Consider the following 126,075-nt stretch of genomic DNA (forward strand, 5'->3'; position numbering starts at 1 on the left):
GGTCTACAGAACATGTCCTAGGACAGCCGGGGCTACACAGAGTAAAACCCTGTCTTGAAAATCCAAGAAGAAAATCCAAATGATACCTAGGGTTAGCTCCTGGCCTACACACTCATACACATACCTGTACTTGCATATACACACAACACATGCAGAAATACATAGATATACTAGTCAGTCAGACAGACACATACACACCTGCATATACAACAGACACATAGAAACACAGTCACACACAGGCGTACCTCCACATAAGCAACACATACAAACACAGAGAGACAGACAGAAAGACACGTGTACATGGGCTAAAGCTCTTCTGTCCCAAGGTGTCTCTATAGCAGTGGTTCTCAACCTCCTTAACACTGCAACCCTTTATTACAGTTCTTCCATGCTGTGGTGACCCCCAACCATAGAATTATTTTCATTACTACTTCAGAGCTGTAATTTTGTTACTAATATGAATTCTAATGTAAATATCTGATATGTAGGATATTTGCTGTGTGACACCCAAAAGGGGTCACGACCCACTGAGAGACCTATGATTTCACCTTTGCACAGTTAAGACTGCTAGAATTTTCCTGGACTCTCAGGGAAGGTAACTAGCTAATTAATTCTCATAAGCTATCTCTTAGTCCTATGATCTTGCCACACAGTTAACCTTGTATCTTCGAAGATCTCAGAGTTCTCCCTAAGAAACTAGAAGCCCTGGCACAAGCTAAGTAGAGAAAATGGAGGCTCTGAGGCAAGGAAGGGGGAGCTTCAGGAGGAAACTGGTCTCCACCGCTGCAGATGGTTGGCATGACGCTGTCGCGGGGATGAATGCTGCCATCCAGTTTTTTTCTGTAATTAATATCTCACGCTTCCAAACAAAGTGTGCGAAACTGCAAGGGACTCTGCCAAAATTCCCCTCAGCTTACATAAGCCCTTCTGGAGCAGGGCTGGGGATTTATTAGTGTTGTGAGCATTTGATGAAATCTATAGTTGCTGTGCTGTATACACAGACCTGATACGAATGTTGCCATTAGTCGGAGGACGAGGCCTCCTCAGTAGAGCTCATGCTGGCTATTGGAGATTCACACATTACTCACCAAATAATCACCAAAGAATTTGCATACTTAGAACCTCTTTCCTGCAATCCCTCTCTCCCAGCTTGCTGGGTTTAAGAGTACAGGCCATAGAGAACTCTAGAACTCTCTGTGACAGACTTGAAAGGAAAAGTAACGGGAATATCACTGCCATGATGAGGACATTTCCGATTCAGGATTTATTTATTTGGCAAACACCGAGCTCACGAGTCCAGCTCAAACGTCATGCCTCCCTCCCCATCCAGGCAGAGCTGGTCGCCCATCTACCTTTCTATGCCTCTCCTCCACATGGATTTGGTCCAGGATTCCCAGGAAACACCCAAATCCAAGACACGCAAGTCCCTTTTCTAGAACAATGCGGCATTTGCAAATAGCCCACACACATATGTCTTGAATCTCCTCTAAGTCACTATAATACTAAATTCAATGTCAATGCGGTATGAATAGTTACACTGTCTTGTTAAAGAATAATGATGTGGGAAAAAATTTGCATGTGTTCAACACAGACATTGGTTTTTCCCCAAATATTTTCAATCTGTAGTTGCACAGATACGAAACCCTTAGACATGGAGGGATAACTATATCACTTACTCCAAGCAAATCTGTAGATCCTTCGTGATTTGAAAAACCACATTTTGGCCACTTTTATACTGAAGACTCTTGAAGCATGCTGAGAATGATAAGAGCTGCCTATCAAGCTGAAGTAGAAAGGGGGGGGGGCACAATTCCAGAGTGCAGCATCACTCACGGGAAGCAGTCTGGTGAGCACAGGTTCAACAGACAGGTCTTCTGTTGATATAGTCACACAGACAGATGGGTTCTTGAAGCTGCATGGCTCAGCACCTCTAGAGAGGAGGTTGCAGGGGGTCTTTTCAAGCATCTACTGGGCTAGAATAAAACATTAAATTTCATTTCCTTTCATCTTCTCGTGACTTTCAAGGTAGGCAAACACCATTTTATAGGAGAGGAAAACAAAGATGAGAGAGGTCAGAGATCTGGTCGTTGTCTCTGGGTCACAGAGTCGACCCCTCTCACTCACCTGCAGATGTCATGCACTGCTTGGTGAAGTAGCCTTTGAGGACCTCACTGACCTGCCACTTAGTTGCTTCAACTAAGCAACTAAGAAATTACATTGTTAAAGAAAGTTGTGAGCCACCTGATGTGAGTGCTAGCAACTGACCTGAGAGTCCTCTGAAAGCGAGGAAAACAGTTAGCAGGGCTAAGTGAGCCACGGAGGAAGTCTCTTAAGGCTACTCCTCGCATGCTTAGAAAGCTCACCATCCCACCTCCTCCGCTGCCCCTCCCCCCACAGCCCCCAGAAGAACAGATCTGGCTCCTGCTGCTCAGTCTTTTTTGGATAGCTACCACAGTTCTTCATTTGTGCTGGCAGCTCAGCAGAGGTCACACTTTGTTTTACTCTGATGGCCGCATACAATCAAGGTGGTTTCCAGAGCCTACTTTACTTCTCCCTTCAAAGTTTATCTTTTCATCCTCTTTCTAGGTTAATATCCAATAACTTCTAAAGTTAACAATCTACCTATTGTTACGTGTGGGAAGGAAGAAGAAGCAGAGTTGTGAGTGAATAGGGAGGTTTGGTTCCTTAGTTCAACTGACAAATGGAAGCCAGGAGAGAGACCTGCAAGGTGTGTTTCTAGAAATGTGTTTCCCAAGGTCTTTGGGAAAAGATGGTTCCAGATTTATTTGCTTTATAGTGAAATTTTAGCTTCATTTACACAGATCCAAATTCTGTTGCTATTTTGGATTCATTTTCTCATGCGCTTATTGATATTTTCCCCTCGCTTCTTTCTCTCAGGTTTTAAATCCTTTGCTGATCTCTTTTAAGCCCTTTTAATAATACAATGTGATATGTTATTGAGAGGCTTTGAGATTACTTTGTCATTAGTCATCCATCTGCCGCTAAGCAATTCAAGAATTGAAAGCTAGACCTCTAATGGAGAAACGGCATGATCTGCGCCACGCTGCCCTCCATGAAACGGGACAGCGAAATGCTCTGACTATGACTTCAGTGGCGTGGAGTGGAGGTGATCAAGGATCAGTTTAAACCAGCCTTCGTCACTGGTTCTTTTAAGTTAAAAAATAACTCCTCCTTTCTAATGACCACTATACCGTGTGTGTGTGTGTGTGTGTGTGTGTGTGTGTGTGTGTGTGTGTGTGTGTATGCTCATGCATTTGTGTATGTGAGTGCAGGTGTTTATGTGCTATGGTGTTCATGTGGCAGTCAGAAGGAAACCTCGGATGTTATCCTTGCCATCTGCCTTGTTAGAGGCAGGGTCTCCTGTTTGCTGTTGTGTGTTCCAGGCTAGCTGGACTGCCAGCTTCTGGGGCTTCTCTTGGCTCCACCTCCCATCTCACTGGGAAAGCACCAGCTTACTGGTGCATGTATCCCACCTGGATTTACGTGGGTTCTGGAGATGCGACCTCAGTTCTTCATGCTTGTGTGGCAAGCCATGTCTGGCCACTTCTAGCCCAACCACCACTTCTTGGCCAGTCCACACCTACTTCTGCTTACCGGGAATGGCAAATAGTCAAGATGTCACTGATAAATGTACCTTCAAGGATAGGCCCTACGAGGCTCATCTGAGTTGGGAGCTAGGTCCTCAAGTGTGTGGTATAGTGGGAATCAAGCTATTTACATTTTATTCAGCAAAGATATAAATATTCTTAAAAGGGAAACTCTGCATCCCAAGGCTCTGCATATGAATAGCCCTACTGGGAAAGGAAGAGCTGAAAGTTGGAACTCTGAAAAGTGTGCTTGAGGAAGGGCTGCGAGGAGTCTGGATGGACACTCCATGTACTGGTTCCCTCCCCCTGTCTACCAACTCTCTCTGCTGCTCTCCAGTGAGAACCCAGGCCTGTGGTATGCATCCTGCCTATGATGTGACAGTATTGTGCAAGTTTAGCTAATAACCATCACCCTACACGGTCCTTGAAGGGTCTTGGTATCCAACTGCTTAGCAGCCATAGTTTCTTGATAGAGCATACATGAAACTAGCATAAAACTGTACGAGAAATTATGCAGATAGTGTTTCATTTGAAAATGTCTGGAGGCTGGGAGAAATTGCCCAGAAAATTTCCATATGCTAACTGTTTTTCCCTCAGGTCTGGAAATAAAACCAAACTTAATCATCGCAACAGGACTGACTAACAGTATGTCTGTCTCTGCAGCCCTTATGTCTTTTCTTGTCCAGATGTGCATAGTTACAGAAAAAAAAGAAAAAAGAAACTTAAGTTGTCAGCTCTCAATGCAAATCTGCATACCTGCTATATACAAGCCACACTGAAGACATACAGAAAGAGGACCTTTCTGTCTATTGTTAATTCTGGCAGGCTGAAGGTTTGGAAAACACTAATCAGCATCAAAGCTGAGAATCCCTTCCTGGGGGCTGGAGAGATGGCTCGGTGGATTAGGATGCTCACTGCTCTTGAAGAGGATCCAAGTTTGGTACCTAGTACCTACACTGGACTCCAGCTCCAGGAGACCCAGTACCCGCTTCTGGTTGCCATGGGCACCTGTACACATATGCTGCACACAGGCACCGTGTGTGTGTGTGTGTGTGTGTGTGTGTGTGTGTGTGCGCGAGTGTGCATGTGATAAAAAGGACATTGAAAAGTCCCTTTACGACTTCCAAATTGATGCCTAATCTCTACCTGAAGTTGTAAATAAAATCTAAGCACTAAGTGCTCATATTTATTCAGGATAAAGTCTTCATACCTTTGGGTTTGCTGACTTCTGATATCCGAGTAAAGCCATTCACTCCAGCCTGTTTCCAGCACCGTTGCCTCCTGTGTGCTCGTCAGAACACCAGAGCAATTAGCAATGGATGAAAGGAGAAAGATTTTTGCCCTCATGGAGCTCTGATGTGGGTAATGTCAGCACTGCATAGGAATTACAATAGATCTGTTTTTCATATTTCTGTTCAAGTATACCTTCTCTGCCAATTTTTTAGTGGATTTTTAATTGAGCGACCTTCTGAGTTGAAAATAATTCTTCAACAACATGCTCAGCATGTCATTGTTTTAAAAAGTATTCATGCACTAACATGAAAATCAAGTGAACCCTGGGTTAAACGCAGGCATTTTAATTATCCATAAGATTTAAATGTGCAGGGCGTGATGACATGTGCCTATAATCCCAGCACAGAAGGTAGAGACAAGTGGGATAGAGTTTCACAGCTAGCCTTGGCTACATAGCAAGTTTGAAGCTAGCCTGAACTAAATGAGACCCTATCACAAAACAAAACAAAAAGATCTAAATGCATCTAACAGACAGACGACATCATAACCTTTGGGAACACACTGTTGTCCCTGAGCTCTGGAGTCTTCCTCAGCTCCGGCTACTCTTGCCAGCATAATCTTGGCTTTCATTTCCCGACAAATGCAATCTCTTGAATAACTTGGGTTTTTTTTTCCCCCAAGAAACAGCAGTCCCATATGCGTAACTCTTAGAAAGGCCCAGAATATGTTTTACTTCATAATTTTGCTTCTTGTCTGCAAGGTAACTGGAATGGATTAGACATTCCCTAGCAACGTCTTTTGGATGTCAGCCACTCTGGAGTTTAACATTGGAATAATTAAAGAACGTGGCTTGGAAAAAAGCAAGACCTTGGGGAAAATTCTTCAGAGAATGACATTTATGGAAAGAATGACAGAGAAGGTCATGTCACCAATGGGTTCAACCTAATGAGATACTGGTGACCAGCAAGCCAACATCTAGACTCAGTCCAGTTCTCCTGGGTGAGTCACTGTAGATGCAGGCAGGTTCTCTAAATCACACCCCCCTCCTCTGAGCTTTAATCCCACTCTCCAAATTTAGCTCTCCCTCTCAAACGATTTGGTGATACTTAAATTCAGTACACTGGGTCTCTGTGAGTAATCCTGCTTAGTCTTAAATAGAACCCAGGTGCGCTGATGCATTTAAGTGACGCATTTTTGCTTGATACCAACACCAATCAGGAATCGTGTACCAGGTGTTTACTCTTCAGGATCAGAGGGCATTTAAAAATGATTTCTTTCCCTGTAATTTTAACAGAAAAAATTTTAAACCACGTCATCCCTCCCCAGCTCTATCCTGAATGATCAGACCTGGAATGTTGGTTAGATTCAACATTACAATATTTCTAATTTCACAGGACAATAATTTAATCTTCTAGATCAAACAAGGCCAAGAGACGGAGCGAGTGGGGGTGTTTGCAAATTATTTCAAGGCCACATCTCTCTAGTTTTGCGATGCAGTTCTTGAGCCATGGAAATAAGTGAGTACACAGTACTTTCTGGTTTGAAATCGGGAGTTAGGAATAAAAGAAAACTGACCTGAGCTGCTGCTTCTTCACATTTCTTTGTCTTTAGGTTTTTAATTGACACACAAAGACATATAGCTGTACATACTAATAAGAAACCAGGTAATGGTCAATACATTGTGTATCTTGTATAACATTTAAATCAATGTACTTATCCTCTCAAACATTTATCAGTTCTTCCTGGTTTTGTTATGCTTCAAAACCTTCTAGCTGTTTAAATGTTCAGTACAGAGTACCCAAGAGCTTCCTATTCTTATCTGACTGTGGCCAGGAACTTATTCATAAGACACCTCCTCTCCCACCCCACCCCGGCCTCCTCCCTCTCCTTCCCCTCCCCCTTTTCCTCTCCTTCCCCTCCTGCACCCTCCCCTTCTTCTTCCCCTCCCCCTTTTCCTCCCTTCCCCGCCTGCGCCCTCCCCTCCTCCTTCCCCTCCCCCTTTTCCTCTCTTCCCCGCCTGCGCCCTCCCCTCCTCCTTCCCACCAGTAATCACAAGTCCTCAATGTCCATTAGATCTGCTTTTGCAGATTTCCCATGATCGAGAAAGTGCAGCATCTGTCTTTCTGTGCTAGCTTGCTTTATTTAACACAACGGTCTCCAATTCTACCCATGTTCCTACAAACAATTTCATTCTTTTGTGTAGCTGAATAAGTATCTAATGTTGTACCACATTTTCTTTACACATTCACCAGCTGATGGACACTGAGGTCTTTCCATCTCTTGGCTGTCGATGCACACGGATGCACAGATGTCTCCTTGACATAGTGACTTGCTTTCTGTTGGCTATGAGCCCAGTCCCGGGATGGCTAGGTTATTTGGTAGTTCCATTTTTAATTTTTTGAAGAATACATCTCTTCTTTCTTAAAAGGGTTGTATTTATAAGGAATCTTTTTAAGGTCAGTAAATTTTAGATCTATCTGTTCAAAAGATGGATTATATTCCATTATTTAAAAATAATTTTTTTCCCTCAGTAGAAAGCAATAATCCCCCCTCATCACACATAACACTGTGAAACCATTACTACTTAGCAAGCATGTGGATTTTTTTGTGTGTGTTTATAACATTTTTTTAAATTCAAAAGAAGAGGCAAAATCAACAAATACAACAATAATAACAACCACTACAACCACCACCACCACCACCTCAACAACAACAACAACAACAAACACAGCAAGGAGGATACCAGTGCCAGGTTCCTCTTCTGCTTATTTGCTTCAGCTTTGGGGGATGTTTGTCTTGGATTCTGGTTTCCCAATAAAGAGCACAGTTTCCTTAACACGAGGGACTCCCGCAGGTCACAGAACCAGAGCCTCACAGGTACATCTGTTGATGAAAAGAAGTCTATCAACAGGACAAGAAAAGTGCCACCAATCCTAAGAATAAGCATAGCACGTGTTCATTTGATTGGCATCTGCCAGGGTAAGCCTCTTGACCCACAGATTTGTGAGAAATCTCTTGTTAGACTGAATGAATGCTTACCGATTTTAATTGATGTTCTTTGGACCATCTTTTAAAACTTTCTTTAAAGAAAATAAACCCTTTTCCTACACATTCGTAATACTGTATGTGAAAATGCATATAATTTACATACACTGAAGTCCATGCATGTGTGTGTGTGTGTGTGTGTGTGTGTGTAAAGCTTATATTATTTTCTTATTTTGAGCATTTTCTGTTTTCCTCATGACTGGACAGCAATCAAATCTCAAATAAATTGCCTTTTCATTCGCCCACTAAGAAAGCAGGCTTCTGGTCTTGAAGTCTGTTAGAATTCATGGCGAAGAAATATAAGAACATTAACATTAAAACCCACCTTTGAGTTATAAATTCTTATAGCTCGTTTTATTTTTAAAATTTGTTTATATAATATGAAATGTAATAAAATAATAGCATTGGCTTAATTTAGGCTGGATTCCTGGTTAGGCTTGAGGAAAATCCTGAAAGCATGCAGAGAAAATAATTGACTTCAATTTTTCTTAAGCCATAAAAATGACATAGAGATGAAATGGGTTGTATTAAGGGCACGAAATGAATTGGAGTCCTGTCTAGATATGGAAAATTGAATGCAGAGTTTTCTCAGTTACATGTACCAACACACTGTGTGTACTAGTGAGATTTGATTGGTGAGATCAGAGGTCTCAAGCCTAGCTGCATATTAGAATTCTTTCACAAGCTTCTCAAAATAATACCACTGAGCCTCCTCAGACCAAAACAAATCAGATCTCTAGAGTAGTACTGACCCATCAACATTTTCAGTGTCCCATATGAACCTCATACGTAGCCAGGGTTGAGAATCACTTTGCAGAGTCCTACCTCAGACATGGAATTAATCAGAAGCTACAGAGACTGTTCAGTTGTCAATGCTCCTGCAGCCCAAGTGTGAGGACCAGAGTTTGGATCCACAGCACCTGTTTAAAAGAAGCTCCGGGGTCAGCAGTACAAGACCGTAATCCCAGTGCTAGGAAGTCAGAGCTCAGTTGGCCAGCTCGCCTACCCATTCAATGAATTCTATGTTCAGTCAGAGACTGTCTCAGAGATGATAAGACAGAAAGTGATTGAGGAAGATCCATAACACTGACCTCTGGCCTCCATATGCACTCACAATCTTGTAAATTTACACAGAACTGTACACACACACCCGCACGCACACGTGCACTAGATGTGATGGCATGTGGCCTGTTCTGGAGCCTGACATTGCACATCTACAACCAGCAGGTAGCAGCAGGCACCAGGTGAAGGAGTCCAGTCTATACACAGTGAGCACTCAAAAGAATCTTTAAGGATTAGAGAACCTGTTAAAATTATTCTCAATGCCACAGTGTTTGTCTCTCTCCTGAAACTCGTACTTAGGTCTGATATTTGGAATTCTCAGTGACTGTGACTAAGGAAAAGGGTTTGAAACCCAGAAAGGGCAGGGAAGGGGGAAATCCCAGAATAAAAGATCACTCTTTCTCAACAACTTCTTTTACCTCCAAAGAATGCAGAGATCCTAGGAAAACATCAATTCATTTCCCTGCTATCAGTCTGTCTGCCTGTCTGTCATCTGTCTACCTTCCTTCCTTCATTTGCTTTATGTGCACATGATGTTTTGATATAAGCATACACTGTGCAATGAATTGGTCAAGCTAATTAGTGTATCTACCACCAGGTATAGCTATCTTTTCTGTGATAAGAGCGTTTTAAATCTAGGGCTGGTAATTTCCTCGTCTGCTACGTGTCATTATCAACTACGTTCACCTGTCATATAGCAGGTCTTTAAAGTTTGTTGGTCTGGTCTGTCTAAACCTTTGCCTTCCTTTAGCACATTAAGATTTACCTGTATCTAGTCTTAAGTCTTTATGCTTTGGTGATCATGATGTTAAGAGAATTGTTGGGTTGAAAGGTACAAGTAAAAAAACCTTGTGTCTGGAGACATGGCTCAGTAGTTAAGAATATTTGTGGCTTTCCCAGAGTCCCCATGCGTGGTCCCCAGTACCTATATCTGGCAGTTAGATACCAGCTCTAGGAAATCTGACACCCTCTTCTGACCTCCATGGGTATTGCACACATGTGACATTCACTCACACAGACATATGCACATGCATACACACACGCACACACACACACACACGTGATCTTCAGGTTGATCCCCATCATCAGCTTCAGGGGCATTAAGAGGAAAAGATAATGGAAATCCAAATCTCCTTCCAAATGTTCACATGTGAAACATTATTATCTTCAAGTTAGCGTTGGAAGCTACTCCTTTATCTTCTTCAATCAATACAGTTTCTACTATATTTTAAGTGCTTGTCTTTACACCCATGGATAAGAGTAGCCCTCACTCCTTATCAAAGAAGCTTAATCTGTAGCAGAATCGATTACACAGATCTACAGCTGGTCCAATGTAGAGAATGAGGGACCATTCGGTACTCAGCCTCAACTGGGACATCTACAACCCGACGTCTAGAGCTCAGGCTCAGGGGACATCATTGAAGAAGGGAAGGAAAGATTGGAAGAGCCAGAGAACCAGGATTCCTGAAGCTAGAAATGTGTCTGAGACATGACAGGGATGCAGCAGTCATGCAATCTCAATAATATGGTAGCCTAAATAAGACCTGCATAAGGACAGCACCAGTTGACATGCCAGTGTGAATGGGAAAATCTCCACAGGGCTTCAGCTTTAGATGAAGAGCTACAGACAACGGCTACTGTGTAAGGGAAGTTGTTTCCAGGTATAAGTCCCTGATAGGTTATCAATACCGAGTGGTCAGCTTTAAACATATGTATGAATGAGAAACACTAAGTGGGCACAGTAGGTTTGTGTGTGGGGGGTGTCTCTCTGTGTGTGTGTATCAATAATAATCATGAGTTTTAGAGGAAATGGGGGCATGGGAAGAGTTGGAGGGGGAGATGGAAGGATGAAAATAATGTAAATATATATATGAAATTTCTAAAAACAAATTAAGGTTTGCGTTGGGGCATATTTGAATCTCCAGGTCAAACCTTCAACAATTTTTGGAAGATCTACAATGTGTAGAATAGACCCTAGGGCTGTAGTGTCATTGTCAAGGAGAGTTAAGAGCACTCATCCAACTGTAGCCATCAGTCTAAATACCTGTCATACCATGGAGAGTGAGTTTTCTGATTGTTTCAGTTATGAGCTCCTAAGGGGTTAATGGTTTACTTAAAGTTACTTCAATGTGTCTCAAAAGGGTCATTATCTTTCCAGCAGCTGGAAGATTTTCTGTATTTTGGAATTTGGCCTCTGGAGAGCAGCTGAATTTTAAAATGTTTACATATCATGTCCTCTTTCTCCCAAGAGGCTTAATAAGAATTTTGGTTAGAATTAAATTTATAATATGGTGACTAGACATTTTCGGGTTTGTTTTTTTTTTTTAACGAGGATACAGTATAATCCCTTTAGAGCATTGTGCTTCGTCTATGTAAATATCAGCAATTTTCAGATGCCTGTCCCTACTCCAACAAATTGCAAGAGACCGTTGATGATATCTGGCCTCCCAGGAACCCACAGATTTGTTTATCAGCTACGTTCAGTATTAATTTCAAGCTTTGCCATCAAAATCAGCAGTCAGCTGCTGGGCATTTCATCACTACTAAAACTTGACTCGTGTGTGTTAACCCCACAGCTATGCCAGCCTTGTTGAAGGTCAATTCCCCAGTCAGCCCGAGGCAGCTCTCAAAGGTTAGTGGTGCTGAGGAGAGGAAAATGGCTGCTCCGAAAAGTGCTTGCTGGGCAGGCACGAGGACCTGAGTGAGGACCTCCAGATCCATATAAAAAGCAGGCGAAGATGCTGCAACTGTGATCCCAGCACTGGGGAGGCGGAGACAGGAGGATACCCTGGACTGCTGGTCAGCTCTTCCATAGGCAGTCCTTCGAATCAGTGAACTCTGGGTTCAATGAGACCTCTTTGTTGAAAATAAGGAGAAGCAATCGAAGAAGACACCTCTCTCTCTCTCTCTCTCTCTCTCTCTCTCTCTCTCTCTCTCTCACACACACACACACACACACACACACACACACAGATTTTGTAATATGAGAAGTGTTAGGTGGGAAGGCATAGTGGAAGCCATGAGACCTCATGTTCTCAGCCATGGAGTGAGCCTTACAGACCCCAGGACACTGAAAGACTTGCCCAAGGTTACAGCATCGAGAAGAGGAACGTTTTCCTGGACTCTCAGATCTGTTGAATAGATCAGAAGGAAACATTAAGGACCTCACAGGTGATCTGTCTGAATGGCTGCCACTGATGAGAATTGAAAGGCATGGTAGTATTCTTTTCTTCCCGTCCCCAAAAAGGTTCCTGATGAAGAAGGAACACTGGGTGACAAGTCTGAGCAGAAAGCCATGAAAGCACACGCTGCAACATTTGTGGAGACATAAGCATATGCCATGTCCATGTGTGCACATGTATGTGTGTGTGTACATGTGTGCACATGTGTGAGTACACACGCATATGTGTGCATGCATGCGTGTGTGCGTGCATGTGTGTGAGTGCATGTGTATGCATGCGTGTGTGTGCATGCATGTGCATGTGTGTGAGTGCACACACATGTGTGTGAGTGCACACACATGTGTGTGCATGCATGTGTGTACGCATATCCGCATGTGTGTGAGTGCATGTGTGTGTATGTGTGTGCGTGTGTGCACACACATGCATGTGTGTGCATGTGCATGTGTGAACACGTGTGCACATGTGTGTGAGTGCATGAGCATGTGTGTGAGTGTGTGTGTGTGTCTGTGTTTGTGTATGTACACGTGTGTGGCTGTTAAAAAGCAGAATGGAAGAACTGGCTGAAAGTAAATCCCCTTACTATTTTTGTGCTTTCAGGGGCACAGGAAATACAGCCCTTATTGGTTTGAATCTCCAGAATTAATAGCTCAAAGGCTGAGGAGAGTCTCACACAGAGGAACAGCTCTGCAAGCAAACCTGAATGATGTACAGATTTAGGGGCATCTGGCACTTGGGAGTTTCCAGAGTTAGATATCAATCCCAGCCACATGCTTCATTCATCATAAACCATCTCTGAAGTAATAAAGACAGTAAAGCAATTAGGATTGAGACTCATGTCTCCCTCCCAGAGGACTCTGCATGTGTGTGTTGGCCTCATGCCCAGGATGAGGAGAGTCAGTGCAACAGTGAGGCTAACATGGGTGTGCTCTCGGGGGTCAGAGTGGGCAGTTCCTCTGTGGAGTTCTCCTCAAGGCTCTGGGGCCAAATGCTGATTGTGCAAAGATCAAATCTCAGATAAAGAAGGAATTCTTTATCTAAAGCTTACAGGCAAATTGTTTCAGTACAATGGGTTTCACATCTTGAAAAAAGAGTCAGTCCAGACCAGAGGAAGTGAGACTGTGATCAGAGACTCTAGGGATGTATGGTTCTTCTTTGAATGGAAACATCAAACATGAATGACAGTTGAGCAGTCGTGCCCAGAATTGAAGTCTTTAAGCTTCGAGATCAAGCCAGGCTTCCTTCCTAGGAGCAAGTATCAACATAATAATAAGTAATAGACGAGCTTGCTGGGTTCTGAGAGTGGCCAGAAAGAGAAGTAGACAGTTTCAGTGTGCAGCGAAAGAATGAAGGAAGTCATGCCCAAATGATCATGGGGCCCAAAGACCACTTAGGCTCCATTGTCTCCATGGGTTCCTCCGAAAGCATGAACTCAAAGTAGGGCAAGTAAACTCCAGTGCCAACCAATAAGTGTCATGTGTCCTTGGGAAGGGCCATGCAAGCCAGGCTTTCAAATGCTAACATGCCCAGCCCAATGGTCATGCCTTGAGAGCCACTGGAGAAGAGCTAAGGCTGCCATGGCAGAGGTCCTCACTCACAGGGGTTTTGATGTCATACTCCGTGGAGAATGTGGCACATCTGGGGTACTGCTCTGTATGAGGTGCACACCATACAGGGATTTCTCACTTATCATTCACTGTCATCCCAAGAAATGAAGACTATCAATCCACTTATAGAAAGAGCCGAGGCTTGGGGAGGTTAAACGCATTGCCACTGAGGGGCAAGCGCCCCACAAAGGTTGTTGGTGTCCCAAGGTTCTGACTTGGCTATAATGATTTTCTTTTGAGTTTTACAAAGTTATCCTGTGGTTTCTCCTGGGGAGTCCTTGCAACTATTGTAAACAGAGGTCCATCTTTGATTCTTGCCTGGTAGTTCCTCCCCTTTCTGCATTCTCTTCCCCCTCCTTTGTGTTCTCTTCTCCCATCCCCTATTTCTTAAGAGTACAGAAATTCTGAGGTCATTCTCTGCTTTACTTCCAATGCCTCCCAGAAAGAAAGAACAAGCCACACATCTTGGATAGAGATGGAGAATAGGAAGCGGCAATATTTTGACAGCAGAATTCAAAAGAATAAAATTCAAGAAAAAAAAAAAAAACCCGTTTCTGAGTGTCTTATAAAATCCAAGATCCTTCGTCCCACCAGGAGCTATACAGGCTGAAAACACAGGTGTATTCAAGAATGCTGCCTTGGGTGATCTATCTAAATGGACGGGGGAGCAAGACCACTGACCACATCAGAGGGACAGCTCTGACCTCCTGGAAGTGACACAGCCTGGGAGTCACATCCCTTGATGTTAACGCTCAAGGGCACCCTCATACTGGATGATCACAGGCTAGCCTAATTGGGGAAATTTTTTAGGTTCCTGGGTGCGAAACATTCAGCTATTTTAGGAGTTGGTTTACTGTTCTTCGCCTCCACTGTTGGCTTATTCTTCTTGCGTGGCCCTCTGCTAATGTACAGCCTGCACTGTCCTCCAGTGGTCCTCTAATGTGCAGCAGGACTCTTGGTCCTTCCCATCAGCAGCACCTTTAAGTGTGTGAAGATGGAGCCCTATAATAGAAGCTGGCTGCATTTTTAGTTATCCTCAAAGCATGATCATTGTCTCAGGTATTTGCCTTTCAAAATAATATATAATCTACTCAGCTAATTAGCATCATAAGAAGCCAAATCAAAAATCAAAATAACAATAAAGTATGGATGCCTATTTTCTTTTTCTTCTGTCTTTATTCATTGCAAAGTTTGATGGATACATTTGGGCTGCTGCCTGGGCCCTGTGATGCTGACCCATTCTCCTCGGCATACAGCTGGGTTTCCTTGCCTTACACAGCCAGGCCATTGACAGTACCGGTGTGCCTAGTGTCTACACACCACCCCAAAGGCTCCAGGCCTCTCCCTCAGCAAAGTCTCTGCATAAGGTGTTTCTTCCTTTTGACCAGCGTTCTTTCCTCACCTGGATCTCTCTCATCTGACAGCTCTTAAGAAAAAACAAAATGTAAATCAGTAAATGTAGTGAGAATTTTGGTTCCTTTAAAAACACAGAAATGTTATATGTGAATATGTTTTTGTTTTAATCCCAAGTTGTGGGATATGAGGCTGCTCCATATTGTCCACAACAGCTGACTATGATTTGTCTCCTGCTCTGGCAGGGGTGTGATTTTCCCAGGTGCACATGGTTTATCTGTAGAATTCTGGGGACTCTTCAGAGGATGTAAAATTCCAGAGCCCCAAGATGGGCAGATGGGCAGCTGGTTGCTGGTTGCTGGTTGCTGGTTGCTGGTTGCTGGTTGCTGGTTGCTGGTTGCTGGTTGCTGGTTGCTGGTTGCTGGTTGCTGGTTGCTGGTTGCTGGTTGCTGGTTGCTGGTTGCTGGTTGCTGGTTGCTGGTTTTGTTGCTGGTTGCTGGAGAAATCTTGACTAAGAAGATCAAGCTTGCCCCAAGAAACTCAACTCCCTTAATCAGCAGGAAATAGTGTAACAAGATTGAGATTGACATTGACACCCATTTTGTTTTATGGATCCATAGCATTTGCCCTGAAATTCTTGAGCTGTGGCCTTAAGTGGAGCAGGAAACGTGCTTTTGAGTGTGGACAGACATTCACTGGGCTGCAGAGTCCTGAGACACCCTGACAAACGCTTCACCACTTTAATCGTGGGTGTGTCTTTTGTTCTTAAACTTTACTAGTCCTTATCTGGACGCTTAAGCTCCAGGAGGCTGAGGAGCCTACCATCCTTCAGCCTAGCCTGCTATACAGGTCCACAGAGCTTCAGCGCTCGCCTGCTATGCCTTCCGCAGAGCGCTGGCTGCAGACGCTGCCGTCTGTCCCGGTGTTTGTGCGCCCACGGTGTTTCATTCCAGTTGCTTAGAGCCAGGCAACACGCCCACATTTCTTTCCTGGTGATTCGAGCGCTACAAAATGGCTGCATTTTACCTTTTCTAGGGGAAAAAGCTGTGAGGTCTGTGGACTGTTGTGTTATTTTCCCCTCATGAGAATCATCTGTCTTCCTTCCATTTTAAAAACAAAAAGAAAAGTGCCAGAAGACTGAAAATTTCTAATCTTACTCTGCAAACACTGCCTTGTTTGCTGCCTTCCTCTCTTCCTCCTTCTCTCCCTCCTCCTCCTCTTCTCCCTTCTCCTCCTCCTCTTCTTCCTCCTCCTTTTTCTTCTCCTTGTTTTCTTTTCCCCTCTTTCTTATCTCTAGATGAGGTTACCCTTGGTAACCCTGAGATAGATTCTGCAAAGGGTTGTGCGATCTGCTCTGATGCCTTAGGACTAGATAAGGGCAGTGCTTTAAGACTTATTTCGTCATGTGACTGCTCTTTGCTTTCTTCCCTGCCCCTTCATGTCTTTCCTATTTCTCTTCTTCTCTCCCCTCCTATCTCTTCTCTCATTTTGGTTCATTCATGTATGTTTTCTCTTTCCCTGTCATTACCCAACTCTTTTTCAGGGGTTCCTTTGCAATCCATCGGGGGCCTGTTTTTAAGATGAAGCCGCCATGTAGCAAATGCTAGCAGAACTTCAGAAAAGCCAAGGGACCACTGTCTCCAGCCCTAGCCCAGGTTGAGAACATATTATCTTTCTTGTTTTTAAAGATGAGTGTAGTGTGCATGATGTAAAACAGTAGAAAAATTAAATACCACACCACAGCTCAGTTCCTGGCAAGAAAGCGTTATCCCCAGCCCACTCCACCCCCGTGGCAGGAACAGGCACGCAGACTGCAGGCTACAGTCCTCTCAGCTTCAAAGTCCCCAGCACAAGAAAGAAGCTGCCACAAGACTGAGGGAGCCAGAGTGGAAAGCTCCAGAAACTGATTGTCAATATCAGTAAGCAGGATAATTCACATCCTAGGAAGGAAACCGGGCCTGTGAAGCCATGTTTGGGGAGTGCCAGGGCCGGAAGATTATTTTGAGTTGTGAGCACAGTTAAACTATTTACAAGCAAAGACTTTCGTTCTGTTATTGGAGAAGCAAACCAGCTGGTCTATTAGTCTTGACACTGTGATCTGATGTGTAATGGCAATGGGTTAGAAACAGCCTCTCCCCGAGAGCCAGGATTCGATGATGTTTCCCAAGGACTCATTAGAAAGAGAGGAAAGCGCCTATTGACCTTAGGCATTTAGCTGTTGGGATGGAAAAGGTAGAGCAAGCTGTCCACAGTGGAGCTTGAACTGTGGCAGCCTGCATCCTCACTTTCTTCCTGTGGACAGTGCGATCCTGTGGGACAGAATCCTGAGGAGGAAGATGAACTTAAAAAAACTATTCTTGCCAAGCAGTGGTGGCACAGATCTTTAATCCCTGCACTTGGGAGGCAGAAGCAGGCAGATCTCTGTTAGTACGAGGCCATCCTGATTTACAGGGTGAGTTCCAGACTACAAGACTACACAGAGAAACTCTGTCTTGAAATTCCCCCTCCCCTCAAAAAACAAAACAAAACAAAACAAAACTGAGAAACCCTATCTTGAAATTCCCCGTTCCCCTGCCCCACCTCCCAAAACAAAACTAACCAACCAACCATCCAACCAACAACAACAAAAACCTACTTTTATCCCAAAGAACAAGCGGCTCTGGGTGCTGGACCTGTACACTGCCTGCTGAGGAGGGGACTCTTCATTGCCATCTGGAAAAACAGCTGTCCTGAGACTGAGAAGCCATTGTGAATACACTGAGAAAAAAGCACACAAAAGATGTCTCCTCTGAATAAGAACGAGGAGCTCTTACTTAGGGCATCACAACATCTACAGATTTTAACTATCATTTTTCCCCATCAAACCTTTAAATAACTACTTGAAGCTTGGTCACTGATTTGTTGCATTCGCAGGAAAGGACAGATGCTTCAGAAATCACCAAGCAGTTCAGAACATCTGACAAACTCAGCTCATGTAGGGCACTATGAAACTGAAGTTCCGAAGCACAGGCTAGCATTTGGCTATTGACATGATATAGGGGATTGACCATTTATTTGTGCCAATGAATTGATGATGAAACATAAATAATCTATATTTATGCATAATTTTTCTGAGACAGTCTCATTATATCACCTTGACTGGCCCTTAACAGATGGAGATCCTCCTGCCTCTGCCTCCTGAGTGCTGGGATCAAAGGTATGCACCACTGTGCCTGGTTGACATATATGGGTTTGTTCTGCTCTTCTGTGCTCATGGTATGATTGAAATGCTGAAGAACTCTCACTCAGTCTTCTATCCATTTTTTGATGGGATGCTCCATTGTAGAGAACTGCATCATGTTGTGGTTGGTATGACCACACTGAAATTAACTTGAGTGTGAGCAAGAAGATTCCTCTGTCTCTTCTTCTCCTAGACCCCAAACCTAAGCAAGGGGAAGTTCTCCTCTTCATGGTATGAGAACAAGGGGGCTTGCTGCTCTTTCAAACCATCCAAGTTTGTTACCAGAAACCATATTGGCTAACTCACAACTGCCCATAACTTCAGCTCCAGAGAAACCTGAGTTTAAGTCCCAGAACCCCTTGTAAAAAGCCAGGCACCGGTGTTTGTCAGCCTAGCACTGGGGACAGGGACAAAGAGGTCCTTGTGCTCTCTGGTCAGCCAGACTAGATGAGTGCTGAGCCCCAAGATCAGTGAGAAACTCTGTCTCAAAAAATAGGATAGGAAATGATAAAGAAGCCGGGTGGTGGTGGTGCACGCCTTTAATCCCAGCACTTGGGAGGCAGAGGCAGGCAGATTTCTGAGTTCGAGGCCAGCCTGGTCTACAGAGTGAGTTCCAGGACAGCCAAGGCTATACAGAGAAACCCTGTTTTGAAAAACAAAAAAAACAAAAAAACAAAAAAAAAAAAAAAACAAAAAAAAAAAAAAAAAAGAAAGAAAGAAAATGATAAAGAAAGACAGCTGTCCACATGTGAACACGCACATACATGTTCACATATACAGGAACACATTCTTACACACACACACACAATTTTTAAAATATAATGAATTGAAAGAAGAAAGAGAAGACAAAAAATATCTGTGCTCAGGAAATAACCCTGTGCTGAGAATATCCTTGGCAAAGAAAATTTGGAAAATTCCGTGATCCAAATATCAATGACTGAGTGAAGAGCACGATGAAGACACAATTCTTAATTTTAATGTTACGAAACCTCTTACCCTTTCCTACACTGAGAGAAAGGCATGTGTGTTTATCCCAGGCCTACAAAATGAACACATGGGACCTGGGGTGTGGCCTGAAGGCGGGAAAGCCAAGCCTGTGGTGGCCTGGTTTCACAGAAGCAGTACAAAGAGTTTCTGTCAGCTCACTGATAGTGAACTGAGTACTGATGTGGAGAAACCACCCCACTGCCAAAACAGCCACTGAACATTCGATAAGAAGGAGACATTTTTTAATTGGATATTTTATTTATTTACAGTACAGATGTCATCCCCTTTCCCCATTTCCCCTTCCTAGAACCCCCTATCCTATACCCCCTCTTCCTTTATGCTTTTATACCATTTTGATTACATGCATGTAATAAGGTCAGTTCTAGGTTGAGGGTCAAGCAATACAATAGATGCAAATAGTCGAGGAACAAGCAATACAATAAACACAAATAGTCAAAGAAAAAGCAAGGCATTAAATCCAGTTATGTGAACACTCCTGTGGTCACTGTTTCTAAGGGCTTATCAGGATGACCAAAGTATCTGAGCCTACTTCCCTATCCTAGCCCAAGGTCATTTTCATGTCTGAAGCCTACTTCCTTGTTCTAGTATAAAATTTAGAATCCTGTTTGAAATTACTTCTTTGTTCTGGCCTAATATTTAGATTCCTACCTGAAATTACTTCTTTGTTGTAGCCTACAATTTAGACTCCTACCTGAAATTACTTTTTTGTTCTAGTCTAATGTGAGATTCCTGCTTGAAGCCTACTTCCTTGTCCTTAGCCCATGTCAGCTTCTTGCCAAGCAGCCCCAAAGGCTCCCCACCTCTCCCCTTCCCCCTTTTTTATTTTGTTAACAAGACTGAGCCTGTCTTATGTCATTCTGACAGAAATACCTTACTCATTATGGAATATGCATTATCAAAGGCAATGCACTTCTGTCTTAGGTTGGTGAGGCTTTGTGCAGAATTTTACCCATCCTTGGCTTGCCAGCGTGTTAATTTAATAACTTTTTCTGGGGGTCCATTTTCAGGTTTAAGCCATGTACTTTGGCTGCCAACATGTTGATATTGTTAAAGATAAGCTTTAACATAATGGGCAGGAATAAAAGTATTCCCAGGACAAGAAGGGCTAGCCTGATCAAGCTATATATGAGAAGGTGACAATTTAGTGGTAGGTACAAGTCAGAGACCTATTGAAGTAAGAAGGGATTAAAAAAAACTCAAAGGAGAGAAAATATGGTATACAGTCAATCAGTGTCCCTAACATAAAAAAAAAACAAAAACAAAAAAAAAACAATCTCCAGTGTCCCTGTGTATCTTGCCCACCCCATCAACAACAGCTATTTCTAAATTGATGGTCCCAACAGATTCCTTACTGTCCTCTTTGCTTCTGTGACATCAACTACCCCCACCTCCCATCAACAGCTTGGGAGGTACCTAGAGGGTCTGTGCCGCCTTCTTTCCTCAGCTTTCCAGCCCAGTGCTGTTCACTGTTGACCAAGGACCTTTTGTGTGTTGATGCTCCACACATCTATCTGTAGCCAGAATCTTCACTTTGGGACAGCACCAATATCATAACCAAATACATCCAGACCAAGCCCCCTGGCCTCCCTCTACCGTAGCCCTCCCACCGCACAGAGAAGACTGCAGAGTTTGCCCAGGCTAATGAGCTGGTCTTGAAAGCATCAATCTTCATTATTTTCCCCTCTTGGGAATCAAACATTTACTAAATGACGATCAGCTGTGCTGGGTAGACCCTGGACGAAATAGGAAACAGGGTCAAACTGTCCTTGCCCTCCTGGACACTGACTGACTCTGGCCAATTGTGCGAAGGCTTTGATTTGTGTTTTGGGACAGCCTCCTTGTTACTAACTCTACTGTTGCTTTCTACCTCAGGTCTCCATGGTCTGGTGCTTTGTTACCTCAATAGCTTCTCCATCAACTTGTTCACAAGTCTACTTGAAAGCAGTTTGGCCACACCCTCTCTGGTTAATATACTCCAGTAGCTCCTCACATCCCCATTAAATGGCCCAAAGGAAGGGCTGGTCCAGGACTTATTGAAGCCCTGGGGAGAAAGCTGCTGCCTCTGTGTCCTTCAAACTTGGTCTTCAAATATCCATTCATCATAATGAGTCAATAAACATTCACTCTGTTTCAAGACTGGAATATCCATTTAGATCACACACAGAAAACTATTCTGTGTATTAACTATTTTTATACGTCTTTTTATATAGGTACTCTACACATCATGAAATGATATTTTGCTCTACATGATGGCACGTCATGTAGTCTCTTTTAATTTTCCTATTGTGGATATTCTTTCTGTCTCACTAAGTAGCCTTCTAACACATCATGTGAATAACACAATATTTACCTTGAAGTGTGATATTTTCCAAAGTCACATATACACAGGTTTAAAATCAAATATTATCAAAGGGACATATAATAAAAAACCAGTCTGATCCTGTTTGTCCCCACTTCTCACCTGGTTCCCAGAAGTATCTGTTTAAGAACATTTTAAGTACTGTTTCTTCTACTTTGTCTCTATGTTCCCAAACAGCATGTATACGCTGGTTCTTAAGATTGGTTTATACTTTGTCCATTAACTTCACAGTATGATACACTCAATCATTCAATAAATAAATACTGTTCCCCCACCACATGCCAGACACCATTCCAGGAATTACAGATTTAGCAATGAGCAAGATAGACAAGGTCATTCAATTCATGAAACCTGAACTCTAGAAGACACAGCAACTGGAAAGTAAGACAATGAATAATATGGGGGAAAACAGTGATTAAAAAAACTGACTTTCGAAAGAGTAGCAGTGAAATGTTCTTCTGAGGTGATGTGAGCTGAGCCCTACATGCTGACAAGAGCCTGCATTGTGAACCCCTTGTGTGGATCGGAGAGCTGTGCATCCGGGTAAGGTCTGGATCTGGGTAACAGACCTTACAAGAATGAATTAGCAAATGAACTTTGGGTTTTGCTTCTTACAGTAGCCTCAGGACAGCCTATCTAGTCCCAAGCTCCTTGTACTATCTTACGCCTAAGCTTCACGTCTGGAAAAGCCCGGACACCTTAGCATGAAGTTCCAAACAGTAAGAATGGCAGAGGAGCAGGACACACTTTTTCTGTATGGATGCCAACTCAGAAATGTCTCGACTCTTCTGTTCATGTCTTTTTGGCCAGACCTTAGTCACACTGACGCACTGAGCTGTAAGAGAAAATTGAAATGCAGTTTCTATTCTGGGCACTGAGCTAAAATTCTCTTCCTGTGAAGAGAGGATGGGTGTCAGGGGCCAATTCATTTTCTATCAAAACAACATTTATGTAGAAGAAAGATTAACGATAAAATCCTTGAGGTTAAAAAAAACTGTTTAAATAAAAATAATTTGGGCTTGTTGATAGTTGCAGCACTTAGGAGGAGACTGGAACTCAAGGTCAACCTCAACAAGTGAGTTCAAGGTCAGCTGGGTTCCTTGAGACCTTACACACACAGGGGTGCCGGAGAGACATGATGGAGAAGGCACGCGGGTATCAGAGAGAGCACGGGTATCACCAAAGGGAAGGTAAAGGAGCCCGTGGGGATATGAGCAGGGCATATTTTTGTATGTGTATTCGCGCGCACGTTTCTGTACCTGTGCGGAGGAACATAGGTGCCACAGCACACAAACAGGCACCAGAGAGAAGCCCCAGGTGTCAGTTCTCTCCTTCCATTTTTAAGACAGGCAGGGGTTCATCCCTAATGCAGACATCGAGCTAAGCCGGCCCCTGAACTTGTGGGGATTCTCCTGCCTCCATCGCCCTATAGGATTGCTGGGATTATGGATGTGTGTTATAGCTTCTGGTTTCACATGAGCTCCGGAGCGCTGAACACCTGCCTTCACGTTTACATGGCAAGTGCTTTACCCACTGAGCCATCTCCCCAGCCCAGGGGATCTTCTGTCTATTTCAGTTGCAACTAGAAGCCATGAAAGAGCTTTCAACAGGGAACTAATGGGACCTCTTTTCCCTATCTACCTCTTTCTCTGTTCTTCATTAGCGTTAGTCACCGATTCTTATTTTACATAATCAAAGTCATCGCTGTTTACAGCATCCGAGTCTGCAGATACTATCCATTGCAGGACCAAATGCTGTGCGACCGACGATTGCCTCACATGAATGTCTGTTGGTTTTCACGTATGTAATTATACATACAAACACACGACTACTGTTCATTCCAGGTTTCCTATCACGCCATTCTATCAAATCAGATACTCCAACTAGTTCGCTTTTTTTTTTAATATTTCAAAATTCGGCTGGAGTTCTTACGCACTGATTATGATTATTAATTATCTGATCTTTGCAAACCCGTTCATCTTTTTTATAACTTTACTATCACGTCAGTGAATCTTAGGATAGCATGAAGAAACATTAATACAATCTCTCCAACACTGCAACAAATTCCATTAGCACCTTTGCTGAAGAATCTTTGAAAGTGACTTTGACCTTGTAACATATATTGAAAATGCACCTCCTGTTTGACATTTTTGAATAAAGAGCAGAAAAGATGAAAATTACTTTCAATATATCTTTGTCAAGTTTCATTTCTCAAAAAAGTGACTCCACAGCAGAAGGAGACCATGAGGTGGCTTTGATTTAATAAGACTCTGCTCTCTACCGCCCACTCTTAGCTCTGACAGCACCTCTCCCTTTCAGCATTCTTTTCTCCTGAGGTGCAGTAGGGTTTTCTGTTTATCTCTTTGTTTATCCTATTGGCCCTTTATCCATCTTCCCATATCTTCTCATATTGCTTGAATTCCTTTAGCGGACATTAATTATTTCCAAGCTGTATGGGTGCTGACTACCTTTTCCTTGAAAGGATTTATTCCCATCCGCCTCTGGTTTTCTTTTTCAGAGATTAATTGTCGCTCTTCACTTTCTTCTCCCTTGTGAGTGTCATAACTGTACTTACATTTACAGTCCATTTCAAAAGCTGCCTTGTTCCTGAGGCTCGCCCGAAGGAATCTGACCTCTGTCAGCAGTGTCTTTACATAACCAGCACACAGCAAATACTTCCTAAATGAACACACCAAGCCACTCAGTGAATTCTTATGCTAGATATTAAATGTTTTCAACTTCTGCTATTACAAACGGACAAACGGAACAGTTGGAAAGACTGTGAGCACTCTTCAGGGCATTCCCAGCCTAGGAGCACATCTGTAGTTGGAGGGTATTTAATGTCTCCCAGTTGTTTACGAGGGGCAGCAAAGACAATGTATCCAAATACATTTGTTCTGGGGGGAGGGAGGGGATTTCAAACACTGACCACAGAACTGTGCTGAACTGCTGATGACTCCTGACTTTTCTTACCTGCTCTTTGTCAAAAGTTTGTCAGAAATTTTAATACCTATGAATAAATTTCATGATCTGGACTGAGTATAGAGTTTCTATGTAAACAGTTTCAGAGTTGTCTCTTAGAACAAGAAGTGGTATCTTGGCTGATCATTCTCAGGATTTGAGAATCGCTGGGTTGTTTAAAACACTGGACTTTTATTATCTATGTTTGAAAAATGCGATCATAGCCAGGGATGTTATGATTTAGGGCTAAAGGGGAACTAACTATGCTATCTGTTTAATTATAAATTATATGAATTATATGGTTTCCAGATACTATCTTTGATAGCATGCTGCAGTTTGAAGGCATAAAAACTGGACATTTCCTTTTTATATATTTACATCACCATCATATGCCATTTCTTTAAAGGTTAGTCTTACCACTGTGATTTTTCAAATCTTCTAAGCTCAAGTCCCCCATTCCAAGTAGTAATTGTGAGGTTCATTCTGTATCCTGAGGCAGCAACCATCTTACCTGGACTTCCTTCAGCCACTTCATGCCCCTAGAACACCACTTTGTGTCACATTGTCCTATCAGGACTGAAAAGATGGCTTATCAGTTAAGAGCACTTGCTGCTGCTTCAGAGGACCCAGGTTCATACTCAGCACCCATGTGGCAGCTGACAGTTGTCCATAGCTAGAGTTCCAGAGGATATTCTGACCTCTGCAGATAGCAAGCTACTGTAGTATATACACATACATGACAGCAAACACTCATATACACAAAATAAATATCATTAAGATAAATAAAATGTATCCTATTATTAATTTAAGTTATTCATATTGGACCAAAATTATAGGTTTTTCATCATTAGACATATTTTTCTCTAACACATCAACACTAAAGTCTAAAACTAACTACTCTGCTTAGAGTTTAAGTATCATACAGTGCATCCATTTAACTGGACTTTCTATATGCTGATTTCCTTCAAGATAGAGTTACAGAAAAGAATGCTCAATTTTAATCATCAGAGGAGTCCAGACAATAACTACACTTAGATGCTACTTCATGCTCACCATTATGGCTGTGATCACACACAGTAAATACAGCTGAGATGTGGACAAAATGGGGACCCTCATGTGCTGTTGGTGGGAATGCAACGTGTTACTGCACTTTGGAAAAGCTCTCAGCTGTTTCTCAATGTTTAAACGCAGCTACCATATTCCCCGTGACTTCACTGACACATACCCATGCAAGAGAAATGAGCATACATGTTCACACAAAAACCTACACACAGACATTCGTAACACCACATCTCATGAGAGCCGAGGAATGGAAACGACTCGGGGATGATGGGATGAACAACACGTGCTATTTTCAAATAATGAAATTTGATTTGCCCAAATAAAGAATGAAGGTCAATATGGTCTAAAAAAAATCTTGAAAGTGTTCTGCTAAAGAAAGCAGAAAACAAAAGATGACATATTAGATGTTTATGATAAATGTCCGAGATGTATATGCCCATGGCGAAGGGAGGGCAGGAGAGACAACCAGGACTGTCTGCTAAATGCCCTTTTTACCTGACGAAAACTCATGGTGGGCGGTTACCAAGTATTAAGAACCACTGATGTGTACACGTCAGATAGGTGACTAGTATGGTACGTGAAATAGATTTGGATAAAGCTGTTAAAACAAAACAGAAAAATAGTGCATGCCGCTCCTCCCACGGATGAAAGATACCATCTTCATCACCATCATCATCTTCGTCATCATCACCATAACCATCTGGTTGACCTTGCACAACAGGGACCTTTGACCTTTGATCCCCTTGCAGATGTACACTGTTGCTTTTAGTTCATTTACACTTGTATCTGCTTGTCCCAGATGACATATGATCAGAGCTCAGATCCTCCACGGGAAGTCTGCGACAGCTCTTTCATAAGAACTTTGAAACAGTCTAATATTATGTAATGGTGATTCTGAACCCTGCTTTGATGCCACCCTGTGACCTCAAGCTTTTGCTTTACGCTTTGAAGTCTTAGAAGGGCTCAGACTGATAAAACGACTTGACTTTACTAAAAGTTTTTTTTTTTTTCCTGAAAAATGTCAATCACATTTGGGACAAAGCACATAGTGTTCTCAGATGCCTTAAATCCTTGTGTAAACTACTATGTGTCTATTAGAACCTAAACCACAAATCCATTCCAAGACATGAGTAGTGCTTACATGAAACCAAGTTTGATTTAGATTGAGCAAGCTGCTTAAAGGCTGGCCTGGCCACCCTCACCCACGGACTATCTGCATAATATTATGTTTCCGAATTAGTTTGATATATATTTTCTCCTACCAACTGGACTATCATCAGCCTTGGCCACCCTGGTCTCACCTTCCTTAAGACAGGAAGTCACACTTTATCCTCCCCTCTCACATGTGCTAGCCAATGAGCAGTGAATATCCTCAAACTTGAGTTTTGGCTTTTGAGACTGGCTGAATTTGAAATCCTCCTGCCTCTGCCTCTTGAGTAGATGAGATCTCAAGTCTACACACCCGGACTGAGCTTGGTATATCTCTTTTAAAGTGTTTGTTTTCTAAATTGTTCCTATACTGCATTCAATGTGAAGAACACATACTTGCCTGTACTTGACTGTGCTGAAACAATTCACTGTGTATTTGGTGTTAAAATATTTTTATTTCCAGTGGTTATTCTGGAACAAACCTATTTTCACACAAAGGATACATGAAAGAAATAAAAAAGAATTCTAAAAATCAACTCTTAGGATATAGATGGATTTTTTTTTTTTTGGTCACTGTTTATTCAAGGGCCATTCAAGCATTTAAAATTTATGAGAACTGTCTCTGGGCCAGACACCGAAGGGGACTGTATGATAAGATGAATAAAATATAAACTCTGGCTGAAAGGTATTTGCAGTGCAGCGTGGGATGGATCTTAAAGGAGCCCAGGCTTTGGTGCTTCAGGAAAATTTGCTCCTAATTAGCAGGAATAACACTCATCATTCTGCAAGTTCTGTAAAAGTCTGTCCCTTAACTTCAGACAGCAGCACCAATGTCCTCGTATACACTAAGAACAGAGCCACCGGGAAGAATCTCTCACAAATCCATCTTTAGTCCTCAAGAAACAAAGCAGCATAATTAGATCAGGAACTGTGCTGAGGCAAGAGGGTCTTCTTAGTAGTCCAAGAAGGACAGCCATGCTCACAGGCCAGCCATGCAGTCGGCCTGAAGAACTGGTGGCCTTTGAACCCTGGGCCCAGGGCATTTCTCTGCCTCACTGGCCCAGCTGTGGAGGTTTAAGAGGAAAAGAATCAGTGCTCTACTATCCTGGCTTGCTAGCTTCGAGCAACTCCACGACAAATATTTTATAAATTATTTTTGGTTCATAAAAAATGTAGCTGTGAAACCCTGAGGGGAGTATACAGAGAGAATGTGTCTTTGGGAGTAAAGGACACGGACACTAAAGGAAGTGAAGAGAAGAAGCATGATTACCATGCCCCAATGACTGCCAGGTAAAGTTCAGTCATTCAGACCGGAAATCACTTTGAGCCCCAAACCTCCCCTTGCTCAGTAATCAACTGATGCTTTTGCTGCCATTCAAACCATTTTTATTAGCATCTTTCTAAAAATTATTATCGAATGAAGTGAAAGGTCAGAAGTATATCAGTCAGGTAAGCTGCAAACAGCAAGTCAATTCTTTGACCACAGATCATTTTGGGGATCAGTACTTGAAGAGATTCTCAGTGAAAGAAGATATGCCTGACCCTGGAGAGACCTGAGTCCCCAGGGAATGGGGAGGTCTGGTAGGGGTGGGACATCCTACTGAAGACAGGGGAGGAGGAATGAGATGAGGAACTGTGGGAGGGCAGACTGGGAGCAGGGATAACGACTGGACTGTAAAAAAAAGAGTAATAAAAATAAAAAATAAAGGGCTGTACATGAAAGGCCCTGGGTTAAATCTGTAGCTCTGAAAACAAACAAACAAACAAACAAAACAAAACAAAACAAACCAGGGGGAGAAAGGAGGAAATACAACTCTTAACCACGTCCCCCATGTTAAGAATATCTATAGATGTGAAGTTCTTCTCATTATAACCCTTAATAACTTCAAGAAGTTTAAAATGTCAAAAACAATTAAGACAAGCAATTAAATAAAACAATTATTTTAAACTCAAAGTCAACTGAGAATATAATTAAATCACCCCATTGCAAACTGTTTCTACCCTTTCCCTCCTGGACTTTTTACCTTCACAACAAAGCACAGGCCAAGCTTAGACAAAGGAGGTTCAGGACAAGTTCCTTCCTCATGATGAAATCCGTTGCTGACATTTTTCTGTGTATGTTTTTATGTAAGTGTTTTTTTTTTTAAAGAAATTCCTCAATCAAGTTTACTGATAGAGTTCATGCAAGAATATGCATGTATACAATAAATGATACTAATATTTTCTTAGACATCACAAAAAACATTTTTAATATGCACAGGCACAAAATTTTCACTTTGGATCAACTACTCAATTAGTGTAATAGAGGTAAAACTCTTTGTTTTGTTTTGTTTTGTTTTGTTTTTCGAGACAGGGTTTCTCTGTATAGCCCTGGCTATCCTGGAACTCACTCTGTAGACCAGGCTGGCCTCGAACTCAGAAATCTGCCTGCCTCTGCCTCCCAAGTGCTGGGATTAAAGGTGTGCACCACCACTGCCCAGCAGGGTAAAACTCATAAATAAATTACATAACCTTACTTTACAAAACAATCACACTGCAACATAAGCTTACAGTTTTCTGATCTCTTGATAATTCAGCTGAAGCCCACTCTTGCAGACTTTCTCACATCCTTCATGGGTGATTAGGTAGCTTTTTGGGTCATCTTCCCAAAGTCAAATGTGGAATTTCTTTGTAACTGTATGTGCATCGCGGTGGTAAATCCTGAGAGCCAATAGAAACTGGGTACTTTAGATCCACTAGACCAGTCCCTGGAGTGACACAACCTGTCGAAACGCACAGACAGGAGACAGACAATGTAATGGAGTTGTGTCTATTAATGAAGAATTTCATAAAACAAAATAAGCATCAGACACCTGTGGTCAGTGTTGGGCAGGAAATGGCTGCCATTCTCTCCAGTCCCTTCCAGAGGACAGGTAGAAGGAGTTTCCTAACTCGGTTAAGGAGGCTGGCATTAACCTATTACAAGACCACACAATGATTATTATAGGAAAATGATACACTAATATTTCTAATGAATAGAGATGTGGTAAAAATGGTAAACTGAATTTAACAATGTGTAAGGAATCAGACTGAAGCAAACAGCATTTAACCTAGTTGTATGAAGCAGACCTCAAAGTTAACCTATTAAGCTGAAGTTCTTTTTTAAAAAAATCACAGCAGCCTGTCAAAGATTCAGATAGAATGATAACCCAATCGCAATAAAAAACAAACTTTAGTAAATTATGAAGGTGAATTTCTCACTCTGATTAAAAAACAAAAATATCCCTCTAAACCTCTCAGCTAACACCACATTTAACGGTGAGAAAGTGTAAAGTTTCCCATAGATTTCAGGAGAAAGATGAGGATGTCTGTACTTCCTATTCTGGTGCACCAGGTTCTGAGATTCCAGCTCTTTTTTTTTTTTTTTTTTTTTTTTTTTTTTTTGAGACAGGGTTTCTCTGTGTAGCCCTGGCTGTCCTGGAACTCACTCTGTAGACCAGGCTGGCCTCGAACTCAGAAATCCACCTACCTCTGCCTCCCAAGTGCTGAGATTAAAGGCGTGCACCACCACCGCCCGGCTGAGATCCCAGCTCTTAAAGGAAGTAAAATGCACACAGGCAACGGATGGAGAAGAAAAACTACCTTTGTTCACAGAAGTTGCAGTCTATAATGCCCATCATTAGGTGTGGTATATCCTGCAACCCCAGAGAAGGCTAGAAGAGAGGCAGATCCTAGATCTCTAGAAGATTGTCCAGCTGTCCTGGGCTATACTGCAAAGTTTCTAGACAGTAAGACTCTGTCTCAAACAAAAGATGGAAGGTACCTGAGGGAACAGCACTGGAAGTTGACCTCTGACCTCCACATGTGCACATCTGCATCCATACACTCACACACACACATAAAAAAGTCCATTGCTATTTCACACACCAGGGATAAATAAGGAATTTGAAATTTAAAACAGAACCACTGGCCTTACCTTGGTGTAAATATAATAAAATCTATACAAGTTTTATGTGAACACAACCACAGAACTCCGATGAAAGAAAAATAGACGTAAACATGAACACTCTGTTCAGAGGCAGGGAGATACAGTGTTGTCAAGGAGTGGGTGCTTTATAACTTGATGTGCATGCCCAACAAATCGTAACCCAAACCCTAACAGGCGATACTGATGAAATGATTAAAAGCTTATATGAAAAGACACAAGTCCGAGAAAAGTTACCAGCACTGAGGGAGAACCGGGCTGGAGGATTGATTCTACCCAGCTTCAAGACTGATTATAAACCTATTGTCATCAAGACACTAAATTGAAAGAAAAAAAAAATCAACATGACAGAATAGAAAACCATCTTTAACTGTAAAGCAAAACCAAGAGGACGGAGAGATTAGCTTTCAAAAATGGCTCTGAGACACCTGCACATTCATGAAAAAAATCAATTTCAACACAGATCTTATAAATACTAACTCAAAATGGACCACAGCTGTAATATGAGATGCAAAATTATAAAACTCCTGAATATGACCTCGGGCACATGGATGACCTTTTAAGTATAACACCAAAAGCATGTTCCATGAAAGGAATAAATGACAAGCTGTCCTTCCATTAAAACTGTGCTAGATACAAATGATGTCCATGAAAAAGAACTTTATGCAAAATGCACAAAATATACAAATTAACACTAAGGAGATGAACGACTTAATTTAAAAATCAAGCAAAAGACCTAAGCATACCTCAACAAGGAATATGAGTGGCAAGCAACCAAACGAGAACATGTTCCTAGCTGCATGTACTTGGGGAAATGCAAGCCATGAGCTGGCACTTCATGGCCATTACAATGACCAAATCCAGAACACAACATCAGTGCAGGTGTCACAGGAACCCTTTCTGACACTGGCATGGAAGATGTTATAGGATAGTTTGCCATTTCTTTCTCTTTAATTTTAAAAAATACTTTTTATTACTTCTTTGTGTATACAGAAATTTTTTTTATCCTGCAACATGGCTGTTCTAGCAAGGGGTCACATCCAAAAATATGATCCAACTTGAACACAGACACCCCTTGGATTACAGTAGGATCTGGCAGGAATACAGGCATGCCCTTAGTACACACCTTTAATCCTTAACAATGACAGTAAGTCTAGTTTGTAGAAGGAAGCAGCCGTGTTGAAATTTACATCTAACTGAGGGGCAGACAAAGCAACAAATCAGAGAAATGTTGGGGTTAGGAATCACCACTCAAACTATACAAACACTGATCTCAGTTAAGCAAGAAAAGTTCACTGAATGTACACCTTCATACTGGATGTTCAGGACCGAAAAAAGAACTTGAAAGCCTAATTATTATATTAGTCTGGGGTCAGGGTAGGTTTTTAATAGGAAAAAAAAAACAGATTCAAAAAATTTAAAGGGCAGGGAGAGGAGCAGTTGGCTTACTAGACAAAGTATTATCAGCTGACATTTAAGCTGATTGGTCCTGAGGAAGGTATGGGGTGGGGTGGATGGGTAGTGAACAGGGGTATTTCAGAACATTGAAATAACAGAGCATGAGTATTGGAATCATAACTTCTTGGCTTATTAGTTGGATTAATCAATGTCAATCACAGAAACCACAGTGAGTTCATACACGTAGGAAGGTACAGGAAGGGCTGCCCAGTGGTCAGCTCTGACTCAAGATATTTTAGACATAACAGTTCACATTGACCTTTGATTTGATGATCATACATCAAGCTTTGTGGAATTTCTTAAGATTGGCAAACCTTATACAGAACATTCAGGACATAGAGAACAAAACACGGTATGTGGTCAGCAAGTCTTTGAGCCAAATCACTTCTCTGTGTCAGTGACTGGCAGGCATGTTACAGCAAAAGAATGAAATAACAGGCAGGCATGGAATAAAATAGCTACAGCTATTCTGGGGGTGAGGGGCATTAGACCATGATAAGAAAGGTTTGACCAAATGAGTCAGATATAAGATACACCCAACTCATATAGGAGAACAGAGAGGAAGAGAGACTACTTTAGAGCAGGGGGAGAGAAAGTTAGTACTGGGTGGGGTGTACTGGATGGTGTGTGTATATAGCAGTTTTACCAAGACAGTTCTACAGAGACAGATGACAGAGAAAACAAGCTAGACACAGGAGAAGACAGAATGAGCCAGAATGAGAAGGAGACAGAAGAGTGGAACAGATTACCAAAGTTAGTATGAGGCCAGGCAGAGCAATTCAGTCAGAAGCTGAGAAAATCCAGATTGAGTCAGTCAGCTTGGAAGATTACATTGTACAGAGGCTAGAAACTTCTAGGCCTAGGCCTAGGTATAATTAATTTTGTTTTGTTTTGTTTTGTTTTTCTAGGGATAGTTAGGACAGAGAAGGAAACACTCTGAGCTCAGCCCAAGCCTTGCATTTGTACAGCTTGGTTATGGCTCTCATCTCACTACTTCATCTGAAGAAATAAAAATAACATTTACATTTGTGAATTTCACATCATGTACCCCAATCCAACTCATTTCTCCCTCCCTTCATACCTGCCATCCACCCTTGCAACTCTACACACCAAAAGAGGAATAAAAAGTCTCCTTGTGGAGCTGTAGTGTGTCACGGTGTGCCTTTTGTCCACACTTATTGTGAGCTGTAGTGTGTCACAGTGTGCCTTTTGTCCACACTTATTTGCTTGCAAACGTTCATTGCAAAGTCTCCTGGCTTCTGACTCTGGCTTCTGCTACTCTATCTGAGGTTCCAACACTGGAACCTCACTGGGACTCCTCTTGGATATCCTGTTGCTGCCCTGTGTCATGGAGATTCTGAAGTTTGGTATCTATAGGATCGCCCCCTTCATGCACTCTAGCAGTTCATCGATGGAATAGATGTTGGGGTGGGCCAAATCAAAGCCCTGGTCCTGAGCCTGAGAAGTATCTGAACTGGTCAGCCTTCTGGCTCTTCTCTTACTACCTCAGGGCCAGGTCACCCACACTCCCAGCTCTACTGTGCTGTCCAGGTGAGGAGAAGGGCCAGCTTTCCTGCTCTCATGACCTTATTGGGGCCAACTCTCCAGACTGCTGCGGGTGGTAAAGGCAAAGGGAGGAGAGGCTATCTTTGCTTGTTAAGGCCATGACAAAGCAGTCAAGAGGCAGGGCCAGTTCTCCCACACACCCTCAGGGATGACTCATTTGCAAGCCTCTATATCCAAAGTCAGCTCTACTGTACTGCCTAGCTGAGGTGCAGGACCTATCCTCCCACGTGCTGCAGCAGGTCGGGGACAGGGCTAGCTCTCCCAGTCTGATGATTTTGGGTCAGCTCTTCTGCTTGCCGTAGGTGGTGAGGGGCGAGGGGCGAGAGGTACATCTCTCCCTTGTCTTGCCTGTCACAGCTTGGAAGATGAGAGGTGGGGTCAGAGCTCCCAAGCTCACACCCTTGGGGCTGGCTCACCCACATTCCTGTCACCAAGGTCAGCTCTACTCTGCTGCTCAGACGAAGTGCAAGGTCTACTATCCCAAGTGCTGTAGCTGGTGAGGGGCAGGATCAGCTCTCCTGTTCTAATGACCTCAGGGTCAGGTCTCCTGCCTGCTACAGGTGGTGCCGGCCGGAGGGGAGAGGAGTATCTCTCCCTTATCCACGCTCTGGAGATGAGCGGTAGATTTGCTCTCCCACACTCATATCCCCAGGGCAGTCTCACCCACAACTCCCACACTGTGTGAGGCCTGCTGTCTGTTCTCCGGAGTACTGCAACTGACTAGGGGTGGGTTAGGTTTCTTGCTATCATACCTCTCCAGGGCCATCTCTCCCATGATGCCTAGGTGAGGGGTGGGGCCAGTTCATACAGCCCTCAGACATCAACATTTGGGGCCCTAGACTACAGCCCAGACCAGGGATGTTTGCCTGGCCCTTGGCAAACTTCCTGCTACTCCAGGGCCATGGACCCAGACATGGCCCCAGTGGGAGCACAGGCCAGGAGCCCACCATGATCCAAGTGGTGTCAGTGGCTACTCACCACAGACTGTTCCTCACTTCCCTCAAATAGTTCTGCCTCTCTTCATTGTGCCCACATCCTTCTGTTTCTCGTTCTCCTCCATTTACTTGCTCCTCTTAGTGGTGCCTCAGCTCTAGTGGTCTCTGGGTGTCTGGGATCATCTCACGAGTGCTATGCCCCACTCGTGCATTATGGTGCTGGGTGGGGGTTATCTCGGGCACGGTCTGTCCCTCCAGGTCTGCACAGCTCCGGACTGGAGGTCAGCTCAGGCTAGCTCCCTGTCTGGGCCCCATGGCACAGGTCTGGTGGTCATCTTGGCCTCACTTCTCTCCCAGCCACCCATGTGGCCCCATGCGAGAGGGTCATCTGTTTTGGGCTCAGTCCCACCCAGGCCCATGGTCCCAGGAGCGTTCTTCTAGTTCTTGTCTTGCTACCTACCCTGGGGGCCTGTCTGGGTCTCCACTGCGCTGGACTGTTGGTCATCTCTGGCTCACTGTGTTCAGGAAATGTCAGGCTACTGGTCATTCAGATGTTCATGGGTCAGCCTCTCTCCTCTCTGCCACCTACTGATGCACAGGTGATGCACAGGTGATACAGCAGCCATGCCTGCAGCGCCTCTAGGGGCAGGGTGTCTTTAATTTTTATTTTTAATTAGCATACAAAGAATTAAGTTTCATCTTGTCCATTTTCAACAGTTTGACAGTTTCTTATGAAATTAAACAAACTAGGAAAGAAAGGTTGGTAATGCCTTTCTTCCCAGCACTTGGGAGCAGATGCATGCAGATCTCTGTGAGTTCCAGGTCAGTCAGGGATACATAGTCAGACCTTATCTTGATATTTACCCAAAGGAGCTTAGCACATTTTCATACAAAAGCCTACAAATGGATGCTTCTAACAGCTTTACAATGGTCATTTCTGAAACACAGTGGCCATTTTGTTGCTACTGAGATGCCCTTTAGCATTTGAGTGGAGAGAATGCCATGTCCAAACACTGGAGCAGAATTTAGCAGTCCACAGAATGAACTATCAAGCCGACCAGGAAGGGTATGGAGTAACCCTCTGTGCATCCAGGAAGGGTATGGAGTAACCCTCTGTGCACCCAGGAAGGGTATGGAGTAACCCTCTGTGCACCCAGGAAGGGTATGGAGTAACCCTCTGTGCACCCAGGAAGGGTATGGAGTAACCCTCTGTGCATCCAGGAAGGGTATGGAGTAACCCTCTGTGCACCCAGGAAGGGTGTGGAGTAACCCTCTGTGCACCCAGGAAGGGTGTGGAGTAACCCTCTGTGCACCCAGGAAGGGCGTGGAGTAACCCTCTGTGCACCCAGGAAGAGTGTAGAGTAACCCTCTGTGCATGTGACTGTGTGAAAGAAGCTGATTGCAAACGATCCCTACTTGGTGATCCCAACTACGTGACATTTGAGAAAAGACACAAATCAAGATCAGTGACTGCCAGGTGCTAGAGGTCAGTCATGAGGAGTAAAGCATGAACACAGGGCACATAAGGCACATAAAGGATATTATAGGAAGTGAAACTTTTGTACAACATCCTGAGGATTGATGTGTCATATGTGCATCACAGCCAATAGAATACACACCACCACCACTGAATCCTAGTGCAAACTATGGCTTTATGGTGTCAGCACACACACACTGATGCTAATGCCTGTACCACTGGTAAAGGATGCTATAATGGGGCTTGAGGCATATGGAACACTGTAATTTTTATTCAGTTTTTCAGTGAAAATAAAGTTGTTCTACTAAAAAGAAAATAAGACGATAATGAAACCCATCCAAAGATGCTACGGTAAGTTCTACAGTTAACTTTTATTTAACAATACATATCATATAAAAGTTTTATTTCATAATTACATAGATAATGCTCTGTGTCTGATGTCCATGTTTCCTGCAGATGACTGCTGCCTCCGTGGGGAAGACATTAAGAATGAAGGGGACTGGGAAGAACCACTCTCAGCTGTCACTGGGGGCTCTGAGAGGCACTCAGAACCTTGGGTATATCATTGTGCAAATCGAATGAGGAACACAGTCCTGAGACTCTTCTCATGGACCATACCTCAGGTCAGCTTAGATTTCTTCATCGCTGCCTGCCCGTATGGAACCCACCTGATGTTTGTGACAGTGTCAGTATCCCGCTTCCAATCTCCACTCTTTAAAGTATCTCTCCATCGCGTTCCTAGACTGGAAGCTGCCGACGTTGACAGTGGGTATGATTTTCTGTGGCTTCAGCCACTGGACAAAACGTTTCATTTCTAAGTAGCTGCTGTGTTCACTATAGGGAATTCCTGTAGTGAATCAGGAATCAGAGGGAAGAGATTATTTTCTAAAAACCAAACTAATAAAAGTGAGAAAAAAAGAAAATCAATCTAGAATATTACTCTTAAAAAAAAAAAAACCCTGTGGTGCTTCAGTTATGATAATAAAACTTGATGTCTTGCTGGATGGTAGTGGTGCACTTCTTTAACCATGTGCTTGGGAGGCAGAGGCAGGCGGACCTCTGAGTTTGAGACTGGACTGGTCTACAGAGCAAGTTTCAGGACAGCCAGGGCTATACAGACATAGTCTTTAAGAAAAAAGACAGAACAAACAACAATACCCTCCCAATAAAAACCTAATGTCTTTATGACTAATAAAGATGAAAACATTAACATAATATAAAACTCAGGGCACACAGAAAACAAAACCAAAACCACTACTACGTTACAATGCATATACCTAGGCATATGCATTTTTAGAGAACTATATTTAGTTTGAATTTACGTCTTCCACAAAATCAGTGGTTCTCAACCTGTGGGTCTCGACCCCTTTGGGAGTCAAATTAAGTCAGAGAGGTGGCCTAAGATGATCTGTAAACACAGGTATTTACATTAGGACTCAAACAGCAGCAGCACTGCAGTTCTGAAGCAGCAGAGGAGCTGACTTTAGGTGGGGTCAGCACAGCGTGGGCATTAAAGGCTGCAGTGCTGGGAAGCTTGAGAACCAGTGCTCTACACACTTCCCTCAGCTGTGGACTTCAGGGAAATCTGCAGGAAATATGAGGAAAATGGGAAGAAAGACAAGTGGGGGCCTCTGGTTTCTAGAGTAAGCAAACCCCAATGCCAAACTTTCCATACATAAAAAGCAAGAAGGGAAAAAAAAGAATTCTAAAAACCCCTTTATTGTCTTTTCTCACAGTTAAAGAACAATGGAGGGGGCCTGAGCGTGAACCAGTCCTCAGTGAAGGTAAGTCAGCAGTCTGGTAACACACAGCAAGTCTCTACCCAACATTCAGAGGGTGAGGGTAAATCTCCCAAAGGAAGCCTGCACCAGCTGCCACCCTGCCATCACCACATCTAACCCACCTCTTCCGGCCACAACCTTACTGCTTCCTGTCACTGTGGTATAAAACCACAGCATTGACTGTTTCAAGTAATTCTATCATTTCCTCTAAAATCACTGAGTGTCGCATGCAGTGGCCCGTGCTAGGCAGGGAGTACAATGCACTGAGTAGGAATCTCTCTCTCTCTCTCTCTCTCTCTCTCTATATATATATATATATATATATATATATATATATATATATATATGACATACATATGTCATATATATGACATATATATATATGTATATATACATATATATATGACATATATATGTATGTCAGTGGTCAGGATACTCACTACAACACCTGATGACCAAGTGTCAGCCCTGGGACCCACACAGCAGGAGGAGAGAACTGACTCCTTCAGGTTGTCCTCTGACCTCCACATCTACACATGGTATAGGCACACAAATAGATGTAACAAAAAGGAGAAATTACTGAAAAGATGAGCAACTTGAATAACTTTACCATATATTGATATATTCCCTTTTGTCTGGGGAGTAATATCTGCTATGCTAGTTATGTTGTTAGAGTGTGTCCATCCTGTGGGCCGGAACGCCAAAATCTGATCGTATTTCCCACCACACTTCTTCAAATGGTTCTGCAAACCCTGTGAAGAAAAAACAATGCATTGGTTTGCTGGTCAGAGTCAACGGAGTTGGATCCTGTGAAATTAAGGGGTAAGAGACCTGACATGGACAGTCACGGATAGCTTCAGCTGTTAAGACCGGCGCTCGGAAGGGACAGTCATGGGAAACACAACCAAGCTCCTGTTTTACTTTCCGGGACTGGTCAAGGTGTAGAGTGAAAAATTATAAAGGCCATTTTATGAAATATGTGTAGATTTTTTGCCTTAGACCTGAGCAGGAAAAGTGAAGATTCCAGAATGAGGAACTGAAAATAAGATTTCAGGCCTTCACTTTCCCGGGGCACATTCTGGGTGGAGGACATTATTCCCTGAATCAAGCCTCAGGTAGTAGGCCCTCCTATGGGTGGAAAAGGCTCAAGGCAGGAAGGTATTCCTGACCACAGATAAAAGATGCAAGCCACCTAGGTGGGGCTATAGCTGGAAAAAGTGAAGATAGTTAATCTGAAATAGTTGGTAAATGACAGGGTGGGACACAGTGACATGGCTATTAACCTTTCAGGGTGGGTTTCTCTGGAGTGTTTCGCTATTCTTATATTATGTATCCTTGGCAACCCCTTACCCCCTCCCCTGGTTTGTGGTTTTTCCCTTTAAAACCCTCCACGGACTGGCTATGGAGGTCAGACTCTACTCCTGCGTGAGTATGCAGTCAGACCGCTGGCTGCCAGCTCTCTTCCCTAATAAACCTCTGCTGATTGCATCGAGGTATGGTTTCTTGTGATTTTTGGGTGGTCGTGATTTCTTGAGACTTGAAGAAGGGTCTCCCAAGTATGGAGGTCTTCAAAGGCAGCACTTGGAAAGATGCCTTACAAGTTATTTGGGAACTAAGTAACGAAGTTAAGCGAGATATGAGTTAGCTCAAAAGCTACATACAGAGACGCCAATACTGAATACACTAAACAGAATGCAGCACAAGTCTGTGGGCACAAGCTGATGGAGGCTGAGGAGGGGACACAGGAATCCACTGAGGTGGCACTGTGCTCAGTACAGACTGTGTTTTAAAGATGTACCATGGCATTCTCCTTGGGCATTTGCTGTTACCTCAAACGTGAGCTGGACTCATCTCAGTCTTCAGGACACTGTCATCGGAAGTGATATGTGCTCTTACTCATTGCTTTTGTGTGTTTTGCTTTTGTTTGATTTTTAGGTTTTTGAGACAAAGTTCTCTGTGTAGCACTGACCATCCTTCCTGGAGCTCACTCTGTAGACCAGGCTGGCCTCAAACTCCCACCTGCCTCTGCTTCCCAAGTGCTGGGATTAAAGGTGTGTGCTACTGTTGCAGAGTTTAGTCACTGTTCTATTGCTATGAGGAGACACCATGACCAAGGCAACTCTTATAAGGGAAAGTACTGAATTGGGGGCCATTGTCATCATGGCAGGGAGCATGATGCAGGCAGCCTGGTGCTGGAGAAGGAGCTGAGAGTTCTACATCCTGAACCAAAAGCAGAAGAGACTGGCTCTATTACAGGCTTTTGAAATCTCAAAAAGCCCACCCCTAGTGACACTTCCTCCAACAAAACCACACCTTCTAATCCTTTCAAATAGTGCCACTTCCAAGTGACTAAGCATTCAAATATTTGAGCTTAAGAGGGCCATTCTTATTTAAATGACCACATTTCACTCCCTGCCCCCCATATCATATTACAAATGTATTTAGTCCAACTTTAAAAGTCCCCACAGTCTCAACATTATATACAATTCCGAAGTCTTTTAAGACTCAAGGCAATCTCTTAAGTGCAATCCCCAGTAAAATTGGAATCAAAAAGCAGATGACAGATTTCCCACATACAGTGGTACAGAATGCACGCTGCTATTCCAAAAGGGAGGAAAGGTGTATAGTGAGAAAATACTGGGCCAAAGCAAGACGGAGAACGCAGCCGGTCAAGCTCCAGCTGCTACAGCTCCATGTCTGACATCAGAGTGTGCTTCAGATCTCTAACTCCTTGGACTGGTTCCACATCTGGTCTGCAGCTCTTCCTGAAAGGCATCTCTAACATCTGGGGTGTCCACAGCAAGCCAGGCTTCACCTTCACAGCTGCACACAGTGGCCTCTCTGGACCTGCATGCAGGGATATCCCCGACACACTCTCGGCCTCACTGACCTTCCTTAGCCATGGAGGGAGACTCCACAATTCCGTTCTAGTACTCTTGACTCAGCCCAGAGCCATGAGGTCGAAGCTGCCAAGCTCTGCTGCTTGCTGGGGCTGGAACAGGGTCCCTTGTTCACTTACAGCTGGGGCTGGAACAGGGTCCCTTGCTCACTGACAGCTGCATCAGCTTTCTGCGGTCTGCTCTTGATGCTTTCCTCCACTGCTCACGCTTGTCTTTAATTCCTCTCACAGGCTGGAAGCTTGGCTTGGGATCACTAATAATCATACATCATGGTCAATACTAGGCTGTCTTAAAATTTCCTCTGTCAATGCTATTAGTCCAAAACTAGGCAGATTTTTAGGATAAGGGCAAAACCAGCCATGTTCTTTGCCAAAATATCACACAAATGTTAATCTTCTTACTCTCTGAAACTTCTCAGTTGGGAACCCTACAATTCAAATCACCACCAACACTGTCTCCCATGCTCCCCTACAAAGATGCCCCATCCAGCCCAACTTAAAGTGTCCAACTACTTTTCCAGTTCAAGCATCTGTAGTCTTCCATGTTCCAGCATGGGGGGAGGGGGGAGACTATCACAGCCATACCCAAGCTCCTGGTACCAACTTCTGCCTCAGTCACTGACTGCTGGGAAGAGACACCATAACTAAGGCAACTCTTACATAGAAAACATCTAGTTAGGGGCTTGCTTACAGTCTCAGAGGTTTAATCCATCATCAGCGAGGCAGGGAACATGGCAAGTGCTGGAGCAGGAGTTGATCCACAGAGACAGACACACTGAGGTGGTTATGGGCTTTTGAAACCTCAAAGCCCACTCCCAGCAAAACACTCCCTCCAAGAAAGCCACACCTTCCAGTCTTTCTGAAATCGGGCCACTTCCTGGTGACTATGCATCCAAATACTAAGCCTACAGGGGCCACTCTTATTCAAACCACCACGCCCGCTCCTCTAAAGTGCTAAAGTCATAAGCAACCATGACATTTCACAAACTTCTTTTTGAAAGACTGGAGAAACACATCTGAAGGTAAAAGTGGCGTGAGATGGGTAATGCTGACATAAGGGAGTTTTTTGAACATCAACCCTTTAGAGTTTAAGGTTAAAATCTAGGGTTTCAAAAGGGTAGAATGAATTAAAATGTACTTTGTTGATGAAATAATCGTGTGTGTGTATGTGTGTGTGTGTGTGCATAAGCACATGTGCACATGTGTATAGAGGACATGGGGTATCCTGTTCTATCATGCTCTGCCTGTCCCTTGAGTCAGGGTGAGTCACTAACCTGAGCTGGGGCTCAAGCCCTTGCACGGGTGCCAGAGATGTGAGCCCAGGAATCGCCGCACGGGAAGTGCTCATCTGCTGAGCCATCGTCCCAGCCCCGCTTGACTTCCTTTTGTACCAACCAAAAGCTTTTATTAATTTGAAGAAAATATAAAAATATCTATCATGAAAGGACCGCATTTCTAGCCAGCTCATAACTTTGATATTAGGAGCTGGATTTACAGATACGTAAGCTTCTATTATGACACCCGTGGCATTGTATGTCTATTACGACACCCGTGGCATTGTATGTCTATTGTGACATCCGTGGCATTGTATGTCTATTGTGACATCCGTGGCATTGTATGTCTATTGTGACATCCGTGGCATTGTATGTCTATTGTGACATCCGTGGCATTGTATGTCTATTACGACACCCGTGGCATTGTATGTCTATTACGACACCCGTGGCATTGTATGTTTTCGAGGTTTTGTTTTGTTTGTTTGGTTAATTACTATTTTTCTCCACTTCACCCTCAGCCTGAAAGGAAGTGACAGTAAACAGAGACCAGGGTAGTAATACACGTAATTGTACCCACAGTCGTAAGTGGAGCCTAGTCTGCAGCGTCTATTACCAACATAGCTATTTCTATTTGTGTGTGTGTGTGTGTTGTGTGCACGTGTGCCTGCGTGCTACCTGAAAGAATTAAACAAGCATCAACTTTTGGTTCCTATGAGACAAATTAGTTATTCTAAAAATAACATGTGATATAAGCCAGTGCTACAAATAGAAACTTGTGGCTACATGAGCCAAATCTACAGAAAAGACGTTGTGCCAGCAGCCCCTCACTGCACCAGGTACAGTTGTGCCAGCAGCCCCTCACTGCACCAGGTACAGTTGTGCCAGCAGCCCCTCACTGCACCAGGTACAGTTGTGGGGCTGTTCTCATGCGGAAAGTTATTATAAACAATTTAGCCAACACAAGACCCCTGATTTATGACTGTCTCCTCATGTTTATTAGCAACCAGTTTGTGAGAAAAATGCCTTGGCAACATCACAAAGGTTTCCTTCAGAATGTCAGCGACCCCCACAGTACCTCTGTATTGTGTTTCACCACATTCAGTCAATAAGGGTTAAGTCAGAGGTGGCAGTCAGCCATGAGACACCAGTGAGACCTTGGGATGAGCCGGAGAGTATGAACTCAGCATCACTTGCTGTGTTTCATCCTTTATGTTTAGATATGGAAGTGCATGTGACTGTGTGTGCCATGTGTGTGTGTGTGTGTGTGTGTGTGTGTGTGTGTGTTCAGGCACACATGGAATGGGCTTGTGGTGGCCAGAGGGCCATCTGTGTGCTGTTCCCTGGGATCCATCTACCTTTTAGCTAGGTTCTCTCAGTACCTGAAGCTTGTTAAGTATCCTAACCTACTGGTCAGGGAGCCCTAGAGATTCAGCTCTCTGCTTCCTAGTGCTGGGTCTACAAAGCACACATTACTACCAGTTACTTTTTTGTTTGCTGTTTGTTTTGTTTTTAACATGGGCCTGGGGATAGAACGCAAATCCTTGTCCAGCAAGCATTTTACTAACCCCACATTCTACAACTCTTTAAAGATTCCCTGCATACCTTGGGAACTACTGGGCTTGTCTTTGAACAAGAAAGCCATTATGTCTGATGCAGTACGAATATTTGGGGTTGGTATATTTGGCTACAGTCATTAAGATACACAGATATAAGATATACGGCATTACAATAATCATCAGATTCCACTCCTCGGTGCCTATTAGGCTAGGAAGCTTCAAACCTCACCACTACCTGCTCACTCCCAGGGAGGATGGGAGAGTCCTGAGGCAGTACAGTAGATATCGGCTCTAGTTCCACAGCAGGCAGCGAGGTACAGAAGGCACGGCTCCCTCCCAGGAGCTTCACAGCTCCTCCAGCCTTCTGTGTGCCCGGAGGAACCCCACCTGCTCTTTCTTATCTTTCTTAGACATTCATCGTTTGAGAGCCCTAAAAAATAGCCTTTTCATATAGGATTAATTTTTAATATAAACTCCCAGAAGTGGTAAAAGAAGCTCAGAGAGTATTAAAAATTTAGACAATCGTACCAGGTCACTCCCCTCTCGAGAACGCCAGCCTAAATCGTGCTCAGAATAAAGGCTTCAAATCTGCCCTGAAAGCCTGTTTGAGTTTCTGCATAAAAACTGTACTTGAGTTTGCAGTTGCCTCAAGATTTATTTCTGTTTAGGTCTGGGACGATAAAAATACAATCTAAAAGAAGCTCCTGAGGACCAGAAAACAGTCTGTGAAGCTATAGGCTGCGCAGGAGCCATCTGAGTCCTTTTCTGAGCAAGGCTGCTGAGAGGTCTCACTTCACCAGTTACTGCCTTACCTCCCGAGTCACCCCAGTCATCCATTTCTCATCAGTCCCACCACAACAAAACCTTACTCAATTCTCCAAGGAAGCCACACTGTGTGCCCAGCCTCTGCGGTACTCTGGCTGCTCTCAGCCACCAGGCTCGGCCTCTGGTCTCCATTTACCTCTTCTTTGCTTATTCATTGTTTGTTTTGTCTCCTGACTTCTAGGCAGCAACTGCCAGTGTTAAAAATCACTCAATTCAGCTGTTTTCAGTCTATTTACAAAATCAAAGTTGTGCATCATTGCCATTACCAAACTCTAGAACATTCACATCATCCAGAAGAGATGCTCTTTACCCCGGCAGTCGCTCTCCATTGTCTTCCAAACCGGGCAGGCGTCCTGGGCCTATAGATTCACACTCGGACCAAACCACAGGACACATAGATTTGCGTTCGCATTTTCAGTCTTGCGTATTTTCCTCATTGTTCATGCTGTTGCATGGATTATTATCCCACCCCTTTTCGTGGCTGAAGAATGTCCTGCCTTACAGATACATCACATTACATTTGTCCATTCACTATTTGATGGGCATTGGGGTTGTCTCTACATTTTGGCTGCCGTGGATCACGATACTGTGAATGTTTCCAGAGTTATGTGCGTGGTGATGCTTTCGTTTTTTCTTAGGTAGCACTAGGGTATGCCCAGGACTGACCAGGGCAGCAACAAACTGAACGTAAGGGCATCACTTCGGATCCCAATAGCAGAGAACAGGGCTCGGATTCCCCCACACCCTCAACAATGGCAGCTACTGTCTGCTTTACTATAGCTACTCAAGTGCATGTGTAGGGGTAATTTCACTGTGCCTCCTTTAGTATGTCCAGAGGCTGGCCCTCAGTGTGTGGTGGACAGACTTCTCACTCCTCCTTAGCTCTCTGCCGTCTGGCCTCTCCATCATTAAGTCACTGCATAGGCCCTATGATGGTTTGTATATGCTTGGCCCAGGGAGTGGCCCTATTGGAGTAGGTGTGTCACTGTGGGTGTTGACTATAAGACTTCATCCTAGCTGCCTGGAAGTCAGTCTTCCACTAGTAGCCTTCAGATGAAGATGTAGAACTCTCAGCTCCTCCTGCACCATGCCTGCCTAGACGCTGCCATGCTCCCACCTTGATGATGATGGACTGAACCTCTGAACCTGTAAGCCAGCCCAATTAAATGTTGTCCTTTATAAGGCTTGTCTTAGTCATGGTGTCTGTTCCCAGCAGTAAAACCCTAAGACAGGCCTTGTGCTTTTCAAACACAGCGGCTCTGGTGGAAGTCTGCTTTCCTTCCCTCACTAGGCTTTCTCTACAGCAGACGACATCCACCAGTACTCTTGTGATAGGTTCTAACCCTCCACTGTCCATAATACTGACTGGTTATTGTGGACGTTGAATACTGACTCCCTAACCCTGACAACCTGCTCAGATGAAACAGACTGAGTCAGGAATAAAACAGTGCTGCTGTTCTCCAGGTCGGAGGCGCTCACCCTTCTGATGAGCATCTCCTGAGACCTCACCAAGTGGGCAGCTCCCAGCTTAAAATGCTCACAAGATTCATTCAATTATTTACCAAAGTGAAAAACCCTGCCTTGGTTGTATCTGGAAATTTTTTGGATTATAAACTTAGGAAGATAACTTCTGAATCTTGGTGCTTTCACCTCACGCACCAAGGAATGAACATTTGTTTTCTTGGTATCTTGTTATTTGTAAGGCACAGGCTTCCTAGTTTTAAAAGCTTCAGGAAAGTTACTTTATGAACATGGCAAAAGCAAAATTGCATTTTGTGCATCATGTTCTAAATCATGTTTATTACACAACATTACTATTTCCATTGGCAGGTGTCAAAACCTTAAAATAAAAAAAATCCTAGAACTTAAATCTGAGATAGTCCCCTAAAGCACAGTGACATATCAGACCTTTCATATGACATGTTTGAGCTTATACCCCGGGAATCACTCTAGAAATTCCTGTCAGGATACACCAGCAGTTCATGCCAGCATTAACAGGGGCCAGAATCAGAATGGAACAAAACAGGCCTGAGGGAAAACTTGTAACTATTTTACTCCCCCACTCACCTAGAAATGACTAGGAAAAACGGTCTTAAAACAGAAGTCTGGATGACCAGATAGGACATGCTTTTCTATCTGTGTTCCTTCCTTTGGGCTAATCGTCTAGTGTCCAAAGTCCTGGTGGGCATGTGAATTGTCCTACAAAGGTATATACACAAAAAAGCTAAAAACACCAAATGTTTTCCTTGGGGGGAGGGGGGAATTTTCATTCTCACAGAATTTCTTAGGGTTCTATTCAGATAAACACCCTTCCTGGCTTATCTTCAACGATACACATCTCCAATGCTTACCTTAAAGTTAATTTGCATCATTGGGAGGAGGTGAACCAAAGAGCTGCACATGTCTGTGGTTATGAGGGAACTGACTTCTGGAATACTGAGGCACTGCAAAGTTTTATATTTTTCTTGGGACATGCCCACCTTTGAACCTAAAACATCAGCAATGGCTGTAGGCAAAGCAAAAGATAAAAAAACAAAAAAAACAAAAAAAACCAATAAAACCATAGCCTGATAAATAAACAAAGTTACAATTTACTCACATTTTAAAGTAAGAATTTAACAAATAAAAAAAAAATTCACAAAACAAACATTCTCATTTTAACTACAAATAGCCAAATGATTTTGCTCATTAGCTATATGGAATTACAACGAGAAAGCCAAAGAATTTATTTTAAAAAGTCTATTACTTATCATTTAAAAACTACAAAGCAAGCATAGGAAGCAGACGTTGAAATGGCTACATGGCTGAGAGCACAGACTGCCCTTGCAGAGGCCCCAGTCTGGTTCCCAGCATCCTAGCTGGGCAGCTCAAAACCTGTAATTCCAGCTGCAGGGTAATCTGACGTGATCCTCTGGCCTCTATGGGCACCTGTGCTCCCATGCACAGATGCAGATACACACACACACACACACATACACACATGACTAAAAGTATAATTAATTTTAAAAGAAAGCATAGAAGAGGCAGATGGAAAGGAAGAACACTGGCACGTGTTAAATCCCTGGCCTTATCACTTCATCTCTTAGAGGCTGGCACAGTGTTATCACACTGAAGAACTGGGGAGCACTCTGCAGAAACTAAACAACACATCTATCACCTAGACAGACTATAGGAAGACAAAAGCAGTCTCTCAGGAGCAAAAGTTAACTTGTTCTCTGCTGGCTCGCTGGTGGATACAGCAAGGAATGATGCCGTACACTATCCAGTGAGCACCTTTCAAGGCTGAGACCACGGTGCCACACAGACTGTCTATAGACTAAGTGCCAAGATAAATGCACTTGTCAAATGCTCCCGCAGAGTTTAGCCTCCTGGTTTAAAGGTGTTGAGCGCTATCCATTTTCCCTCTAACTTCAAAGGTAATATACTGGATCAGTTCAGAAAGTAAGTATCAAATGCAGGGGCAGGGCTGAAAGGGCCTGTGCACAAGTCTGATCTTTATAATATATTAATGTAAATTAGATACTGCTACCACCCACCTAGGAAGACTTTCTCCTTTCCGATAGAGTATGTGCCGCAGACAACAAGAGCACGTGGGTTTAGAGTTACAGCCTCAAAGGCAGTGTTGATGGCAAACTGGATGACCTCCTGCTGAGATGGGAAGGTGTATTCTGGGCTGCAGTACCTGTGACAAGGAAATGCAGTTGGTTTTCACTGACAGAGGAAGCGAGAGCCGAGGCTCTGCTCGGATATTACTTTACAAGAAAACAAACAAGTGACGTTCATACACCAGGAGTGTAACTACTAAAACCACATAGTCCCACACTGCCTACAATGAAAACACCTGTTTGCAGTTACTGCCAATTTATGGCACAATAATAATTTTTCACCATCCATTTTTTTTTAATTATGTTGTTACCATCCTCGAAGTTTCCTGTTTGAATACTTTTCTTCTTAATAAGAATAAATTTTCCCAGTTGACAGCTTTACTTATGAATGAAAGAACTCAGTATCTATTTTTAAAACCCAAGTTACTATCAAAGAAAATACAACTGAAAGAGATTATAGGAAGGAATTCTGACTTAATAAATAAGCTAAAGATGAATGTAATATAGTGTTTCAAATTAAAAGTGATATACACATGGTTATTTCCTTTCACAAATACATAAATGCATATATCAGAAGAGTATGGCAGACACAGGGGCTGCAGAGGCTCGTGGTTTGCAGTGCAGACTGGTTTTCCAGAGGACTTGAGTTCAGCTCCCAGCACCCACAAGAGTCAGATCCTAACCTGGCCTGTAGCCCCAGCTCCAGAGGCTCTAACGCCTTAGGTCCCCAATGGCTCCTGCACTCAAGTGCATGCACTCAGAGTAAGAAATAATAAAAACAAATCTTTTTAAAAAACCACCTAACAGATCTAGCTGGACTACGTGCTCAAAAACACCCAACTGAAAGGCTGGCTCCCAGCTATTATCTATATATATTTTGAGATGAAAAGTGTGATTTTTCTAAAATATAACACACTATAAACACTGAACAAATGATTTTTCATGACTTACAGAACTGTTTTTGGTTTTTGTCATCAAAAAGGAGAAAAAGTCCCAGGCCTTTCTTCTAATGCAAAGAAATCCAGAACCGTATGAAGAATAAAACTACACTTTTAAAAATGTTGCTTCTTTAATTTATCTACCATTTAAAGAACATATGACACAATGAAACCATCACTGGGAGCAAATGGCCATGGAAAGACTTGTCTTTGGTGTTTCTGGTTTTTTTTTTTTTTTTTTTTTTTTTGGAAAGATTGTCTTTTACTAAAATAGCTTACTCAAAAAATTCTTGAAATGTTTATATACATGAGTCCTAACAAATCAATGAGTTATTTTAATACATGGAAACACATTGTATAGTACAAACACATATAATTTCTGTCAATTATACCTTAATAAGGCTAAGACCACATAATCTAAATATAAACACTTAGGTGATTATATTTGTATCACTGAAGCATTCAAAGGTATCACTTATAAATTACCTTTTTAAGAAAAGAATAAAAGTAATTCCAATACTCATAAGAAAAACCCCATCATGGCCTCTGTTTCCTCTTCACAACTATACCCAATACACTACATGGATACTTCAGAAAGAATAATAATTTAAAAGATGTCTTCCTAAAGTTTGTCCCTTAATTTTTTTTTTTAGTAACAAGACTGTCCTATAAACATTTTCAAAATTAAAATAACAAAAAATTATGACCTGTAATTCAAAATTTGCCTTTAAGCAGGCTTTTTAAATGGCATCTTTTTGATAAACACTTTTAAAACATAAATTAGCTGTAAGCCATCATTTAGATGATCTTAGCAAATTACTCATACAACACAGGACATAGCTATCAGTGGGACGAGGGAGAACACATAAAGTATCTCACGTGGTATCTAGGAACAGTGTATGGACTTTGCGGCCCGCCAGGAGAGAGCGCTCCATGCTGGGGTCTGCTCGGAAGTCTCCAGTGTGCAGTATGACAGCACCGTTGGGAAGCTGGAAAAGGATCATGGTAGCACCTGGACAGCTGGACACAAACATTTTAGAGGAACATGCAGGGAACAGACAAAGCACCTGGAGCAAGGGCAGGTCTGTCAACATCAACAGGAGAATGGACTTATCGGCTGCACCAGTGTGCAGGGAAGGTGGCTCATGTCTACAGGTGTACATTGCCAATAAGGTCCTGTCTTCAGGACAGGCTGGCTTAGCTTCTAAACCCTTAGGACAACTTCTGTCTGATAGGTGTTGGCTGAGACACTAGCGTGATCGAATAGTTTGTGAACTGTGTGATTTGTGGTAAATGTTTCAATAACAACAACTCCAAAAAAACATCAGAACTCAAACTGGCAATCAAAAAAGAAGTATCAGCAAGGTTGGAAACCATTTTTTTGTTTTTTTAAAAGAATCTAACAAGATAATATTGGCCTGGACTTCAGCAAATCCAGATTTTGCCTTACTTCTTTCCCAAGGTGCTTATGGTCTCCATGGAATAGGCTTACATTTCAGAAAGAAGCATAGTGGGTCGCTGTATTTGGGTCACACGAATCTTGATTGCACCTTACAGTGCGGGGCAGAGATGGAGATGGAAAGGGGATGGGGAGAGAGGGAAGGAGAAGGAAACGAAGGAGATGGGTAAAGATGGCAGACAGAGAGAGAGAAAGGAAGGAAAAGAAAGAGAGAAAGAAAGGGAGAGAGAGAGAGAAAGGGAAGAAGAGAGAGAGGGGGAAGGGGAGGGAGAGAGAGAGAGAGAGAGAGAGAGAGAGAGAGAGAGAGAGAGAGAGAGAGAATACTATTCATTTCAATGGGAAAAGAAATCTTCCAAATCTTTAGAGTCTAAAACAGAATGAGGTTTTTTTTGTTTGTTTTTTGGGTGTTTTGTTTTGTTTTGTTTTGTTTAAAAGTAGGGTAGGAGCAGAGACCCAATCCTCTGGTATCCAGAGAGAATATCAGATTTTACTTTATGTAGGTTATGGTAAGGAAAATGGAAAAGTGCATCTTTGAAGACCAGTAACAAAGTATTTTCTTAATATAAAGTGTCACCAGTCAACTGTACAAACTATAAGTTAGACAACAGATGTTCTCTACACTCAATCTGATAGGGAAATTGTTTTTTCAAAAATAGAAATAGGATTTACTCTGATTTAAGAATCCAGCTTATCAGCTCTAAGTTCTCGGACAACCATGTCGCCATTTTCGTTTTCAATGCTATCTATGGCAGGCACCTCTTATGTCACTGGTGTGCACCTACAGTGACAAGTGGGTACTGAGGTAGCCTTTATACTTACTGATTGGCATCCAGCAAAACAACCTTGACACCATCCACTATACACTCTGTGTCCATCGGCAACTGATGGATGTATTGTTCTTGCACACGAAGCTTCTTCTTCAACAAATTGCCAGTTATCTGCAAGGCAGGGTGTGTAAGAAACTGGTGCTGTGTCATATTCAGTTTAGAGCCATGGCATATCAGTACTCTCGGGTTTCCCACTGTTATGCACGTAGACCCTCCACAGCAGGGACGAGTCTGTAAGATACCCATGTCACTCTGCTGCTTGTGCATCTGGGAAAAGCCCATCATTCCCAGAAGGACACACAAAATGCATCCTGACCTGGTCCCTGCCCTCTGCTGTGGGTTTATCTCCTGTGTCTCCTTGTGGTATGTTTTAGATACTCTAAACTTTCTGAAAGCTCATAGTACATATTTCTGAGGTGTGTCACAGACTATGCTGTGAGGGTTACATCACTTTCTAGTTGAAGCCTCCCGGGAACTGTTAAGTGTTCATGATCTAACAACCAATTCAAGGTATTTTGCACCATGAAACTTCCTCTAAACAAGCTGGGGACAGAGTCTGAGGTACCACTGCTGTGGTAATAACGCCGCCCTAGCTTTACCTGGAAGATACAAGCCCCCTAACATTAAGTATTTTGCCTCTATAACTACTTAGGCATTCAAAAGAATGTTTACTCAGTGAACCTTGGCTTAGAGAGTACACTGTAAGAACATTTATTGTTCACATGTAATAAAATGCATGTTTATAAAAATAGGTTGTATCTGTTGACAGTGACATGTTTGATTTTTAAACCTAAATGTCCAATCTGCTTTAGCCATTTTCTCCAGAAAAATAATGGCTCTTCTAGTTTTCAATATGGTATAAGTTTCTCAAAGTCACGATATCCCAAAAACAGAGTTTAGAGGACCGAAACTTACCTCACTACAATAGACCGGCCATGTGAAGTCCTTTGACAACCCAGCATAATGATCAGAATGGAAATGTGTGAGGAAGTAGGCCGTGCAGCCTTCGACCTCACCGTACTGAAAAGCATCCACAGTGAAGCCAGTCCCTGTAACGAGATGGCCCGCAGTGGTGTGAGCAGGAGCCAGGCACTCACACATGGAGTCCTGGCTAACAGCCAGGCCTCTCCACTCTGCACCTCTCATTTACGCTTCAATTTCACTATGAGTTTAAGAAATACATTTATCAAAAGGTAAGAATAATTCCTGTGTCTGCTAAATACTCCAGTGTAGAGGCTTGAGAATGGTCTTACCAAAATAAATAAATAAATAAATAAATAAATAAATAAATAAATAAATTAAAGAATGTTAAGTTCCAAACCAACCATTTCTTTTCCCTGATCAATACTTCTGTGGTACTGATGCTTAGGGGTGGGGCAAGTAGAATCTCTAATTTCTACCAAGCACTGAGAAGAGAATCAGATGGACTTTCAAAGCCATGAATTCCAATGAGGGGGTGACACTGATAGGCTTCTCAGGGGTCAAAAAACTTACTGCAGTTTGCAGTTCTCCAAAGAGACAAAGTAAAAGAAAAGACAGACAATAGTTTCTGTAGTCCTTGGATTTTGTTTTGGGGTAGGGAGTAGAGGAGGAAGGATTTAAGAAGGGATTGCCATAAAAGTCTCCCCCAAGGAAAAAAATAACAAAAATGAAGTTGAGAAACACTGTTCTAAAGTGTGCTTATGAGTGAACAGTCAAGTGTGCTAACAGCTGACACAGGCAAACAGGCTCACCGGGCTACGGAGGCGGCCAACACGCCACACGTGTAAAAAGGGAATCGTAATATCCCTGAAAACAGAACCGGCCCTGGCCCCTCATCAGTGGGGCATTTCTGTGCAGCATCAGAAGCCGAGCATATCCCTGCTGCTTCCTAGTATACTCCCAATAGAAGAGTTCTCTCTCTTTAGCGATGGAATTAATCTCTGGGCTCAGTTTTCCCATGAACTTATCCGTGAAGGCATGGGCAGATATCCAGTTGGAACATATGCAAACAGAAAACCCTAGGTTCTCACATTGCTTGAAAATTGGCGTTTGTGGTAGGAAGAGCCGGTTACATTCTCCTTCTTGCAAGTCACTGAGGCTGTGTATCCTGAGCAGTGCTTAGACGCTGGCTTTTGTTACATTTACTCCAACATCTTACCATCTTTAATGTTATGTGGAATCTCCACGGTTCACAAGCCTTTCTATACTCTATAATAGCTACCTAATTATTATAGTATCGTGTATAAAAAGGTTAACAAAAATTTGCTGATAATGGGGAAATTTTAAAAAACCCAAACATGATCCAGTTAAAAGATTCATAAAATATTATAAAAAGCAAAGAAAATATATACTCCACACAAATTATTTCAAACTTATCTACCCAAAGACAAAAAACGTTAAACGTTGCTGTGTCTTCCTTGAAAAGCTGAAGTTGGTATTCCAACTTACCGGGGATTCTCTTATAGAACGGACATGTTCTTCTCCATTTCCCCGCACCAGAGGACTCTGAAGTGTTCCAGTTCCCTCTCTGCGTCCTGCCGTGAGTCCCTCTTACAAAGGCTTTGCCTTTGCTCAAGCTGACTGTTCCCGACTCTGGATTGTTAATGGGGTGACCTGATGTTCTCTGGTATGTTCCTTCCCGGGGTGAATTTGACTTTTTAGGTCTCTTTCTTCGACGTTGGGTCCTCTCTCCAGACAGTTCCACAGAGAGCTGACTCTCACTTGGATTCTTTGCATCGGATTCTAAGTCACTCAGAGAACTCTGTGCTTTCCTCTTACTCAACCGGGGCCTCTTTTCATTGGGGCTCACAGCTGGACTGACATTTGGCCCTTCTGATGCACTTTCCCTCTGTGATGGCTCTTGTCTTTTGGGTGGTAGTCCAAAAAACACACCTATATCCATTTGCTTCATTACTTTCTTAGAAGGTTGGCTTGGGCTGCACTTGGCACTGGAAGGCGGTGTGCCCAAGGGCTTTTCAAGAGGCATGCTAGAAGGCTTCTGTGCGTTCCTGCAGGCACAGTTAGCACCTGGAGCACCCAAGCCCTTACTCTGTAATCCTCTAGTCTGACTTTGGGTTGGATGCAAAGGCAGCCGCTCACCTCCCTCCTTTTCCCGAGGCTTTGACATGGCACTTGTAAGTAACGGCAGAGAAGTCTGATTGCCAACAGCTGGCGTTTCCATTTTCTGTGGCTGATAACTTGATGCAAGTGGGTGGGATTTTTCTGGCTCAGCAGGCTTGCCCTTAGTGGTCTGATAATTCGAAGCAGCACCCCCCACTGCCAACGCAGGTGAAAGCAAGAGGAAGGCTGCATCTGCGTGAGATGGGTCCTCTCGGGAAAGCCTGCTCGAGGTTTGGGAGATGAGAAAAGAGTCACTTAGTGTACTGCCTTCACTCAACGAACTACACCTCGCCCGAGCAGCCAGGCTCTTCGCTGTGGGCCACATCCCTTCTGCTTCCTTTGAGGAGGGACCATGAAGGTTTTCAAATATGGCAGAGTCTTCCTCTTCTAGGCTGCTGTCTTTAGAGCTTTGGGTAAAAAATAGTTCCTGCTGTGAATCGTCCAGCTCTTGGTCTACATCATAAGTCTCTTCATCACTGTGCAGCGGAGAATAAGAGATCTCACAGCCACCGTCATTTTCTGGCAATGGCAAACCCGTACTCCCTGAGTTGCTTTGGCTATTGAATGCAGCCTCAGCAAGAGGCGGTCCACCTCCCACCAGCTGGTCTCTCTTAACAAACTCAGCAGGCTGTGGAACTAGAGACATTTGAGAACACAGAGAAGAGATGTTCTTCCTGTTGGTTTCAGCTGGAGGCAGAGATGTTTTTAGACATTGTATCATCAACAAAGAATCATCTAACACTTTTCTTGAGTTCTCAGTTTTCAGAAGCAAAGACTGTCTTTCCTCAAGGTTACAAGGAGAATCTGGCGCCACTGCAGCAAACTGCCCAGCCAATGCATGCGAGGGGCTGCTAAGAGGCTCCTTGCTATCTCGGCTTTGAGCAAGCAGGACGTGAGTGTATTTCTTATAATGAGAAGGAATTGTGGAAGTACACAGCAAACCCTCTGGACACTCTGAAAATAGTTAAAAAGGAAAAAAAAAGAGACAATTTTACACAATAAACCTTGAGAGCACTAACACCATAAAGTAACCGCTAGGCACAAAAATCACAGTTCACTGTTTTGTTTTGAGACAGGGTCTCTCTACATAGCCCTGGTTATCCTGGAACTCTCTATGTAAACCAGGCTGTCCTTGAACACACAGATATCTGCCCACCTCCTCATTGTCAAGCGCTGGGATAAAAGGTGTGGGCCACCACACCTAGCTCTCCATGGGCCCCCTCTAAGAACTATGGCAATTATCTATGGCTTGCTGTTGCCAAGATCAACATTAAAACACCAAAAAATTAATCTGACATAATTGTACAAGAATCTAGTTATTACATTTAAACCAAATACTTCTAGATTGCTTCTCAGATTCCCTTTTCACAAGGCAATTGGAGGTAACTTATAACTCATTCCCCACATAGTCCAAGGAGAATTTTCTATGTGTTAAACATGACATTTATCTTAAAATATAATAAAGACATGGCATCACTTCTGTTACTGGCACATTTCTGTAAGACTGAATCATCTCAGACTACCTTCTAGTTCCTTTTCCGGTATATTAACACGCATGATGAATACAACATATCCATATTTAGGACCCGAATATATTTATACTTTTCTATCTAATTCTAAAGTAGGATAACAAATAGGCCTGGCTATTCAGCCCGTAGGAACGGTTACCTATAAAATGTTAATACCATCTAACTTATATGGTCCTTATAAGAGTTAAGTAGGAAAAAACAGAGTGAAAGGTTCAGTGACATTTATGGAAACTGAGAAAAAATTGAGATGACAGCTCGGTCCATAATACCTGCTATGTACACAAGGACCTAGGTTCTGATTACCAACCTGCACAAAAACAAGTCAGGCATAGTTCCAAGTGCCTATAATCCCAGCACTGAGGAGGCAGTGACAGGAGCCTCACTGGGCCTTTTCTTACCTGTGTCAGAGATCGGTGGAGAATCCAAACACTCAAAAACATGCCACCGGGGCGTCTGACCTAACAGTGAGGAGAAGGGCATCTGGCAGCTTGGACAATATCCCTCATAAACTGGGCGCACCTTTGGGGTCACCTGCTTGCCTCTGTGAGTTCTACACTGCTTTTTGGGTGTTGTTTCTTTGCTTTGAGACTGCTGAATCTCATCTCCACAGCTCGAATTCTGACTAGAACCTGCAGATATCTGACTGTTTGTTTCTGGAAGGCATACTTGGTGGTCCTTCGTCTCGCCTGGCTTTTCTGAAGGTTTTTTTTGGTTTCTTTTTCTTTTTGATGGGTATTTTCCATCTGTTACTTTTTCAACAGATTCTGAAATATTTTCAGAACAATTATTTGGATGTACTGGTTTGGGTTTTCTTTTAGATTTATATTCCCAGATATCTTCTTCCCAAAACGCGTCTTCTAACATGGCAAAATTATCTTTATGAGTGCAACACTAGTCTTTGGTAAATTCAGAGTTCATTTCTTGTAACAAAATTTTAATAGGAAAAAAGTAACTAAAAGCCAACTAACTTGGTTGGAACTGAAAGCTTTGGTGATATTGGCACACAACCCACTTAGTACCTGTGAACACCTGCTGTTCTATTTATACCACAATGAAATTAAGAGAACCCACCACAGGGTAACATCTATATAGTTTTCTTTACATTGTGACACTATTTCATTCAGTTTTTTTTAACTTTCCAGAATTCAATTTATAAAAATAAGAATCAAGAATGCCTTGAATGTTAAGCACTGAGGGTAAGTACCAGGCTCAATGACTTTAACGGAAAACAGTCTCCAAATAATGGTTAGAAAGCTATTCTGGCTCTCGTTCATGTGGACAAGTGTCCATTCACAAGTCCAGTCACAGCCCCAGTCTACTGAGTGTGAAACTAGTCACACCATAATCAAAGAGGTGTTGGTTACGGCGGCCCAGCTGCCTTTATTCGTGACTCATGGATCCAACCAGCTTCAGTTTCCTGGGTCAGTCCATTTCTTCCTCCATCATAGGATCAAACCCTGCACAGTGAACAAAGTTCGAACATGTGAGATTGTACTCCACACCACAGGGGCTGTCTTGCCGGACAGCAATCAGCCACCTCTGTAGACCTCCAGAGAGGTCAGGTACCAGAAAATTCCTACAGGATCCCCCTCCTTTGCCTTTGGATCTGGGGTGGGGGAAGGTCAATGAAGGGGCCCTACATTATTCTCAGGTTAAGTAATGCCAGCCTCTCGAAGAGCCCTTCTGCAGCTCGCCCCCCTCCTCCCCCCGCAGTCCCTCGTGGGCACACCTGGCTTGGCAGCCCGGGGACCAGCTGCAGCTGCCTCCTCTCCGCACCACCTCCCCGGCTCGCGGGACATTACATTCGCGCCTGCACTTTCAGCACCCCGAGAGTCACAGGACACTTTTTTTTTTTAAAAAAAATTATTGTTGATAACACAAAACCACTGGCCTCACTGCCTACATGATGAAGCTTCTCCTCTGATGATTGCTTTACCCTCTTTACCTTTCGGGTCTTTCTTGGCGGGAATGTTGTCCCGCTGTCACTGCCGTGCCGAATCGGCTGATCTCAGTTTAAGAGAGGGACAACTGGGGAGGCGTTTCTTAAGTCGGCTCTTTTTAACGTGTACATAGTTATTTGCATTTTATTTGTCTTGGAAACCCTGTCGGGCTCCAAAGGCAATGGGTTCCCAGCTCTTCTAGAGCGCGACCGCAGCAGCCTTTCCCGTGTCGAATCTGGCGCTCTGAACGTCTAGGCTTCGCGGCGGCCCGGAACCTGGAAGGGGCGGGGTGGGCAGCTCTGGAGTTTAATTACGTGCCGGGGAAGCACGGCCCTTTGGACTTTGGCGTCGGAAGGAAGGCTTAAAGTCGGCGGAAGCGTGTGTGGCGCAGGTCCGGGCTGGCCGGGCCCGGCTCTGAGGCAAGAGGGCGGCGCACTCTGGTCCGACTCGCGCCCTCGGCCCGGGAGCCCTTGGGAGCTCGGGTAACATGGCGGCCCCCGGAGCGCGAGGCGCGAGCCTCTCGGGCTTGTTGCCCGCGCAGACCTCGCTCGAGTACGCCCTGCTGGACGCCGTCACCCAGCAGGAGAAGGATGAGCTGGTCTACCAGTATCTGCAGAAGGTGGACGGCTGGGAGCAGGACCTAGCGGTGCCCGAGTTTCCGGAAGGTGAGGGGCTGGCGTCGGGGTGGGGGCCGCTCCGGGTCCTCCCCTTCCTCAGGCTGGCTCCCTCCCGCCAGCAGTCTGGAGAGCTGGTGCCCTGCTGTCCGCCCACAGCCCCGAGGTGTTCCAGAGGAGCGACACACCGAGGGGTTTCTGCGGGGCGGGGACCAGTGTTTACATCTCTGTCTTGAATCCTGCGTGGCCTGACGTCAGTGACCACGAGACCCCGTGGATGTTTATTGTGTTTATTGGCACACTTTTTGTGTGCCACAGACTGTTTTAAGCACTTGAGAGATCTTACTTACTTGGTACAACCCACCGAGACCCTCTTACCAGTCTTGTTTTACAGTTCAGGAAACTGAGGCACAGGGAAGACTAGGGAACCTGCCCGTCTAATAACTATTGAGCTTTAAATTTGGACTCAATTTTAGCTTAGTACTCAGGTTTGGATCCTAGCTGTGGGAACTGTTGGACCAAGGGGAAATAGATACTCCCAGTAGTACAGTTTAAACAAAACGCTCCTTTACCTTCGTTGGTTGGGAGTGTCATTGTTTAGCCTACTCGTGTTGGCATGTGTCCTGGCATGACACTGAAACCACATGCATAGTTAATTTGTTACCTGTGGCAGGGTTCAAGTATCTCCCGGAAGGATATATCAGTTCCTCCTTCATCACACAACAGTCTTGGATATCTTTCTTACCCTTTTGCACTCGCCTTGAGAGGGCCCTGCCCTCTCCCTCGTTATTATTATACTGGATTTGAAATTCTGTGGAATTACAAAAGAATTGTCTGCACAGAGGTCAGTCCCATCAGAGAAACTTCAAAATGACAAACACCTATCTGCAGGTGTACACATACTTTCTGAAAACTTGGTAATAAAGCACATAGTAAATACACTATTATAAACCAGCAGGCCATCAGCTAGAACTTTGAGAACTGTTTCAGTTTCTTAGTTTTGTTTGTATTCATAGTAAGTTTACTATGCTACTATGATATTTGACCACTGTGACTGAAGTCATACTCATAAGAAATTAATCAGGCTTTGTCTTTTTTTACATAGCCTGATGTTCTACTGCACCCAGTTATTAACAGAATGTTAAAAGCGAACAAAGCAGTTTTTGAGATAAAGTTTTGTTTAGTCTTGATTGTAGTTTACTGATCTACTTAGAAAATATTCGTTCTTCAGAAGGTCACCTGCAGTATAATGAGTTATCCAATCTGGTAAATACCTGCCACAATAACTTAATTACTTAACACAAAAACTTAAATAACTGTTTCTATGCCCTCAATAAGTCACCCTTAACAATTTATAGAGTCTTAAATATCTTGCAAGTGGGATGTGAAATACATGTCAACTAGTAGGTTAATTAGTAGTTCTGTGTCATCAATTAGATATATAGCTAATACTTATCAAAAGGAATAAGTAAGTGTTCACTGAACCCTAAAACCTTCAGCATATTTGGTGGAAATACTAATTTGTTTGAGATCATCTTCTCTAGAATGTTGTTGTTATTGAATAACTACAGTTTTTGTTGTTGGTAGTCCTTGCTACATTAGTCTTCCTTTATGTCTGGTTCCAGGAACCTATAGTTGCTCACCTTCTCAAAATATTAAATGGAAAGTTCCAGAAAAAAACTGTTCATACGAGTTAAAGCGTACATTGTTCTGGTAGCATGATGCAGTTGTGTGCCTTCCTCCTGTGTCCTCTCCAGGATGTTACTCATCCTTTTGTTCATGACGCCAGGCAGCCCTTGTCTACATCCCAGTGTTGTGTGTGTTGCCCACTAATCAGTAGTTATCCTGGAACCACGATGCTTACGTCATCCTTACCTCACTTAATAATGGCTCCAAAACTCAAGAGTGATGATATCGTCTGTTGGATATGCCACAGAGCAACCATAAAGTTTCTCTTTTAAGTGAAGAGGTGACATTTCTTGACTATATAAAGAACAACCATATGCTGTGCTTCTAAGGTCTATAGTAAGAGTATGTGGGGATGCAGAAGTCTACATCCGATATCTACATCTGACACCTGTAGCTCACAAGGTTCAGTTAGCTACTCAGAGGATCTGTCCAACTTTAGCTTTTAGTTTCTTTAAACTATTTCTGTCCACTTCAAGGTGCAATGAATAATAGCTGTGTTTATTTACTGATAAGCAATACATGTTTTCTTAAATTGGGATGCTATACTTTTTAATTTAACAAAGCCATAGTATAAAATTAAAAGTTTGAATCGTCAACTATATTAGAAACTATAAGTTTTAAGTTCCTATTTTTCTTTGAAGGGAAGGGAACATGAACTTCATCAATACTAATTTCTTCTAATTTTGCATTTAAAATATTTTGTTTTATATTTAGTTTCATACAACCCTAGAACATGGTAAATTCAATTTTGTATGAACTTAAGCACTTCATGTTTGCCCTTCACACATCCTGATCCTCTTGGTTTCTGACTGCACTGGAGCTTGACCTTTGTTCCAGTATCCCTGTTACTTAATTATGGGTGCAGTTAGATTATTAAAAATAATTCTTACTCCTCTTGTTTGTGCTTAAATGTGTTGATTTTATTCACTTCCCCAAGACTTTTCACTGTTTCTGAAAGGATCTAGTACTGTGTGTGTGTGTTTTCAGTACATTTGCAGGTTGCCTCCCCAGAGCAGATGCCTGTTGTCAGTCTGCTCCCACCTCCTCCTGTCTGTCCCTCTCCATGCCTGTTGTCAGTCTGCTCCACCTCCTGTCCGTCCCTCTCCATGCCTGTTGTCAGTCTGCTCCACCTCCTCCTGTCCGTCCCTCTCCAGGCTTTTAATCTCCCCAGAGTTGCCTAGTTGATCTTTCTATGAAAACATACATGCTTATGTTGTTAGAGTCATGAAGTTGTTCTCTTATTTACTAATAGAAGAGAGACTCGGGTAGACTAATAAACCCAACTGCTAATAAACTCAACTGCTACAGACTTTAAGCAGTGCTATTGTCTCTTAAAGTGTTTGACTATACTAGTCTTTGGAACAAAGATTCACATTTTAATGAACAGTTTAGTTAAATTACCCTTTTTCTTTGTTGTTTCCTTTAATTGTTGTAATTTGTTTTGTATAAATTCCAGGATTAGAATGGCTGAACACAGAAGAGCCGCTTTCTATTTACAAGGACCTATGTGGAAAAGTGGTTATTCTTGATTTCTTCACCTACTGCTGCATTAACTGTATTCATGTGTTGCCTGATCTCCACGCCCTGGAGCGCAGATTCTCTGATAAAGGTACCTCTTTTTGATATGTTTCTCACACACTGCTGTACATAAGCACTGGCAGAGCATCTGGCTCCTTTACTCAAAGGGGAATGACCATTTGGCAAGACTGTGGTGCTTTTAAGTGTGATCTGACTCTGTGAGTAGCACTGACTCCTGTCCCCTCCAGGTAGTCAGGTTGGCCTTCAAGCTCTAGACTCCCTGACTTGCCTCCCAGGGGCCATTAACCTATCATGTACTTTTCCATGAGGGGTTAAACGTAGTGATAATGGTTTGCCAGAGAACCAGACTTTAGGATTCAGGTTTTGTCTGAGGGTAAGAGACTAATTTACTTTTGTCATGATGAGATATTTAGAAAAGTCTTTTTCTATCCCAGGCTTAACTAAATTTGTTCTATGAAAAAGTGAAACATCTGGCCACAATTTTATGCTCTTCTTAGTGTGATGATACACAGGTTTAAATTTCTCAGCAGGAAATGTCATTAGGCTTCTGACGTGAACCACAGTGGAATGCAAAATACAGCAGATACTTTTCCTTTGACCTTGTATCACTACAAGATGATTCATTACAGGTAATGCTTTCTAAAGCACACTAGGAAATCCTCTTATAGCATTAGAGCCTCTGGAGATGGGGAAGGTTATATACTTAGTGTTTGCTGTCCAGGTAGGAGACTAATCAGGTTTTTATTTATTTATTTAATTTTTTACTTCTTTCTAAAAATAACAAGAGAGTAAATAAATTGATAAAATGGTTTTATTTAAGTTTGAACTAATCAATACTCCTGGTGTCTATGTGAAAGTAATATGATTACTGATTTTGTGATTAGATACTGGGATAGACCATGAGGAGACAGAGATGGAGGATACCTAGGGATGTACTTGAACAAGATTGCTCATAAAATCCAAAAGTACAATGAAGATTTATGTGCTTTTTAACTAATATATTCTACTATAATAATATTAACCAAAAGATTTACAAGTGACTAAGTCATCAAAATTGACATGTATAGATTTAAGAACTGTGTTTTATTATGCCCTAGGTAGTATGTGCCTCTGTTTCTTACTCCAGACAGCACGCTTATTGAACATGCATTATGAATATGTTTTTAGGAAATATGCAACAAATCTGAGTAAGATACTTTAAGGTGGCAAAATGCATTATTTCGTAAAATTAATGTATGTAACAATTTAAAAGTCTTATAGGACCCTCTCGCCCAGAGAATACCATCTCACTTTGCCTGCGACACTTTAAAAAGATTTTTGCAGTAAAACAGAATCCATCTAAACCAGAGCTAAGCAAAAGTGCATGTGACATTGAAAATGGGCAGCAGGACATAAGCTGCTGAGAGTGTCAGGTCTGCAAGCAGAGATGCCAGGAGGAGTAGCTCTCTTGTTCCACAAATAGCTTATCGTGGCAGGGCTTCTGATAAACATGAAAAGAGGCATGGAGAGATAGTTCAGCAGTTAAGAGCACTGGCTGCTCTTCTAGAGGTCCTGAGTTCAATTCCCAGCAACCACAATGCAGCTCGCAACCATCTATAATGGGTCCTAATGCCCTCTTCTGACATGTAGGTGTACATGCAGACAGAGGGCTCACATACATAAAATATATAAGTAATCTTTAAAAACATAAAAGTAACAAATAAAATGAGACAGACTGATAGGTTAACGCATGCCATAAAGTGACCTTTGGGGTGTTCCTAAGAATTCAGACTCTCCTCTTCCATTGATGATGTGACAAAGTTGAAGAATGTTTTTTATTTTGTTTTGTTTTTAACAAAAGGGGGGTTGTGAATTTTTTATAGAAGGAGACATAATAAAATTGTATTTTAGAACTATGTTAAAAATCCTAATGTTGACCCCCTAAATGACTATGTAATTAGCTTAGTTGGTTGACACCATACCCAGAGAAAGTCATTGACATCCTCCCAAGACTCTGTGTCTTCTGCCAGTTGATGTGGAATTTTTTTTTTTAACAGCTCATGTATATATAAACAAGTCTCTGAAAAGCGTAACACTTTCTAAGTAGAAAGGGGTCCAGGAAGATGGAGGAGTAGGAAGCAACAGAAATGCTCTTACAGAGATGGTTGTGTAGACAGATGTAGACAGATTCTGTCTAGGGTGGAACTCTTCGTTCATTTGAAGGCAGAGTTGCTGAATATTTTTAGCAAAAGTCACAAGATAATTAAAACTAAACCAAAAGGACAAGGAAAAATAGCCTAGTCAAAGAAAACATGAACCATGGAACCTATCTCTTTAAAATGAGATGTGTATGAGACTCTCTAAAACAAATATTAAAGATGCTTATAGAACAATAGGAAGGGGTAGAAAAGATAAAACAGTACACGGGCAGAAGGAAAGAACAGTAAAGAGATGGGGGAAGCTTTGACAACACAAAGCAAACACTGGGCTGAAGACTACACATCTGAAGTGGGTATTTGGAGGCAGACTGAAGCAGCTGAAGAAAAGACTCTGAGCTTAGAGCTAAGGCAGCAGAAACTGCTAAGAATTTTAGAAAATGTTTGAAAGGATTGGAGTCTAGGGATACACAGGGTACATCAAATAGATCAGATGCTTTGTAGCAGGGACTTTTAAAGAAGTAATGGCCAACACCTGTCCCAATTTAATAAAAGACATGATTATAAATATCCAAGAAGTTGACTGAACTCTTAAGTAGAATGACTCAAAGAGAACCACCCCAAGACTAGAATAGTGCTGAGACACAAGGACACAGAACTCAGCAGTAGGAGAGAAGCAGCTGGTTATGCTCCGAGAGCGTGAGGAGTTGGCAGTCCTCAGATGAGGAGATGTTGTGATGTGATGTTGTGATGAGGCCAGACGCTGAAGACAGTGGGGCAGTATATTCTGATTCCTAAAGGAAGACTGTGTGCAAAGTCTTGCAGTTGTTAGTTATGCTTCTCAAGTGTGAGAGAAAGGAAAACATAAATGCTGGGGAGCTCGTTAGCGCTCTGCAGGTGGACAAGAACACACGCCACCGACTGTTTCAAAGCCTGAGAAGAACAGGTGTAAGGAAACACATGGTAGTTACAAAAACTACATTATTGGAACAATGATGTTGTAGCTTGATTTCTGGAAGACGTAGACAGATGCATAATAAAAATTAGTCTAAAATGTATTGACAGATTTAAGGAAAGAAATTGACAATTCTGTGATAGTAGTTGAAGAATTCAATACTCATTCTCCATAATGAGTGCCACATCCAGACAGAAGATTTGTAAGGAAATAAAGGACTTGAAAGATGAAGTAACGCAGCTAGATCTCCCACCTACACAGAACACCTCAACACTGTTAGGACAAACATTTTTTTCAAGTCCACATGGGTCATTTTCTAGGACAGACAGGTCATAGTTTTTTCAGTAGGTTTTAAAAGAATATTCCAAGTATCTTCTCTTGTTATCAATTAAAGTTAGAAATCAATAGAAAGAAAGCTGTTGTGATAAATGATTTATGAAAATTGAATACATCTTTAAATACCCAATAGACCAAAATGGAGGTTACAAGAAAATTAGAACATACTTAGAAACAAACAAACATTTATGCTATATTATAAAAAAGCTTATAAACACATTTTTAAAAATATACCAACCAAATTTATAGCATAAAGAACTAGAAAAAGAACTAACTTTCATGAAATTAAGAAGGCACCAAACAGTGAAGGTTTGAGTAGAGAAAAACGGAATAGACAATAGGAAAATAATAGAAACTAAAAATTGATGCCTTGGCAGTATCAATATAACTGACAACCTTAGCTAGATTACTAAAATCGGAAGTGCAGGTGAAGCTATTACTACTTACTTGTTCTATTGAAATAAGGATTAGAAGAGCACATAGAATTGTGTGCCAGTGATGAAACTGAGCTGTCTGAAAGCACAAAGCCTACCAAGAGTAAATCATGAAGAGATAGAAACCTCAAGACCTTTATCTACTGGTGTTAGTCACTGTAGCCAAGTCACAGTGACAACCAAACTCTTACTGCAGGGTGTGTGGAAAGGGAAAACAGACATGCACACTGGGGCTACTGGTCACCCTCAGGACGGAAAGGAGTGCTTGGGAGTGCTGACAGCGTTGAAGAGTCTTGAAAATATATTATACTAAGTAAAATAATCTCTCTCCCTCTCTCTCTCTTACACACACACACACACAGTGATTCCACTCAAGTGAATTATCTAGAATAGTCAAAAATCATAGAGCTAGAAAGTAAAATGGTGTGGAAAGAGTCTAATAAGGACTTAACTGTGCAATGAGTTAAGTTTCAGGGTATTCTCTTTGAGGTAAGATCTCATTCTTAGCCCAGGCTAGTCTAAAACCTATTGTTAGCCCAGAATGGCCTTGGCTTTTTGTCTGGGATTTTCGGGTTTGCAAGATGAGGAGGTCAGAGATGGATGCTAGTTGGAGTTGGTTGTCCAACAGTATGATTGTGCTCCATTCGCTACTACATTAAAGGGCTGTTAAGGCTGTGGAATTGATAGAAAATAACCTCTCTGAGCTCAACACTGGTTGCACGTGGTGGTACATGCTGTAATACCCGCACTTGGATGCTGAGGTAGAAGTGTGACAAGTCGGAGTCCTGCCTGAACCGTAGAGAGACCATTTCTAAATGGGAGGGGTGCTTTATCCTGTTTTTACATTTAAAATTAACATTATAAAGACAAATCTGTGCACTTTGGGAGAAATTCAGTTTGTTCATTAGCATTGAATCCTACTGACTAGTGGGATCCATTTGTTAGGTATCTAGACAGTTTTATGAGCCAACTATAAACTTGAAACTGGCCACAGGGGAAGTTTTTATACCATGAACATCAACAAACATTACTAATCAGGAAATTAAAAAAATAGTGATTTTGATCATTCCATCAAATCAGATTGCTAGTTTGCTAGCATACCATGGGGTATCTGATTCTTAGACTGTTAGACTGTAGAGCAGCAGTTCTCAACTGGTGGGCCGTGACCCCCTTGGGGTCATATCAAATGTTTATATTATGATTCATGACACCACAGCATGAGGGACCACATGGAAGAGTCACAGTACTAGGAAGGTTAAAAACTACCGCCATAGGCAAATGATTTGTTTCTTCATTTGTCTATTTTGAATACTGTTTGTGGAATAAATTTTTAAGCCTTGGAGAATACTTTGGGAAGTGGCCTCAGCCATGTAATTTCAAAGAAACATTGCTGCAATAATATGCTGCTATGAAAATCTGGGTAACTCAAAAGGTTCTTTATTGTCAGAAAATAATTCAATTCATGTTGAGAAGACATATCTAGAAGCCATCAAAAGGAAGTTCAGTAGGCTGTCACCAGATTAAACTTGCTTTCTTACAGCTGGATGTCGTCCACTGTCTGAGACATTTGTGAACACAGCAGAGAAATGCTGTTCCTGTCCTGATATTAGCAGCATATTTTAAATCCCAGGTCACAAGAGATGCTCAGCAGAGTGAAGGATTTCTCATTAATTCAGACACCTTGAAAGAGGCTCTGTTTCAAACTCACTCTTGCCCAGCTTAGTGATACAACCCATAATTCCATCGCTCAGTAAGCAGGGGCTGGAAGATTGTAAGTTCTAAGCCAGCCTGGACTCCATAGCAAGACCCTAGCAAAACCCAGAGATAGATAGATAAATAGATAGATAGATAGATAGATAGATAGATAGATAGATAGATAGATAGATAGCAAGCAAGCAGTTTTTAAACTCAGGTCTACAATAATGACCAATGACATTTTTCTAATAGCATATGAAGAACTATTTTAAGCAAAAAATAAATAATGCTCAATTGTAATGAGTCGTTCTAATGCTTAAATATTTTAAAAGAAATAATTATGCCCTGAGGTCATTAATTCATAGTAATTCAACACATGTTTATAGTAAATTGGTTACAGTCCAAGTAATTTCTGCTTGCTATGTGAGAGTTTCTAAGATTTTAACTTCTTTTTGCTATTACCTCAAAAGAATATTGTTTCAGTACTCATTTGGGACAATGGCTATTATCACAGGAAAAGAATTCTTGATTTGCACAAAAGCATTTTCTTAGAAAAAGAAATGTTAGTGTAATTTCTGGGTATATTTAATGCATAACTGCATCAGATTTCTTTTCTTTTTTTCTTTTCTTTCCTTTTCTTTTCTAAGCAGTGTTTCTCTGGGTAACAGTCGTGGCTGTTTTGGGACTTGCTTTGTAGACCAGGCTGGCCTTGAACTTACAGAGATTCACTTGCATCTGCCTCTAGAGTGTTGTGATTAAAGGCATGCACCACCACTGCCTAGCTTGCATCAGATTTCTTTGTTAAAGCCTGAATATTTTGTTATTGTTGGGTGAACACTAGTATAGGTCATGCAGTATGTGAGGCCTTATCTGTTTAGACTTTACTCACATCTGCAGGAGGACACCTCTAACTTTATAATGAAAATAAACCTTGAAGTGAATTAAGTTTCATTCATTTTGAGTCAGTTTCCAAACCATCCTCAGTAACAATATAGAGAACCAACCAAGTGAAGACTCAGCCTCAGATTCAGAAGATAGTTGCCTTTGAGGCTCCAAGTGATGACAGTGAAGAACACAAGCAGGAGCAGATGTGGGGAGACCAGATGCAGGGTGCCAGTCCTCTCTTGGTAGAGACACATAGCACACACCTCCTGCAGCATGGGCAGACACACATTTGGCACACTGCCACCTAGGGAACTTCCTGCCACTTGTCAGGTTCATCTCCTACATTTTTAGCAGAGGTGCCCACAGGGGGCAGCTTCTTTTCTGTGGCATATTCCAGAACAACAGACAACCAAGACAATGCCTGTTCAGCATAAATCACATGGTTTCTACCCAGTGTAGCCATGGTGAACCACTCCACCTGTGCTGTCTGGAGCACTGAGAACCCATCCACATCCAGATGCTGGCCAAGAACCCTTCTTACACATAGGCCCTTCAGGTAGTCGGGTTTGCTATGTTAACTCTTATCTGGATTTTACATTTCTTTTACATTTAACTCTTAAATGGATTTTGCATTTCTTATTTCTTTTCTTTTCCCACAACCCATCTAGTTACGGTCTGTGTTCTTAAGTAGTTGAGCTCCTGTGAAAATATTGGTCATTTTATGGAATGTTTTCAGGGGTTTAGTCTGACCAAGAGCCTAATGACTTTGTTTTCTGTCTTTCTGTTTTGCTTCTGATCTCTGCTTCAACTTAATCTTCAGTGGTTTTGATTTCAGTATTCCCACTACTTTAAGTACCAGTACCTTCCGTCCAGCATCCTCGGCCCATGGGATCCTTTCTCCCTTTGTTTCTGCTTGCCTAGCTTTGCCCCAGATCATCTGTGGTATTGTTGTGTGGTGATGGCAGGGCGTCGTTCGGTGTTTGCGTATGGAGGCCAGAGGTTGACCTCAGATATCTTCCTCAGCCTCTCCCCGCCTCATTTTTTGGGACAGAGTTTTTGGTCTTGGTGAAGCTGGAGCTCACAGATTTGCTGGACTGGCTGGCCAGAGTCCTTGGGGGTCAGCCTGCCTCAGTTTCTCCTCTGCTGTGAGGATGGAGCTGTTGTGCTATGCCTTTTACATGGGTGCTAGATGTAAATTCAGATCTGCTTGTTGAGCCTTTTCTCATCCCCCTTGCTTTTTAATACTATTATCTATAATGTCCCTGTGCCTGAGATGATTTTCTCTCCTTTTTTATGTTATAAAGTTATGTTTACCATTTAGGGTACAGGTTTTACTTTTGTAAATGTATTCAAGAAGCCCTCAAATAATTTGTCTTTGTATTTGACTAGATGATTGTGTAGACTATTGCTAAACACGCTTTCTGTCTTAGTTACTGTTCTATTGCTGTGAAAAGACACCCATGACCAAAGTAACTCCTTATTTTAAAAAAAAAAATCATTTAATGGGGATCTTGTTTCCAGTTTTAGAGGCTTTATCCATGATCGTCATGGCAGTAAGCAGACAGGCGTGGTGTTAAAGCAGTAGCTGAGACATCTACACCCTGATTCATACGAAGCAGCAGGCAGAAACAGAGACACTGAGCCTGGTGTGACACACCTTCTCCAACAAGGCCCTACCCCTTAATCCTTTTAATCCTTCTCAAACAGTTCCATTCTCCTGTGACTAAGCATCCAAATAATTGAGCCTGTGGGGCCATTCTTACTCAAACCAGCACATTTTTCTTTGAGGCTTTTGGAAGTTGCCGTCTTCCTTTCTTCCTGTTTCTGCCATCTCACTCCTCTTTGCTTTCCTCTCCTGTTCCTTCCATGATTTTCATGTTTTGATCCTTATTTTGGAGTTGCAGAGAGAAGAATCTTCTCATCCTAATTGTTAGGACGTGGGTGATAAGAAAAAGCAAACTAATTTAAGAAAAATAGCTGAATATTTTAAGACTCAATGCTAAAAAATGAGAAAGGGTATTTGATAATTGTCTATATATGAATCAATATTTAAACTATGTGATATATAGTCATCTGCATTCTGCTTCTTATATACCAGTGCCCTTGACCTTTAAGGCATGTGCCCAAAGCCTGTGGATACTGCTCACTATCTGTAATAACCCGTGAGGCCCCTTTTTTCATTAGTAAGTGCTTATCAGATTGTAGCCTTAAGTAATATTTATAATTTGAGATATAATAGCAAGACTAGCACAGTTTCTTTTTCTGTCTTAATGGTGATGAATAAATATGCATTCTTATCATAGATTTTATTTTCATTCCTTAAGTCAAAATCTCTCACCTTTTCAGTGAAAAAAATGTATGCCTTCATTATTGACAAATATGAATTGCTATCATTACTGTTCCTGCACTTAGGGCCATAATTAACTACAGTGTTGGTTACTTGAACACAGAACTAATGCAGCAACTGGGAGGCTGTGTGGGTAGTGGATTCAACATGGATACCTTGAAAGGGGGATGATAGACACCAGATGGAGTGGGTCTCAGATCACACTGTACTACTTAGGAGGGTGTATAGTCTAAAACATGAATAATTGACTTCTGTGATTTCCTATTCCATAACTGTAGACTACAGTTGATTTTAGATAACTAGAACCGTGGAAAGATGGGGACAGAAGGATACTGTAATGATATCCTAAGGAACTGAAGGAAGCTCAGGTTGCTACAGTACCTGAGAGGAGAAAGATACGGAGATGCTTCTGGAATGATACTTGATCTTCATGGTAAGGAGAGTGAAGGATTTTTGCAAGATGGTGATACAGTCATATCCTGTGTGTTTTTAAGAGATCAGTCTGACTTTTAGGGAGATAACTCATTATAAATAAGACAGGTGTGGAAATCTGCAAATACCAGGGTCAGCAGAGTAATGATGTGCATATGACAAGATGGAAATCAGTTCAACATGACTTTGCTGGTGTTGGTTCAGATTCTAGAGTCTGACACTGGACAGTTTATTTTAGGCATATTTAAATACAGAACAGTTTTAGAAAAAAATGCTTCCTGGTAACAACTCACTCAATCCCATGTGAACAATAAAGCTTAAGGCATGACGACATCAAAACTGTTTTGTAAAGTACATGTGACCTCTTCCATAAAGATGGGTTCTATAGCTTAAGGGCCTAGGGGAGAACCTGGTGTACGCCAGTCATACAGATAACAGGAAGGTTACCAAGTTATAAAGTCTATGTGCAATAGAATGGGTTCTATTGACCGAGGAACAATATTCAAGATAAAGGTCTAGGGAGGAAGAGTCTGGGGATTCAGATGTGACCTGGCCCTACAGATAGCACAGATCACCAGGCTATTAACTACATCTACTCCCAGCCCTCAGGGTGGAAACCAAGTAGACATTTCCCCCTTGAGGAGACCGTCCTCCATGTCTAACACTCCTGGATTCCCTGGTGCTTCTCTGTGAGCACAAGGCTCTCATGCTCTCTACCGATGGGTAGATGAGGGGTGTGCTGAGACTGCTCTGCTCTGAGACAGGGCACAGGCAGAACAAGTTAGAGGAGATAAGATCAATAGGGCTTGGTCATGAATTAAATATGGATGATGAAGGCAGTCCATGGGTTATCACAGAGACGCTCTAGATTGAATTTTTGCTTATATAGTTGGATATATAATAATGCAGTTCTATAACAAAACACCAGAGAAAGTGCAGATTTGGGGGGGAAGCTCATGAGGTTAGTTTGAAGCATCTTCAATCTTGGTTTCATTTTCCATATAACTTCAGTTGCATGTCTGAATAATAAAGGACTAAATTCTGACCATGGCTTTGAAGGCAGACCATTTCTGGGTATTTGTTCTTACTGTCTCAAACTTCCGTCTTCTTTGTATGTGCGGTTTATCTCCCTGAATCTCCCTCACCATTCTCTTTGCCTCATTTCAACTTCTCTTCATTGAGGTGTCACCCCATTTATCATTTCTTTGGGAAAATAATTGGGATATATTGATTAGTGGGAAAGTAAGTAGGAAATACCACCATATATTTTGATTAGTATTATGGCAGCTATATAATATGCATACACAAAAGGGCTTAACTTATGGGTTCTTACTTGAATTTGGCAACTTTTGAATTATTCCTGTTATTTATTTCGCTGTTTGCATTGTCCCAGATCTAACCAGTGTCTTGCCCACCAGCCGCCTCCTGTGCTCATGCCATTTTTGGAGTACTTCCTTCTCACACCAGAGTATTTCTAGTTCCTCCTGCGCTTTCACAGCTCATCCCCAGTTACCGTTTCTCCAAGGAGCTTGTGGTTCCTAAGCTGTCTTTGGTTGTAGTTTAGTCCCCTCAAAGACTTAAACAGTTACCGAGGCTAGTCTTTCCACCTGCCTCCGCCAGAAGTGACAGTGTTCATTTGAAGGGCAGGGAATTCACTTGTTAGCACCCTTGCCATCTTTGTAGCCTTGGGGTGTGTGTGTGTGTGTGTGTGTCTGTCTGTGTCTGTGTATCTGGGTGGGTGGGGGTGAGTATAACAACATGGTTTTCACGGTGAAATGGAAAGGTTTGTCATTTATGCACCTGTTTCTTTACCTGCTTCTGCCTTGTACTTTATTTCATTTCTTACTACTTTTTCTCTTAAATAGAAAGTGGTGTACTTAAGACATTTTGTGCATAATAGTTCACAGTGCATGTACAGTGTAATTCCGCCATTTTCCTGTATGTTGGCTAAGGTTATGGCTGAGTAGTTACGGGATAGGTTTTCACACAGTGGTGGGCTTACTAAGGGACATTTCCTAGAAATGAGATAGTAAAAGTCATTTTGTTGCATATTTCTAAATTCCTCATTCTAGAGTCGTTTTTTGGAGCACAAGTGGGGGGGGGGGGGGGGTGTAGAGAGAGAGAGAGACTATCTCCCTGCTGCTTCAGCAGTGTTTGAACTTTTACCTATCTAAACATCATTCTATATATATATGGCAGTGTATTATACATGTAGGTATTTTTCTATTAAGTTAATAATTGTTTATTGTTTGGCTCTATGAAGGCTATTTTCATATATTAATTTTATGTTTGAAATTGATAAATCTTTTTAATTGAGTCTCAAGGATTTTTCTGGCATACTAATTATAACACATGCATGCAAATATTTGTAATTCTGTTGTCTTTGAGTGGTTCTCTTGTGTAATTATGTTTGCCATCTCCCTGTCTGTACCTCAACTCTTTGTCAAATAGTAGTAGAGCTAGCAGGTATCTTTGCCTTGTGCCTTATACTGATAGCATTTATACTGTAGCATTTATTTATAATTATAGCATTTCTTCATTAAGAGGCTCATTTTGAGACTTGATTACAGTTATTTAATCAACCAACAAAATATGGAAGATTTCCTTTATGTAAGTTATGAAGAGCTCCAAACTCCAGAAACCCTTCCTCAAGTCTTAGGACATTGCGGCCACCCAAAAATCACAAGAAACCATACCTGGATGCAATCAGCAGAGGTTTATTAGGAGAGGAGCCGGCGGTCAAAAACGACAAGCTCTTTAGCTCCAAGAGCAGGGTTTTTGGCCCCGTGTGGTGGGTTAAAGGGTCTTTTATAGCATGGGATGGGGGGAGGAAGGCATTTTCGTGCGCTTACACATGAATGGTTGCATTTTCGCGTGCTTACACATGATTGGTTGTTTTACAAATTTTGAACATAGCACTGGGAAGACCAAGGGAGGGGTAACCAAGAACAGTGGAACATTTCAGAGAATCTAGCCCAAATGATCTAGAGTCATATGAGATCACTCTGCACACTCATTCTTCTCAAAAATGTGGTTTTCACCATGCTATTGTGTCCTATCCTGCCAATTCAGATTACTATCTTTACTTTTTCCTGCTATAGACCCACCTAGGTGGCAGCATCTTTGTCTGTAGTCAGGAATGCCTTCCTGCCTTGGGCGAGGCTTGGGGAATGTAATCCAGCAAGTGTCCTTCACCTGGAATGTGAAGGCCTGAAATCTTATTTTCAGTTCCGAGTTCTGTAAGGCGAAAAATCTACACATATTTCATAAAATGGCCTTTATAATTTTTCACTCTACAGTTATAAACATTATGTTAAACAAAATTTATCTGCATTGTTTCCAGACTTGAAGGAAAATGGAAGCCACCTGTGAGAGTTACTGTTGTCAAACCGTGATAGACAGGATCTATGATTGTCTACAGACCAGTCTGGGCATGCCTCAGGATTATCCATATTAGCATAACTGAAGTGCGGAAACCCATCTTAACTTTGAGGAGCAATATCCTATGAGGCTGGGTTCCTGGACTGAATTACAACCTTGCAGAATACCAGAATTCGGCGCTTTGCTTCTTGGCTGAATGCCTCCCCCTCCTGTCAGCAGGACTTTCCTGCCATGGCAGGCTGACCCTTAGACTGTGAGCCACAGCAAACCCTTTCTTCAAGTTTCTTCTTCTTGATTATTGTGTAATAGCAATGAGAAAGGTAGCTAATACACCTACTCTAAAATCTTTCTCCTTGACCTCCCAACATAAAAATAACGAGGAAAGCGAATACAACTGTATTTGACCCTACATCTCACAGTACCGCCAGACAGAGTACCATGGCCTTCATCATGTGGCCATCAAGACATAAACTAAACTCTGTTAAAGGTACTCCTGATGCAAACTGAGGACAGGGGTAGAGGGAGCTTACCCAGCACCAGAAGAACAGGCTTGAGTGCTTGGCAAACCCAAAACTTCCTCCTGGTTCCCTTGTTTGTTTGTCGGCTCTTTGTTTCATTTTGTTTGTTTTTTTCTCCTTTTTTCCCTTATTGTTTTTCTGTTTTGGGTGGGTTTTTTTTTTTTTTTTTTTTTTTTTTGTCTATTTTTTGAGAAAGACAGAATGTGAAATTGGGTGGGTAGAGAGGTGAGGAGAATCTGGGAGGAATTAGGGAAAGGGAAAACATAATAAAAATACTTTGTATGAAATTTAAAAAATGCAACTGTTTTGAAAAAAAAAAGGAAAAAAACAGAGTAATTCTGAAGACTTAGAACACAAATAAAATGTCCCTTTGGCCCTAATAAGAAATACCCAATACAAAGTTCCAAGTGTTTAACATAGATTTGGATGTCCTAGTTATAGCTTACCTTAAATGTTCAGGAAAGATGGAGATGGAGAAGTGTTGCTTTGGGACAAGCATCAAATACACAAGCAGGGTGTGGTTTCCCTCAGATGGATCCCCAAAGCAAAAGAAGGAAATAAAGGGAAAATTTAGGCTCCAGTATGAAGGAGGAGAATTACAGCCAGCACCTCCTCCATGAGTGGGGTCAGTAAATGAAACTGCACAGAAAACAGAGCTGTCAGAAGGGGGAGCTCTCAAGCTAAGAACCTGGCTGAGAAGATAAGGTGGTCACATCTATACAAACTCCAGGAAAGAGAATGTGTGGACTAATAGTCACAGACTTGACAACTGCGTTCCTTACTGGAATAATATCTTCAAGCAGCATTTAAGACTAATGAAAACCAACTTGGATCAGAAATATTAAAATTAAAAAGGAAAAGAAGAAATGAGCATTGATTGAATTCAAGAAATAAAAAATTCAAAATTATATTAGAAATGAAATCTGAATTGCAGGATGTCCAAGGGAGGATAGATTTATATAACAGTGGAGTGGGTGAGACTGGGGTGAAGCATGCAGAGGGGAGTGGGGGGGTTCTAGTGGATGACAATGTGCCAGCGTAGGGAGGAAATGAGGGACTCAGAAGACAAGAAAAGGAGGTGCAGCATAGAACTACTTGGGGAACCTCAAAAAATCAAAAGAACCACCCAAACTAATACCTGAATTAGAATATAAAAGAAAACTAAATATAGAAAAAAGATCTTGACTCTTCATCTTGAAAGGGCCTATAAGGTACCAGGGACTGTTAGCCCAGAAAAGTCCAAGGAACCACTTAATAAAACTGCTAAAATTACAGACCAAAACAAAAAAGTCTTAGGAGCTCCAGACAAAAAGATAAGTTAACAAAAGCATGTACATTAAACTTATGAAATTGTCCCAAATAGATTGCAAAGACATGGCACATAAAGCAACATTTCAGTACTCTTAAGGTGTACAAGCCAAGGTATTGTATCCATTTGTCTTCCAAGCATCAAGGCTGTAATAAACAGTGAGGAAGTTCAAGGAGTCAAGGGTAGTGTGCACATGCGCCCTTTTCGTGAATGTCCTACAGGGAGCTTTCGTCTAACTCTGGCTGAGTAGGACAGCTGCCATGGATGGATGAGGATGTCATGCATGTAGACACAGAGCAGAGATCAGAACAACACTATAAAGAGAGGTGTATGTGATGGTCAGGGTTTGTTCTGAAAAATAGACCCGATCGAGGTGACAAAGAGTGAGGGTTTACTGTAGGAGCTGACCTAGCTACGTAACTGCAGAGCTGGCTGACCAGTCTACATCAGGCTGTTGCTTCTGTTCAGTGTCTCAGTGGCAGATGGAGCCGTGGATATGGAAAGGCAAAGGGAAGAAAGACAAGCTTGAACCCTTGTAGGCTCTGCTTTATTTAATGAGTGACTAGCAAGTGCCCTCTATTGTGGAGCTAACACATTCCTGAACCCTAGGGTAGAGAAGCTGGAGTGCAGGCAGCAGTTCTTGTCCCCTGGTGTTCCTTCTCTCTGAGCCACTGAGGCTTTGTGTGTCCTTTGTGTTTAGCCTGATTCACTCCTTTCAGCTGTGTCTCATATGGGATATAATCCAGCCTCCTGTCTGCATATTTACTCAATGTGAGTAGTGTACTGTATTGTGTGTATTAGGGTTCAGCCCTCATGTTTCCCAACATGACATTGTGAAGTGTGATGTTGCTAAGTTCTTTTGAAATTTAGAGGTTTTTTTTTTTTTTTTTTAATAGTGGTTAAATTAGATGAGAGTTCACTGTGTACTGAGTACTATGTTAAACTCCTTACACACCTTATCCCTTAACTCACTTACCCTAGGGAGTCATTCATGATGCTTTCCTCATCTCACAAGTGAGAAAACTGATACAAGAAAACCTTGATTGCTTAGTTGTTGCTTCTCAGCGATTTGGTTATGAGCTGTCAAGACATGTTTTCCTCTCTTGGGTCTTAGATGCTGTGCTGGCCGTGAGTTATGTATACGTCTACCTTAGCCAGAATTAGAAGATTAGGCGTTATTCAAAGTTTGATTTCTTCTCTTTTCCTTTTGGGTTCTTGTAATTCCTTAGATGCTCTAAGCTGATCCCAAGGTGCCTGAAGAAGTGTCTATTTTCCCTCAGTCTCCTGGAGTTTATCCTTTCTCTGAGTTACCTCTGGGCTCCTGGCCTTTTTGTCTGCCACCTGTTCTCCAGTGAGCTCATTCAGTTTCTCTGTTTCAAGTAGGTGTTTTCAGCTCTGACATCTCTATTTAGTGTTTCTTTTACAGTCTTATCTCTTTGCTTATGTTTCCAGTCTTTGCATTTATTTCTTTTCATTGTATTTTTTCTTTTACTTCATGGAACACAGTTTAAGTCTCTGCTGATTAAAATTATTTTGGCATCAATAGCTTGTTTATTTTTTATTTCCTTTGATGATAAATCATATACCCTTCTCTGGTGTTTGTTTAAGGCAAGATCTTACTGAGGCTCTGAATGACTGGGAACTGGTTTACTATTCTTTGTGAAATAGTAGTTTGAGACTATATACAAGACATTGGAATTTTGTGATATGTGGAACTTGGGTTCTAGTGAAGTCCTGATATATAAATTTAGTTTTGTTTTAGTAGACATTCAGCACAGTTACTTCTGATTATAAGTTCCCATTTTTAAAAAAATATACTTATTTTTAATGTATGCGTACACATATTTTGCCTGCATGTCTGTCTGTGTGTGTGTGTGTGTTTGTGTGCACTCGCACGCGCGCACCACATGGATGCAGTGCTTCCAACACCAGAAGAGAGCACTGAATAGTCTGAATCTGGAGTTGCAGATGGTTGTGAGCCACCACACAACCAGGAAGCCAACTTAATGTCCTCTGTGAGAGGAGCAATCTCCTAATCACTGCACCACCCCTCCAGCCCACTTGTCATGCTCTCTGCTCAGTAACTCAGTTCTCAGTGCTCAATATTTGCTATGCTTTGTTGGTCTAGCCTTAGGTATGTGTAGTTTAGAGACATGTGAGTTGTGACATGAGTATGTTCACTATTTTCCCACGCTCACCAGCCTCCCTGGTTCTCCGACCAGAATACAGTAGGGTTTCAGTTAGAGTATTAGCCGCTGACAGCAGGGCTTCTGCCTTGGCAGCACTGGCCCTACCCCTCTGTGGTGTGCCTCCCTTAGCTGACTTCTTCCATCTTCTTTAAAAGCTTTACCTGAAAACATAGAGCTCTAATCTTGCACATGGATTTGATCCTCTGTGTTTATATGATAAAATCAAGATGATCTGAGATTTAGATTGATTAGATTTGTATACATATGTTTAAATACAATGAAATACATTAGTGTAGTTGTTTTTTAATCTGTAGAATTTTTATATTAATGAGCAAGCTCTAATGTGTGGATGATCATTTTCAAATTTTCATAATGTTTAACATATACTTTCTCTTTTCAGATGGCCTTCTGATTGTTGGTGTTCACTCAGCTAAGTTTCCAAATGAAAAGGTCCTGGACAATATCAAGAGTGCTGTCCTTCGATACAACATCTCCCACCCTGTGGTTAATGACACAGATGCCAGCCTTTGGCAGGAGCTTGAAGTCTCTTGCTGGCCAACACTGGTCATACTGGGACCCCGTGGAAACCTGCTGTTTTCTTTGATTGGAGAGGGAAACAAAGATAAACTATTTTCATATACATCTATCACTTTAAAGTATTACAAAGACAAAGGACAGATCAGAGATGGAAAAATTGGAATAAAACTCTTTAAAGAGTCTCTGCCGCCTTCACCATTGCTGTTCCCTGGCAAAGTAGCAACAGACCATGCTACTGGCCGACTGGTAGTAGCAGACACCGGGCACCACAGGATCTTGGTCGTCCAGAAGAATGGGCAGATTCAGTACAGCATTGGAGGTAAGGTTTGACACTGGTCATGCTACTTATTGATCAGTATGTAGAATGTTTTTCAGTTTAAAAATAGCTCAAGTAAACATACAAAGGCAGCCTGAATTGCCTTGTGACTTTATCACCAAGTTATTTTGTTATTTAGTCTGTGTGTCTGAGTTAACCTCTCTGTCCTCTTCAGAACAAACAAAACCCAGAAGCCTCGTGTCAAAAGGAGGAAATCACTAAGTTATATAATTTCTTAGGTATATTTGTGTGTTCCACCCTGTTTTTTAATAAAAGTGTTTCATTTATTTGTTTATGGAAATATATACCAAGATTTTAGGTCAGTGACATTTTAAATGAGAGTGTCATGTTTTCTTCTCTAACAAAATATGTCTAAATGATTTTCAAGACAAGAACTCTGGGCAGTGACCAAGAAACTTGCTATTTACACTATAAAGCAAACAGGCAAGGGTTTGTACATCCTTTTACTTTTCTCTTGTTTCATCCTTAGGAACTAAAGGGTACGTCTCAGACCCCTCCCCTTCCCATGCAAATGCAGGCCATCTCGTTTCATAGCTCCCTGCCTTAGATGAGAACATGCCTCTAGTGTCTATCTGCACGATTAGCAAAATCTCCCAAGTACATTCACACTGATCTGCTTATCGAGGCTGAACTAACACAGCGAATTAGTCAGAGGGAAAGCCACCCCTTAAAACCAATCTCACTTGATGGTAGGACACACTTTACATATGGAAGTAGATTAAACATGTCCTAAGCCATTGCTCATTGTATGTGCTAAGATGTTTTCATCTCTTGTGTCATTGTATATGTTTTTTTATTAGAGCATATGTTGTTTTGTGAAGCTTTTGTTATTGTTTGGGCTACGTGGTATTTTCTGTTTAACGGTTATGACAATTGTTACTTCAAAAATGTATTGAATTTAACTGGTTTTGGTTTTGTGGTTTTGGTGTGTGGTGTATATACATGCTTATGTGAGTCTGTGTGCTAACATGTGCATAGAAGCAGAGGTTGGCATTGGGTGTCTTTCTTGATTGCTCTGCGCCTAATCTTTTGAAACAGAGTCTATCAGTGAACCTGAAGCCTATTGGTTTGGCCAGGCTTGCTGACCACTGAACTCTAGACATTTGCTTTGCCCCTATAGATGCAACACATTGTATTGTTGTTATTCTAATTGTTTTAAGACAAGGTCTAACTGTGAAGTTCTAGGTGGCCTGGAACTCTCTATGTAAACCAGACTGGCTTCAACTCACATAGATCTGCCTTCCGGGAGTAAGGGTGTGTACTGCCATGCTTGGCTTTTTGTGTATGCTGGCAGTCCAAACTCAGATTCTTATGATTGTACAGCCGGCACATTACCAGCTGAACTATCTTCCCACCCAGACTTTAATATATTATTCATTCAGAGTGATGTAGATAAGTGCTCTTCTGTTTAATGGGGTCTTACATACAATTCTGGTTGTTCTATAACAGTCTGTGTAGCTCAGGCTGCTCTGGAACTCATAGAAATCCACCTGCCTCTGCCTCTTGAGCTAGGATTAAAGAAAGGTGCGTGCCACTATAACCAGCCCAACAATGTTCCTTCTTAACAAAAACCATCAGCAAATGGTATTCTCAAGTGTGCCTATAAGAATACTGCCAACTCTTAACATATGGTTAAGATGTGTTTTTTTGACAGAGTTTCTGTCTCTAGCTCAGTCAGGCTGGCCTGGACCTCACTGTATCCCAGACTCATTTTGAATTTACAGCAATCTTTCCACCTTTAAAGTGCTGAGATTACAAGCCTATGCCACCACACCCACCTCATATTATTTGTTACATTTGTTTGTTGTGTGTTGGGAGTAGAAGGGTGCTTGTGTGTCCTGGCATAGAGGTCAGGGGACAGCTCTTAGGAGTCAGCTCTTTCCTTCCACCGTTGTGGGTTAGAGAGTCAGACTCTGCTTGTTGGGCTTGGGAGCAAGTTCTTCTACTTGTAGAGCCAACTTACTAGTCTCCAGCCAAGTTTTCAAAAAGAACTCTTTGGTCACATATTTTCAAGAACTACTGATTTCATGTGACTTAACAGATTTTGCCGGTGATAGTATAGTATTGTCAGGTTTCTTAGGCATGTTACTCTGGTGGTGTCATGGATATTCAGGTGGTTGCACTGCTCAGCATTTTCAGATCTTAAGCCATAGAGCTCTTCTGCCATCCCTTATTTTCTGCAGAACTCTTAACGTCAGCAACAACAATCGTGCTAATAGTAATGATAGCAGACCACATCCCTGGCTTCATTCTAAGCACACTGCCTGTGTTTCCTTATCTTCCTTCCTCTAACACTATGAATTGAAGTATTATTAAGCATTATTAGTTCTATTTTACAGAAGTGAAACTAAGCCATAAAGCACATACCCAGACCACCAACTAGAGAAAGTTAGAGCTGGGAGTTAGTGGGACTTGCATGTATCCCCTAGCCACTCTTCCTACTGTTTAAGAAAGTGGATGTTTGCAAAGCCGTGTGTGAGTGCTGACTCCAAGCTCTGAGTAGCAGCGGTTGTGGATCACTGTGTCAGACTGTGCCCACTTGGAGCTGTGGTGTTCAAAACTTGAGAGGCATCCATTAGGTCAGGGTCATGCTGCCTGTCTTAAAGTATGCACGGCTTGTTGCATGTCTTAGTGACCATGAGACAGCGGGCAGGAAGGAGTGTCACCCTGGGCTTCTTGACTCAATAAGACAAGAAGGCTCTCAAGGTGTAGGGCTTTTTACAGCAGTTCGAGTGTAAGTATTGTTTTAGGGAAAGAGTGTATATAGAGTTTTGTTTTACAGTCAAACGACTCTGTTGTCCAAAATTGTTTTTTAAAAAATTATCCCTTTTGGGACTAGAGAGATGGCCTAGTGATTAAGAGCATTTGTTTTTTTCAGAGGCCCTGGTCTCCATTCCCAGCACCATATGGCAATTGACAAGTATCTGTAATTCCAGTTCCAGGGGCTCTGTGTTATCAGCACACATGGTGCTTATCATATATGCACGCAGGTGACACACACATAAAATAAATCAAATTTGAAAATTTATCATTTTAGCTGCTGAAAGGCTAAAGTTATTTTTACCTTTCTAGATAGGTAACAATTTTAAATTTTTAAAACAATTTTAAAAAGCTTTTAAAATTATTTTCTGCTATATATGCTACTGAAGTGTACAAAGAACTATAACAGTATAAGCCCTGTCATTGGCCAAAATATATCGAAACAGAAATAGAGGAAAATAGCAAATGTTTTCATTTTAAAATTTTTAATGATTTAATTTTTTTATGTGAATGATATGTTGCTTGCTTGCATGTCTGTGCACTCACTGTATGTGTGTGGTGTAGTGTTCTCAAAGGCCAGAAGAGGGCACTGTATCCTTCAGGACTAGTGTTTGTGAGCTACTATGTGGGTGCTGGGGGTTGAATTCAGTCCTCTAGAAAAGGAGTCAACACTCAGAACTGTGAGCCATCTGTCCAACCCCACATTTTCATTTTAAAATAGAAATACTGAAATACTGTGTTACTTATTTTTAAAAATTCCAGCATTAAATGCATATTTTAAAATCATTTATTTGGAAGATTTTACTTTGAAGTTGCTTTTTTAACATGAAAAAAAAAAAAAATCTCACAACTGTCTTGTCTTTTAGGACCGAATCCTGGAAGGAAAGATGGGATGTTTTCAGAGTCGTCTTTTAATTCTCCACAGGGTGTAGCTATAGCAGGTAATGCCATCTATGTGGCCGACACTGAAAACCATCTTATAAGAAAGGTAATCTTCATTTTAAGTTCAAGTTTTAAAAGTTCTAGTCAAGATACCCTGATGTTTATCAGGAGTCCAGGGTCATCCTTGGTTACATACAAGTTGGAGACCAGGTTGGGCTACATGAGACCTGTATTCAGGAAGAAGAAAGGGTAGGAGGGAGGGAGGAAGGAAAAGAAAAAAAAATACATTAAGATTTCAGAGAAATTCTGTCAGTATACTCTTATACAAATTTAGACTTCGAAGACTCTCCAGAAAATTTTTTTTAAACAAATGGAATTTATTAAACAGTGTTTTGCATGCTTCATTTATTCTGTCTTAGTCACAGGAATGATATGACTGTCATATTCCATTATAGATAAACCTAGTTATCTTAAACATTTCCTACCAATACTTATTTTGACAATAGTCTACTGATCATTAAATTATTGTCAATTTGGACAATAACTAATCAAAGTGCATATAATCTTCCTTGTTAGGTAATCACAGTGTGTCCAATACTTCACTTTCATTCAATATTAACATTTATCTTTATTTGACAAAGTTATCACATAATACACATATAATAGCAAGTATGTATCTAGAGTATGTAATGAAATCTTAGTAAAGGCATTGTGTTTTCTTTGCTTTTGTGTAAGATTTAGCCTGTTAAATGTCCAATAGATGTTTATTAAGTAAGTATATTACAAGTTTTATATATATATATATATATATATATATATATATATATATATTCAATGAAACTTTTTTGTGTGAATTAATTTTTATAAATATATATTGTGACTTGAACAATTAAAGAGGATGTGGGCTTTTTTGGTTGTCCTTGTTTGTTATTTGTTTTAGTCTTGGGAACCTCCTAGACACTTAAACATGCTGTTATACTGTTGTCAAGTTAGGGAGGACACTTATTTGGTCACTAAGCCCTATTTTATTCGGAACTTTGTTAACATTGCTGTGTGTAGGTTACAGAAAAATGGTGTGGTTTTAATTACTGAGCTCTTAAAGTTGGTTCTTCTGTTAATTTTTTAAATTAAATTTTTTTTTTTTTTACTTATTCACTTTACATCCTTCTCACTGCCCCCTTCCTGGTCAGCCCCCTTCCACAATTCTTCTCCCATCCCCTTTCTTCCCTCCCATTCTCCTCTGAGTGGGTGGGGGTCCCCCCGGGGTATACCCTGACCCTGGCACTTCAAGTCTCTATGAGGTTAGGCTCTTCCTCTCCCACTGAGGCTAGACAAGATAGCCCAGCTGCAAGAACAAATTCCACTTACAGGCAACAGCTTTTGGGATAGCCTCCCCTCACTCCCCCCGGCCCCCACTCCAGTTGTTTGGGACTTACATGAAGTCCAAGCTGCACATCTGCTACATATGTATAGGGAGACCTAGGTCCAGCATATGTATGTTCTTTGGTTGGTGGTTCAGACTCTGAGATCCCAAGGCTCCAGGTTAGTTGACTCAATTGGTCTTATTATGGAGTTCCTAACCCCTTGGGGTCTGTAATCCTTCCTCCTGTTCTTCCATAAGAGTCCCCAAGCTCCATCCACTGTTTGTTGTGGGTGTCTGAGTTTGTCCAAGTCAGCTGCTGGGTGGAGCTTCTCAGAGGATAACTTGTTCCTATCTGCAAGTATAACAGAGTATCATTAATAGTGTTAGAGATTGGTGCATACCCATGGGATGGGTCTCAAGTTGGGCTGGTTATTGGTTGGACATTCCCTCAGTCTCTGCTCCCCAAGCAAGTAAAAGATCTGTATGACAAGAACTTTAAGTCCCTGAAGAAAGAAATTGAAGAAGATATCAAAAAGTGGAAAGATCACCCATCTCATGGATAGGTAGGATTAACATAGTGAAAATGGCCATCTTATCAAAAGCAGTCTACAGATGCAGTGCAATTCCCATCAAAATTCCAACCCAATTTTTTATAGACCATGAAAGAACAATTCTCAATTTCATATGGAAAAACAAAAAACCTAGGATAGCCAAAACAATCTTGAACTATAAAAGAACTTTGGAAGGAATCACCATCCTTGACCTCAAGCTGTACTGCAGAGCAATAGTGATAAAAACTGCTTAGTATTGGTGCAGAAACAGAAACATTGATCAATGGAATCAAATCGAAAACCCAGAAACAAATCCACACACCTATGGACACTTGAGTTTTGATAAACAAGCCAAACAAAGCATCTTTAACAAATGGTGCTAGTCTAACTGGATTTAGAAGAGTGAAAATTGATCTATATTTATTAGCCTGCACAAAACTCAAGTCCACCTGGATCAAGAATTTCAGCATAAAACTGGATACAGTATATTTCATAAAAGACAAAGTGGGAAATAGCCTTGAACACATTGGTACAGGAGACAGTTTCCTGAGCAGAACACCAGTGGCTCAGGCTCTAAGATCAACAATTGATAAATGGGACCTCATAAAATTTAAAAGCTTCTGTAAGGCAAAGGACACTGTCAATAGGACAAAATGGCAGCCTATAAATTGGGAAAGGATCTTCAGCAACGCTGCATCTGACAAACGGCTAATGTCCAAAATTTCCAAGAAGTCAAGAAATTAGACACCAACAACCCAAATAACCCAATTTTAAAATGGGGTACAGGGCAAAGCAGAGAATTCTCAACAGAGGAATCTCAAATGGCCGAGAAGAACTTAAAGAAATGTTCAAAGCTCATAGTCATCGAAAAAAGGTAAATCAAAACAACTCTGAGATTCCACCTTCCACCCATCAGAATAACTAAGATCAAAAACTCAAGTGACAAGCACATGCTGGCAAGGATGTGGAGCAAGGGGAACACTCCTCCATTGCTGCATTGCTGATGGGAGTGCAAATTGGTGGTTTCTCAGAAAACTGGGAATCATTTTACCTCAAGGTCCAGCTATAACACTCCTAGGCATGTACCCAAAAGATGCTCCAACATCCCACAAAGACATTTGCTCAGCTGTGTTCATAGAAGACTTATTTGTAATAGCCAGAAACTGTAAACAACCTAGACTGAACTGAAAAACTCCCTCAACTGAAGAATGGATAAAGAATAATTTTCTTTGGAAGTTATTTCTGTAATTGTCAGAGTGTCGTAGATATCTGATGATTCACTGAGGTAGTGAGACATCAACATTCAGAGATGCTTGGCCTTTATGACTTGTGCCCTGTTCTCTTGCTTCACAACTTGTGGTTTTCAAGTATTGGACAAGGTGCTGCATTCAAATGCCTATTTATTGAAGTAGTGTAACCACACAAATACTGGGTTTGCTATAGTCAGAGTCCATTCTGAGCGACGCGACTTAACACATTGTTTCTCCCTTCCTTTTTTTCATAGAAATAGTTACTGTATTTTATTTTGAAGACCTTGTTAGCAGAGGTCTAAGCTCATCACCCTCTTATATTCACACACAAAATATTGTTGCGTGTACACCCTTCCTTTGTCTAGAATAGTTTTTTAGTAACCTATACATTCTTTATGTCTCCCTTTCCTCACTGCCCTTGTCATATTCCCTCACATGAGCCAACTGGAGATAACCATTTCAATCTGCTTATCTGCATATCTGCTTATCTGCATAGAACCCCAAAGACTCACTATCCTGTGCACATGATATCTTAATGACTTCACCGTGGTACATAGCAGAAATTTCACCCATTTACCTATAGAACTCATTAGTTTTTAATCAATTTAACAGGCTTTGCAATCATAACTTTACATTGTTTTTAGAATATTTCAGCTCCAAAATAAGAATTGTCACTCAAAGATAATTACCTTTCCCATTTCCGGGTATTCAGTTGCCTATGGATAGGCCCTTACTGGGACTTTCACACAAATAGAGAAGGATCCTCTAATAGATGGTTTCTTCTTCAATCTCACTTGATATTTTAAGGTCCTCCTTGAGGTAGTAGGTGGGTGATTTATTCCTTTCTACTGCTATGAAATAAGAGGGACAGGTTGAATATGTGCATAAGTCCTCTATAACTAACCTTCTAAGACAAGTGTTTCAAATACTCTGTATGTTCTGTTGGAATTATTCATATATTGAAAGCCAAAGTAACATGATTGACTGAAAGATGGACTGAATTTTTTATAGATAGACCTAGAAGCTGAGAAGGTGACCACTGTAGCTGGAGTCGGTGTTCAAGGAACAGATACAGAAGGGGGTGAGGAGGGAGACAAGCAGCCCATCAGCTCCCCGTGGGATGTTGCGCTTGGCACCTCAGGTATGAAGCGGAACAGCAAATGCCAGCACATGCTGCTGATAAAAATAAGTTCTTTAAAACGTTTTTGTTTCTGCTGGACAATGGTCGCACATGCCTTTAATCCCACTCTGAAGGCAAAGGCAGGCAGATTTCTGAGTTTGAGGTCATCCTTGTCTACAAAGTGAGTTCCAGGACTGCCAGAGCTACACAGAGAAATTCTGTTTCAAAAAACCCCAAACAAACAAACAAAAAACCAAACCAAAGCCAAAAAGAAAGAAAAGAAAAATTCTTTCTATTTTTTTAATTAAGAATGAAATGTTTAATTATGTAGTTTGTTTGTATATTTGTACTTATGGCTTAGAGTTTTTTGGTTGTTTAGAGCAGAGGCAATCATATATACAAATAGAATACATTATATATAACATTAAATTATATTTTACAAAAAAAGATAAAAATGGCTGGCTAGCTGACTCACTCATGGATTGGTGCTCAGTATGGACTAAACAATTTCTTCTGACCTGCATCTTCTAATTAATATAGTTCTAAATATTCTTAAACTGACAGGATTGTGATTTCAGAAACTACAAAGATTATTCATGAACTACATACCACTTAATATCCTTCTTACTCTGGGTGAAAAAGACACAGATGTGAAAGAGAAAGCTACCTTATCTTTTTCACTCTTAAAAAGATGTTCAAATATGGAAATAGAATAGCATCTTTTGATTAATTAAACGCTATTACCCTAAAGAATTAGGCCGATGCTGATAACAAATGAGATATGCTGTCTTTGTGCCGTATAGCCCATATGAACATATTAAAAGAAATACCAGTATTCTTATCAGTGGTCCTCAGTGCTTAGGTGGTTTTATCTGTATCTAATATCAGACATAGAACAAGTAGAGTCCATGGGAACTAGAATTTGAAACTGAGTGGTCTGTGTGATCTTCTTGGCGTATTCTGAGGACTTCACATTGAGAATTCATGCTCTGCTACACTAGTGTTGTCTCTGAAGACAGGGGAAACTATGCTTTATATGTAAGACTCATGGGGTCTAAGAATAAAACAGAAACACGTGTCACAACAAGCAAAAGTTCAAAGTCAGGGTCAGGGATCTATACTTTACAGTATTCCCATGAGGCTGTGGAAACTGGATACAGATCAATATAGAGCCAGAGATGCTAGCTTACAGCATTTCTATCAAAGTTCACTTTGCTTAAAATTACTGTGTACTTTATTGAGTTAGATATGCATAATGGCAACGGAATATTTAAAGTTTCATCCAGGCTGAAAGCTTCCCAGATACTCCTCATGGTATTGCTCCCTAAGAAAAATTCTAACTTTATTGACAAGTATTGTTAGGTTCTAAGTCAAGTGCTATGCTTTTGGAATGCACATCTTTATTAACCCTACTTTTATCTCATGTCTCTGCATTTAACCTAATTCTGTGAACATCTTGTGGTAGTTTGAATGAGAAGGGCTTCATAAAGTCATACCTGAATACTTGGTTCCTTGTGGGTAGAACTGTTTGGGAAGGATTAGGAGGCGTGGCCTTGGAGGAGGTGTCAATGAGGGTAGAGTTTGAGGTTTCAAAAGCCCATGCCCTTCCCACTTAGCCCTCGCTCAGCATCTCTATGTCTCTCTCTGTCTCTGCCCCCCCTCCTGCTCAAGGATCAGATGTAAACGCTGAGTTACTGATTCAGCAGCATGCCTGTCTACCTCTGCTGTGTGCCTGCTATGATGGTTGTGAACTTTCATCTTCTGAAACTGTAAGCAAGGCCACCTCCCCCCAGTAAATTCTTTCTTTATAAGTTACTTTGGTCACAGTACCTCTTCACAGCAATAGAAAAGTAAAAAAGGCATATTGTCACTCCAGAAAATGGGCAAGAGAAGTAGTCTTAAATGCAGTTAATGTTTGCTAGCTCAGAGAGTGTGCTTTGAATGCTGCTTGAAGGCCTGCTCTCGGTGGTCATGCGGTCTCTAGAGTTACCTGTGAACAAGCTAATCTGGGTATCTGTACTAAGTCTTTGGTATATAGGCTTTATAAAATGGCTATAAATTACTGAGTAGCCCCCAAAATTTTATTTAACATTTGAAACAATTTTTCGAATTTTCATAAGACTTTCAAAGTGATAAGTTACCCAAAACATCTCCATAACTAAAGCTTTCAATTACTTTAGAGTCCTAACCTATATTAATGTATACTTTTTTTGATAACTGGATCATAGGATTAGATTAATTGTTCTTACTAAATTCTTACGTGCTTAATGCCACTTAAAATATCTCTACTGATAAATATATATAATATTCACTTACATTTATATGTTCATATTTATTTCATATTACTTATAAAGTCAAAATACAGCCCCTTGGGAGACTTTCTGATGTTTGAGGTTTTTTTTTTTTTTTTTTTTACTTACAAATGACATCTGATAATGTACTAGAGAATTTTTTTCTTGATCTTTGTAATATGAATAGCTATTCTGTTTTCCTAAAGATCAGGTTGTTTATATTTTTTCAGATTTCATTTAAACTCCGGAGTACTTTGACTGTGATTCCTGTTTGTGTTGTTGGATTGATCCCTAGGGAATTTAGAGACAAATTTATCCTCAACCAAGTGTGATATCACATGACCCATTTTGTAGTATTAGAATGCTCAAACCTTTCTTTTGTATTCTTATTGGTCTTTAACTTTCTTATTCTATGTTTTATGCCATTAAGATTGTTTTGTTGTAAGCGCCAGGGATCATCTTTGAAACTGGAGTAGTTGGAATTTAGTAGACTTCCTCTTTGCTGAGCCAGCTGAGCCTAATTGTTGATCTAGCCCAGTGGCTCTCAACTTCCCTAATGCTGTGTGCGGCCCTTTAATGAGTTCCCTAGCCATAGAATTATTTCATTGCTACTGTAATTTTGCTGTCATTACGAATCTTAATGAAATACCTGATATGCAGAATATCGAATGTATGACTCCCAAAGGGGTCACGACCCACAGGTTGAGAACTGCTGGTCTAGATAGTCCCAAAAAAATGATAATTTATAAAATATTCATAAGTATTTTAAGAAATATAAATGTACATTTCAAAGTCAGTTTCTCTGTTTTGTTGTTGTTGGGTTTTAAGACCCAGTTTCACCAGGTACTTACATGTAACCTAGGCCCCCTTAGCATGGGGTGCTTGTGTTTGTAGCTGCGTACCACCACACCCAGCTAGCCAGTCTCCTGGTGTAAAAATAGGGCTTTTTCTTCAAGCAGTTTCTACTGGGGTTTTTTTTTTATCACCTCAGATAAATAATTTTTATTTTCTCAAAGCATGGGGAGAATTTTTGAATACATGCAAAGAAATAAATATGAGGGCTGAGAATAATATTTTCCACATGTTCAACAATCGACTTAGTACTTGCCTTTATTGTATCTTCTTTTAAAGTATTCTTCTATTCAAAGTAGCAACGATCTTTCCATTCCCATTTCAGTACTGTGTATATTTAAATTATAAGATTGTGTAATGGACTCAAGCAGATGTTAGAGTAAACACTTGGAAGTTCCAGCAGCCCTTCTCCTTAAGCTTTTTTCTAATGTTTCAAACATTTTATAAAACTTTGTTAAATTCTGTCATAATTCGTGAAAGTGAGAAGACAGAATTATTAGGAAGAAAATGTGAAAAATGGGTTACTTTGTAATAGTTTTAAATAGTAGATTCTGACCAGTGTCCAGTCAATGGAACACAGCTACCCAGAACTATAGACAAATATCAGGAGTGTAAGAAAGGAACCTCCATTGAGTTTTGTCTAGAAGTTAAGATACATGAAGCATTGGGAGATACATTCACACAGATTTAAACTTAAAAAGAAAGAAATGAAAAAGATAAAATTCTACACTAGTGACTTCTGAAAAGAGAGGGCACATGCAATCATAGAGATGTGCTTAGAGTCTTCAGATGATGCTGTTTCTCAGGTTTGCACATGCATGTACTTATAGGATTTACTTAGTTACATTTTCTCTATCATGTATATAGGAAAATAAAAAGAATGGCAAATAACAGAGATGATAACTGCTAAATATCTACTTGACTGAGAATTTCAGCTTAGGGAAAAACATAGACTTAAGGGTCTAATGAGATGGCTCAGCAGTTAAGAGCACTGGGTGCCCTTTCAGAAGTTCTGAGTTCAATTCCCAGCAACCACATGCTGTCTCATGACCCTCTATAAAAAGGATTTCATACCCTGTTCTAGCATGTAGGTATACATGCAGACAAAGCATTCATACAGAAAAAGAAAAGAAATAGACTGAAAAATGCTTAGTTATTCTAAATATATTTGTAATTTATAAATATGTATATTTTTAAATAGCACCTGTACATTTGACATAATTTATACAATTGCTGCAATCAAGTAAAAATAATTAGCAAAGTGGATTTTACAAAAGTAAAATTTCATCTTATCAACTTAAATATGATAACTTCTTTTACCATACATCTAAGCATGTAAACAAAATGTATTTTTACACTTACATGCTTAGATGTATCTATCACATGATGTCTATAAAATAAGAGTAAATATTTTTGTTTTAAATGTAATCTATTGATGCAGACATATTTAAAGGAATTTATGCATTGTGGCCTGTATACTTTTATTTTGAAAAACAGGTGTACTTTTATATCTAAAATTTGAGGGGGCTGAAGAGATGGCTCAGTGCTTAAGGGCACTGACTGCTCTTCCAGAGGTCCTGAGTTCAATTCCCAGCAACCACATGGTGGCTCACAACCATCTGTAATGGGATCTAATGCCCTCTTCTGGTGTGTCTGAAGACAGCTACAGTGTACTCACATATATAAAATAAATAAATCTTAAAAAATAAATTTTGATAGAAGATTTTTTTATATAATAACTTTATTGAAATTTTTTTCATAAAATATACTCTGATTATGCTATTCCCTCTCCCAACTTCTCCTAGGTCCCCTTCAGCACCCCAGCTTCACTCCCTTTCAAAAACAAACAGGCAAACAATACACATATACATACAAAATCATATTTATAACCCACAAAATCAGAAATTATTTTATATTAACAAAAGACTAATAAGCCCAAAAGAAAAAAATCCCAAACAAAGTAAAATGAGACATAAGAAGTCTATAAACATACCATTGAGATTGTTTTGTGCTAGGCATCTGCTGCTGGGCATGGGGCCCACCCTCAAGTATGGTTGCATATCCAGTGAGACTCTGTTAGAGAAAACTAACTTTCCCTTAGCAAGTATCAGTTGCAGATAGCTTCTTAGGGGTGGGAGCTCCATGTCTGCTTCCCCCTCAGTGCTGGGTCCCATCTGGTTTGAACTTGTACAGGTCCTGTTCTGCCACTGTCCCTGGAAGTTCCTATGTGCATCAGTCCTGTTGTGTCTGGAGGACAGTGTTCCCTGGAGTCATTCATCTCTCCCCTCTGGCTCTTACAATCTTTTTACCGTCTCTGCAGAAATCCCTGAGGCCTGAAGGGAGAGTCCCATGAAGAATCCTATTCAGGACCAAGTGCACATATTGTGGTGTTCTATGTTAGTTCCCATCGATTGCAGGAAGAAGCTTCTCTGTCAGAATATTTTTAAACTATCTTGTTTCAAGTTAGTAAAATTTAGAAACAGCAAATTTTATTCTTGCTATGTAGATGTGTGTTTTTGAAAAGTGTATGCGATCATGTAACTATGACCACAGTCAGGGTCACCCCAGAAAGTGTCCTGTGGCTCTTTGCTCAGTCTCCCATGTCAGCACACATACTCTAGCCACTGGCAGCGGTGGCTTTGTACTTGCTCTAAAGGACTCCTTATGATTAACCTCTTCCACCGAGGGTAGTGCTTTCACAATCCTGTTGTAGTTTGCTGTTTCTTGTTGAGAGTCATCCATTGTGTGGCTCATGTCAGTTCATTCAGTGTCTCTAGTTGCTAAAAGTTGTAAATACAGTACCACTTCCACTAACATTTCTGGTTTCTGTTTATGGTAGTCATTCATTTACTTTTCTTGGGTAAATGTCTAGGAAGGAAATTGATTGCCATTTTTCTCCAAGTGGCTGTTTTCTTCAGTACCAAGCTTGTGCTTGAAATCATTGTTCCTGCCTATAGGATTTGGTTCAAATTTCTTTTAAACCAACAGTTGTCTTACTTAGAGTTTTACTGCTGTGAAGAGACACCATGGTCAAAGCCACTCTTATAAGGACATTTAATTGGGGCTGGCTTATAATTTCAGAGGTTGAGTCCCTTATCATCATGGCAGGAAGCATTCGGGAACATGCAGGCAGACATGCTGCTGGAGGAGCCAAAAGCCATACATCTTGATCCAAAGGCAGTCCAAAGGAAACTGGCAAGCTCTGGGTGGAGCTTGAGCACTAGGAGAGGCCCTCAAAGCCCACCTCCACAGTGACACACTTCCTCCAACAAGGCCACACCTCCCAATAGTACCATTCCCTGGGCCAAGCATATTTAAACCACCACACCAGTTGCGCTGATTTCTTGCCTTTTTCTGCACTGAGAAAATGTTTGACCCTTTCTTTCAGAAGATACTTTGACTTCATAGGTACCCTTGGATTGATACATAGTTTTTGAGCAATCTGCTCATTTTTCTCTTGATCTTTTATATGTAAAGTATGTTTTTTTTTTCCTCTGGTTGCTTTTAAGCCTTTGCCTTTGGTTTCAGCCATTTGGCTGTTAATCCTGAGTTACCCCACCTGGACTGCTGTGGTTTGATGTCTTCCTTGTTCTTTTTTTTAATAATATTTATTTTATGTATATGAGTACACTGTTGCTGTCTTTAGACACACCAGAAGAAGATCCCATTACAGATAGTTGTGAGCCACCATGTGGTTGCTGGGAATTGAACTCAGGACCTCTAGAACAGTTGGTAACTGCTGAGCCATCTCTCCAGCCTGTCTTCCTTGTTCTATAGTTGGATGTCCTTCATTGTTTTCAAGGAGTCCTCTGGTATCTCCTCACACCCTCACTTTTTGTTCCTGCCTTTTTGGACCTCCAGTGTTTGTTGCAGAGCCTTGGCACATTTCCTTCCTTCCCTTCACTCTGCTTTCCTTGTTGCAGTAACTCCTCGTGGTCTGCCTCCTGGGTCACTAATTCTTTCCTTGACTGTGTCTGTCAGCTGATGACCCTGTTTTGAAGGATTCTTCATTTTCAGTACCATACCAAGAATGGCATTTCTGCGTTGCTCTTGGTTTTAGGTTCTGTCTCTACAGAAGTTTCCCTTCCATTAGGAATGCTGGCTCCCTCTTCTCTGTCCTTAACAGACTAAGTCAGAGTCTTGGCCCAATACTTCTGAATTTTGTGCTTCAAAAATGGGTCTGTGGTCATCCACATCTCCTCTTCTTTCTCTTTTCCTCTTTTTGCTTTCATGTTTGTCTTCTCATTAATTATATGTCACTAATCTTGACTAGAACTGTAAAGGCTGAGATAAGTAATATTTCTGTCATGATGGGGAACTAAGTTTGGACAGAAGCTGTGCTTGGCTGGGTTTTGTTATTGCTAAGATTATTGTGTGCTTAGGAGCCTTCTAGTTCTTCTAGTTGGGCTGGTTGAGTGGCTTCAGGGTGGGCAGTGGGGTGTAGCTGCCTGTGGGTCTTCATGGTGGCAGAAGCCCTCAGGAACAGCATGGAGCTTCTCTACTGCCTCCTGCAGCTGCAGTCCCTCTTTTCCTAAGCTCTGGGGACACATCACTGCTTTTCCCTGGAGGCACAAGGCAGCTTTCTGAGAGGTTTCAGGATTGTGGAAACCATGTTTAAGCTGCAGAGTTCATAGATTTTACAGCAGGAGGGTGCTGATCAGTCGTTTTCAAAGCTAGACTATGGGTGTTTTTAAAATTTCTTTTATTGAATTTATTCCTATTTTAAAATTATTTTAGCAATCTTTGTTGATAATTATGTCTTACCTTTTAAAAACTTTTTATACATTAGAGGGAGTAAACCAGTTTCTCATCTTGGAGTAGGAAGCTGCAGTTATATCTGAGCATCTCACCAGGAAAGTGAGCCTAGATACGCTGACTAGTGTGGCCAGACTGTCTTGCCCACCAACCACCCAAGTAATGACATGGAGACTTTATTGATCATGAAAGCTTTAGGCCTTAGCTGGCTACCTCTCAGCTAGCTCGCATAATTTAAATGAACCCAATTATACTAATCTGCATTCTGCCACATGACCTATTACCTCTCCCTCAGCCCCAGTGCCTATGCCTTTCTCCATGTCTGGCTGGTGACTTCCCTGCGCCTGATGCTTTTCTAGAGTTCCTATCTCTGCCCAGAACTCCCACCTATTCTCTCCTATCTAGCTGTTGGCCATTCAACTCCTTATTAAACCAATCAGAAGGTGCCTCAGCTAGGTGAGGAAGGACAGAGACTCACCTTCATATAGTCTACAGAAATATCCCAACAGGCTAGTGCTGAGTACAAGGACCAGAAGCAAATGCAGGGAGGAGGGAAAGGTCCAAGCAAAGAAATAGACAGGGCAAGCTCTCTTCCATAGTGCTTTCATGCTCACCCCAGCACTAACGAGTCAGATCAGTGATGGGCTCAAATTTCAGGTCTGGCTGTGCAGATTTTAACAAATCCTTAAACCTCTCTGAGTTTTAGTTCTCTTTATAAAATGAGGATGATGGCAATAGGACCGACCGCCCAAGCTCAACACCCTCAACAGCATGCATTCTGGTGGTGTTTTTCATATCCCTTACTGCTGGTTGATTCTTAGAAGCTCCAGAAGACCAAACCCTAAATTGATATTGTCCTTACTTCACTGCTCTAAAGGAGGTCAGTGTACAAAAGCCAAGAACAGACAAGCCCCTGCGTTTTGTGACAGCACACTTTTATCTTTGCATGTGCAGGAGACCGCCTGAACTACACTGACCTACTTAGAGAACCAGACAGATGTTGACCTCCCAGTCAGATCTGCACCAGCAAAGCTCTCCTTTGCAAGAGCAGGCTCCAAAAACTCCCAGACTTGAAAGTAAAATTTGCCTGATTCACCTGTTCTAACATCTCTTCTCTCCTGGGTCATGTTTCTCCTTTTGTTTGGAGTCAGGGTTTTGCTTGAGTAGCACACACTGGCCTGGAACTGACTGTGTGGCCCAAATTCTGTGATTCTCCTGCCTCTGCTTCCTGAGTGCTGAGAACACAAGTGTGAGCCCATACCCAGCAAAAGGAGCAACATGTAAGTTAAGATGTAGTTCTTCAGTTACCCTTGATGGGGCCTTAGATCAAGGTCAGAATGGTTCAGACTGATCAAATTCTTCATTCATTTTAAATGAAGAGCCAACAGAATTTGCTCATGAATTGTATATGGTCCATGAGACAGTAGTCAGGGTGACAGCAGGGCTTCTAAACCAAGAAGGAAAATAGGGAGCTGGCTGTTCATAGTGTTCCATAATGGTGGCTGATGAAGAGGACATGCATCTCTTGGTAGGTGTACGTTTACTCGTGTGGTGTTTGCAGCACCATCACAGACATGCCCCATCCCTCTGTAGGTGGTTTATTCTTACTGAGAGCACCCAGACCTTGTTGAACTTACTTAAGAACACTGATTGTTCTGCAGTTTCTTACATGTAGTCATGTCACTGCTAATACGTACAGTTTTGCTTTTGTTCCACAAGCTAGGACCTTCATATGGTGCTATATAGAGGTAATGGTAGGTCTTTTATCTCATTTCTGTTGGCAGGAACATGTTTATATTGTTTCATCATTAATTACAATGGTTGCTATCAATTATCTTGAAAGTGTTCTTTATCAAATTAAATAGGTTATCTGTGGGTTTTAGTTTGCTCAGTTATTATGACTAGAAACATTAAGAGGCCCTGAAAGGCTGTGTTTTCTTATGTAACTTGAGAATTCTCATGCATGTTAGGCCCAACCCCATCGTAACTATCTGAAAAATCAAAGTAAAATCCACAGATGTATAATCCAATAACACTTAGATGTCTTTAAAATATAAAAAAAGAAATAGAAGTAGTTAAAGATAAGGATTTATTCTGGCATGACCTTGGTACTACTGTCTCTCTCATGTGCAAAGCGGATTTGGGGGTGAGGTTCACTCCCTTTGGTGGTGATTTGGGAGGATAATGGCACAGGCTTGCCATGTTGGCTAGGGAAGCGAGAAGTCTGAACAGAGCTCCATGCTAGGAGCTGAGGGTAAGAGTCCTAGGAGTAGGAAGAGGGAGTATGCTTGGTATAGGAGCTGAAAGCTTTCAGGTACTGTCTAGGACCCAGCACTTGCCAGTACTGTGTGGTACTTAGCTTCCTGCGCCTGGACTCACCCCCTTGGTCTTCTTTAAAGATGGACAGTCATAGCCTTACTTGGCAGGTCAGGAAACTGGCCAGAAATTGCAGCCAGGATTCAGACCCTGAACCATTTGGCTCCTCGATCATGGAAAGGATGCTTCAAGTCCTTTTGTCTCAAAGGCCATCACCACACCGGGTGCTCAATTTAATTCCATTGAGAGAATTAGGAGAGCTTAGTAGTGGGCTTCAAACTGTAATTGTCTACAGTTCTCTGTGTGTTAGTCACACATAATGGAATAAATACAGGCTTTGGACTATTGTAAGTGGGAACATTGCAGACACTGTACGAGTAAGTACTGCCCATCCGTGCCTTTGTTTACTTTACTCACTGAAGCTTTTGTTGCTCTGTTGTTCATTTCCTTATTTAATAACCATTATCTGATCAGGAGTCGGATCATCCTCATCGTAGGTCGTTCCTGTCGTGCTGGCATGTGCTGAGTCCGTTATAATCTTAGATTGTGATGGCCTTGACACAAGTTAGCAGTTGTAAACGGAGTGCACTGTGGATATCATGTGTGGTAGTACAGTGGTAGTCAGTGCTTATTATCGAATTAACAAACGTGCGGGAGACACTGGGACCTGCTCTTTATCCTCACTGCCATCTGCTTCAGGCTGTGGAGTTTGTAGATCTATTTATGCTTGCCTAATGCAACATGCTATAAAGGTAAGATCCAGATTCATGAAATAATGATCATGGCTGACATTTGAGTACTGCTGCCTGTAAGCAGTTTTCATCTGAATGTCATTATATCTGAAATAATGGAATATTTTATTAGCTTAGATGACATAGTCATTTTAGCAGTCCCAGAGAGTAGCCCTAGAATAACTGATGAAGCCATGTGTGTTAAAAAATTAATTGTGCAAGTCTTTTGATCTGATTTTAAAGTGATAAAGCAGAGACTGAGTCCCCAGAACATGGACAGCAGAATTCCCTTTAGTACTACCTACATGCCCAGGCATGGCTGTGTGAAGGAAGCACACTGAAATACTTTCTACTGCATAGCACTTGAGAACAGAGAGGATTAGCACACCATGACTGAGGCATTGTTTAGTCTCTTGCCTGGCTTGGCCCAGAGTTCAGTTCCTTCCTTTGCTAGCTAGTGACCTGGTGTACTGACTTCCCTGTGCTTGGTTACTCACGGGGAGTTGGACTTACTAACAGTCCTATCTCATGGACCTTTCCAAAAACTGGAATGGGTTTTGGAAAGAGTTATAGCATCCCTGAGAACCTTCATCATTGTAGGTTGTTTCTGTTGTTAGTGAATTAAAAGACACTTAAAATTTACTACTGATTAGGGAAGAATACCCATCTCATCACTAGAAGTTAAAGAAATTACAAATAAAATAACTATATAAGATAATGTCTTATCAGACTACTTTAGTTAAAATGTCTCAGTTATTTCAGAATGCCACCTAATTAAATGTTAACAGAATTAATCTGAGAAATAAAGCTTTTTCCCCTTATAATAATTGTGACACCATTCAATGTCTAAAAGCAGAATGGTAAAATTAATGGTGGTAAACAGCATATTATAATATACTGTACTCTTGGTCTGCTAAACTCCTTGAAGAGTTTAAACGAGGCCTGAAAGGTGGCTCGATTGCTAACGGGCTTGCCCTGCGGCATGAGGATCTGAACTCAGCGCCAGCTCCAGAGGCTGTACCTATAATCTCAGCCCTGGGAGGCTGAGACAGAATCCTTGGGCTTTTCTAGTAGCCAGCTGGTCTAGCCAAATCAGTGAGCTCCAGGCACACTGAGAGCCTGCCTGTAAGTACATAACGCAGAACATGATTGAAGAAGACACGCAACATTGACCTCTAGCCTCTACATACATGTGCACACTCCTACAGACACAATCCCATAAATATTATAGGCTGCTAGACAAATGCATTTTTAGATGACTATTCTACTTTATGTCTGAATATCAAATCCCATGCCTTTGGTAATAAAAAAGACACATTCCTTAAGCTTCTTTTTATTGTTATTTTGTTTTAACACAGGGTCTCTACTTTGTAACCCAGGCTGGCCTGGAACTTGCTATGTAGTCTAACAGGCTTCCAACTTGGGCTTTTCCTGTCTCTGCCTCTGGGAGTGCAGGCATGGGCCACCACACTCCTCTGAAATCTGCCTCTCAGCCTCTGGGACTACAGGAGTGCTACCACATTGCTATTAAAAGCATCATTTCTTTTATGGAAATTGCCAGCGTTTGCTTAGAGAATGTCAGCCTATTTTTTTGTGTGTCACATAAATTTTTTTTTTTTAATCAATGTTTAAAAACATTGTTTCCAGAGATGCAGATTGACATACTGCTATTAAGAATGTGTGGATTTGGTTTAAGGAAATAGAAATGCTAATTGATTTAATTTTGTCATTACACATTGTAAACATGTATTGAATTATCACCCTGTACTGCATTTAATTTAAAAAAATGACAACTTTGGGTTCTCATGAAATTGTTGCAGGTGAGGAGGCAAGTTTCTAGTAACAAACTCTCCCTGAGGAATCATTTTCAAAAGCAGCTGATTTATAAAACCTTAGTCTCATCCATGGATTTCAATTCCTGAAAAGTATTATATTAACCAGATATGTGTATAATACATGCTACTTATTTTCATAAGGGTCAGAGGTCCAAAGAAATGACATTCTGTGGATAGCCATGGCGGGGACTCATCAGATATGGGCACTCCTCCTGGACTCTGGCACACTGCCAAAGAAAAGGTAAGTGCCTGTATGGGACAACCGTCCTCCTTGGAGTCCCCAGCTTCCCTGCCCAGGCCACCATGCTCACAGCACATGCTGTACCTGTCAGGGTACGCTCAGCCTCATGGTACAACAGAGTGTGGAGCAGGCTTCTTGCTCTCTCATGTGGATTCACTGGGGAGCCCTGGTCTGCTCCCCGGGCTAAGGAAACAGCTGCTGTCAGGAGCTCTGCCAGCCCTTCTGGCAGAGATAGAGAGGAGGAGGTGGTGAGTCGCTAACTGGCTCTCAGAGCTGCTGCTCAGAAATGACGTACGTCACTTGGACTTGTATTTCATCAGCCATGGTTAAGCCTGTGGCTGTGCCTAATTTCTAAGAGCCTGGGAGGAGCCATTCTTCTGAGTGCCTAGAGAGAGAACCAGAAATGTTAGGTAGGGCTTTAATCCTTCACCACATAAACATAGCACATGTGTCTTCAGTCACCCCTTCAGGTGGTTGAGTGCTGCATGGCAGAGTGGCTACCCATCCCAGCTCTCCTTACTGTGGGAGCACAGGAGAGTGAGTGAGCCCCTTTACCTCTGTCATTTCCCATCATTGTATGTGTTTGTGTCACCTAGGGGATTGCTGTGTGAAGAGTCAGGATAGCATTGGCACGTATAGGAAGTACAGGGCCATGCAGTGTCGGGCATGTGAGGATGGGAGCAGTACTTCTCCACACAGGGTCTCCTGACTCCCCCCTCCTTCTTTGGCCTCAGGCAGAGCTGGCTGCACTCCTCTCTGTGCTCTCTCTTCTCTGCCTCTTGGTTCATTCCTGATTATAACTCTTTCTTTCTACTAGACTACCTCTTAAAGAAAGGAGCCTGGTTCCATTTCCTTCTGGGTACTCGGTGCCTGGCACTGTGTCTGGTAGATAACAAACAGTTCAGTAAAAGCCTGTATATAGAATAAGCAGGTGGCAGGAAGTCTGTCCTGTGCCTGCAGAAGGACAGAGCTGCTCACTGGCTTGCTCATTTGCTCTCTCATATACACAGGACCACTTGTCCAGGGTGGCACTGCCCACAGTGGGCTGGGCCCTGTCATGTCAGTCATTAGTGACCACAAGTTTGTCTACAAGTCAATCTGATGGAGGCATTCTCTGTTAAAGTTTCCTCTTAGATGACTCCAGTTTGTGTCAAGTTGACAGACAAATTGACCAGACCAATCACAGACCATAAAGTTGTTATGTAATCACAATTATCTGTCATTTGTTTGCTTTTAGTTTCTTATTCAGCGTTTCTCTATGTAGCCCTGGCTATCCTAGAACTTGCTTTGTACTCTAGGCTAGCCTCAAACTCAGATCCCCCTGCCTCTCCCTCCTGAGTGCTGGGATTAAAGGTGTGCACCACTACTGCCCAGCTCAGTACAGCTCTCATTTGTAGAAGGGGACAGCTGTCTAGCAAGTCTAAGATCTCAGGTGTCTAGGCACGGGTGTGCAACACAGCTGTGTAGTGGTTTATGACAGTTGTGCATCTCAAACAGCAATTTTCAACCTGTAGGTTGTGATGCCTTTGACATCAAATGACTCTTTCACAGGGGTCACCTAAGACCATCAGAAAACATAGATATTTACATTATGATTTACCTTAGTAATAAATTATAGTTATAAAATAACAACAAAATAAGTTTGTGGTTGGGAGTCACCACAACATAAAGAACTGTGTTAAAGGGTCACAGCATTAGGGAAGTTGAGAGCCACTGCTCTAATAAAATGCTTGTTAAGTATACTTTTACTAGGCACTGTGTTAGACAGTAAGGATGAAATTAGATGATCTTTGTGTTAAAAATAAAATGAAGACATGCCCATCACAGAAGAATCAGATCGGCAAACTGAGAATGAAGAGCTTGGGTGTCAGCACTGGTGAGTTTGAACTCCTTTATGCTGCACTCTTTATCAAGGGATTTGAAGTGTCATGGAGGGTGTCTGTAGCAGAGGTCTTGAGAGCAGAGCTGATGCTAGTGGTATCAGTAACATCAGGTCTTGCCGAACCTTGAGTCTTTTTAAGAGATTTGGACATTCCAAATGCTGTTACAGAAAGTTTTATTCTGGGAGTGAGCTGATTTGATGTGTTCTTTAAAGAATGATTCCAGCACTCAGCATGGAGGAAGACAATTCAGGAGGCTCTAGCTGTCATCTGGACAAGAGGAAATAGTGACATGAGCAGTCAGGTTACCAGTGACACGTGAGGTTGATTACAGCAGCGGCCACAAGCAACAGCAGCTAGGAAGGGCTGGCAGGGCTGCCGAAGTCTCCTTGTCAGAGGGGTCATTGATACTGTAATAGGAAAAGGTTGTTCACGTTCCATTGATCTGCATCTCAATTTTGTGGGTGCATTGCTACAAAGATAGTGTCTAATGCAGATTTGCAGGCAGTCCTGCCCCCTAATGTTCAGTGTCAGCTCACTTTCCACCTCCCTTATTGCGGGACTCCTTTCTAATGTGTTTGACCTCTTCCTTTGCAGTGTAAGTGTGGTACATACTTCTCTGGCCAGGAACTTTGTGTGAGTTCCTTGAAAAAGTAGCCGTGTCTTACTCACCCTGTATCCTTGCCTTTACTCTGCTTTGTGCCACTCTAGCACTGGGAAGGTAGCAGTCCAGAGTGCTGGTGGCATTAGACCTCTGTGTGGTGGGCCATTGGGAGATGGCTGGACACAGCCTCTCGATCCCCCTTTCTCACAGGGCCTTGACTTCCTTATAATCATTTGGCATAAATTTAGAAATCAAGGTGTCAGCTTGTCTGTGTTACAAAAGGAATGAGCAGGGGTCTTTCTCAGCGTCTTGACACAGAGCTCGCTGCAGCTGAACGTGTCACAGTCGTGTGCCCTCATGCCCTGTGCTGCAGTACTTCAGGTAGATGTCTCCTAGTGTATGTAAAAACGGGCTTTTGTATAATTGATCATTTAATGCAGTCATTACATCATTTTCTTAAAATGTTCATGCTGAGAGACCTGGCTTCCTTCAATTTGCTCTCTGTTTTATAGAAGACACAGACATTTTAAACGACCAAAACTAGGTAATCTCTTTATTAGTAGTTCTCTTCTAGAACTTGATATTGAATGAAACTAAGAAGCTAAAATGAGAATAAAATCATCTCAGTATCTCATAATCTGATCATTATTGTTGTAACGTCAGGGATTTTTTACCTGGTATTAGAAAGTGATTTCAGTAGTTAGTTATTATACTAAAGACAAAAGAGGCCACCCTACGTAGTAGCTCACCAAGAGAATGCCTGGACAGCCACAGCAGTGGACAGGCAGGACAGACAGCCACAGCAGTGGACAGGCAGGACAGACAGCCACAGCAGTGGACAGGCAGGACAGACAGCCACAGCAGTGGACAGGCAGTCCATCAGTGGTTCTGTGAATCTGTTTCACTGCTGTTGCCGCAGAGTTGGGTATCTGTGCTCCTTTAGTAGCTTGTGAACCCACCTTTAAACGTGTCTTTCAGTGACCTAAAAAAAGGAACCTGCCTTCGTTTTGCTGGAAGTGGAAATGAAGAGAACCGAAATAACGCATATCCCCACAAGGCAGGCTTTGCCCAGCCCTCAGGCCTCGCTCTCGCCTCAGAAGAGCCCTGGAACTGCCTCTTTGTAGCGGACAGCGAGAGCAGCACTGTGAGGACCGTCTCGCTGAGAGATGGAGCCGTGAAGCACCTTGTAGGCGGAGAGCGAGACCCCATGGTAAAGAAGCTGCTGTGTGCTGTGTGGCGTGCACATCCCTGAGTGAGCCATCCATGGAGTTTAGGGTTTCATTCCTGGCCTGTCTATGATAACATGCAGTCAAAGCAGAGAGAGCGTGGCTATAAAGAAACACAAGTACACAAGTAAAGCCCTCCCTCTGAGAGAGGCCACCCCACTTGACTACACACTGCCTTCAGGGGAAGGGAAGAAGAGGGGTTGCACTGGGTTCGTGGATTAGGAGGAGCCTGCACTAGCAGACAGGAGCCTGCTGGGAGCCAGACAGCAGGGCAGCAGTGCAGAGTGTAGACTGTACCTGCTGTGCTCTCCAATCTGTCACACGTCAGCACTGCCATGCAAAGGCAGAGCTTCCCCAGCTCTAGAGACACCAGGGTCTTAGTTTTCATGTCACCTCCTAACAACGCACTGAAAGATTTAATAACCGCTGTTTCTTTCTCTTTAAAAAAAAAATAAAAGAATTTGTTTGCTTTTGGTGATGTGGATGGAGTAGGCATCAATGCGAAGCTTCAGCACCCACTCGGGGTTGCCTGGGACAAGGAGCAGGGTCTGCTCTATGTGGCAGACTCCTATAATCACAAGGTGAGTCTCGGTGAAGACGCAGGCCTTGCTTTGACCCATGTGTCTCCGATCATGCCACCCTAGACACAGAAAGTAGCTACAGCCTCAGTGCTGCATACAGCCCCAGTGCTGCAGCCTCAGTGCTGCATACAGCTTCAGTGCTGCAGCCTCAGTGCTGCATACAGCCCCAGTGCTGCAGCCTCAGTGCTGCATACAGCCTCAGTGCTGCATACAGCCTCAGTGCTGCATACAGCCCCAGTGCTGCAGCCTCAGTGCTGCATACAGCCTCAGTGCTGCATACAGCCCCAGTGCTGCAGCCTCATGCTGCATACAGCCTCAGTGCTGCATACAGCCTCAGTGCTGCAGCCTCAGTGCTGCATACAGCCTCAGTGCTGCATACAGCCCCAGTGCTGCATACAGCCTCAGTGCTGCAGCCTCAGTGCTGCATACAGCCTCAGTGCTGCATACAGCCTCAGTGCTGCATACAGCTTCAGTGCTGCAGCCTCAGTGCTGCATACAGCCTCAGTGCTGCAGCCTCAGTGCTGCATACAGCCTCAGTGCTGCAGCCCCAGTGCTGCATACAGCCTCAGTGCTGCAGCCTCTGTGCTGCACAGCTTCTTCTGGGCTGTTTTTACCAGAGCTTTACCATATCTGAACTGAGGGAAATGCTAAGCTAATTCCAGGGGCTGTGACCTAAATGTATGAATTGTGACCTATCAAAGGTAATGAAGGCAGGAAATAAGGAGACATGTTAGGGGGAAGTGTGAACCAGCAGTTGGAGTTTCATTTTGTTGCTGTGATAAAACTGACCAAAACCAGCTTGGAGGAAGGATTTACTTGGCTCACACTTCAAGTGTAAGTCCTTCACTGAGGGAAGGCAGGGCAGAAACTTGAAGGCAGGCCTGCTTGCTGGCTTGCTCATAGCCCAGGATTAGCTAGCTTTCTTATGTCACCAGGACCATTTGCCTAGGGATTGGTGCTACCCACAGTGGGGCGAGCCTCCCCATATTAACAAGACAGTCCTTCACAGACATGCCCACTGGCAGTCTGGTCTGGGCAGTCCTCTCTTTTCTATTAACTTCAGATTGTGTCAGGTTGAAAGTTGAAAGCTACCTAGGACTAGCAGATGAAGAGTCTGAGCTGTTGCAGTTGTAGTGACAGCGAGCAAATCAGTCCATCTTCAGCACAGTCACCATGTCTGTCTGTCTGTCTGTTTCCATTCTGACTGTAGAGTTCTGTGCATTTTGATGAACAACCATAAGCTCAGTGTGCTTGAGACATAACCAGCAGGCCTTATATTTAACAAAAGAAACAATCCTTAGACAGTGCTCTCAAGAAGTCAGCCTAACTGTGGAAGTGTGTTCCACAATGGGATAAAAGCTATTTTTAGTTCCAGAAACAAACAAACAAACAAACAATGGGAATTTACAACAAAACATGGTATAATTAGGATTTTATAATCTGAATGAAGTTTCTGGTAAAATCTCTCTCCTTCAATGATGTAAATGAATTGAATACTGGGATTTTTAGGAAAATCTGGAACTAGCTACTGTTTTGAGACTTACGTATTGAGAATATTAGTGGCAGTTGGAAGTCCTCGTTTCCCTGTACTGTAAACAGGAATGACTGCAGGGGAAATGTTTGTTCTTTTTTTTTTAGATTAAAGTTGTGGATCCAGATACAAAAGGCTGTACAACGCTAGCAGGGACTGGAGATGCCAAAGATGCCAGTTGTAGTTTTGCGGAGTCAGCCTTTAATGAGCCTGGAGGCCTCTGTATCGGTGAGGGTGGTCAGCTGTTATATGTAGCCGACACTAATAATCACCAAATTAAAGTAATGGATTTAAAAGCAAGAACAGTTTCTGTGGTAAGTTATCTTAAAACGTAGCTTAGAGGATGCGGGCTTATGAGTGAGCTGAGCCTTGATACAGTTTTGCTTTGTCTGTCTCTGGTGCGCACTTGGCACACGGAGAAAGGGAGTCGGAAGTGGGTACCCCTGTTGTGTTCTGGGATAACTAGACCAGAGGCTTGCTTTGAGGATCTCCTGTTAGTCTTAAAATATAAGTTCCATCTGTTTTGAGCATTTGAGGAAAGTGCTGGAATTTGGAGAGAATCAGATAAACCTTTAATAAAAACAGAAACCTCAGGTCTGATTTTAAATGTATAGAAGCCATGATACACTTGTATCGTGTGTGCCATGTGGACTGGTTGCTTTATCCAGTGATCCTGAGATTGTTGCCCACTGTCTGCTTCCTGTGTGAATCCAACACCAAGTTGTCTTCAGGAGTCCCAGCTCCCCAAACTCTGAAAATAAGACGGACTGGGGGAAACTTGGCCAAGTTCAAAACAGTTTTCAAAGAGAAAGTTTGTTGCCCACTGCCTTTTAATATATCTACCTGGTTGGGGGGGGCAGAGGGGCTGGCTTTTTTTTTTCATAAGTAGTGTTTGCAAGGTAATTATTTTAAAATAAAATCCACAGAATAGCATAAAAAAATGTCATGTATTGCATAATTTCTCTTGGCAGTGAAAGTTATGACCCTGTATCGTAACCACTGTCCTTAAATTCATAGAGTTGCTTTAATTTCCTGCCATTTACAAACCATGGGACAGTTAGTTAATCCTGCGTCCTCGGGTGACTGACTGCCGAAGTAGCTGTTTGTCTGTACTTGGAGAAATAGTCTTTAGACTAAAATGGCAGCTGATTTCACCGATAGAGAACTTCATGTTTCTGTCCAGATCTAAGGCTAAGCTCCCTTGCTTTTGGTCCTAAAATGCTTCTGCTTTAATAGCATGTGCTCTGGTCTTGTAGCTCCCAGTCTTCAAGTCTGACAGTGCTGTGGTAGACGGCTCCTTCCCTAGAGAGAAACAGAAGACAGTGCCCACAGTGCCGAGGTCTGCCCCGAGCATTAGCCTCCCCCCTGTGACAGTGCATCCCGGCCAGGCTCTGCAGCTCAAGCTCAAGCTGGGGCTTCCGTCAGGGGCAAAGCTGACCGAAGGCGCACCTAGCTGCTGGTTCCTGAGAGCTGAAGGTATGAGCACAGTGCTACAGACAGAATCATAAACGCTTGGGTTCAGTCTGATGGTTTTTGTTCACTATGTATTTTACTGTATGTTTGGGCAAGATGTGAGGGAAATGGTGTGAGAGCACGTGACTCCAGCTGCAGTCCACCGTGATTTCTTTACTGCTCCCTCTTCCCTTTCATTCTGGCCTGTGGGAATGAGGCCTGCCTGCATGTGCGCCTCATTCCATCTTCTTCACTTCATCCCCAAAAGGAGTCACTGAAAGTCAAAGCCTCATCTGTGATCCCAGCACTCAAGAGACTGAGCTAGAAGGACCACAGTTTGAGGCTAGCCTCAGCTACATAGTGATTACCAGGCCATTTGGGTTACAGAGTGAAAGCCTGCCCAAAACACCTCAAAAGACAACGCTAACGGTCTGATGATGAGAGACAGTACAGCTTCCTTATTTAATATCTTTTTCTGTGAGTCTTCCTTCTTGGCCCTGTGTACAGATCCCCCTCTGTATGAACAGCAGGGATCAGGGTTGTGGCTGCTGCTGTCAGTGTGGCCCTGTGTACAGATCCCCCTCTGTATGAACAGCAGGGATCACGGTTGTGGCTGTCACTGTCAGTGTGGCCCTGTGTGTACAGATCCCCCTCTGGTATGAACAGCAGGGATCAGGGTTGTGGCTGTCACTGTCAGTGCTGTTAGACATGAGGACTGCTGTACCACAGTGGGAAGGAAGCAAGTTTAAAGTGAAGTGCTGGGGTCCAGAACTCTCAAAGCAGGACTTGGTGTCTCAGATGAGCTTCCTCTGTCCTGTCTCCCATGCTCTTTCACACGCTGTCACTCAATCTTGCATTTCCTCAGTTCCTTTTCTCCCACACCCTCTCACACACTTTTTTTTTTTTTTTTTTACATACCCCAATCCTGGCCTCAGCCCTGCTTACCTTCATACATTCTTAGGACAGAAGCTGTTGGTCTGCAGCTGTCAGGGTGCCGTCCAGACCAAGGGGACCCTGCAGGTGGATTGCTGGTTAAGTTTGAACTGGTTCTGAAGAGACTCCCTGAGCCTGTGCAAACCCAGGCACCCCAAAACCTCTTTCTGGGTTCCAGGAGGTCCTAGAAAGAGCTAAACTCTTGTGCTTGTATCTATACATATGAAAGCAGTCCCTTAGTTGAAGCCCACATATTTCTCTGTGTGTAATTACAGACCAGTATAATGGTTTTTTTTTTAATAAGATATTGACAACCTTTTTAAATGCTGCATTCTTAACACCCAGATTGAGTGCTGAGTCCTTGCCCTGAAAAGTACAGAGGAGTTAAGATGAAGAGTCAAATGCTTAGATGTTCACTCTGTGTCACATTGGCTCTGTTTTTACTATACAGGGCAAGGGAGCTTTTAGGCAGGAATCATAGTAAGTCAAAGATTCTAAAAGCATTACAGAGCCCATGTCTACACTTAGGGATAGAAGACCTCTCTTTGGGCTAACTTCTTAGAAATAGTTAAAGTGGTTAGAGTGTGTGACTGTTTTAAAGAACCACTTCATAAGTCATACATGTGACATATATGACAAACATAAATAAAATAGCTGGTGAATAGCATTTTATTGTTGCTTTTGCTTGGATTTAGAAATCGCTGCAGAGCTGAGTAGACGTTTGTGTTCTCTGAAGTTCATTCTGTAGTTTTTAGATCATATCCTTGAAGATCATTTCCCTCTGGTGAGAGCTGGTCTACTGTCTCACAGGTCCTGTGCTGGTTTAGTCAGCAGCAGACCTTCCTTTGAGCTGGACGTGTGGCGCTCTACAAAGCCACGGTGTGATGCTTAGCCTCATTTCAGTAGATGTCACGGAGGGCAGTCTGGGTGCTCTCTTCTCACAGGTCACTGTCAGAGCAGAGTGTGCACTCAGGCTTGCACCGGACACTCGCTGATGCAGAGGCTCTTTTCTTAGAATTTTCTAGTTTCCTACTTGTATTTTTTTTCCAAAATATGTGTGTATATTATGTGTGTGAGTGTGTCCGTGTGTGAATAGATGTACATGCACGTTTGTGCATGCATGTGGTTAATGCCATGTGTCTTCTTTGATCTTTTTCCACCTAAACTACAGAGAAATGATGTCTCAGTAACCCTGAGCTCACTTCTCCGAGTACTTTGACAGTTGTAGGGATGCCCTGTCCCAATTCCTGTGCTCTGGGATTGCAGATGGTGCCACATACACCCAGCATTTACTGAATTCTGTCCCTCACACACTTGTGTGACAAGTGACACTTTGCCCATCATTGTGCCCCAGCCTCTTTTATTTTTGTATAGTCTTAATAATATTCTCTCCTGTTTTCTAGGCAATGAATGGCTTCTTCGAGAACAAATCCCGTCTGGAGAAATAGAGAATATTTCTAATCAACCAGCAATTTCCCTACAGATTCCTACCGATTGCTTGTCACTGGAGGCTGTGGTTTCTGTCATCGTACTTCTTTATTACTGCAGTGCAGACAGCAGTGCGTGCATGATGAAGGGAGTTGTGTTCAGGCAGCCTTTGCAGATAGCCAGCACCCAGCCAGCTTGTACATCTCCTGTAGAGCTCACGCACGTATTCTAGAAAGCCGGCCAGCCCTCAGCACAGGCCCTGTCCATCCTGCCGTCTGTCGTTCAGGGGAAAAAGCATTATAGAAAACCATTGCTCAGTTGTAACAACTGATACCAAAATAAAGCTGTGCTCTCCTTATTCATATTTTAGTTCTAAACAAATGTCTTCATTTTAGCTGTGCTAGCCGAGTCACTGACCATCATTAAACACAGCACTCTAAGCTTTGCTGTCACTTGACACAAGGTTCAAGTAACAAGGTTCATGCTCTATCAGAGAATATTATATTTGTAATCAAAACTAATCATGCCAGATATTTTAAATAACTTCTGCCTTTATCAGTGGCAGTCAGCCATTCCATGTGTAAATTTCCAGTAACTTTAGAAGGGCCTAAGCTGGGTACCTTTGTATCAGGACACCTGTCATTTAGTGTCTAAGGTCTGCTTAAAACTAGAACAAAAGTAGTCATTCGGTAGGAGCTCAGAGAGCATAGGAATAGTTATCTCCTGTGATTTTTCTCACTTGAGATATTTTTAAAAGAGAGTTTTAATCTATTTTTATTATAAATTATTTGTTTTAATGTTCCATTATTAATGCCTTATAACTTTATATAAAAAAGAAAAAACATATAGACTTTCTAAGGGCATACAGCTATTTTTTAATGAGCATATTCCTAGCAGGCAATGCCGAGATCCCAGAAACATGCTGACTTTGGGGGGAGTGGGTGGAGACTCTGCTATGTTGCTGTGTATGATAATTTATTGTAATGGTTGAGCTTGATGTAAATAAGTATTATGTTATTTTGGAAATTTACATTTCAGTTTTAAGAGTTAAGTAACAAAATTGTTGGGTTTGAGATTTTTGTTATTATTTTGGTTCCAATATTTAGAATTTAAATTATGATCATTAATTCTGATATTTTGAAAAATGACATGTAAACCTTCAATTTGCTATTTTCAATGTAAAATATTTTAATGTAATTGACGGGTATAGTTATACTAATAATATACTCTCATTTAAAATATTAGGGCTGAAACACACAGTGATTTACTGAGACTGTTTTGATATTTGTTTTCTTTAAGCCCAAGAAACAGCACTGGAAGGGATTTTGGATAGATTTGGTTTTCATTGTTACTTAATTATCATAGATTATCATCGTAACTGTTTAAGAGCCTTGTTTTTCTAAAACAGTCAACATACTTTTACTAAGATTATAAGATTTCAGAAGCATTATTTGAGCCCTGCCTATAAATTCAATAAGCGTCTGTAAAGGCTGCCTCCCTTCCCTCCACAGAAGTACTAGATTTGAAGTGTAATCATTTGAAGCGTAGTCAATCTGTTTACTGATTGATTTTTGAAGTAGTTTTTGATAGGTAACATTTGCTTGTTTTATTGTTCAGTTAGTTAAAAAAAAATCTGAAGTAAAAACTTGATGACTTCAATTAGTAACATGCAAAAGCTATTTCTCGGGAGCAGTGTGAATGTAAAAGGGAAGGGTTGTTTAGAGTGACATGTGGCTACCTCAGAAACCTTTGCTTCTAGAACCAGCCAGAGCAGAGGTTCCGCCACTACAGAGTGCAGTGATGGTCTGTTGTGAGGTGGGGTAGAGTGTCCCAGCCCTGTGGAATTTGTTGGATTCCGCATTTCCAGTTGGACTGGATGAAAATACTTTGGCTCAGTCATTTCCTGTTTAAGGACATAAACAGTTTTACTCTCTAAAACAGGGTATATACAGTTTAACTTGTGTGGTAATTATTTTTCACTCTGAAAACACAAGCATGTATTCCGTAGTTAGAATCCCTTGGTTTTCCCTTTGCCTGGGTAGGCTCCTCCTTGAGTCTTCAGTGACTGAGAGGATCGCAGGGATGCACAGTGGCTGCACACCCCTCCCGCCTCTCCGCACTGCTGCTCACATTAGAAGGTTAGTGGTGATGGACATAGACAATCCCAAGTGAGCAGAGTACATGGTTTTCTAGGATCAGGAGTGACACAGAGTCTGACAGGAAGAAACACTGCAGAGTTTAGTTTTAACACTTCTGGAACTGCAGTGCCTTCTGTTTTCTCTGAGAACTTTTTAGTTGTTCTGTGACCTGTCTGCCTTGGGGCTCGTACCACTAAGATAAGTTATTCAGACCTATTTTTTTTGCAGTGTTGGACATTTGAGGGACATAATGACACATAACTGTAGTTTTTCCACATGTGCAGGATTGACTGTGTCTAGCCATTGAAAAGTCTTCAGTGTTTAAGACCAGTCACCAGAGCAGAGTTGTCAGCTCATTTGGAAGATGTTTCTTTGGCATGTGCAGAGGTCCTGGGTTCAATCCTCGGAGGTGGAGTTGGTAGTAAGCAATGACATAAAGCCACATGCAGGGACTGTGCCACTGAAGCTCTACCTCTGTATTCTCAATGATCAGTACTTTAAAGAATAATCTTCTCAAAGATACTAAAATAATCCATCTGAATTGTAAACACTAATAGCTTTTCTAAGGCCATTTCTATTACCAAAGATGGGGGTCTACTTTAGAGTCCTTTTATTTACCAGTTTCCTTTAAAGTTCGGGTTGGCGAGGACAGGGATAATTACGGTGTTTTATTGTTTAGCACAGTATACTGGCAGCAGTATGGACTCTAGCTAAGTCCAGCCCTGTAATGCAGGGCTACGGCTTGCTGCCAGGCTTCAGTGAAGTGCTCACGTGGCATTTAGCACGAAGTAATTTATGAACTGCTACTTATCAGTTTAGTTACTAATAATGATAATAATTTATGGCCACAGACATGGGCTTGACATTTTCTTCACAATTCCAGTTTCTAAAGCAAAATATTGCTCCACCATTTGACATGTTGGTAGTCACAGTACAAGAAAAGGAACACTTTATGGTAGAATGTATTACTGTTTCATAAAAAATATTATTTCTAAAGAAGCACCTCTCTACTGTATTGAATTGTTTGAAAAGACCTTCTGGAACATTAATGAGTAAATTTTTTTTTCATAGAGGATCCAGACTTAGCTGGAGACACACTACACTCTTAACAACTTGTAAGAATCTTCAAATTATAACCTGCGTACCCTGGGTGGTGCTCCCACCCCGGGGTGGTGCTCTCTGCAACCTTCAAAGTACTTGAGAATATTACAGACTAGGTAGGTGTGCATGTTCCAGAAAAGGAAGCTGCTTTGGCATGTTGGTAGCCTGTCTGGAGGTCTGAAAGCTCCTGAGTTAGTGCAGTTCCTAGAACAGAACCTAGTACGCAGGTGCTGGGTGTCCTTGCTGACTCAAGTGTGGCCATGAGCGGCAGAGCTTGACTGAGGCTCTCCTACAGAATGGAAAGTGGGACCCACCCCGGCCTCCAGGACGAGGAGAAGGTGGGGACCCACCCCACGCCTGCAGGACTAGGGGAACATGAGGACCTACCCCAGGCCTGCAGGACGAGGGGAAGGTGGGGACTCAACCCAGGCCTCCAGGATGATGGCAGAAGCATGCTTACATTCTTTGAGTTCTTGCCACCCACTGGTTCTTTCCCAAGTACTTTGTGTGTGCTGACCACATGTAATCCTCACAACAGCCTTAGGATGGAGGGTGGTCCTCAGCAATCAAGAGCGTGCACTGAGGAAGTAGCAGAGCCTGGACAGTCGTCTGCACCACTGCCTGCTCTATTGTCTCTCAGACTTTTAAGTTCACATATTTTATACCTTTATGGAGTAACATCAATCCAGAGGACTCCAAGAAACCTGGGAATGATTGTGAAATTTATTGAAATTCATTAAAGCCCACTTCTCATAGATTCTTATCATCTGGGCCTTGGGATGGTATATATAATCATTGGTTCCCAGAGGATTTTCTGGGCCCTTGATTTCAGTGACTATCCAGTTTTTTCTTGGCAGGAATATGTGTAGACATCCCAGTTAGCTCAACAGGACTGTCCCAGCAGCCCATCATAAGAACATGGCTGGTGCAGGCTTGAGAAGTCTGCCCATATCTGACACAATGTGTTTTGTGAACCAAGGTGAGGTGTGGAAGAGTAACGCCCTCTGCCTTCCTGCAGCCTTAGTGGTCTGGCGCGCATGCACCCCAGTGACTCAGGAGTTGTTCCCGAAATAAGCATGGCAATGTGAGAGAGACAAAGCGCCGTATGGATGCCAGTGGTGGTTTTAGGAGCATCCCAGCGCTGCATCTGTCCTTTGTGAAGTAGTGTGGTCAGGAAGCAGTACTGTGGTTCAGAGAGGAGCACACTGCCTGCATCAGAAATGCCATCTGATCTTGACCGACTGACAGCGGTCACACACCTTGAGACAGACCTCAGTGCTTATCACCAAGATTGCTTTTTCCATCTGTGTTTCAAAGCTGACGTGAAGAATTAGCACTCTCCCGAGTCACTGTTTTACCCTGGCTTAATAAAGTTTTCTTTTCTCCAGTTTCTTTGTAATAGGGTAATAGAATGGTCATAAACATTAGAGACTTGTATTCAAGCCATGTGCCATTCTGTGGCTAATCAACTTTGTCTCCTGCTTGTGCTGACTTGTGTAGGCTGGTGTCTCAGCTCTCAGGTGGCCGCTATGGGCACACAGACTGGGCCAGAATAGGACACAGCGCTGCTTGCAGGCTTTGCTAGAATAGCTTTTCCCATAGTGTGGTGCTTTGGTTTAATCATTGTCAGGGGTTAAAGTTGGAAAGCTAAAACCCTAGATGGTTGTGGAATGTGCAGCTAGGTGTAGTTACTCATTGTCTGCTGTGTCCTTTCTTCCCCTTGTACGTCCTCCCATGTGCCTATGAACACTGCTCTTCACAGCCTCCTGACCCAAAGGAAAGAACCACAAGTACTTTCCAATACACCTCCACCAGTGTCCACCTACGCTGTGGGTTAAAAATGAGCACCAGACCTACACATTGTACCAAACGTATTCTGTGTCTGGCCTGGCTCAGAAGCGGACAAGAACAGTGTTGCTCTTTTAACGTGAAATCTGAAGCTATAAGTATGGTCCTCATAGGTTGCTGAATTTCACGTGAAATAAAAGGGAGTTGAAGACCCACCCTCTGAGACACGGACAGTGTAAAGAGAATTTTTATTATTCGGTACCTAGTTTCATGAGAAAATATGTTGAGATAAATAAGATACATAAATTATACCAATGGGGTGAAAATGCATAAGTTCCTAGCATGGCCACTGAGGTACTCAAATGGGGACGTGTTGCATTGAGAATTTTCCTAAAATTTCTAGTAACTTCTTAGTTTTCTATGGCAGGGAACAGGACCCTGTGTGACTTCAGATTGGCTTCTCTTTGAAGTAAGGCTTCCTCGCTGTACATGGGCTGATGGTGTAGCTTTAGGTCCTTTTGTAGGAAATACTGTTACTGTCATTAATTTCTTCATGCCTGTTACGGGATTAAGACCTCCGTCAGTCTGTCATTCCTTCAGGGTATGCTTCATAAATGATCACGTTAAAGACTCTTCCCATCTTGTGTGGATAAATTATGTCATTTAGTTTGTGACCCTAGAGGTGGTCTTCTGTAATGACGTTGTGCCTAAACAATGCAGTGAAAATCTAGTATACAAGTTAAAACACTGGTATTTCTAGACATGGCTTAGTCCTGAAAGAATTTCCTTGCTATGCATTTCAAACTGTAGATGGATTAATATATTTTTATGCAATGTATTTTTACACTTATTTCTAGACCAAACTCTTCAGCGGCTTCTTCAAGTGCATTATTGGGTGGCTAAGAGCTTGACAGCCTCACTAACCCAGGAGTGTGGAGCCGAGGGTCTGGGAAGCGCGAGTGTGTTTCTACTGTACTTGCAAATTAAAGCTCTTCCAAAGCTTTGTACTTGTTTTTCATGAAACAGATTAAATATTTTTCTCTTCAGAGTTGTGTTTCTGTCCTGAATGTGCTCTCTGTTTTAAGTATATCACTAATTTCACTACTGGGAAACTTGTGTGCCGGGCCTGGAAAGATGGCTTAGTGGGTAAAGCTTGCTGTTTGCATCTGCAACACATAACAACTGAGCTTGTGCAGATGACGGGAAGTTAGGATCCTCTCTTGGAGTTCTTAGTCTCATTAATCCAGGGATTGAAGAATGGATTCAAACAGAAGCATAAGGACAATTTAGTTGGAGTCTAAAGAGAAACCTCAGGGCAGGCAGACTGTGAACCCCAGCAGCTGCCTGGAAAAAGAAGAGGAGGAGGAGGAGGAGGAAGGACAGAGGGAAAAAGCCACTGATGTCCTGCACATGGAGGGGAGGGAGCTTTTGAGAAAGCAAGGAAGCCCAAGATGTTGAGAAAAGTGTTAAGAAAAGCATCCCTAGAACAAAGAAGAAAACCTGTCCCTGGGTAATTCAAAGTACCACACAGATGCAGGCTTTTGACCTTTGTCTGGCTATGGCTCATAAGCTGCTGCAGTAGGGGCAGGGATTCTGGGAAGGAAAAAGTGTAGCATCTCATTAAAGACCTAACGATTCCATCCATCTCTTTAGCATTGATTAAGGTAAGCCTCCTTCCTGGGCCTAGAAGTCAGAGTGATTAAACCAGCCCATCTGGAGTGTTAGGTCTCTACCCAGGTCCAAGAGTCTATTCCCTTAAGTAGGAAGTTTTTTAAAGATTTATTTATTTAATGTGTATGAGTTCACTGTAGGTTTCTTCAAACACACTAGAAGAGGGCATCAGACCCAGTTACAGATGGTTGTGAGCCACCCTGTGGTTGCTGGGAATTGAACTCAGGACCTCTGGGACAGCAGCCAGTGCTTTTACCCACTGAGCCATATCTCCAGCCACTATAAACACACAGTTAATAATCAAGTCATTGAGTTTTAATTGCAGGTTTTTATACACTAAACTGGGAAAGAGGAATGTCAAAATGATACTGGGAAACTTGGTGTGGGGGTAAGCTCTACCTAAACAGTGTAGAAGTATTTGACAGAAATTAATGCTTTAAAGAGACTCCCCAAAGGGCAGAAGATGAAGAATACTGTTAGGATGGAGGATGGCATTCCTGAAAATTACTTAGACCCAAAGCAATAGCTGGAAAGATGGATGCATATGACCATATACAATCTGCAAGCATCTGCATAATAGAAGCAAACATGGAGGGAAAGCCAAGTACTAGCCACTTTCTGCTGTGTTGGTAAACATCTTGACCAAGGCAGCTAGCAGAAGAGTCTATTTGGGATTATGGATCCAAGGGAATAAGAGTCCACTGAAGCGAGGAGGCATACATGGTAGCCAGAGCTGAGAGCTCACACACTCGTTTGCAAACCCAAGGCAGAAAAGCAAACAGGAAGTAAGGCAAGACCATCAGCACCCAAAGTCCTCTGGCAGTGACATAGTTCCTCTAGCAAGCATCCACCTCCTAAAGGTTGTACAACCTGTTCAAAGGGTACCACCAGCTGGAGACAAAAGTGCTCAAGTATCGGGCTATGGGAGACATTCTCATCCCAGCCACCACATCAAAGAAATGAAAACTCAAAACATGAGAGAGATGTAGAATTAATATCACATAAACCGTGGAACTTAGTTATAAAAGTATACCAGCTGAAAAGTTATCGGGACATCAGCATGCAATGGGATTTGCAAGATGAAGTGATGCTCCCTCTGGAATCAAGATGTGCACATTCACTCAGCTGCTTAGTAACCTATTTATAACAAAAAGATTCATTACTTTAACCAGGTACACCAGGATACCCAGGCACAGTGACTCATTTAAACACTGAGCATCCATTTCCACCCAAATCTGAGGGGACGTGCTAGGGTCATGCATCCAGAGGCCCCTCAGGTACTAGCCAAGTTCATGAGAACCAGCAGATCCTCAAACTCTCCAGCCCTGTCCTGTCAGCATTGAAGTCTTGACCTGCAGTTCTAGGATGTCATCTCATTGTAGTGCAGATCACGGACACAGCTGGGTTCTTTTCTTTTTGAGGCAGGTTTCTAGGTCTGACCTAGAACTCAATGATCCTTCTGTCTCAGCCAGAATGACACAGTAGTTCACTTGTAGAAATTGATTCAGTAGAATGTTTGTGTACAGACACAAAACCATATTAGCACATACAAAACAAAAACAGAAAAACCCAACAAATATTAACTGCCTAAATATTCACCAGTAGTGAAATATTAAGTGAGCAACAGCTCATCCATTCAGACTAAATCAGTTATGGTTGATGCAATGACTACGTGTGCTTGTACTTACATCTTCAAACAGCATGTTTCAGAATACATGTAAGTATCCCATATTTACATTTTAAAATTAAGTATGCATGCACATATGCACATTCATAAACAGACTTTCCTCTGCAGTTATGCAAGACTATAAAATTATGCAAGCCAGAAGTTGTAGCATACACCAAAATTCTATGATGGTGGGAGACCAAGGCACAAGAACCACAAGATTAAGGCCAGCCTTGGGAAATAATTGTTGAGGTTTTATGTTTTACTGTTTATTGTACATGTTAAGTGGTGGTCTCCAAGATCTGGAGTCTGTACTTAGCTTCTGGGAACATGCCCCTAGTTAATTCTGATTGGTAAATAAAGATGCCAGCAGCCAATAACTGGGGAGAAGAGTTATAGGCGGGTTTAAGGTTTCCTGGGTAGAGGCCATGAGGAAGAAGAGAGAGGGAAAGCAGCCATGGGATAGAAAAGCTAGAAGAGTCACCATGACCTCTGGGCCAAGAGAACATGGCCTAGAGGGCGGCCTGGTTGGAGCTTTGAGCCCAGATTAAGCATAGTAAGTAATAACTTGGGTTATCAATAGGAAAGTAGATTCTAACACCATGGAGGGTGGGCAGTTTCCCTGCTATTTAAGGCATATTTAAAAATATGAGGCTGTGTGTATGTCTTTCATCTGGGAGTATAAATGGTCTAAGGCGGAATGAACCCCGCATCGGGATTTTTTAAAAATGTTTTTTACTACAAGTGAAACCCTGCTTAAATAGTACACAAATGTCCAGGCAATCTGAACTACAAAGAACCTCCATAATCAATGGGGACTACGGTTGTCCTGTGACCCTGCATTACCAGAGCATTTCTCTGCGATGTGTTTGATGTTGGGTGAGCACCTCTCTCTCCAGACTCACCATTTTTGTCACCAATGTCACCATGAGACATTGTCATTAGAAAATAAGTAACACAGCTACACTCTGCTGTCTAGGAGTGAAATGAGTCAAAGATAGAAAACGGAATGACATCATTAGTGTCTGGCAGTGGGACACATTACAGACTGGATAGTGGACAAAGGAACAGTGAAGTTTGTGATTGAATCTTGGACTGTGTTCTTAGAAACTGCTGTCCTTTATACCACAGAAGCTGAAATCATGCATGTCAGAACTTCCCAAAGCAAAGGAAACCAGAAAAGTATTCAGGCACAGCTAAGTCCTGAGTATGTGCAGGGGAACTGGCCTTCAAGCCCTGAGTGTTTGTGTGGCTTTCAGCACAGAGTGAAACAGGAGGTGCTGTTTCTCACGGTCACGTGGTCCACCTGCACCCCCACAAAAGAACCAGGTGTCATGGAGGAGCTGTGTGAGAAAGATGAGCAAGTGCTTGTTGCAGGGAGAAACGGCCTGGTAATGGACACATGCAGAAAACCTGAAATGAGACTCAACCTGCCTACGACAATGCGACAACCGTGTCACAAAAGGAAGGCCCTGAGCTGGTCTTTGTCTCCAGCAACCAGCTTCCCGTCTGAACAGCTGGGTCTATTATGGATTAGTGCTGCCCAGAATTACCTTACGATTAGACAAGAAAAGTGCTTAAGAACCTAAAAGGCTCAAAACAGAGTTTTCTGACAGGAAATGTTTTCAGCCTGTTGTAGTTTGTCCAAGGATTTACTGCATTAAGTGGGAAGTGGACGCAGCCAACACCATGGCCTGAAGCATTAGAGCAGAATGCTTTGGAACACATGAGGACAAGAGTGTTTGGTTTCATCCCAAAACGTAGTTGATTATCTATGCCTTAAAACTTCATAAGATATGTTTTTATTATATTTGTGTATGTGTAGTATGCATATGTGAGTGCATGCATGCTTGCATGTGTGAGGTGGAATGCATGTGTAGGTGCATGTCCTCACAGTGTGGGGGTTCGTGAGTACACATGACAGGCTTCCGTGTACACAGGTGGGAGCGTATGTGTGTAGGCCAGGTTGACATAAGGTGTCTTCCTTAGTCACACTGCACTTTACAAGCAGAGAAAGCACTTGGCATTGGCTAGTGTAGCTAAGTAGCTTGCTCTGGGTAAGCCTTCTCTGTCTCCCAGATGCTGGGATTGCAGGCAGGCCACAACAGCCACTTGGCATTTGTGTGAGTGCTGGGATCAGAACTCAGGCTTCAGTCTTGTACGGTAAGTACTTAAGTACTTTACCTGCTGAGCCATCTCCCAAGCCAACGTGCCAGTTTTTTTGGGGTTTTTGTTTTCTTTAGAATGATACCCCAAGTATTACTCTTAGAATTTTAGTAGGACTCAGAATTATTCTTAGTATTTTGTTAACAATGTGAAGTCTTGTTAATAGAGGTAATTTTGTACAATCCCAACCTCTAGGTAACTCAATTTTTATCATGTATTATGTATACAAATATGTATTACTCAGTAAGAAACTTCAGCCAGAAGGCCCTTAAGGAGTGAGGTGCTCTTTTCCCTTTATTTTGTTTATGAATAATCTATAAAATATTTGAAATATCTTTACATATCAAAAACTTTAACCAGAGAAGTTTAAAATTTTGCTGCAATGAAATGTTTAAAAAAAAAAAAAAAAAGATGTGATTTCCAAAATATAGTGGTGTTATCTAACAGATTTGTGGCCTCAATCTTAACCATTTCCAAAGAACACATGGCTCTTTATTATGCTTTGTTTGTTTGTTTGTTTGTGCCAAGGCACAGGGAGCATCTAGTCCTCTGTCATATTGCTCACCAGTCGCTTGCCTAGTCAGTGGCTAAAGGGAAGAGTTAGCCGGACTCCCAGAGTAACAGGCAACTAACTGTATTTCCAGGCTCCTCTGAAATCTGCCCTTGCCTATGTGAAACAGCAGTGGCAGCCAGTAACACGCCGAGGCCAGCTAAGTACTTTCCAAGAGAGAAGATGCTCCTTAGAATAAACAAAGGGGTTGCTTCAGGCCCGTTTTCAAATTAGTTTTTAAAAAACTAAAAGGAGAGAAAAGTCAAACCAGGGAGCATCACTTCACTGTTCATCAAAGCACTTTGAAGGCTTTAGCTGGAGCTTGGCAGTAATTTGCTCACCTAGCATGTGCAGGCGTGCTCACCTAGCATGTGCAGGCCCTAGGTCCAATCCCAGCACCACAGGAATGAAGCAGACAAAGCACGTCAGGGTCTACTTTTGTTCCTGTAGAGTTTAGGTTTTTATTTTGAAGACATCTCCATGACTCTGAAAGCCTGCTTCTATCTCTATTGTGATGAACACACAAATTACATGCATGGTGTGAGATTACCTTTACATTCGTGTAATTGTATGTATGTAGGTATGTATAATTTGCATATACACATAGGTGTGTATGTATTTGAGTGTTTGAAGTTTCTATTTTCCTGTTTGTGCTTCTGTTCAAAATCATCAAGGGAGTCAGTTGAGTTAAGTAGCTGACATCTAATCAAATGACAAAAATTGATTTTAAAAGGATTGTGAGTTACTTTCACTTCAGTCTTGCAGAGAGAAGCAAGCAGATCACATTGCCGTTTGATGTGTGTGTGGTCACTTCCCTTATAGAAGACTCTCTTGTACTGCCAAAAGCAGAGAGGGTCCCTGAGGAAGGCTGAGCTAACCCTGCCAACACGTGAGAAGCACCCATTTCCCTAGTGTTTATGATCTGAATTTGAAAAGAATCATCCATTGAATATTTTCTCCCTGTGTAAATTGAAATTGTTCTATGTTTAACATTTCCTCGGAAATGTCATCTCAACCAAATCCCTTATTAGAATACACAAGATAAGAAGAATAAATATTTAGAGTGTAGTTTATCTCCCCATCCTGGAAATGGAAGCACAATGGCTCAGTCATGTTCAGGAAGCTGACAGGGCCTCGGAATCCCAAGTCTTGCCAGGGGGCTGGTTGCCGTGTCCTCCTGTCTTTAAGTGACATGCCCACATCAGCCCTGCAGAAATTCAAGGAGGAAGAAGCAGCTGCTTCTATCTGACCCCCAGGAAGAGCTGAGTGACGTCCTCATGGCCATGGCTGAGAGCCTTTGGTGTTCTTGCATCTCAGTATTGCCAGCTTTCAGACATTCTCCGATGCTTTCGCTGTAGCTAGGGTTGGACGTGAACATGCATTTTTGAAGTTATTTAAGAAAATCAGCAAATGTCCATGTCAGCTCCTACTCCAGTGAGTGTGAATAGAGGAACTGAGATTCTGCTACTGTGAGGTTTGTCCCCAAAAGAAAAGTGTCTATCTTGTTATTAACAGGCGGTTCTAGAAACTTCTGGGAAGTACAACCGACTGTTTAACGAACCTGCCAGGAGACTATTTCTTGGCTCTAATCCATGTGCTTACCCTGTATCAGAAGCATTCCATCAGTTTGTTGTTCAATGACCGCGTATGCTAGACGTTTATGACCTTAGTTAGCCACGTGTTTAAGGTTGATCATTTTGGCATGTCTGATAGGAATTCCCCATGTGTGTGCCCACTGAGCCATCTTTCCAGCCCTTCCTGATCTGTTCACAGCAGCCTGAAGTTGTGAAGTTGTGAAGCCGAGAGTCACGCCACGCAGAACCTTTTATAGAGAAGATCAGTGATGTTGGAAGTAAAGCAGGTGGACCTCAGAGGCTCCTGGGCTCTAGAGAAGAAGCATAGCTGTTGGAAATTATTTTTAAACAACCACTTAAAGTCTTTAGAAATTGTTCCAAGGGAACACAACAAATAGAACCTAAGCTGATCCAAGAAAACATGTCAGAAGTTAGTCCCTGAGTGACTGTAACCTTGCAGCCACGACCCGCTCCTCCCCTCCGTGACTCGGATCTTGGATGTTCCACACCAAGTGGGATTGTCACCCTCTGTTCCAAGTAAAGCGCTAGTCCCCCACGAGGCCCAGACCACCAGCCTTCTCATCCCACACACATCTACAGAGGTGTTGTGCGCACCTCCCGAGTCCCTTTTCGCCCGCGAATAAGGACACGTGAGGCAATAATCGGGTATCACTACAGACGAGGCTTTACTTCTTGTAACAGCAAAAGCGGAAAGACGCGGAAGGCAGGAAGAGGCACCGCTTAGATACACCCTAGAGTGACGTGTTCACTTCTGATTGACTGTTCACTCATCACCCAATATTACGCCTCGGGATTGGCCAGTGACTTTGGCGGGCTTTCTGCCTTTGCAGCTGCGCAGTTAATTGTTTACTACTGGGAAGACACGAGGCCAGCGCCATCTTGGAATGGCGAACGTATAACCACTGACCACGGCTTCCTACACAGAGGTCTATCCATTTTATATGGAATAAAATTGGCAACATACCCACATGCTTCTCACGACACACGTGCATGCCACCCCATGTGCACTCACCCTGCGATCATGCTTCGTGGATTGTAATCAACCCATGTGACCCTCACACAGCAGGTTCACAGTTTAGGGTACACTTGGTGCTGCACATTTAAGGGCTTCAATAGTGTTCTGTCTTCTGTTACGGTTACACAGAATCTCACTCCCCTAAAGTCAACTGTGCCACACTTAGACACCCTTCCGTCCCCGCTAATCCCTGTCAGTGAGCACAGATCTTTACACCGTGTCTGGGTTTTTGTTTGTTTGCATGTTTCGCTTTTTCCAGAATGCTAAACAGAATTGCACAGTCCAGAGCCTGTTTGAATTGGCTTCCTGAACATAGTAGCATCTATTCAATCTCCCCCCAAGGGTTTTCATAGCTTGGCTTGTTTGACTACTGCCTGGCTCTCCTATTACCTGGATGCACCATGGTTCAGTTCTTCACTCACCTCTCCTGGCATGAAACTGTTTCCTTAAGAACTGCACTCCATTTCCCAAGTGTGTTCTTTCTGAAGTAGGTCTCCCTTTCCCCAGTGAGGGCTGGACAGAAGAGAGTGTCCGTCCTTTGGCCACACGTGCCAATGAGATAGCCTTCACAACTGGTAGCTGAGGACCAGAAAAGAAATAGCGGTTTCCCTTCCATGGAGAGTTGGGAACAATACCCTCTGTTTCTGGAAGCAGCAAGCTAGGATGGAGTCTGACCCATTGCACTATGGGATGAAGGACAGAGCAGAATACCTTTTTAACTGAGCCTTTAAGAACTTTTAAAAATACGTTTGCTACGAGGCAGGTGGATCTCTGAGTTCAAGGCCAGCCTGGTCTACCTTGTCAATTCCTGGAAGGCCAGGGCTGCAGAAGAAGACCCTCATCTCAAAGGGAAAAAATTGTGTTTTGAAATATTTCCCCAAAGTCTGACATAATCCCCAGTGCTGGGTGTGGTATTGCTCCAGCCGAAGCAAGAAGATTTCAGTAAGTTCAAGGCCAGACTGCACCACTTAGAACATGTTAGGTCAGCCTAGGGTATATAATGAAACCCTGTCCCAAAAAACCAACCATTACCCAAAAATTTTAGAGGTATCTCAGTACCAATACGGTTACTACTTTAACACAGTTGTGATTGTCCTAATGTAAGTGTGTTAGGTGCTTGGGATTTTTGTCTAAGATCTGAATTCTATTTCCAGCCCAGGTGAAAGCTTGGGGCTTTATTAAGCATGCTGAATTTATGTATTAATTCTAGCATTTTTGGTGTTTTGTCTTGGTGTTTTCTACCATCTGCAGAGAAATGTTTGCTTCTTTCCAATTTGGTTGCTTTTTATTTCTTTTTTCTGCCTACTTGCTCTGGCTAGGATTCTCCATATGTGCTGAATAGAATTGCTTTTAAAAAAATAATTGTCTTTCACTATTCAGCACAATGTTAGCTGTAAATATCATGAAAGTCATTTATCACACTGGAATACATTCCTTCTGTACCAAATTTGTTGAGCGTTTTTATCTTGAAAAGATGTTGGAATTTTTTTTTTTATAGTACCTAAACCTCCATTGGCAAACATATGCATTTAAAATACTGTGTCTGTATGAGGAAATGGTAGTTGACTTTCCAGAAGAAGGACGTGCTGGCAAAGTGGAATATGCCAGAAGCAGAAAAACAAAGACTGTGTGGCCTTATTTATGTGGCAGCCAAAACAGTCAAAGCCAAGCTTGCCTAGCGTGCTAAGCCCTGGATTCAATTTTTAGTCCCAAGAAGAGTAGAATGAGCAGAATGGTAGGCACCGTGTTCTAGAGAAGAGGTGATACAGAGTTGCCCAGGGCTGCAAAATCCCACTAATGGTGAGTGAGTTGGTTCTGGAAATCTAATGGATAACATATTACTGCACCATCAAATTTCTTGAAATTTGCAAGAAACTAGATTCTAAGTGTTCTCACCACCAAAATAAAAAAATAGTGATCATGTTCGTTGGCTTGGCCGTGGTGATTTCTTCACAGTGTCTGTGTATATCAAATAGATGTTAGTGCTGTGGTGGTGAATTGTCAAGCTGGCATGGTATAGAATTAATTACCCGGGGGGTTGGGGGGAAGGTCTCCCTGAGGGATTGACTGGGTCATGTCAGCCTGTGGGAATGTCTGTAGGGTTTATTATGTTAACTGAGGTGGATCCCACTGTGGGCAGCACCATTCCCTAGCAAAGGGCTCCTGGACATTGGGAGTGGAGACAGCTAGCTGGGCACCAGCACACATGCATTAACTTATGTGTCTCTGATGTGGTATCACAAGTTGTGTCAACCTTCTTCTACCTCTGTGAGTTCCCCAAAACAATAGGGCAGTGGCCTGTGATACTGAATTAGTATAAATTCCTTCTTTCCTACATTGGTTTTATCAGGGCATTTTATCATAGCAACAGGGAAAGAAACTAAGATGTATACCTTAAACATACAAAATAATAGACATTTAAGTTCAATGTAAAGTGAAATTTTATTCAATAAAAAAAAAAAAACAAAGGATGCTTTTCAGATGTTTATG

At 42.2% G+C, this 126,075-nt stretch overlaps 2 protein-coding genes and 1 pseudogene across 2 annotated transcripts; 1 reads left to right on the forward strand and 2 right to left on the reverse strand.

Annotated features, from left to right (window-relative positions):
• Positions 1-35,296: 35,296 nt before the first annotated feature.
• On the reverse strand, positions 35,297-35,419 carry LOC117701844 (small nucleolar RNA SNORA17; annotated as a pseudogene).
• A 1,179-nt stretch (positions 35,420-36,598) lies between these two features.
• On the reverse strand, positions 36,599-57,907 carry Dclre1a (DNA cross-link repair 1A). Its single transcript, XM_034492244.2, has 10 exons — positions 57,771-57,907; positions 56,440-57,498; positions 53,841-55,466; positions 52,326-52,459; positions 51,403-51,521; positions 50,004-50,144; positions 48,118-48,263; positions 46,933-47,087; positions 38,638-38,779; positions 36,599-37,093 (listed from the first exon to the last, which is right to left on the reverse strand). Exons 2-10 carry the CDS (start codon positions 56,903-56,905, stop codon positions 36,933-36,935), a joined length of 3,090 nt encoding a protein of 1,029 aa, XP_034348135.1. The 5' UTR covers positions 56,906-57,498; positions 57,771-57,907; the 3' UTR covers positions 36,599-36,932.
• A 339-nt stretch (positions 57,908-58,246) lies between these two features.
• Positions 58,247-110,259, forward strand: Nhlrc2 (NHL repeat containing 2). Its single transcript, XM_034492393.2, has 11 exons — positions 58,247-58,646; positions 61,741-61,893; positions 78,840-79,295; positions 82,940-83,061; positions 87,131-87,260; positions 100,161-100,260; positions 103,723-103,954; positions 104,429-104,551; positions 106,190-106,396; positions 107,339-107,558; positions 109,871-110,259. Exons 1-11 carry the CDS (start codon positions 58,469-58,471, stop codon positions 110,125-110,127), a joined length of 2,178 nt encoding a protein of 725 aa, XP_034348284.1. The 5' UTR covers positions 58,247-58,468; the 3' UTR covers positions 110,128-110,259.
• The last annotated feature ends 15,816 nt before the right edge of the window (positions 110,260-126,075 follow it).

Source organism: Arvicanthis niloticus, chromosome 1 (assembly GCF_011762505.2).
Source record: "Arvicanthis niloticus isolate mArvNil1 chromosome 1, mArvNil1.pat.X, whole genome shotgun sequence".
Lineage (NCBI taxonomy): Eukaryota > Metazoa > Chordata > Mammalia > Rodentia > Muridae > Arvicanthis > Arvicanthis niloticus.

Bases quoted from the DNA above. Each gene is read 5' to 3' on its own strand.
- Dclre1a (XM_034492244.2), bottom strand. From the start codon at position 56,905: ATGTTAGAAGACGCGTTTTGGGAAGAAGATATCTGGGAATATAAATCT. The intron at 50,145-51,402 runs GTAAGTATAAAG...GTTTGTGTCCAG, and splicing joins GTTTTGCTGGATGCCAATCA to CTGTCCAGGTGCTACCATGA. The intron at 38,780-46,932 runs GTAAGCATTGGA...TTTTCTTCACAG, and splicing joins TGATGCAAATTAACTTTAAG to GGTTTGCAGAACCATTTGAA.
- Nhlrc2 (XM_034492393.2), top strand. From the start codon at position 58,469: ATGGCGGCCCCCGGAGCGCGAGGCGCGAGCCTCTCGGGCTTGTTGCCC. The intron at 79,296-82,939 runs GTAAGGTTTGAC...CTTGTCTTTTAG, and splicing joins GATTCAGTACAGCATTGGAG to GACCGAATCCTGGAAGGAAA. The intron at 83,062-87,130 runs GTAATCTTCATT...AATTTTTTATAG, and splicing joins AAAACCATCTTATAAGAAAG to ATAGACCTAGAAGCTGAGAA.